We start from the raw sequence: 144179 nt of genomic DNA, 5'->3' as shown, positions 1-144179 counted from the left end.
CAAGATAAGGCCATAGTTCAGCAGTTCTGCATTCTGGGTGTGCCCTGCCAAGATAGGCCAAGGAATCCCACACCTTGAACTTGGTTTGAAGTGGCTCACATCTGTTAATTTACTCAAGTACTGGCAGACACAAATGGCAAATCTCTCAGGAAGAGGCCATCATCACCACAGGCATTAGATAATCCCCAAGAAATCCCCTTTTCAAGGGCAATAACCAGCATTGTAGGATAACCAAGACACAAGTTAAGAAGTCAAAATGAATGAGAACTACCAGAAACTAGAGATAGCAGAACCGCTCCTACAAATTACCAGATATGGATTATGAAACAAATATCCTCAGTGGAATAAGGAATAAATAACAAAAGCATGAAAATATTTGCAAGCAGCAAGAAACTAGAAAAGTAATCCTGCAGGTTTGAAATCTAAAATGGTTACCTTTCTTTTAAGTGACTCAGTAAATTCCAAGAAAGCAAATAAGAAGATACATACAATTAACATACATCAGAATATGTTAACCACAAGAAGCCACCATAGTCTTATTGACATCAGAGCAGGTAGATTTTGATGATAAAAAGCATTATTATTCTAGTGATAAAGTGGGCCATTTCATAGGGATGAAGCGTTAAATGATTACTTTTTTCTAATTTAAAAGAAAAGGTGACCATTTTATATTTTATATGCAACTAATAATACCTCCTACAATATATAAAGAAAAATAAATAACCATAGAAAGAAAAAGTCCATAAATTATACCATGACAATAAAAGGAATCCACTTTCAGTAATCTATGGAATAAACAAATTGAAATGTTAAGACAGATACACAGAACATTAGAAAACATGATTAAAAAATGTTAAAAGACCAGAGCTTGCAACAACCATGGAATGCATGTTCTTTTCAAGAATATAACATGCACACCCATATACCCAAGATGTGCCTATATCCTCTAGAACAATGTGTGGACATATGCACCATATACATTCATAAGAATGTTCACAGTAGCCTAAGATTCAAAATCTGGAAATAATTCAATTACTAATAATAGAATGAATAAATAAATCACACTAGGGCTGGGGGTATGGTTCAGTTGGGATATAGTTCAGTTGCCTTGCATGTACAAGGCCCTGGGTTTAACCCCCAGTGTGCACGCACACACACACACATACACACACACAAAAAAAAAACAAACTAGATCCATTAAAGGAATATTATAAAGCAATCAAAATGAAGTACTGTCCGACATGCCAAAATATTAACAAAAGCAAGATACATAAAAGGAGACATGGTGTTATTTAACATACATAAAATATAATAAAAAATAAAACTTAACAGTTCTGTTTAGACTATTAGAAAGAAAACCAAAGAAGTGATTCCCATAAAAGTAACAAAGCCAGGATAGTGAAAACCTGCGGAGAGAAGAGTTGTAAACAACAGAATCATGCGGGAGAGACTTCAAAATGAGAGCAATGTTCTATTTCCTGATGAGGATGGTGGTTATCACTCATGGGAATTTATGCAGTTGTTTATACACATTGAATAACAGTTTCTGTGTGTATATTAAATTTCCTTTTTTGCATTTAAATAGCGGGACTATTTTCCTGAAGTATGGTCTAAAGAATTTATCCAAAAGTGCAGACCAACTTTTAACTGGTTTTCACATGGCTACCCAGTTATCACCACAGGCTTGCAACGTGCCTGCCTCTATTGTACATTACATTTAACATGCAACTGGATCCTAGTCTAGATTTTTTTTCTATCTTGTTCCATTGGCCTATCTACTCAAGCACAATGCCAAGATGTTTGAATTAGAGAGGATTCAGAGCTCAGATTTCTCGCCCTCAGCACCATTGGCATTTTGGATCAGGTAATCCCTTGCTGTTGAGGGTTGTTCTGTGCAGTGTAGGATGTTTAGTGGGATCTCTGTCCTCTACACTCTAGATTCCGCAGCAGTCCCTCCATCTTCCCCTCCAGCTCTCCCTGACTGGGACAATCAAAACACCTCTTGAGGACAGAAAGGCTCCCAGCTGAGAATCACTGCTTTAGAGTCTATATCAATATCTAGCAATGCTATTGCCCCTCATTGCTTTCCTGTTTGATTTCTTCCAAATGCATTTTATAAGCCACATTTTATAAGTGTGTGTGTGTGTGTGTGTGTGTGTGTGTGTGTACAGGCACACTATATTAAGGAAACATCTATAAGTTAATATTTAAACATTTTTAGAAAGAATGGGTGTTAAATGTCTTTTTTTTTATATCGGCAAAGATGATTATTTCATTTTCTTTTTAGCCCTGTAAATATGACAAATTAAAGTTGGGATATCTTACCACTCAGCCGCCCTGGCTTTCCTGAAATAAACTGTATGTATTTGTGTTGAATTATCGAATGGTCCCCTACATTGTATGTGATGTTGAAAATGCGAGTTAGTAATCTTTTCATCCGCCTCTTATTTCTTTTGGTCAGTTGCCCAATTTCTGATTTTAAGTCCTTTTTATTGCAGTTAGGACCATTGAGAAATCAGCACCCTTATTCTACTTTTTACATAAAGTCTCAATCTCAGTTCTTCCCCATTTACACAATTGTACTGTAGACAGTGTAATACATTTCCCCATAATTGTTTTTGATTCTAATCTTATTGCTCATGTGGAGTTCTTATACATTCTGAACACAGACTCTACCTCTGTCTATCGTTCAATGATTATTGCCTCTGTGGTCTCCATTTAGCTATTGAGGCCAAATCTGATAAATATTATATTTAAGTTTATTTCTTTTTAAAAATTTGTTCCTAATTAGTTATACATGACAAGAGAATGCATTTTGACACATCATCCTAAATGGAGTATAACTTCTCGTTCTTCTGGTTGTACGTGATGTAGAGTTACACATGTCTTATAATCACATATGCACATAAGGTAATAATGTCCAATTCATTCTAATGTCTTTCCTATTCACATCCCCACTCCCTTCCTCTTCATTCTCCTTTGTCTAACCCAATGATGTCTATTATTGCCTTCCCTACCCTCCCTTCTTGTGGGTTAGCATCCACATATCAGAGAGAACACTCAGCCTTTATTTTTGGGGGGACTGGCTTATTTCATTTAGCATAAGTGGAGAGTCTCCAGTTCCATCCACTTATTGGCAAATGCCATAATTTCGTTCTTCTTTAAGACTGAGTAATATTCCATTGTGTATATGTACCACATTTTCTTTATCCGTTCATCTGTTGAAGGGCATCTAGGTTGGTTCCATAGTTTAGCTATTGTGAATTGAGTGTAGCTTTGTTTTAAACATTTATTTTTTGTGTGTTTTTGATATCTAAAAAATTCCTATATACAGAGTCCCTTTGAGCATGTCCTCTTTTGCCTCCTCTGGTCACATCACAATAGCTGCTTTTAAGTCTTGGTCTGATCATCCTAACATCTTACTCATCTTGGGGATAGCAACTGTTCATTGTTTTTCCCTTCAAAGTGGGTCACATTTTCTGGTTCTTTGTATTCAAAGTAATTTTGCATGGCATCCTGGCCACTGTGAGTTTTGATTTGCTCTTTTCCTGCAGTGTTTGCTAAGCAGTCGACTTGGTTCAACTCAAACTGCAGACTGTCACCTCTGCGTGAACAGCGCCTCGCATCTCCGCCCCAGCTGTCTTCCCCTTGCTCTCTGCATGCGTGTGTCTGGGTGAGCTAGAGACTTGGCAGTTTTTATGCAGATTTGGGGACCGTCTTCTCCCAGGCTCTGATTTCTGGGAATCCCTCTGCCTTCTCCGGAAGGCCTGATTGGTTTGAGCATCATCTTTGGTTCCTCTCACCAGAAAGAGTTCAAAGCAGAACTTCCTGTCAGGGATTTTTGCATTCTAGTGTTATGTAGGTTGGGTTCCTCGACTATAATGACACATCGTCAGACCACCCGATGGCATGGTGACCTCGTGACCTGCTGCACAGGGTCATGGGTTAGAGATACTGCCGAATCCCTCCCAGGCTGGGCTGATGGTCTCAGTGAGCAGTTGTTGTGATTTGGGGGTCCTCCCGGAACCCCCCTGAACTTTTACAGGCCGTACTCCCTCCCTGAATTCATCCTGGGAAGGTGGTGATTCCACACGGACCTCGAAGGTTTGGGGGTCGTATTCGTTTTCTAGGGTTCCCCAGAAAATTTCTACAAACTGTGTGGCTCAAAATAACAGAGATTTGCTATCTCAAAGTCCTGAAGCCTGTGAGTCTGAAATCAAGGTGCTAGCAGGGTTGTGCTCCCTGAAGGCTCTCCAGGAGGATTATTTCAAGCCTCTCTTCTGGCTTCTGGTGGCTGCAGGCAATCTTTGGTTCTCCGTGGCTTGTAGGTGCCTCTCTTCAATTTCTGCCTCTGTGGTCACAGGGTGTTCTCTCTCTCTCTGTATTCTGTACTCTCAGATTTCCCTGTCTTCAAAGCATGCTAGTCATTGGATTAAGGCCCATCCCATCCAGCAAGACCTCATCTTAACTTGATTACCTTGCAAATACCCTCCGTACAACTAAGATCATGCTTAAAGATTATGGGGTTAGGCCTTGAATGTGTGTGTGGGGGGGGGGGGCGGGGGTGCTGAGGCTCAAGCCCAGGGCCTCACACATACAATATTTTTCTTTATTGGATACAATTTTCTTTATTGGATCCTATTGTAGGTAGAGAGGATGAGGAACACATGAGGAACCTTTTTTTGTTGTAGAGGTCATTCATGAATTTTTCGGTCTTCTTTTCTTTCTTGGCATTTTTTTTTTATTGTTATTGGTTTTTTTTTTTTTTTGGCGGGGGGGAGAGGGGTTATCAATAGGGAGAATACCAAAAGATGAGAGCATCAGATGCCCATGAAATAGAGTGGGTTAAACAGATTTGTGGTGGGAGAAGAGATATTGCAAGGGGACGAGGGGAAAAAAAAGATACTATGATAGTGGAACAAAAACAGGTTTTTTTTTTCCTTTTACATAAAGATCACCCAAGACACATTTGAATTGTAGTTCTACGTAAAGCAGGCTAGAATATGCCTATTTCAAAATTAAAGAATGATTTGAGGAAATATCATGTATATATCTGACTTCAAATTTCTTTCTCACAACAACTTATTTATAATTTTAAAGCATATTTTATTTTTGATGTCTTTTTAAATTTTTTTATTTATATTTGACAATGGAATGCATTACAATTCTTATTACACATATAGAGCACAATTTTTCATATCTTTGCTTGTATACATAGCATATTCACACCAATTCGTGTCTTCAAACATGTACTTTGGATAATAATGATCATCACATTCCACCATCATTTCTAACCCCATGCCCCTTCCCTTCCCCTCCAACCCCTCTGCCCTCTCTAGGGTTTGTCTATTCCTCCCATGTTCCCTTTCCCTACCCGACTATGAATCAGCCTCCTTATATCAAAGAAAACATTGGCATTTGATTTTTTTGGGATTGGCTAACTTCACTTAGCATTATCTTCCCTAACTCTGTTTATCTGCAAATGCCATGATTTTATTCTCTCTTATTGCTGAGTAATATTCCATTGTGTATATGCCACATTTTTAATCCATTCATCTATTGAAGGGCATCTAGGTTGGTTCCACAGTTTAGTTATTGTGAATTGTGCTGCTATAAACATTGATGTGGCTGTGTCCCTGAAGTATGCTGTTTTAAGTCCTTTGGATATAGTCCGAGGAGAGGGATAGCTGGGTCAAATGGTGGTTCCATTCCCAATTTTCCAAGAAATCTCCATATTGCTTTCCATATTGGCTGCACCATTTTGGAGTCCCACCAGCAATGTATGAGTGTACCTTTCCCCCCATATCCTCACCAACACTTATTGTTGTCTGCATTCTTAATAGCTGCCATTCTGACTGGACTGAGATGAAATCTTAGAGTAGTTTTGATTTGCATTTCTCTAATTGCTAGAGATGATGAACATTTTTTCATGTAATTGTTGATTGATTGTATATCCTCTTCTGAGAAGTCTTTTCAGGTCCTTGGCCCATTTATTGATTAGGTTATTTATTTATTTATTTATTTATTTTTTTTTTTTGTGTGTGTGTGTGTGTGTGTGTTTGGTGCTTAGCTTTTTGAGTTCTTTATATACCCTAGAGATTAGTGCACTATCTGATGTGTAAGGGGTAAAGATTTGCTCCCAAGATGTAGGCTCTCTATTCACCTCACATATTTTTTAAATGACATATAGTGATTGTGCACATTTATGGGATACAGTAAGACAGTTCAATACTTGTTTGTGTGATGATTAGATCAGGGTAATTGACATACCTATCACCTCAGAGTTTTTTTCTTGTGTTTGCTAACATTCAAAATCCTTTCTACAATCTATGTTAAAATATTTGATTATTGTTAGCTCTGTTGGCAAGGTGGGCACTTCAGTGTGGGTCTTCTCTCTTTTGTTTTTTGGTGAGTATGGCTAAATTATACTATAGTAATTTAGAACTCTAGAGGTTATTCCTCCTATCCAGCTGTGCCCTTCCATTCCCCTCTCCCCTACCCTACCCACTTCCCAGCCTCTGATAACCACTATTATCTACATTTTTTTAAAGATGGACAGAATATCTTTATTTATTTTTTATGTGGTGCAGAGGATCAAACCCAGTACCTCACAAGCGTGAGGCAAGCGCTTTACCACTGAACTATAACCCCAGCCCCTATTATCTACATCTTTGAAATCAAGACTTTAGCTTCCACATAAGTCAGAATATATAGTATTTGTCTTTCTGTATCTGATTTATTTCACCTAATATAGTGTCCTCAAGTTCTATATTTTCAAAGGATGGAATTTCAGTTATGTTTATGGCTGAGTATTATTCCACTGCATATCTGTATCACATTTCTTTATCCATTGTCCATGGACACCTAGATTGAGTCTATATCTTGTCTATTGTGAACAGTATTGCAACAAAATATACATGTGTTGATCTCCCTTTGATATACTGATTTTAATTCCTTTTGATATATAACCAGTAGTGGATTACTGTGAGATCTGATGGTTCTTTGTTTAGTTTTTTGAGGAATCTCCATACTGTTTTTCCTAATGACTGCACTGGTTTATATGCTCACCAACAGTGTTTGAAAGTTTCCATTTATCTGCATCCTCACCAGCATTTGTTATTTTATTTTTGTCTTTTTGATAGTATAATAGTCATCCTAACTGGAGTGAGATGATATGACATTGTGGTTTTGATTTGCATTTCCTTGATGATTAGTGATGCTGAAATAGCATTATTTCATCCTTTTAAGTTTTGGTAAAATTCAGCTGTGAAACCATCAGGTCCTGGGCTTTCCTTTGTTGGGAAGCTTTATTATTGATTCGATCTCACTACTTAGTATTGGTCTGTGTGGGTTTCCTATGTCCTCTTGCTTCAGTTTGGGCTGGTTACATGTGACCAGAAACATGTCCATTTCTTAAAGACTTTTCCTATAGTTGTTCATAAGAGTCACTATTCAGTGTCTGCATTTCTGTTGTATCCTATCTAATGTCTCCTTTTTCATCTCTGATTTTATTTGGGTCTTCTCTCTTTTGTTTTTTAGTGAATATGGCTAAAGGTTTATCAATTTTGTTTATCTTTTAAAAAATCTTCCTTTTTTTGATCTCTTGTATTGCTTTTATAAGTCTCTAATTTGTTTATTTCTGCTCTGATCTTTGTCAGTTCTTTCCTTCTGCTAATTTTGGCTTTGGTTTATCCTTGCTTTACTAGTTCTTTTATTCGCTTTTTTTTTTTTTGGTAGGGGGGCCTGGGGGGACATGTAGCTGGGGCTTGGACCCAGAGCCTCACTGAATTGCACTCTCAACCCTCTAGTTCCTTGAGCTACATCATTGGGTTGTTTATTGAGATATTTTTCTTTTTGGATGTAGATACTTAATTGCCATATATTTCCCTCTTATTGCTCCTTCTATATCCCATAGATTCTGATAAACTGTGTTTTTATTTTCTTCAATTTAAATTTCCTTGTTTCCCCCTCTATTGAACCACTGGTCTTTCAAGAGAATGCTGTTTGATTTCCATGGTGCTTGTACCCCTTCTCAAATTCTTCTGTTCGTTGGAGTCTAGGTTTATCCCTTTGTGGCAGGAAAGGTACATTCTATGACTTCAGATTTTTTGAATGTGCTGTGACTCATGTCTCTACATTGACAGTTTTGCATCTGGCAGATCATTTGCCTTTTGTTGGGTGGCTTTCTCGGTAAGACTTTCTCTTGGCACCGTGTGCCCGTGTGTCAGTTGGATAAGGTGTACTGGTTTGGGGTTGAGGTGGGCACTTCAGTGTGGTGTCCCTGTAGCTTCTTCAGCTGTTATCAGTGCTACCTATGTCCGTGGGCATCTCAGCAGCCAGGTTGCCGGGGTTGTGGGACTGCACCTCTACCTATCAGGCAGTGTTCTCATGTGGGAAAGATTCATTGGCAGCTCTGGGCATGGCGTGCCTCCCATGGGTGTGGGGTGCTGCCTGTTTCTGCAGGTCATCCAGGTGGGGCTGCCTCAGTGGGCCCACATGGATGTGGTGCATCATGTCTGGTAGGGAGATGGGATTCCTGTCACTGTTCAGGGCAAATGGGGGGCTGGGTTGCCCCAGTGAGCTCAGATGGTGGGCCTCCGGTTCCAAGAGCTGTGCGGGAAACTTTGCTTGGCTTCAGGGGACTGATCTGCTCAGGAAAGCCTACCCAGGGCCTCAACAGGCCTAGTTTCTGAGAACCGGCTGCTCTATTGCTTCTCAGGGCAATGCAAGATGGGTAGGACCACCTGGCGTCTTTCCAGGGCATCAGCTGACTAAGCCACAGGAAGGCTGTGGAAAGGCTGCTTGGGGTCAGACATACGGGTGTTCTTGTCTGCTTCCCATGGCTTCTGGGGGCAGGACTGTTCATCATGGGCCCCCAGCTACCTCCCAAGGAATTGGGGAGGGTAGGTGAGGCTACTGATTGATTCTAGGGGCCTTAATTGGGCCAAGACACTCAGGTATGATTGACTGGCTGCTCTTAGGACCCAGGCTGGGTGAGCAGGGCCACCTGACTGAGCCTCTGCAGGCGACGGTGCTCTGGGTGGGCTGCCCTGGTGCTTCATGGGGTGACATGAGGACATGCAGGGGCCACTTGGCTGATTTGCAGGACCTTATGTAGGAGGAGGTCTCCACAGGGAGCAGGGACCTTGTACAGCAGGGGCCAGGAGGTGGGGCACAATGTGAGTTGAACTGTTTCTCCAGGGCAATGCATCATAGTTGTCACTTAGCAGCTGCCTGAATTGCTCTCAGGGCCTGTGAGACTGCAGGCTTCTCCAGAAGCAGATGCTCCAGGTGTCTATGGTGTGACTGGGGACCACTAGGGGTTTCCTGTTTACCCCCTTCTTGCTGAGCAGTCTCTCTTGGTTCAGGGTTGATCTCAAGGGATGGGGAGGTAGATGCTGAACATAGAAAGAATATTTCATGTTTCTAGAGAGAATTAAATAACTTGGATAACGTCACATAAATAGTAAAATAGAACAAAATCATGTTCTTTCATGCACTAAATATATATGCATATTAAATATATCAAATTATTTAAGAACACTTTTACTTTACATTTGTTTCTTTTAAAAATGGAAAGCCATTAAAACAATACTGAAATTCTTTAAAATGGAAAAACCCATCCTATTTAGATGAACTCTAGACCAAAAATATTTTCCTTAGACCAAAAGTATTTTCTTTTGCATATCATCTTTCAGTCTTTTTCCATTTTTGCTAATATTTTGCATAGTTGCAAGAAACTAAGATTAACTTTTTCTTAAAAATTAAATAAGCAATAGAAATTGTGTATAATTAAGGAATTCAGTTACAAGAAATTTAATTGCTTTGCATTTTCCCTTAAAATGAAATACGTAATACCCGGGGGGATTTTCAAAGTCTTGTCAGCTGCTTCTTGGAACTTTCCTTCAGGAATTGCTGATGCTGGTCTTTCAACTATTCTGTCTTCATAAAGTCACATTAAATAATTAAATACCAAGCAACAGTACACCTGCCCAAGCTAACATGTTGAACTCGAGCGTTCTCATCAGCTGGTTCATTATTCTCAATGTATTTCAAGTGCAGCAATTACAGATTGCCTAAATTTCTGTGACTGACCATGATTTCTCATATATATATATATATGAAATGTCAAAATATGTCAAAGTTTGGAACAAAAGATTATTCTCAGTCTAGATACAGATACATTGGAAATCAATCATCTAGATAAATAGCATAGAGGCAGAAATACATGAGCTTTGACTTTGGAAAGAACTGGGTTCAGATCTTGAGTCCTCCACATACTAATGGGTGAAAGTGTTTCATCCTCCCTAAGCATCAGCTTTGTTTTGCTTTGATAATAAATACAGAACTTGTGAGCTGGGGATATAGCTCAGTTGGTAGAGTGCTTGCCTTACATGCATAAGACCCTGGATTCAATCCCCAACACCACAAACAAACAAAACCAAAACTTGTTTCATAGGTTTCTTGAGAAGGTTAGAACATTAGCACATGCCTGCTAGGTCTTCTATTACTGAATTATGCAATTGAATTATTGAAATAATTGTTGATTTGGATATTTATTGGAATGTTGAATTATTCAACTGTTGAATAAATATTCAGAGAGATAGTCATATAGAGATTCTAGTCTATAAAGTACACCGCTGATTCAACTGTCTTCACTCTAGTACTTGACTGTTAGTTGTAATCACTATTCTTGTCTACCTGATTGTTGTACCTACCTTTAAAAATATGTGAATGGACAAATTCAGCTCATGACTTTAACATGATAATAGGAATTAATAGATATAAATATATATTGTATATATGTTATTTATTTATATGTATATATTTATGTATATATATTATATTATTTCCTGAGACATCTTGGATAACCATTTAATTCATTGTCCAAACTAGGACATGGTTGAGAGTGAGTGAGGCCTTATGAAGCATGCATCAACGAAGACTGTCTTAGACAATTCTTTTTCTAGGACTGTGAGTGTTCTCTCTATCAGGGGTGATTTTTTACCCAAGGGGACATTTGGCAATTATCTGAGGACATTTTTGGTTGTCATAAACTGGAAGGCTGCTGCTGGCCTTCAGTCAATAGAAGCCCAGAAGTCCAGGATACCAAGGAGAGTACCCTAAAACAGAGGATTACTTAGTAAAGGATGTCAACAGTGCTGAGGTTGAGAAACCCTGCCCTAGACTTGAGAAAGTGAACGCGAAGATCAGGTTTGCTGAAATGAATGGAGATGAAGATCACTATAACTGAAGAGAGAAATTTTACGAGGATGTTTATTCTTATTGATCTTTTCTACTCAGACTATTTCATATACTTATAAAATTAAAAATATATATATATATATATAAACATTTACCTAAAAGGCATCTACTCAAACATAGAAAAGTATTACTAAGCAACTAGACAATTGAGAGAATCTATAGAGCTAATTAGACTTAAGATTACAACTGGGGTTTCCCTCCCTCACTTCTCAGATATCTTTTGTTTCTTTTTTTTTAACTATAGTAAAAATCATACAATGTAGAATTTACCATCTCAGCCATTTTTAAGTGTACAATAGTGTTAACTACTAATATGCATATTATTGTATTGTATTGTCTCTAGAAGTTTTTCATTTTGCAAAACTGAAACTCTATACTCATTGAAAAAATCCACCCCCCCCCTTTTTTTTTTTCCTATTCCTACTTCATGGAAACCACCGTTCTGCTTTCTGTTTCTATGAGTTTGGTGACTTGAGGTACCTCATAAAAATGAAATCACAAGGTTCAAGTCTTTTTGTGACTAGAATATTTCATTTAGCACAACGTTCTCAAGGTTTATCCATGCTACACCACATGTCAGGATTTCCTTGTTTTTAAAAACTGAATAATATTTCTCTGTATGTAAACAGCATGTTTTCTTTATCTGTTCATCAGCAAAGTTACCTTTATGTGACTTCCACCTCTTGGTTATCATGAATGAATTGGTAACAAATGTGGATATGCAAATATTTCTTTAAGATCCTATTTTGAATTCTTTTAGATACATATCCAGAAGTGGGATTGATGGATCACATGGTAATTATATTTTTAATTTTGGGGGAAACTCAGTTGATTTTTATAATGACTACATGCCCACCATCAGAACACAAAGAATTTGATTGCTCTACATATTTGTCAACATATGCTATTTTCTATTTTTTCATAGTGACCATCCTAAAGAGTGGGAATTTCTATCTCACTGTGGTTTTGTTTTGTTTTATATCATCTATATCTTTTTTTTTTTTACCAGAGGCTCAGTTTAACTAAATCATTGGTGCTAATAGCTTCTTGGATTCCTAAAGTATATTTAAAAAGAAAGTTAGAATGCAACTTTAATGTTTTTTTTTTTTTTCTTCAGTACTGGGGATCAAACCCAAACCTTTGTGCATGCCAGGCAAGTGCCCCACCACCGTGCTACACTACCAGTTCCTGAATGCAACTATAAGAAAAATGATTGCCACGATTGCCACCCATTTAAACACAGTTAGCCGAAATTTATTTTACAGTCAGGGTTCTTCCTACCAAAGGGCAGGTGAATAAACCTCTTAAGAAGAATGAGCTCATCAAATAAGATCTCCAAATTCATTCTTACTCCCACTGTATCTTTCCTCCAAAACAGAATGAACAAATGAGTGAATGAATGAATGAATAAACAAATTAAAACACCCTTTAAAATTCATGGCAGAACTCAAGAAGCCAATTGCCAGATCTGCAGCCACCCTTTTCCTCATCACCCATTTGATCATCTGTGAAGTCATAATGAACCCTTGCACTAGCTAGCTGACCTTCCAATCCCCGTTTCGGTCCTTACATTTCTGTTTTCCTTTCTTTCTTCCAACCAAATTTAGTCATTGAATGAGATGATTCCAACCGCAGGCTGTATCTGATGAGCATGTTGGTCTCTTAGCAGCTTGAATCCCAAAGTGGCATGCCAACTATTAGCTAATGAAGGAAATTATTAAAAACTTTAAAAGCAGCCTCAATTTTCTGCACCCACAGCTAACAGGCAAGGTTTATTAACTCCAACCCTTTCCTGTCCCATTGTCCTCTGTAATTTTATAATGTGTTCACAGGCTTCAGTTGAACGTGCAGAAGTGCCTCTTTGTCTGTGCTTACACAGAGCGGGTACCCACGAGGTTTTCTTTTTGGTAGAGATTATATAAGGTCTCAGTGTTGCCCTGTCCCCTTTCTCCTCAGTTATGCACACAGGCACACGAGTGCATTTATGGCTGTTACATAACATGGTCCTGGGCAAGCGCAGGGTGTTTCCACATGCAGAATTCTGCCCTGGGTGTGGAATGTGATAGAAACAAGTTTAGGCAGGACTGTTCCCCCCCGAAGGTGGGGGAATTTCAGGGGAACTTCATGGAAACAGAGCCATCGACCCATGTCTGTTCTGTTCATTCAGGTTAGATTTCACGAAAAGGAAGGAAAGCTGTAAAATAGCTGCATTTCTGGCAATACGTGGATCTCAACATTTGATTATGTGTCAGGTGGCTCTGAACATTTTAAACATGAACAATTTCTGCGTATGAGGGAAATAGTTTTCCCGTGGACACCACTGGGGCACGTAAAGAGTAAATGACACCATGTAAACATTCAAGGGAAAGAAGACAGGGAGCAAAGATCCCGAACTACCTTTGAACTTTGGAACCTCCCGTGTTGCTAACTGCATGCTTGAATGGCATGCTACGATCATGGGTGGAATCACACACACGAGGGGTCTAAACGTGAGGTGTTTCTCTGTTCAGTCCTACGCATCTCCCTAATGTAAAACAAAACAAGCAAAATGACTGGGACGTGCCGAAAGGATTCATAGATTGTCCTGAGGTGACCTTCCCCTCAATTCCCTTTGAAGAAAACAGGTGGTTCATTTCAGTCTCACACGGATTCATGTTCCGTGCTTGAAACCTAGACTAAGGATCACAGACAGATCGATTGAATACCGGTTTTTCCAAGAATGAAAGATACTCATGTTTGGAAGCTGATGCCCAGGTCCTATTAGCCCTCCATCTTCCACAATACTCAATGTTAATTACTACTTGTCAATGTTAAGTGCCTACATCCAACTTTCTGAATCTCCGAATAAAATTAATCTGGACAGTGGGTATGCTTCCTGAGACTCATCATGGAGACTCCATAAATCTAGTTCATTTCATTATCTAAATGTGACCCCCCCACACACACACACACATTTGCATTTGTTAAAATCAAGAGTGCTCATAACCTTCTGGGAAATTGGTCTTTGTTCTTGGAGTATTACAAGTATGTCACATAAATTGTCAGTTCCAGTGCATACAGAAATAGAAGTAAGAGTGTGTACATACAGCATCTTGAGAAATGATTTCATATTACTTGCTGTTCTGCTTCCAAAGCACTACACAAAATTGATTGAAGAGAAAACTGGATTATTACCCACCACCGAGGAGTATTACTGCTCAGCTCTGCATCTTCCCTATGACTTATTTTTAAAGTACTGTTTTTTAAGACACAAGGCTCAATTCATTTTTTTGCGGGGGGGGGGCACACTGATATTTGCTCAGCTCTTGCTGCAGAAAATTGAAGGAATCTTAGTCACTGTGAACATGAAATCTTTAAAATATTGTATTTTTTTCACATATTACCTACTGAAAACTGGTATTGACTGTAAGCTCCTAGAATAATTCAATGGGTATAAAGTTAAAAAGTTAAATGTATATGTTTTTAGCCAAACCAAAAAGTTAGCATTAAAATCCATAATAACTAGAAAAAGTGGTAATAATATTATGGGGAAAAAAAACTATAGAACATGCTACATGTAGATTGAACTGTAAATTTTTTTTGAACACATTAAAACTTCAATTTAATATTATCCTTTTGAAACCCTACAGACTTTCACAGGAAGATTTGTGTACGTGGACCTCTTCTAACATATATCAACGAAGAAAATTTATTTTCCAAATGTTTTTAAACTCATTGTGATAGAAAGTAGAATATTTCAGTTATTAAAAATGTTCCTCATGGTTCTTTCTCTTCATGTTCCTTCCTCTTACCCCTGTCTAATTCCCAATAATTTATGTGTGTCCTTTTGTATAGGTATTAAATTTTAATTTAAAAAAACTTTCTCAGTTAATAAATCCTTAATAAGAATTTATCCATTTTAAGTAAAAATAGAATACCCCCAATACATGCTTATATCCCTCAAGTGTTTATCCATTAGGTAACTAGGAAACTGGAGAAAACCTATTTTGGCAATTTTTAAAACATGCCTCAAATAAACTTTAAAACTGAACCAGTGAATTAATTAACATGTTAATTAGCAAAAGGCAGCAAGCTCTAGTAATGGCTACAAGTAAAAAGCCAACACAAAGTTTACGGATCTAATAAATACATAGAGTAAGTACAATGGAATAATTTAGAATATTAAGGTTCTAAATATATTCAGATGACTGAAAATGAACAAAATAATGTCATTAGTATGCTTCTTTACCAAGGGGACTGGTCCACTCCTTCCTCCTCTCATTAACCACCACTGCGCCCCCTGCTGCTCACACTGTTAATCTACGACATTACATGGCCAGAGGCCTATGTAATTCATGCCCTAGCTCCTGGGCTGTTCTTTAAATTCACTCCACAGTGTGGAATGGAATTGTTTTCTCCAGATGGCCTCCATTTCCTCTTAACAAGCATCCAACAGGGTTTTGATTTGCTGCAATAAAAACACATTTCTTCTTCTTTCCCTTCCTATTAGATTAAGCCTTTCTATTCATATTCCCTCGTGCGGCCTACTTTCTGACTTTCTTACCTTCAGCCTTAAAAGAGGCTATGTGTGTGTGTGTTGCTGGGGAAGGAATCCAGGGCCTTGCCCATGCTACCTAAGGGCTCTGTCACAGAGCTATGGCTCCAGCCTGAGTTTTTTCTTGTTACTTGGCAGGACACATGTGCTTACGCCCAATCTTCTATAGCAAATATCTTTATTCTCACGAAAGGAGCCATGGCCTCCAGACTTCATTTACTTAATTCCCTTCCCAAATTAAAAGTGAATGGCTGATGGAAAAAAAAAAAAAAACTAGCAGGCATCCTCAGAATATTTTTTTTATGTTACATCTGTTGATTCCATATAAAAATGAATTCAAAATGCAACCTCCACGTATTATGTAGAAGGACACATGAATGGCACCACCAACCAACAAATTCCATATATTAGAGTCATCACTGACCTTCAAAAATTGTCCATGGTTATTGCTTCTATAAGCACTTGAACCTAAAATAACTGAACATCCTTACAGAACACAGGGTTGGGAAGTATAACCCACGCATAGCTTAAGCTTGTTTTAATCATACTTAGAAAACCTGAAGTCTCAGATACTTAATTTTAAATATAACAGAGAATAGTTGGGAATGATTTTGAGTTTCATCTTGATGGTACACCTGGGTCAACACATACATTCTGGTCACTTAAAACTGACATGAGGGTTCTCACTCTGTAAACTAGAAGAGTGCCGTCAGCCCAACAAATCAAAATCTGAATCAACTCAATTCCTCCAGTGTTGGTGAACAACGCAACAGGGATCTATAAATGTAGGAATAAATACAGTAACGTACTTTTGGGGTGACATTTTGCTCTCATATATCTAGTAGCTTTTCATCCTCACTGACCAGGTAGGTAGATGTCATAAGCAATGTGTATCTGGTATTTGACGATCTCTATCTATTTGACTATCTCTATCAAAATCTTCAAAACATAAAATCAGGGTCTGACTTGTAGTACTGTGCTTACTTTCTCCATTATATGAGAATCAAACACATATCTTGGACATACTTTGGTTTCCTTAGCTTCACTCTGTTAAGTGTTTTGATTGCTACCTCATTATGATGGAGTAAAAACCGATAAAATGATGTGCATAGATCTTCTTTAGGTTTTTTTGCATAGCATATTTTACACAATTACCATTAGAAGCTCCTATACAAAAAAAATGACATTATAAGATAAAGCCAGGCATTACATTGTTTATGAAGGATTATCTAGGTATTAAAAACATTACCCACATATTTATTGAAAACTTTTATAATGAGCTTCCCAAATCATGAATCTCATGGAAATAAGTTTTAAGAAATTATGCACAAAATTTCCTAGATTTTTCTTTGAAACTTCCACAGGCATTTCAAAATGTATTCACAGTGCCAGATGGTGTTACCATATTCCACACAGTTTCTCTATATACAGTAGCATCCGATTTGGCAACATGCCTCCCAAAATGTTTAATAAATGCATTTTTATATTTGTTTGGGTAAAAAAAAAAAACCAGAAATGAAAAGATAAATAAGGACTGATACAATGGAAATCTCCAGTTGTCATTAGCAAACATGCAACATTTCTAGATTCTCTTCATTTCTTATCTATATGTCAGTAAGGCTATTGGAATGGGGCTCCAAAGAGATCCAGTGACAGTCAAGTGCAATTTCATGCCTCTGCTGCTTCATAGAATCGTGAACAAGCATGGAATATATAGCTCATGCCAGCATAAAGGAATTAACCCTAACTTTAAGGATGGTGGGAAGTCTAATCTGTAAAATGTCATCAGGTCTTCATTATATTTTCAAATAGCTATTTTCTAATCTTATACAATTATATGACACTTATAAAATGCCATTCAATTATCTGATACAATAACTAAAATATATAGAACCCATATTCTTTTACATTGGTCTGAAAAATAAAACCACTAATCTCAAAAAATGAGTAAAATGGAAAATCAGTATTCTTTTCTATTTATCAACTGTACACTGTTCTTTATAAATAAAACATTCTCTTGGACACTAATCCCAAATGAAATAATTTAAGAACAAACTAATTTGTTATATTGACTATTTCTGTACAACTGTAACTTAAGACAACATCTTGACTTTCTCTGGACTTTAAAACATTTTCTATGAATTGCATATGATATCTACCCAAACAATTTATCAGAATATTTAATATTTTTTTAAAGTGCAGCAGGTCAGTATGACCTGAATTGTCCAGGTCTGTGAATGAAGCCCAGAGCCATCTATTAATATCAATGTAAACAGATCAAGGAGGCTTGAAGGGCACAACACCATGTCCTACATCAGTGTTTCTCACTCATCCCCAAAGGCTACAGCATTTGTTGAATTGTCACCATGTATTGGCCAAGGTACAACCTAAAAAGGAGAGGTGCAGACATATTGTAGACTTTATTACCATGAATTGAGTTTGTCCCATAAATAACTAATATGATCACGTGAAGCAAAATGCTACCAGATTATCATTAGCCTAAAAAAGGCACAGTTCTGGGGCTCTTATTAAAAGTCATTTACCCTGAGACTAGATTGGAGAGCTTAGAGAAGGGAATGAGGAATCAGAAGACCAGACATTTACACTTGCAGTTGAGCTTTAAAAGTAACACGTTTTCCCCATCTTGTATAAGAACAGCGACAGCATGACGTGATGCTGATGAACGGGGTTGTTGGAAGGACCCATCTCCCAGCATCTCCATAAGGACACAACGATGTGGTGATCTGGAAAGAGACTGTAAACGGTGAGATATTACAGAAGTATTAACACTACCCCCAAGATTTTAAGCTTCTTACAACAGGAATCTTGCTTTGTTCATTTTTGTAACTCCCACCGTGCCCATCACAACCAACGATGTCTTTATCAAAGTCTTATCACTTTTTAAAATGGAATATAATAGGGTTGGGGTTGTGGCTCAATGGGAGAGAGCTTGCCTACCACTCATGAGACACTGGGTTTGATCCCCAGCACCACATTAAAAAACAAAAACAAAAACAAAACAACTAAATAAACAAAATAAAGGTATTGTGTCAATCTACAACTAAAAATATATTTTTTAAATGGGATATAATAAATTGAGGTGCTTCCCTTAATTTATTAGTCTTCATTTTTCCCCCCTTCTTTTAGTTCCTGGGATAAAAACCAGATTTAAGAAGCATGTCTTTTATAGTCGATGGTTCTCAAGCTGTATTTGATATTTTGATTTTTCCTAAGTACACAGACTTAGTATTCAAACACACTCAGACTTGAACAACCTGAACAATATGTAGGAAACTGAAGACAGGTGGAAAGGAAGATGAAGTTGAGGAAAATCGAGAGGTAATTCTTTCTTATGTCCATATAGTAAGAATTTAATTTAATCATTCAGCTTAGAAATCTTTATGACAGGCTTGGCATACACTCTCTGCTGTGCTTTATGAGATCTCCACGGTCTATAAGCATATCCTCGGGGATTTTACAGTTTAATTGTGGAGTTAATGACTTTAGTATTAAAAGCAGTTCAAGTACAGTGTCATTTCAAAAGAAATGAACACTTTTGGAAACGTGTTAATTGGTAGCTGGTGGGGGGCAAACATTCTCTCTGCTGCAAGTATTTAACTCGGTTGTCTTCCTTTTGTAGTATAAAAGCAACTATAGATAACAGATAAATTAAGGGGCATAGCTGTGTTCCAATAAAACTTTATTTCCAGTAACAGCCAGCAGGCTGGATTTCAAGAATGGGCTGCAATTTGATCAACCCATATTGCAAAGGAATTCTCCCAGCTTTTTCTATAATTTAGTGACTGTTCAATAAAAAACCTCTCATGTCATCAGGGCACACATGGACCGCTCCCAACCCCTTTGCTGCATGTTACCTCTGACAATTGAAATGGCAGCAGAATGACACTCTGCATTTCTTTACAGTTGGAAAAGAATCACCCAGTACAAGTTTGAGGTTCCAGAGGTATCTGCTCTGGAAGAAGTCAAGAGTGAGATACTTAAGGGTCTGGGTGCCAATGTGCAATTCGTTTTCAGTTGCTGTGTGTCATATGAGCCTGTTAATTAATAATGAAATCATTTAGGTGTGTTACAAGGGAGTACCAAGTTTACATGTTACTTCAGCCTCACAGCCATTTATTTGGCTTTCTATAGACTTCTGGTTTCTTGAGATTTTCTGAAGCCAGACAGGGCAGGACCAGAGCCTGGAAGAAAAATGAATGAGTATTGTATTAAAAAATAAATATGTGAAAAATATATGTATATATTTTCGTATATGTATACATACATCCACACATATATAGGAAGAAAGACATTGATTAGGGATCAGGTAGAAAGAAGAGAAAAAGTATACGCTGTATGTTTGATTCGACACTACTCCAATTTTTCTCTCTTGACTGTGGACTGACTGATCAGGACTTGAAATTGCTTTTTATGCCCCATTTTACTTAATTTAATGACTGGAGTAGTTTACTCTTGCCAGGGCTTTTGCACACCGCACCGGTAATACCCTGAAATCCTTTAGGGTTTAATGGTAGGTTGGGATAATTTCTGTTCTTACTTTTTCCCCTAGAACCTACAGCTTTACGCCATCTTATTTATTTATTTATTTTAATTAATCAGTTCATTACCATGCCTGTCCAAGACTCAATATAGTTTTGGGGAAAAGGTTAAAATACCGTAGTATTTTAGCACTTTTTTGGCTCCTTAGAAGAAACATTAGGTATCATAATTAAAGTAAAAATAAAAAATGGAAATTCTTCTCCCTAGCATATCCCTAAACTAGCATTTCTTTATCTTTTATCAAAGACTGCTAATCACCTGTTTTAGATTAATTCATTCACTAGTTAATAAATCCATGCATGCTTCAGATAAGCAAGTATAGGCTGAGTACATATTATGCACATGGTATGTGTTTGACTTGGGGTTATACGATGACAATGAAACTCTCCCTGGCCAATCTTACAGTCAGGGCTTAAAAATGGGCAAGCAAGAAGTCGTCCCAAAGGAACTGATAAGAGAGGCACAGGTAATACACCATTTGCCAGAAACTGTGAGATTCGTACTCAAGTAATGTTAGTGTGGGTGTGCTAGATGTCTGGCTTATGGGATCTAACAGTGTCATTTAATTAAGAGGGAAGGATTCTGTTTCACAGGATAGAGAGATGTGATCAGGGCATCTTTATGAAAGAGATGACTATGGATTCTGAATGAATGATAGAATTTAAAAAATGAAGACTAAAGTGATACCCGGTGCAGTGGCATTCTCCTATAATCCCAATGGCTGGGGAGGCTGAGGCAGGAGGATTGCAACCTAGGGAGACTGTAAGGAACTTAGCAAGATTCTGTCTCCAAACAAAAAAATGCAAAAACATGTAGCTCAGTATGGTAAAAGACCCCTGGTTTAAATCCCCAATACCAATACCAGGGGGAAAAAAGAGAGAGAGAGAGAGAGAGAGAGAGAGAGAGAGAGAGAGACTGACTCTGAAGTGGAGGCCAGAAAAAGGCAAAGTTAGAGAACAATAGTGGGAGTTAACATACAGAAGTGGTGACATGAAGTTCCCGTTTTCAGCTGGATGAGAATCCTGTTTTGATGAGACAACTTAAACAAAGTTACCACACAGTAGTCCAGGGGACAGAGAATGCTAAACAGGTGGAGCTGCGCCATACTGGGGAGGACATATAAACTACACTTGATGTATGTTGGAATTTTCAAAATTTCTCCTAATAATTGAAGTAAAGTGATAATTGAAGTAAAAAAAAAAAAAAAAAAACCCAAAGCAAAAAATGAACATAAAGATATTGTGTAACTGCAACCCAGCATTTAATTCCCTAAATAAATCTTCCATATGCCTTCTCCCCAATATGCTTCGTTGTATATAACAAATATATATATATGCATCATATGTATACACCATATATATACTGTGTGTGTATATATACACATATATATGTATATACATCATAGTTCTAGATTCTAGAAAAGCAGACACTCCACACCTGAACTTAGATCTTTAACTTTAGCACCTTTCCTTTCTTGTTGCTGACATTTAGAAGACACTGTTGGGGAACATTCATAAATGTCACGTGCAGATTAGTATTTCTACCTGGAAGATAATATTGCAAAGAGTAATATGAGCATTTCTTGTCTCATCTCTTACTTGACATTATTATGATGGTCACTGGTTGTCTTGCCAAAGCAAAGGATGAGGGACTCTTATAGTTCCTGAACAGAAAGAGGTTTAGTTGATATATATACATAAAAATTTAGTTCTTTCTTTTTAAATCATTAGTGGTTTTAATAGGACATGTGAGATAGGTTTAGAGCCATGGAATGGTAGAACTGCAAGGAGCCTCAGGCTGACCTTCCTTATTTTTCAGTGGGATACAGGCAGAGGAAAGTGAAGTGCTGAGTGTGGTGGTGCACATCTGTAACCAGCAATTTGAGAGGCTGAGGCAGGAGGATCTCAAGTTCAAGACCAGCCTCATCAATTTAGAAGACCCTAAGCAACTTAGCGAGACCCTGTATCAAAATAAAATAAATAAATAAATAGGACTGGGACGTTGCTCAGTGGTAAAGCACCCCTGGGTTCAATCCCCAGTAGTGAACAAACAGACAAAACCAACAAAACAACAACAACAACAAAACGTAAATGATTTGCCTTAGGAGACCCAGATACAGTTAACTTCGTCTGTGTGCAGGACCAAAATCCAAACATCCTAGATTCAAAGGTTTTTCTTATGTCAAATTAACTACATATTTATCAGACATGATTATCTTTAATTTAAAATCAGAGTGTTCGGTAACTTTTCATGGTATACAACAGGGTTTCTCAAACTCAACACAAATGACATTTGGACCAGATAGTTCTCTGCTGTGGGAGGTTTCCTGTGCACTTTAGCAGGATTATTACATTCCTGATCCTTACCCACTAGCTATCAGAATGGCTGCAGAGGCTGCCCCATGTTGCCAGGAGGCAAAACTGCCCCTAGTACAGAACTACTGCTACTGAGATTTTAGGTTGCAGGTATTGTTCCTGACCCTTGGATTCTATGTGGTCCCCTGTGTCACCACTTCCCCCACCCAGGATATAGCTCTATGAAGCCAGTATGACCTAACCTGAGGCCCTGCTTCCAGGAATCTCACACCTCTCACCTGACAGCACAGGGCCTTCCCCAGGTGCTCCAGTCTCCCCTAAGGTGTTAACTCCATTGTTGGAATCCAGTTATTCCAGGTTAGCTACAGGTATTGGTCCTTGCCCCATCTATTCCATTCCTTATTGCAACAGGCTTTGGAGTACAAGATATGCTGGATGCTTTGCTGAATGCTGAAGTGCCGAGATAATAGGTAATAGCTCTGATCTCCAATAGTCCAGCCTCCTGCAGAGACAAATACAACATGAACTCCAACTGGCCCTGTGATGAGTGAGTCTCAGGAGACATGAAATGCACAGGATGTTATGGAATTAGGGACTGCACCTAATTCACATTGAGAGTCCGGAGCAGTGTGTCTAAAAGTCAAGAACCAGAAACCCTGCTTCTCCTGCTGTAGGATCAACACAGGTTAAGAAATGAACCTGGAAAGTAGACAGGAATGAGGTCTCGCCAGGAGCCTGTTGTCAGTACCTTGCCAAGGAGTTTGGAATTGATCCTGCAGATAACTAGGAGCTGGGAGGAGAATGCATCAGATTTGCCTTTTAGAAGGAAGTACAGACAAATCACAAAGGTCGGGAATACCATACAAAGACACAGGTCACTTCAAGATAAAACACTCCATGGGCATATAAAAAACCGACCTGTCAGAATTCACTTCTGCTTTCTTAGCTTCACTTTGGGAGGGATTCTCCTCCTAGGGTGGCTACCACCAGGAAGACAGGGAGCTGAGCAGAGGCACAGGCTTTTCCACTCACAAAAATGTGGGAGGTAGAAACCTTTTCACACTGGGGCAGGAAGGTGAACTTTTCCTTTAGAAGCTAAAACTTCTCAGAGAGGTTGAGATCCCTCTTATCCCCATTTTCTATTCTGAATCCAGGACATATTTTTTTTTTTTTCCAGAAAGAAAAAAAAATAATCCATTATGCTCTTTTAAAAAAATTTCATTCAGCTAATTTATGAAATGAAGCTATTTTGTGTATGCATGCCTATCTGTATGGGTGGATTAACTCCTGAACATTCTGTTGTTTCTGTGGAAAAAGGAACTGCAGACTGACTTTCTGAACACAAACTATTTGCCAGATGTGAACTATACATGCCTATGCAGAGAAAGTGGGAGCACAAATACCAGTCACAAAATTCACCAGCGTTGTGATTAGAACCCTTTCATAAAGAAGGGAGTCTGGGTAATTTAAGAGCAATGCAGTTGACCACATAAAATGCAAATTGAAAGCAGTTTGGGGTGGTTGTTCAGGCCCTATAGTCTACATAGGTCAGTAGCTATCCCAGGGCCTGGTATGAAGCAGGTGCTCTCTCAATAACTGGAAAGTGAACTGGATGTGTTCAAATGAATCTCAACACATGTATCCCCTGGTGAAGTGAGACTTAAGAAAAAAATGCTGGATGAAGGAGGCTCTGAGCTTGTTCACACCTGTGCTCATGGCACCTGTGCCATTCTTTGAGGGACAAGCCTGCTTTGATTAACTCTCTATAACATCAGTAAAGGGGATCAACTGAAGTCATTAATATCAGTCCCACTACCTATTGCATATGTAAGGGTTGATTTGCTGATTTGCACCTGACAAATGGTGGCCCTCTCTGCTTCATCCATTACTCTGATGGCCCTGGCTTCCCAGAATTCTTAAAATTCCAACAGTTTTTATTAGCAACCATCAAATCTAGCTGAATCTTCTTTCAAGGGAAAAAAAAAAGTGCTTTTTTGACCTCCATGACTGACCTGTCCTATCTCTAGCCTCTCCTAGTTCAACCCACCTTTATCCCTAAGGCAGTTTTACTTTCTTTAAAACAATGCTTTTATTAGGTCACACCCCTTTTCAAAACCTTGTCCCCACCCCTCAGATACCTGAGGAATTAAGTCCAAGCCTCTCACTAGTCTTTTTTTTTTTTTTAAACTCTCCTCTGTCTTCCTTAGAAGGACTTTATTTCTTTTTTTTTATTTTTTTAAAGAGAGAGAGAGAATTTTTATTTATTTTTTTTAGTTTTCAGCGGACACAACATCTTTGTTTGTATGTGGTGCTGAGGATCGAACCCGGGCCGCACGCATGCCAGGTGAGCGCACTACTACTTGAGCCACATCCCCAGCCCTCTCTCACTAGTCTTATAAGGTCAGTAGAGTCCTCACCAGAATATTCTGCCCACACCATCAGTTCTTATATGCAAGGCAATTCTCTTGGCCCATAGAATGGGGATAATCCTTGCCACCCATGGGCTTTACTTACACCTCAACAGCCTGAAACCCTCAACTTTTTGCTCTTGGCCTTCAAAGAACATTCCTGAGTGTGGTCTATGCTCAGAAAGTCTGAGCTCATTTCCACTAAGACCTCTCTCCTCCTCTCCATTTCTTGCAGGGAATTCTGTGCCTCTCTGGCTTCCTGGTGACAAGAATGATACTCTGGTTCACTGGGCTGCTGCCCACCCTCCTGCTATGAGCAGTCCAGGGCAAATGGACAGTCCGAGGCCCTAGAAAGATACGTGGCAAATACTCCATACTCAACCAATACTTCTTGATTTTATTGACTATATACAAGATATTTGACTTTGTTCACTTAAGATTACCACCTGCATTCTCCTCCAGGCCAGGCCTTTTCTCTTCATCCCAGTTCCCCTCAGGTGAGAAAAAGCATCCAAATATCTTGACTTGGATAAAATTGGCTTTGACATACAACAAGCGGAATTTGCTTTGTAACCCTGTAAGAAATGAGAACTCCCCAATCTCCCCACCCCAGTCCTACTCCGTATTGAATTTCAGGTTCCTTGAAAGGAACAGACCAGAATCGTTTCTTATTAAATAAAACTTAGCATACTCTGCAGGGCCAAACTACCAACAAATCCTCCATGCGAGAAAAACGTTTTTAAAAATGGACGTGTGAGGGTGAAAGCCTACAGGCAGGAACAGTCCAACAGGTGCTGGGTTACAAAATTAACACGTTGAACACCCAAACAGACCTAAAGAAGTCAGAGCCCTTTAGCTATCCTCAGGTTCTTTGGCATGTACTTTAGCTGTTATTTCAGGGGCAAAAAATGTCCTTTCTTGTTGGCCTTGCCGTTTCTTACTACTGAGTGGGCGTCTAACCTGTTTATTTGAGTGCAATCTTTCTCGCGCCCAGACGTCTCACCAGCAACCGAGACGACCACGTTTCCTTAAATCAGAGCCCCGTGGACTACACACGGGAACTACATTACCCAGCAGCCTCCGCGCCCTTCGCAGGAAGGACGTCTGCGCACTAAGATACTCAGTTCCAAGTTTGGAGCTTTTAGCTGCCAGCCCTGGCCCATCATGTAGCTGCAGCACAGCCTTCCCTAACGTTGCAACTGGGGGAAAAATCACTTTCCAGTCTGTTTTGCAAGGTGTGCATTTCCACCTTGATTCTCTGAAAGTCCATCTGCTGCATCGGTCAAGAGAAACTCCACTTGCATGAAGATTGCACGCCTGCAGCTTGCATCTTTGTTGCAAAACTAGCTACAGAAGAGAAGCAAGGCAAAGTCTTTTGTGCTCCCCTCCCCCATCAAAGGAAAGGGGAAAATGTCTCAGTCGAAAGGTAAGAGGCTATTTGCATTACTTGCAAAAATGCAAAGGGTTGTGCATGCATTTATGAATGCATGGATGCATTTTTCGCCTGGCGATTGCATTTTTAAGTTTGAGGTTTTCCACAGCTCAGTTGCATTTCCTGTTTAGTATGTGTCTTTTTTTTGCAGACACAGAGAGTTCCTGTAAGGCAGGGCTTGCAGTTCAGCTGTGCATTGACGTTATTTGCATTCTTCTGCTAGGATTACTGAGCTCTTTTTGCCTTTTGCACAGTCAGGAGAGAGAGAGAGCAGGTTGGTAGCGTCTAAATGTGCAATGCTTTATATAATTGTACAATTCTTTATTATGCACACATATTATAAGTAATTTTGTGTGCAACAGGAATACAAACTTTTTAAAAAGTCTGTAGGTGAAGATGAAAGGTAAAACTTGAGTTGAACTACTAGGAAATTAATGAAATCTTATATTCTTTTGGAAATGAACCGTTTCTGTGCCAAAATTTAGTTAAATTTCCATTGATTTCGCTTTGAACATTAGGCAACTTTTCATTTTTAAAGGAAGTAAAGGTGAACTGTAGATAACAGCGTATTACAAAAAAGCAGACAAGAAGTCTCGCTCTTCCGAGATTTTGCACTTTACACCAATTGCTTATTGGCTCGCAGTATTTAGAAGCTGCAGTGAGGACCGAGATATGTTTGTCCATTTGGGAGATGCTTTGCATCCTGGGGGGAAATACTAGGGGGCAAATTGTACTTTTAACCATTACAGCAACTTATAAGGGAACTGCATGGTTTCATTGACAACCATAATGAAATATTTTAAGTGTGTAATTGCAAATATTTAGTCAGCTATAATAGGTCAGAAGTTCAGAGTCTATGGTTGCTATCTTTATGTTTTCTTTTAAATTTATTTTTTCCACAGTTGTATTTTGCAGGCTTAATATCATTCTGGGGAGGGAATTCAAAACAATTCCTGACAACACCAGAGAGCTGAGGGGGTGCTGTCAGTTACCTGTGGGACTCTGGGCCACTTGTTTCAGAACAATTCCTTTTTTAAATAGGAAAAGCATATGCTATGGGAGAATGTATGGAATGAAAAGGTGAGTCAAGGACCTCTGAGGTTACCTGGGGCACTGTTTGAGTAAGAGCTAGTGAAATTAAAGTATTAGATAAGATTTTTGCCTTTTTTTTTTTTTTTTTTTGGAGTTGTGTTACCACTTTTTAATTCTACCTGATGAAAGTCATGTATCTGATCCCCCAAAAAGGAAAAATATTCTCCAGAGTTCAAAGTAGGACTCTGTTTTTCTTTGAATATTAGGGGAGAATGACTATATGGAAAGCTAAGTTTGGTGAATAAATTAGGAATTGACATTTTAAGGTGCAGGTATGCCTTTAATAGGGACCCCCCCCATCTCCTAATGAGCAGAGAAGTATCAATTTATAAGGGGCAGTTCACATGCTGGGAAGTGATATAGGCCAAATTATATTCTTATATTGTGTGCATATTCAAATATGTAACAACAAATCCCATCAATGTATACAATTATAATGCACCAATAAGAAATGTGGGAAAAGAAGTAAAGAAGAGGGAGTTCATGCTTAGGTGTATGAATGAAGTGGCAATTAGCTACTTTGTATTTGGTGAACATTCACTTATTTATTCAGTTTAGTTTAGCATATGTATAAATATATATTGTGATAGACATGTTTATATATGTATATACATATGTGCATGCATATATGTACATGCATATGTACATTTGTATGCACTTGTGTGTGCACAGGATTTGGGGTACATAAGCATATTTAAAATGAAGTCCTTTTCTTCAAGAAACTTCCCATGTGGTTGCTGAGAGCACGTATGTGAGGGAATCATTATAACATAAGATAGTAGGCGGCATTGAAGAGAAATGGCATTATTGGAGTTTAGAGACAAAAGTGACCCTTCCACTAGGGGGGTTAGTTTGGAAGTTTCATGAAGAATATGGTGTGTACTGTGATCTTTGGACCTTAGGGTTTAAGCTAAATTAGGATATGTGTGTGTGTGTGTGTGTGTGTGTGTGTGTGTGTCTGTGTGCGCGCGCGCACGTGCGTGCATATATTTGGGCTTATTTAAGGTAGAGCTCCCTCTTAGCAGAGCAAGTTTTTGAGTTTGGAAGCTAAGGGGATTCTCTTCCATTGTAGGTGTGTCTATATTGGATACATAATCTATAGTTAATCTATACATGGTGGGGGAATCAGCTACTAGGGGTCCTTCAAATCAATTTTCATTTGCGCATTGAATCTTCTTAATTGGATCCTGTTTGGAAAGCTCATCTGGTATGAACATAAGGTTCCTGTCCAAAAGGAAAATTATTGGTAGAAAGAAGTGGGTGATCCTTTTAGAGAAATGGCAAAAGAGCTTTAGCCTGGACTTTAAATGTGAATTGGCCTAATTCAGCTATGCTATCCTCAAATGGCCAAAACTTTTTTTTTTTTTTTTTTTTTTTTTTTTTTTTTTGCAGTTCCAAACTTCTTTTTAATACTCTAGCCAAATGAAATGGGAGGAAAAGTGAAAGGTGGATACAATCTCATAGTATTGAAGAATTTAACAACATGTTCAATTCAGGGACCTTTACGAACTTTCTAGATCACTATAATTCGGTTTTACAGACCTCTAATTTAAGGCAAAGCAGAGGCAAAGAATTATAGACTGCCTGGGAGCTGGAAGGACTGGGTTACTTCTTTGCAGCCTTACCAACAGTGAGATTCCGAGAAAGAATTTCTTAAAAAGAAATTTTGTTTTCCACAGTTGTAACTTTAGGTGGTACGCTTCTCAGCTTGTTTGTATTAGCTGTCTGGGGTTGAACTGACACTTTTCAAATATTAAAGCACTAGTATGCCCTTTGAGGAAATCTGAAATGTAAGTTAACAGGAAGGGCACCCAGAAAGTGCAGGAATTCCTGCACATTACAGGAAGACAAGCTACAGGAAAAATGTGTCATCTACACTACCCGGGAGAGAAAACTATTGTTATCAGCCATAATGTTCTGGGGAGGGGTGGGAGGCAGAGATAGGCAGGGAGGGTGGTCTGGCATCTCCCAGTTCACCTGAAAATATATAAAAAGTTTGATCCGGTTAAAATACACTCTTTCTCACTTCTCTTCCTATTTGCCTTAAAAAAAAAAAAAGAAGTTTATTTTAGTGTAACATAGTAATAAGCAAATCATGCAAGACATGCCTATAATGCACAGTTCAGAAGCATATAGCAGAGTGGCAGGAAAGAGCCTAACCCCTACTGAGTTCTTTGCTTCTGTAATTCATTCCACTCTGGGAAATGAAATGTGTAAATTTCTCATTCTGTGTAAATTCCTTTGTTAGGTTGTACCAGACGGACTTGTCACGCTCAGCCTGTAATCTGAGCCAGTATGTTTTATAACTCCGTACATCTCAGGACACAAAATCAGAATAGGTACCTTGGGTTTCCTGAGCCGTTTGGACTTCTGTTGCCTTCAGATCTTTATAGCATGATGGATGTGCCGTGCAAGGGGCTTCATGGGGTCTTTGGGGGCTGAGTTGAATGCTGAATAAAAGGGTTGAGATTTTTATCCTATTGTTTTTCATAGATTAATATCATTTGAACAATTTCCCCAGTATTTTAACACCTGAAAAATCTACAAGGAATGTTTTTAAAACTTCAAAAAATTATATAAATAGTACTTGTTTCTTATACAAACATTTGGTAGAAAAGGAAAATAAGAATTACTAGTTACTGCTGTATATATTTTGATATATATCCTTTTGGACTTTTCTTTATATATTTGTATATGAAAGATCCAAAATGTGTGTAAAACTAAGGTCTATTTAGTGATCTTTTATTTCACTTACTGATATATTGTGAAATATTTCCAAGTTAATGTATTTCTATGTTCATATTACCCAATTAAATTGCATTTATTTAAATAGAATCTTAATGTTTATTGACTTTCAATATTCTGAATATTGCCATAATGATCATTCCAGTTCACATGTTATTGTGACCTTAGAATAAATTCCAGGAAGCAAACTACAGGTTATGAATGTCCAATTCTTTTCCATTTCCCATTTTTCTATCTACTTTTTGAAAAGAGCTTTTTGATTGCTGTAAAAAATGATATATACTCATGGAAAAATTCAAACCAAAGAAAAATTCATGATAAGAATAGAAAACTCACTGTAAGTCACACCACCTAGAGCTAATTGCTGTTAACTTCTTGATGACTGTTTTTGCATTTGTACATGCATACATGTGATTTTACCATATGTGATATTTTCCAACTTGTCCTTTTTTCTACTACTTTGTATCTTGTATATCTTTGCGCCTCAGTATACCTACACATACTTCTTCACAACTGCGTGTTTTAATTTGTAAGAACATAGTTACTTGTTTACTAAATCTCTCATTGGACTGTCACATAGTTTCCTTTTTTTTTTTTTCTAGCTATAAATAATACTGCAAGGAGTACCTTCACTTACATCTTTGTATATTTGCCCAATTAGTTCTCTAGGATTAGTTTTAGAAGTGGAAGACCTCCATCAAAGGTTATACATGGGTATATTGCCAGATTGCTCTCCAGAGAGGCAACACTAGTACACTAGTTTTCATTCCTACCAATAACCGCTGGAAGTGCCCATTCTCTCTTTTGAAGCATTATAGTAAATATTGCCAAATAAATTCCTCTCCAGGGAAGGTTATACTTTTCTTCATCCTGAGCATAATAATCTGAAAAAAAAAATTATTTGCCAATTTGATAAAGGATATTTATGGTCTATTTTTATTTGCATTTTTTCAGTAGTGAGTTGAATTTTTCACTTATTTGACATTTGTGCCTCATTTGTTTGAATTTTTTTCCTTGCAAAATATATCTTTAAAATTTTAGTTGGGATATCAAATTATTTTCAGAGTGAAGCCAGAAAATTTCTAGATTTTAGAAGTTAAGTAATCATGGGTTGAAATTTGGGTTCCATGCATCCAAACAATTTTATTTCTTGATGAGTTCTAATTTTAATTTTAACCAGAATGTCTTATGTAAACATCACGTATTTTATGAACTCATTTTTGTTTATATCATCTATAGCTATCCAGACCCACATGAAAATAATCAGAAAAATGTAATGATCTGATTTAAATTCCATCTGGGAAATAACTTATTCCTGGACATTTTTGCATTTTCACTTATTTCTACTGAGAAAATAGTTTTTCTTTAGTTTTGTAAATAATTTTTACACAGCACCTGGTTATGTTATGTACATTGTTGAAAATAATTTAATATTTTAGCTTCATGTATAAGGCCCCAAAGCCAATTGGCTTAAACTTACTAGGTTGTTGGAAGAACTGAGACTAGGATCAAGTTTGATGATCTCACAAGTTATATAAATTAATCAGATTTGACATGTTCTTAACATTGACTTAGTAAAACTTCTATTTATGTGTCTTGATGTTATGTGATAGAATTTTAAGCTATGAAAGGGGTTTTATATTCCAGTCACCTCTTTCTACAAATGGGCAGACTGAGACCTTGGAGTGAGTGATTTGCTTGAAAACACTAGAGCCACAGGTAAACTTAGCTCTCCTGATTCTTTGCCCCAAGTTCTTTCCACCAAACCACACACCAACACTGGTAATCCACATTTATGATTTTTTTTTTTTCTCTTTAGAATCTTTAGTATATCTCACATTTTTTTTTTTTTGTTGTTTGTTTTTGTGGGAGCAGGCTGGCAAGAGAGGGGTTGATGGTACTGTCAGCAAAGATTGTTTTTCTTTGCCCCCCCCCCCCCCCCCCCCCCCCCCGCCCCAAATGGTGACCCATGAACCATTATAGTGGAGTTTTTTTTTTAACCAGTTCTTTGCCAAAGGCTATTTTGCAAATGTCCTTGAGTTGATTTCAGTGCCTATGCACTTATGAGTTTTAACTACTATAATTTTGATGATCTTCACTTGTTTGAATTTTTTTCTCATAAAATATATTTATCTCTTGGGGCTGGGGATGTGGCTCAAGCGGTAGCGCGCTCGCCTGGCGTGTGTGCGGCCCGGGTTCGATTCTCAGCACCACATACAAACAAAGATGTTGTGTCCACTGAAAACTAAAAAATAAATATTAAAATTCTCTCTCTCTCTCTCTCAAAAAAAAATATATATATATTTATCTCACTTGAAAGCCTTTGCTGAGTAGGTAGAGTTCTTCTTACTAAGTATCTTTGTATTTCTAGCTCTTTTCTTTGGTACTGGGGATTGAACCCAGGGGTACTTTACCATTGAGCCAATATTTCCAGCACTTTTTATTTTATTTTTAAAATTTGAAACAGGGTCTTACTAATTGCTTAGGGCCTTGCTAAGTTGCTGAGGCTGGTCTAGAACTTGGGATCCTCTTGCCTCATTCTCCAAAGTCACTAGGATTACAGGTAGGTGCCACTATGCCCAGCTACATCTCCAGCTCTTTTAGCATTGTGCCTATAAATACTAGGTGCTCAATAAATGTTTGACAATGAAATTATTTTTTATTAGCATGGATAGCAATTATTTCCCCCCTAAGTTTTATAAAATGTTTGGGATAATTAGATTATAATACAGTTTCCTTCCTATGCTTTCTCATTTGCATTAGTAGTTCCAGATGTCTTAGCTTGATTATTTGGAAGTTGCAAGAATGGCATAAAAATCAACTTAGAATGGCTAAAGAAGTGTCATTTCTCCTCCATAGGTTCTCTAAACAGATGTGAGGGTTGCACAATCCTTTGGTAACTTTGACAGCATTATATATTTTTTTTAAAATATGTAGATCAGGGCTCGAGAGGTAGCTCAGTAGTGGAGCAGGTGGCTAGCATGTGTGAGGCCTTGGGTCCAAATTTCAGCACCACAAGAAAAAAAAAAAAAAAAGCAGAACTAAGATGAGATGTCTAAAGAATCCTTTCTGATAAGACTCACATGAAGTTGTCTGTCTTGTTCTGGTTTCAGGAACTGGTTGGTAAATCTGAGGAGCCTCTGAAGGGTTATCAGAGGCAAATTAAAAATTTAAAAATTTTTTTTACCCTCGGACAAGACACAGAGATCTGCCAGGATAATTCCCCAATGCAGTGATTCTCCCACTCCCTCCTTGCCCACCAACCACCACCACTGCCTAACCCCTCCCTCCCTGGGTTTTGTTTCCCACTCTGTCTCCTTGGATGGTCTTCTCTTGCTGAGCGGAGTCATGCATTTTGGTATGTAGTTCATAAACCCCTTCCTTCTGCATTGAGGAGGCTGTTCAGATTATAATCTGCATACAGTGAGGTCCGTCCCAGATCATTGTAATCTAGTCAACTCCGCCCTAAGCTGAAGTATTAAATAGACACTGGTGTCTGTCATCTGTAAATCCCTCCTTCTGTCAGATCCTTGAGATCAGCCTTCTTCACATGGATCATTAGCACTGGATCTAGGTGCTGATCACTACCCCTCCCACAGACTATCATCATCATCATCATTGTCGTCATTGTCACTATTTGCCAGTCACTTTTCATGTATCCTGTTTTTGAAGGTCACACAAACTCTATGGGCAGATACTGTTCTCTTTAACTTATACATGAAGAAATTAAGTGTGAACAGCTTTCCCACAGCTGGGTAGTCAGTGAGTGACAGAGGCACGAGGCACAGACAGGCCTGTCTGACCACAGTTCTTGTGCTCATAGCCAGCGGTCAGCACACTGTAGCCCCTGGGCCAAATCTAGCTGCACCTGTTGTTAAATACAGTCCAAAAGCTAAAATGGCTCCACTGCCCTCCCCCTTCCTTTTTTTTTTTTTGGCTGTGTTAGGGATTGAACCCAGGGCCTAATGCATGCTAAACACAGAGCTCATCCCAGCCCTAATTATTATTTTATAATTGACATGCAATATTTGTGATGATTTATGGGGTACTGTATGACAATTCAATACATATATATACAACGTGTAATGATCAAATCAGAGTAATGAGCATTTCCATTTCCTCAGATATTATCATTTCTATATGTCAAGAACCTTCAAACTCTTTTCTTCTTCTTTTGAAGTGGATGATAAATTGTTATCTCTTTATTAGGCAGATAATTAACTGTAGTTTCCCTACTGTGCTATAGGACATTAGAATCAATTCCTCCTATCTAACTGTAGTTCAATACTTGTTACCGTTTTTCAATGATTGGGAAAAAAATTAAAAATGATATTTCCTCACCCATGAAACTTATATAAAATTCAAATTCAGTGTCCCCAAATAAAGTTTTATTGTAATACAGCTATGGTCAGTTATTTGTGTTTCCCATCTTCCAAAGCTGTGTTTTGCTCATGATGGCAGAGTTGAGTAGCTACAACAGAGACAGCATGTCCCCCCAAGCCGAAACATTTACTGTCTGGTCCTTTTCAGACAGTTTGCTGATGCTGCCTTTTATGACTTTACTCAATTGAGCAATGGGGTCTTTTTTATTATGGGGCACCCTGATTGCTTTCCTTTTTGGCTTTAACTGGAAGTTGTTAACCTGGATGACTGCTGGCCTGCTACCCCTCCAGCGACCTCTTGGGCTCAGCCCACAGGAAATGTCTGAATGGTGCATCTTCTAGTTATGAGAATTTAGGTCACTGCTCATTTCCGCTAAACTAAGCCACCCATCTCCTGTAGCCCATCCGGGGGTCCTTTCCCCTTTGTAGGCTCTTGCTCTTTGCTTTCTATTTCTTTTCCTCCCGTTGAGAAGCTAATCCTCCCATTAGCTCTTCATCTTTCTCTTCATCTTCTTCATCTTTCTCTTCTTGATCCCACATTTTGTTCAGGGAAAAAAAAAAAAAATCTAAAATGACTCTCATGCTGCCACCCTTGCCTGGCTTTGTTGTTTGTCTTTGTGACCCAGCTCAGGGGTTCCCCCATTTCCTGCATATGAAGACGGAGTTCTCTGTCCACAGCAGGCAGACTCCATCTTCCACAGAGAGGCTTCTGTTGGTCCCCTTTGAGGTAGTAGAGCTGTTTTCTTACATTAACCCCCTAACCCTGGGTGGGCAATTTTGGGGGAGTGAGTGTGGTTATCCTTTTGCTTACAGAGTTACTTGAGTTGTGGGTATTGTGTGTATTGGGGAGTGAAGGTTGTAAAAATATTCTAAAAGGGAAGGGGTGTTAAAGGCACGTGAAGACAGGAGAGCTTTGGGGATGAGGATGAGCCCAGCTTTGTTTGTCATATCCAGACTGAGGTTAATTTAAGTCACATGCAATGAAGTGCTAATTCCTACCATCCCAGATGGTATCACTGCCGTGGAATTTTTTTTTTTTTCTCTATGTTCCAGACCCTGTGCTGAGTGATGGGTGTGAATCATCTTATTTACTCTCACTATTGCTCAGTGATTTGATGCTCCATTTCATGGATGAGCAAACTGAGGCCAGAAAGGTTTAGATCTTGCCTTAGATGTCAGGCTGATAGTGGCAGAGCAGAGGCTTTTGTCAAGGTCTGCTGAGCCCCGAACCTGAGCTCCTGTCTACTTCACTCTAGCTGTGAAACCTATTGCACCAAAGACGTGGTTGGGGGATAGAAAGCACGAATGGATTCCGTAGGGATCTGGACTGATTTGGGCATTCCAGGGCCAAGTAAGGTAATTAATGGGGGCTGGCCTGGGTCTAGTTTTTCATAAGTTCCTTTTGACATATCCCATTAGGCATCTGTGTATCATGGAATACTGAGTCTGACTCATTCGGACTCATAAAGTTGAATTCCAAGTACAAACTTCCTATTTGTTGAAGGAGGGCTGGTCTACTGATTGTATCTACAGCAAGCTTATGTTAAAACATGGCTAACAAATATTGATTCCATTTGCTGTCTTCTAGGCTGTATCAGAGAAACGAAGCGGACTCTAACCTTACGTGTTTCCTTATGTGTCCAAGTTAGGCTGCTTTAAACAGAAATAAGAACCTGGCCAATGTGGGAGAAGACCTAAGGGCAGGAATTCTGCAGCTCCTTTGGCTTAATTAATTCCTTTTTCTCTTTGTTATTTCTATGTAAGTAAATCAAGTGCAGTTTCCACGGAATTATCAATGAACCTAAATCTCCACTGTTTTCCTCTTGTACTGGACACTGTAGAGGGACCTGGAATTGCTTTTTGGGAATGAGTTTTCTTTTAAACCAATGAATTCTTTCTTGGCTTTTCCTCCAGCCAAAGCCAAACAGACATATACTTCAGTTTTCTTCCATGATCCCATGTTCAAGTCATAGGATCAGAAGATCTGAACACTGAGTGAGACGTTACTTATTCCCTTCCTTTAATGTTTCACCTTCAATCCCACGTTGGATGGGATGAGTTAGACATAAGAATCAGACTAGATTCTGAAGAACCAGTGGGAACAGAATGGTAGAGAATATGGAAATTATTTTGCAGTAAATATGCATAAATAGCCTTTCTGTGATATTTGAAAACCTTGCAGAGTAATCTCTTTTTATGTATTCTTTCTTCTTCTTCATTTGAAAAAACCAAGAATCCCAAAGATTCTGGATGCATCTAAAGAGGGAACTACTTGGATAATGGTTTATTCAGATCCATTCAACAAATAATTTCTTGATCAATTGTTATTTTTAAAACATCATGCTAGGTGGAAATAGAGATGCATTTACCTCTGCTCTTTTGCTTGTTAGCACTGAAGCTTGGAAAAATCTATTTAACCTCTAGCTCCAGTTTCTTCACCTTCTAAATGAAGAGACAGACACTCCTTCACTCAGTTGTTACGAGATTAAACAAGGTCATGTATGTGATATGCTTTGGCCAGTGCTTGGCTTTCATTTATTTAACAAATATTTATTGAGTGCACATCTGTGTTTGAGGTGCTTTGCCATAATAATCTCTCCATAAACATAAATTTGTTTCACTCTTCCTTTCCCTCTGGTCCTTAAGAACATTACCAGCTAGCTGGAGGTAAGAAATGCACAAAAAATGTATAGAGTTCAAACTAGAATTCTAGATTGGCTTATAAAAGGTACCACGAACTGGGAAGCCTGATGCATGAGAAGGAGCTTAGGAAAGTATTTATGATGGACGTGAAATTGTCAATATGTTTCAGAGCTGATGAGAAATTTGAGTCTTACATCAAAGTAGGTCTGGGAATGAATCTTGCCTTCCAACATCCAGTGGTAGCAACTGAATGTTAATATAGGTGAACAGTTCCATTGAAGAATTAAAAGAAAAATTCCCCAGGAAAATAGGATGTATTTTCTAAGAACTTTTTTTTTTTTCTTACCAATATAAACACTGTAGTTGTTGCTTACGATCACAATAGGTGAGTGGAATATATCATGTCTCATACTTTTAGGTGTTTTTTGGATTGTGGAAACTCCAGGAAATCTAGAGGTTAATAGTTAAACAAGGATATCATATCAACCAGGTTTATAGACACACCGTAATTATATAAGCAAACTGTTGGTTCCGTAATCAGCGTCTAGCTAGGTCAGGGAATATTTTTCAGAGCATGGCCACAGCTGTAATTTTCATTTTTTTATAACCTGCTAACATTCCAACTTGCCTTTTCCATTTCTTAGTACTTTTTTCTTCTCTAGAATCATCTGAAATCAGTTTAAGAGGTGAAAAAATGTTTCAGGGTACATCTGAATTCTCACTTGACTCACCTCAAGAGTGGCTCCAGAAGGTTCTTGGCTTTACCAAACTTACTTCCTCAAGGATGGAACTGGATACTAGCAAGGGGGTTCATATATACATATTCATATAAAATACATAATATTTTTAATTTCAGAAAAAAAGTACTATTTAAAAGATCCGTCCTATTTAATGGAATTGATAGCGTTAATTAACTTTTTCTTTTGTTATCTTGGTTTCGAAAGCAGAGGGATGTATAGCTCTGGGACACATTGGAGCATTTTTTTTTTTTAGCTTTCTACATTTTTTTTTTATTGGCGCCTCATAGTTGTACATAATGGTGGGATTTGTTGTTGCTTATGTGTATGTGGACACGAGAGAACAATGTCATTTGGCCAGTGTCGCTGCTCCTCAGCACGTAGCCCCTCTTCTCCTCCTCTCAATGGGGTATTTCTCCATGAACCTGGTACGTAGTCGTCTTCTTTCTCCTCGGTGACCTCATTCAATCCGAGCTGGAACAGTGGATGAGGGGCAGGAGGACTGAGAATCCTGTGAGTCACAGGACTGTTCTTGCCTCACCTTGCTGTGCAGGCAGAGAGGACGTGTGACCAGCCAGGTGGACAGGACCTGCCGGCCATAGCATCTCATTCCAGTGAATTGCTGAGTCTGCACTTGGGATTTTGCTCCCAAATGAGCTTCTGTTTTCATAGGGCAGGAAGGGGGAAAGGCAGATGCAATGCGTTCCTAAATAGGCCCCAGTGCTGGGTGAATACAGAGTCCAGTAGGATTCTATTTTTACCCTCAAGCAGCTCATAGTCTAGTGGGATGTATTTGTTTGCTTTGCTGATGTAACAGCAGGCCGCAAAGTTGGGTGGCTTAAATAGCAGAAATGCCTTGTCTGGGGGTTAGAAGTCCGAGGTCAAGCTGGCAGTGGGGTTGGCCCCTTCTGAGGGCTGGGAAGAAGAATCTGTTCCTTGCCTCTTCCCCAGCTTGCTGTGGCTTGCTGGTACTCTTTGGCATTTCCTCCTTCCCTCCCTCTTAGCCTCACCACCCAGACCTTTGCCTTCATGTTCATGTGGCCTTCACCCTGTCTGTATCCAAATTTTCCCTTTTTATAAGGAAGCCAGTCAGAGTGGAGCAGGGGCCCACCCTACTCCAATATGACATCATCTTAATTAAGTATGTAAGCAACCACCCTGTTTTCAAGTTAGGTCACATTCTGAGGTGCTGGTGGTTGGGACTTCAACATATTATTTTGGCTGGGGACATAGTTTAGCCCATAACTTGGAAAACAAAGATGTCAGCAAACTAATGCTCCTCTGTGTGATGTGCAGGTGAGATCTAGTACAAGATAGAGCTAAGATACCCAGGAGGGTGAGGTTCCTGAGGACGTGGGAAGAAATCAGGAAGCCTGGCAGTAGAGGGAAGACATGGATTTGGCACAATAGAACTTGAAATATGGTTCTCAGGAGGATGAGGAAGTGAAAGGAGACTTGCTCTGGTCCCCCAGAGAGTACCCACTCTTTCTTCTGGTTTTCTATCATTAATGGTAGATTGGTTGCTTTTAAGTTGGGTGTGCTAAATTAGAAACACACACACACACACACACACACACATAAATATGTTATGGCTGCAAGGATTCCCCAAAATTAATTGATACTTAGTGGTAATGAGACCTACATATCAGTCTCAGAGGTTTTCACAGTGACTTTGACAGGTAAAGGGACAGGGCTTGGTGGTTAGGGGAAGAGGGCTTCCTTCCCATCATATCAATAGTCCTAGTCCTCATGGAGCAAAGCTCAAGAGGCAGTGGGAGTAAGAACCAAGGATCTGTAGTGAAGCAAACTTATTTTTAGAAAAGGTCTGAAAGGGGCTGGGATGTAGCTCAGGGCCAAGCTGCTTGCCTTGCATATGTGGAACCCTGGGTTAGATCCCCAACTCCAAAGAGAGAAAAAATAAAAAAAAGAGAGAGAGAGAAAAAAAAGTCTTTACGTCTTTAAAAAAGCCTACAACTCAAGAGATGCCAAGCTTTTGCAATATTGATTATTACTATTGTTGTTGCTTTTGTTTTCTGGTGCTGCGGATGAAACCCAGAGCCTTGCATGTGCTAGACAAGTACTCTACCCCTGAGTTCTGTCTTCATTCCCTGATTATTAACAAAACGTCTTTTCAATGGTGTATGCACTTATTTGAGTCAATAGGTAGCTTTATTTTCTGAATGTGATCAGGGAATGGCTAGCACAAAATTGAGTATAAAAATACCAGGAGCTGCTTCAGTAGGAGGGGACAATGAGGAAAGAAATTGTTAGGTCTGTTGTCAGAGTAGGGATAAAGCCAGGGGGAAGGAACTTTGCCAGTTCAGAACAGATGTCCATCATCTGTCAGATTGTCCTGCCAGGGGGTTGATGGCGGCAGGCTTCAAGTGTGGGGCCAGATGGGCAATCCAGAGAAAGTCACAGGAAGGTGGAGGCCAAGGTCCAGGCATCCCTCAGAGTTGGGGGTGGGGGGTGGTCTGGGACAGGTGATCCAGATCCCCAAAGAACAGGTGGGTAGCAGAAGATAGGCAGAAAGTCAAGAAGGACAAGAGTCAATGTGGAAGGGAGAGAAAGAAAGAATAAACAGAGATCAATTGGAAAGCAGGGGCTGAGCGAAGGGGCCGCAGAATCCAGGCTGCAGAATCCAGGCAGTAATAGGAGTTTTTATTGCACACTGACTAACCCTGCCTGTAAGAAATGAGTATCCACCTCACCTGCTTCTTTCATCTTCAGAAGCAGACTGTTCCTCTGGCTCTTGTGGGGAGCCTGGGGAGGTAGGGCGTAGAAGGACACGCAGAAAAAGAGCAACAGAAACCAGTCTGTCCAAAACGAGCCCAGGCGTACCCTCCACGCTGAGTACTTCTACTGAATGGGACCCACGGGCAGAGGAAGTCAGCAAGTGGAGAATGGGCTGGGCTGTCAGGCCCCTGGGCTGAAGGAGAAACCAGCTCTCAGTTGACTCTCGCAGGTGAGCAGGTGAACACAATCCAACAAGAAAAAGCAGCTCTGGGGCCTAGCTACCTCACGCACAGCTGGGAGAAGAAATGAAAATGCCAGAGGAAGGGCTCTGTTCTGAAAATTTTGTTCTAAAAATGTATTGGGGGATGGAGAGAGAGTTGGGACCTGCCAAGTTTCCCACTCTTTTTTTTTTTAATTTTTATTTTTTTATTTTGGTACCAGGTATTCAACTTAAGGGTACTCAGCCACTGAGACATATGCCCAGCCCCTTGAGACAGGGTCTCACTAAGTTGCTTAGAGCTTTGATAAGTTGCTGAGGCTGGCTTTGAACCTGTGGTCCTCCTGCCTAAGCCTCCCCAGTCGCTGGAATTACAGGAGTGCGATACCATGTCTGGCTCCTACTCTTTGATTCAGTGTTACTATTTATGGGAATCTGCCCTATAGTAGTCATTACTGTGTGCCTACTATGTGCAAGGCTTTTTGGTAAGTACTTATTTACTAAGCACCTCAAGCTTTGGGATAGTTCTAAAACCTGCATGATAAGTAGGTGATGTTTATTCTCATTTTACAAAGGAGCAAGTTAGAACTCAAGAGACTAACTTTTCCCAGATCATCTAGTTAGTGGATATGGAGCTGGAATGTAGTTTATTTAAAAAAAAAAAAAAAAAAACAAAAAAAAAAAACTATATATATGTGTGTGTGTGTGTGTGTGTGTGTGTGTATAAAATTTGTGTGTGGTACTAGAGATGGAACCCAGAGCTTTGTGCATGCTAGGCAAGTGTTCTATCACTGAGCTACACCCCCAGCCAAAGTTCACTACTTTGTTAAAATAGTGAAAAATAGAAGCACCCTTACTGTATAATCGTGAAGAAATAGCTTAGGTTATTGGATAACTGCCTGATACAGTCAGTTATGAAGAGAAGACAGTTGTGTTTGTGGAAAGATGGTTCCGACTCAGGAGGAATGGCTACAATGTATCTGGTGTGTGATTACAGATGTGTTTGTGTGTATTTTGTTTAACCTCAAGTAAAAGAGTCTTAATTTGGGAAAATTTCATTGAATCCATTTGCAAGAGGTGCAAATGACTCTGGTGGTTTCTGAATGACATATTCTCTTGACTCCCTCCCTTCTTCTTGCTCTCCTCTGCAGAGTCCCTCATTCTGCTTTTCTCTGAGGGTCTTCTTTGCCCTCTGCCTTCCTCTTTGGACCAGGCTGACTCCTCAGTATGCACCTGGGTTGAAAGAGCATTAGCCCTGCAGCTATATACAGTCTTTAGTCTGATATCAAATTCCTTATCTTAAAAAAAAGAAAAGAAAAATCTGATGATGAGTGGCTTCTGCATTGGCTGGATCTATGCTCATGAATTTTCATGTGGACTAGGTCCACCTTGAGGTGCTGTCGTCTGGGAAAGCGGCATAGAAGGGGAAAACACATGATTGACATGATAAGCAGACTGGAAGGAAAGGCATGAAAAAACAAAAGCAATAAATATGGCTGGTTATATGCTGAAAAGAAGCTCTGGCAGTATTGTGACCTGTGGTGTTTTCCATCATTTTTTTTTCTATAAAACTCTTTATAAAGTTGCATGGATTAATAATAAAGAATTTGGTTCTTGCATCTTATTGGATTTGCTCATGTTGTCTGTGAGTGGGTTGGCTGAGATCAAATACGCTGTCATTTTTTTTTGTTGCTGGATGCCTTTATAAAAAGACCACTGGAGCCGTAGAAAGAGCGATACGACCATCTGATGAACAAACGAAGGCAGTGCCCCTGGAAAACTACACAGGAAACACACACCCTCTTTCTAATGGCTAAACGACAAAGGCAGGATTGTCCAATGATGTGACAGCTGCTGGAGTAATGTGGTGCAAATGGTCTGGGCACTGGATAGCAGACAAATGCAAAGACAAGACTTTGGAATCATGGACTGTTGCATCTCACAGGGACCTCAGATTCCTTCTAGGTCAACCCCTCATTTTATAGATGAAGCAACTATGACCAAGAGAAATTAAATTATTAGAAATGTCAGGCCTGGAGGACAGAACTCCTGAAACTCACACCTGAGCTGCTGTTAGTATCTCAGGCATATCCTGATGCTAAGTTAGCCTTTGAGTCTCTGGGGAGCGCTTACATTCCTTCTACAAAGACAGAAGGCAACCCTTGAGGCTTAAAGATAAAAACCAGGAGAGAGACAAAGAGCCCTGGGCATAGTAAGAATCGGGACCTTGGTTTATTCACTCGGTCCTTGCACAACTGAATGGCTCTGTTCAGTTGTGCATGCCACCAGTCACCCATTTACTCACTCTCTGGACATTTATTCTTTGCTTCTCTGTGGCATTCACTGCTGGGCATTGAGGAGTGTGCAGAGATGATTCCTATTTTCGGGAAGCTTGTCTTCTAATGGGAGACCCAGCTTTGGTGCGGGAAATGGCAAGAAAATCCAGGAAATCCTAAAGTTCAGGGTGGTTGGAAGGCAGGGGTCCTGGGGCAGAGAACAGTGAGAGATGAGGGAGGAGGAACAGTGGGGCCAAGGAGGGCCTTGCAACAGAGGAGGCATTCACTGCTGGACTCCAACACCCTGGGGAGCGCTCCTGGGAGAGGGTTTCTTCCAGCAGCTAGATTAGCATAATTTTATATTTTAGACCCAACTATGCATCTCTGTCCCTTAGCAACAGGTTTTTGTTAATATTCTGAGCTCGGTATGGAATCAAGAGCCAAATTGGCTTTGAAGAGCTTTCCTTTGGCAAGTCTAGGCTAACTTTATCAGGAAAACAAAAAAAGATAGCAGCCTCTGTGGAGAAGAGAGTTTGCATGGGTTGATTAGTATTGAACGTAGTAGTTTTTCTTGGCCACTCGGTGACTCAACTCCGTGATGACGTTTTGTTGGTGTTTTACTACCTTGCATTTGCCCCTATTGAACAGGGCATGCCTTGAAGTCTGATTATATGGTTTTCATTTATACGGGCATGTCCCCCACCCTGCCTTTTGTTTTGAAGTGAACAAACTTGACATTCCTGCCTGCCAAGGACTGGGGAGCTTGCTGGCTCTCCCTGTCTGCCTCCTCTATGAGGTCACCTTAATGCCACCACATCCGAGTGCCTGCCATTCTGCAGGTTTTACAGCACAGACACTCGGCCTCTGCATTCTAGAGCTGGAGACTTCTTGGACTTTGGAAAGTCAGTCTCACACTCAGAAAGAGGAGAGTGCTCCAAGAAGGAGTGTTCCAGACAGGCTTACAAAAGTGCAGGAGGGTACTGATGAAGGGAAAAATCAAACTTAAGGTGGTCTCTTCCAGATTTCATGTGCAGCAAATGTTATTTTTGTCTTTTTTTTTTTCCCACTTTTTTTTTTCAACTTGAAATTTCCAAAAAATCTGTATCCATAGCCTTGTGGCATTCTTAGCAACAAACTTAGCAACATACCAGAGAAAAACAAATTAACTAGTTATCTGTATTTTTTAACTAGATCTGTGATCTCATCGACACAACTGACCTCATTGGGCCTGGGTTTTCAAATTTTCTGTGATGGGATGGTTGCTTAATTCTGTTGTTCTAAAGAATAGTAGAATCTTATTAGAAGACACAGGGAGGCTAAGACATATGGAGAATATAGAGCTTTAGTGCAAATACGGAAGTGTAAAATTAAGATGGCTGAATGCTAGTGGGTGAACTCTGTCAAACATTTCACCTTCCTTCCACTCCAGGTGCCAGGGAATCATCTCTTTTATTTTGTTGTTGTTTTTGGCAGAAGTTTGGGAGGAACTGCACACATTCTTCAACCATACTCTGCTAGTAACCTGAATTTATGTAAAACTGACTCTCATGTGTGTTTTTCCAAAGTGCATTTATCCATCTCATCCTGCTGAGAATAAAAGATAAGCCATGGAGATAGTAGAATGGCCTTTGATTGGATCAAGAAAGGTTGTATGTCTTTGAAGAAAAGGGCGGCATCGGCTTTGTGAACTGGTTCAGATCTGATGTTCCTAAAAGTTAAAAACATTAAGAATCTCAAATATGTTTCAATCATTTGGAATTGATTTAGAAGAAACAAAAAATAGATATGTTGCCAGCAGCGTTAGATTGTTAGACCGCAAACAACACTTTAAAAGAAGTGAACAGCTGTCAGTCTTCTCAGTCCTCTGTAGAGATTTAGCTTTGGAACGATTACAAGTTTGCAAATTAACAGATCTCATCTGAATTCCATCCTTTTTTTCTGAAGCTTCAAACCCCTCCCCTTCAAGAGCTCAGCCCTTTGATTCTCTTGATCCAAAAGACTTTTGCTCCTTTTTCTCCCTTTTGGATATGCTAATGATCAGGCTGGTGAAAGTGAGACTTAATGAAGACGTGCTATAATTATTTTTAAATGATAGTGATTCTACAGTAAGTGTTCTGTACAGCTTCATATAAAAGTGACTGAATGAATGAAGGCTTTTTTTTTGGTACCAAGGATTAAATCCAGGAGCACTTAAACACTGAGCCACGTCCCCAGCCCTTTTTTTTCTACTTTATTTAGAGACAGAGTCTCCCTGAGTTGCTTAGGGCCTCACTAAGTTGCTGAGGCTGGCTTTGAACTCGTGATTCTCCTGCCTCAGTCTCCAAGGGGTGGGAGGTTTTCTGGGGGCTGTTGAGCTACATATTCACGAAGGGCTGGCTTCTTGGGAAGCACAGTCCATCAATAGCTGTGGGAATGGAAAGAGAACAAATTGAATAGACAGGCACGTAGGTCCTGATCCTGCTGCAGGCGCTCTCTTGCTGTGTGGCCGGACTTCTCTTGGTCCAATGCTTCTGTTTGTTGTTCTGGTTACTTGGGGTTTGGCTTTGTATCAGGCCCTCTGCTAAACTCACTTACACGCATTTTCGCATTGGAGTCTCACAAAATTATATGGAAAATGTGTAATGCTGTCCATATTTCACTGTTGAGAAGTCTGTAAATAGGAGGTATGGGGGACTAAGTACACTATTTGAGGTTTCACTTCTAGTAAATCATGAGGAAAAGACTCAAACTCTTGCTTGTGGCCCAAGCTCATCATCACTATATGGAAAGCATTGGCAAACGATGGCTGCCTGGAAGATTTTGTACAACTTGAGAGCTAAAATAGTTGGTACGTTTTAAAATGCTTAATACGATCAAAAGAAGAATATTTCATGACATGTGCAATTATGTCATGTCTGTCTTTGAATGTCTACAGAGTTTTATTGGAACACTCATTTGTCACATTATCTCGCATTTGTACTGCAATGGTGAAGTTGAGTTACTGGGACAGAAACTCTGTGGTCCACAGAGCCCCAGATTCACTCTCTGCCCCTTTATAGATAACCTTTTGCCATCCATAAAACGAATGCAGGGAAAGAGACCAATCAGTCCTCAGGTCTCTTTCAACTTTGATGTTTTGAGAATTGCCGAGAAAATTGCTTAGCTCTTCTGTTTTCCTGGGAGGTCTCTAGTTCTTTGGCCTTTCCTCACTCACAATAATTGAATTTTCCTCTTTGCTAAAACGTCTAGCTAAAACAGACATCCCAATTCCAACCCCAGTCATAAATCCATGTCCTGAAATCTCTCCTCTCTATATCTATCCCTTCATTGATTCATCTATTTTGAATAATAACAGTATTGCCATTTATTAGATGTCTGTGATCTTAAGCTCTCATTGGGGTTGTAAAAATGGCTAGAGATGATAAATGTAAGGTCAGGATTATTATTTCCATTTCTGAGAGAATTGAAGCTTGAGGAGGTCAAATTGCTTCTCGATGGTACATATGTTAGTATGTTGTGCTTCCAGTGTTTGAATCCAAGTCTTTCTGATCCTGTGTAGATTGCATGTCCTGTCTGAGGATATTTTTGCACTCTGTTCCTACACCATGGCTTACCCTGTTCCTCTGAATATATATCCCTTCATTTTTTCCCTCCCTCCCTCCCTCTTTCCCTCCCTCCCTCCCTCCCTCTTTCCCTCCCTCCCTCCCTCCCTTCCTTTTTCTCTTCTCTCTTCTTTACTTGTGGTGCTGGGGAATCAAACCCAAGGCCTTGCGCATGCTAGGCAAGTGCTCTACCACTGAGCTACATTCCCTACTTTCCTCCCACTGTTTCTAATGGTCTTTTCTTTTTGTATTAAAACATCCTGAAAACAACATTGCCTTGGGCTGGCTTCTCTCTGGCTAGAATATTGACTTTAGCGACCAAAAATAAGAGTAGCATTTTTTTCACCCTTGTATTCACACACCAGACACTACGCTCAATATTGTGTGTGTATTGTCTGATTGGGATCTTACGAGAACTTTATGAGGTACCTATTTTTATTACCACTTAAAAACTTAGAAGCTTTGGAAAGTATTTAAAATTATTCAGAGGCAAGCGAGTTAGGAAGAGGTTAAACAGAGATCTGAGCCTTTCGTACTTCTTGGTCAGTATGTCTACACTATCCAGGTTCCCAACCTGTAGAATTCTCTCCTGTGTGAGAGACCAACCTTGCACTTGACTGAGTCACACTCCCCGGCTGGGTGCTAAGGCGCTCAGTCATAGAAATGTGACAGAGCTTTCCTCACCCTTCTTGGGTGCGAGGGTTTGTGTTTCATGCATGGGTGTGTCTTGCTACAGCCCCATGGGTGAAGCTCTGCTCTCCTGTCCCTTTGTAATATAACCCCTTGCCCTGTTTAGGATAGAATCTCCTATGGAAGTGCCTTGTGTGTGTCCCCTTCTCTTACTGTGCCCTTGGGTGTGTCCTACCCAGGTGTCAGTCAACCTGCTGACAGTGGACATCATGAAGATAGACTCAGCCCCCTGAAACCTGACCCCTTGCCTCATTTGAATAGCTTCTCCTCAATAAAAGGGGTCAATGCGTACTCTCTCTTCCTGCAGACCCTTAAGGTTAGAGGAGCCATCACAGTGACCCCAAAGGAAAAGGTATTTGTGTCTCTTGTGTGGTTATTTTGCGCAGCCCAGCCAGCCCAGTTCAACTGGAGTGACCCCTGGTCACTATTTAGTCACGAACAGAAACCCAGAACTCCTGGACTCTGCATGGTCCCCTCTGGCTGCCTCCTTTTCAACACTACTCATTCTCTTCTATATCTCACAATCTTATCCCTACCTTCTCCATATTACTGACACTGCTCTTACGGTTCTCTTGATATTTTATTCCTTTATCATTTCCTTTCAATTTAGAGAACTTCTTCAGCCATTCTTTGTCATAGTTTCTCTTCATTTGAGAATGTCTGGATTAGTTTCCTTGGATATAGAATTTCCCACTGACAGTTTTCTTATGGGATTTGAAAAAAATGTGCCACTTCCTTCTAGCCTCCATTGTTTCTGTTCAGAAATCTGTTGCCATTCAACTTGTTTTCTCCTATAAATGATGCATTATTTCTTTCTGGCTACTTTTTTTTTTTTTTCCTGGCTATTTTTCCACCTATAGTTTTCTAAAAAATTTATTATCATGTGTTTGGGTGTGAATTTCTTTGGTTTTATCCTGTTTGGGTTTCCCTAGCAGATCGTAATGGTATGAATCCATAGGTGTATGTGTGTATCTGTGTGTGTGTGTGTGTGTGTGTGTGAGAAATCTTTTTCTCAAATCTCAGAAAATGTCAACCATTGCTTCTTTGACTGCTTTTTAGTTCCACTTTCTCCTCTTCACTGAGACTCCAAAGATATAAATGTTATATGTACCTTTTGTTGTAGTCTCACATGTCCCTGAAGAGGAATGGTGACTGACACTCTCAAAACCAAGGGCGGCATAATGACCACAGTAGAGATACAGTGACACAGAGCACAAGTAGGTGGTGAATGGAGAGTCTGGGAGGGAGGTTAAGCAAACTTCACAGAGAAGTAACATTTGAACTGGTCTTTGAAGGATCTGAGTGCATCAGCAAGGGGAGCACATTCTAGTTAGAGAGGAGGATCTGGGAAAAGCAAAGGAGGCATGGACATGTCCTGTAGGGTATATAAGTTTCTCAGTACCAGTGGGTGTGTCCGGAGAGTGCCATCCTTAGGACACTGGAACAGAACGGGTGATGCAAGGTATCACCAAAGCTCAATTTTTTTTTTTTTTAATGTAAAAAACTTTATACACTTCTTCTAATATCCTATTCTACTTCTACAAAAATGTTCTGAATCGAGCTGGTCTTAAACGACTTGCAGATGAGCTAATGTTCTAGGTTTGCTTTTCTGTATCTCTGGACTACAATTTGGTGACTTTCAGGGATATTTTCCCCTCCTCTATCCCGTGGTTTGCTCTGTGGAATGTCTTGTGAATGGAAAGGTTGAACAGGGTCCCTGAAGTTTTGCAGTACTTCATTTAGAGGTTTCTGGAGAGGTGCTTTGTTAGTCCTGGTTGACCTCTTGGTCTTGAGGATGACTTCTGAGTCAATGAAAATTCTTTGTCAAAAGCTGCAGAAGTCAGTTCTTTCTAATTTGGGCAAGAAAAGAATCCATTGAAAGAATTTAGAGTAGCTTATTCCAGAGGGCCAGAGAACCAGACAGAGATGGAGCTGGAACAAAACCCCAAAGTATACCAAAGAAGGGTCTGGTGCAGATGCCTGTGCTGCCCCAGTGGGTGCAGCAATCAGAATTGCTGCTAATATATCCTCCAAACTGGCTGGAGACGCCACCATCATTGTCAGGTGCTGAAATGGATCCTGTACTGTTTCTCCTTGTTCACACCCATCAGGTACAGATTCTGTCTTTGTACTGGTTACTCTGGGCCCATACTCGGGCTGCAAAGGATGCTGGTAAAGTGAGTATCCAGCACCTAAGATTCTGTAATGAATGACAGGCTCAATTCTCCAAACGCAGAAGGAGACTAAGATGTCAAATGCATGTCTGATGTCCTCTGCAGTCTCAAGCTGTCTATTGCATACATGCCACCAACGTTCTTTCACTGGAGTCTAATGGGAAACCCACAGTGCATTTGCAACAGGAAAAAGATTTTACCAACTCTCTGAGATAGAGGAAGGAAACTCGACTCAGGGAAGTTAAGCAGCAGGGAGAAAACTCTTTGAGTCTTAGATTACTTACTGACCTCAAAAGCAAAAGGGCTGGCTCAGCCTTCGCTAGGTCTGTCAGTGAGCTAATTCTGGTTCACCAAACAAAAGTGAGATTTTAAATGTGGATGGCCTTGCCTTGATTTTTGGACGATGTTCAGAAATCATAGATAAAGGTAATTTTTGTTTGGCTCATAATAAACATTGGATGAACTAGAACCAAGTGCCTTTTCTTGTTTTGCAGATGGGGAAACTATTGCATGTTTAGATGTAGTTATATAACTAGCAGGTGGTAAATCCAAGGCTGGGACCCAGTTTTTCCATTTCTCTTTTGATATTTTTCTCACTGTTCTGTGAGTATTTCCTCACAAGAATTCCCTTTTCTTTGTGTTATATATAAATGAATTGGGCTTGAAGCCTGCACCATAAGGGGTATTAAAAGAACCCCAAGTTTTATACATAATGATTGGGTTGATGGGGACATAACCATTGATTTTACTTCTCATGGAAGGTTCCTCGAATGCGGGATGTGCATTTCTATTCTCTGGTTTAAAAAAGTAAACTTTTGTGAATTTTTCCCTTTTTATTTGAGGTACTTAACACTGTCAACTTCGATTCCAGATGTATCAGTTCTTGGGCTTAGTTCAAATTTATTTCAAATCATTAAAATATGACTATCATATCACATAACAAATCACATAGGTACATACACACCTAAGGAGTTAAGACTGTAGGCAGGGGGAAAAATGTTTATTTTTTGCCCTGCAACAAAGGTATTTTGGGTATGCAGCATGTTGTCTTAGCAGCTGCTGGCTCTTTTAGTGTTAGATTAGCTTTAGTCCTTTCTGGTGATTAACAGAAGCTGGGGTGGGATCTATTACTTTGCCTAAGAATATCAAGTTTATACAATCACATCAATAATTGACAATTTGCTGTTCAGTGGCAGACTCTAGTGTTCTCCCAGGGCAGAAGAACACAGAGGAAAGAGACAGGTTGGATTTACGGTGGTCATCAAGTTTTCTGAGTGACGCACAGGAACCCTAAACTAAGTGCAGAGAGATTGAATTGCTGGGTTGAGACTCCCGTTACATGGGCTATCCAGTAGTGGCAGGATTGGCCAAGCTAAGTCACTTTCTGTACCTCAGTTTCTCCACCACCGTGTGCCAGGCCCCTCACGTTTCTTAGCTCCTCACTCCTTCCCTACTCACCTATTATGGACTTGTATTCTCCATTTTACAGGTGAGGAAACCAAAGCTCAGAGAAGCCAAGAAATTTTCTTTGAGGTCATGGAGCTAGTGAATAGCAGAGGTGCCAGCTTAGATCAGCGACACTCCAGGGACACGTTGCCTCCCCACCTCTGCCTCTCCATCAGCATCATCTGAGCATTCCCCACAGACACCAATGCACAGATGAGCACCTACTTCACCCTTTGCAATGGCGGTGTTTGGGATATATTGGGGAAACGGGTGCTTAAAAGCACAATTGCTGGACTTAACAGGGATTTTTTTTTTTTGGAGATATTGAATTCTGTAATTCTGTGAAGTCTTCACTCACTTGATACTTGTAGCAGGTGTGAGGGTGGGGCTGACTTATATGATTTCATATTTTATTGTCTTCTGTGTTTCCTGTAGACTGAGGGGGTCACAGGTAAAGCTAGGTCTCGGGACTGGAATTTGATGATAGGCATGGAAGGCAATTTCGTCAAAGGGTGGTAGGTTTTGGAAGAGGGAAGAGATGAAGAAAAGATGAATGTTAGAGTAGTCATTTCATCTGCGGCCGTGAGAGGCAGGCAGGAGGTGAGCATTAGTGGACCCCAGGGGAGGCTGCTAATAATGGAAGAGTAAGATCAATCAGGAGCAAGCAGAGAGACACTTAGCCCTAGCGGGGAACCCAGGCCAGGGCGACTTGCTGGAGAGGAAACTAGTCCAGGGAAATTCAGAACTGCCACACTGCTGAGGTCACTTGGTACATGGGGTCATTTCAACCTGAAATTGAAAGGCTGCATCTGGATCTAAGCAGAAAGAGAACCAAGTGACTCTAGGGGTAGGGGTGAAGGGGACAATATTCACCTAAATATCGTCACAGCATATCTCTAATTTGTCTTGCTGTTTGTTATTGATGTCCCCAGGACTTGTTGCCCACCAGTAAACCAAGCAATGACTCTATTATCTAGCTCTGCAGGGAAATATCATCATACGATTTTTTTAAAAACTCAGGTTTAGCTCTGTAAGCACTGAGACCTGATTTAACCATGTTTCCCCCGCACCCATGGGGCGCTTTCTAAAAGGCACTTTTCTTTTTCTTGTTATGTGAGTGCCGTCCAACTTTTTATTTAGGAAATTCGATCATTTTGCTGGTCTGCAGTGCATAGAGAGCCCGTTAGAGGCTGCTAAGGTGTGGGCCTTTCTGTTCCCAGACTGTGGTTGGGGGGTCATGATCTCCCCACGGCTGTCTTGCCCGCTCCCTGCTGCTGGAGTGTCCGCCAGTTCCTGCCCTGGCTCCACTCTGGATGGCAGCCGCCCCTGGCCACGGCTGTTTTCATTCTCTGTTGTAGTTTTCTTCTACTATCTTTCTCAGCCACATCTCCACTCCTGATGCCTGGGGTTCACTTCTGTCACCATTCCCAGGCAACCTTCCTTCTGGTCAGCATACCAATGATTTGCAGGCCTGGATGTCCCTTAGGGGATTTAGCGCCTCCTGGCTCTTTGCAGCATTGCTTGGGGGTCACTGGGGAGGGAGATGCCTTCCTTTCCTCCTTTGACTCTTATTTCTTCTCTCCTTGGGGTTCATGTCTTGCCTCAATTGCTAAAAGAAAGGCTCCCTTAACCATGGAGGTGTTAGGAGGCATGGTAGGGCTCGCTGGGCAGAGCTGTCCTGGGTCATCAGCCATGTGTGGTGTGCCAAGTTCAAGGGCAAAGATCAGCACCTTCCGGGTTGCACACTTTGGAAGGGACATCACTAACCCTTGGATGATATTGGGGAAAGATTATAAAGAAGCCCATTTTTCTCTTCCTGCTAGTTATTATTAAGAGCATAGATTTGGAGTTGGGCTACTTGGGTTCAAATCCCTGCCCTTCCACTTACTACCTGTGTAACTGGGTTAGTCAACTTTTTGTCTCTGTGTCCAAAGGACCTAACGACTTAGAGAAGAAAAGGTTTATTTGGGGGCTCATGGTTGGCTGATTCCATTGCTGTAGGCCTGAGATGAGGCAGCAGAACACCAGGGCAGAAAGGCAGGTAGAGGAAAGTTGCTCAGCTCAGGGCAGCAGGAGTCAGAGAGAGAGAGAGGGGAGAGAGGGAGGGGGGGAGAAGGGAGGGGGGAGGGGGAAAGGGAAAGAAAGAGAAGCCAAGGACCAGATATGTAATCTCCAAAGACAGACCCCAGTGGCTTACTTCCTCCAGCCACACCCCTCTTGCTAAGGAAGCTGGCACAGGTGGAAGGAGGAGTTGAACAAAGAAACAGGTGTCTAGCTTTTTGAGTTCTTTATATACTCTAGAGATTAGTGCTCTAGCTGATGTGCACGTGGTAAAACATTGCTCCCAAGCTGCAGGCTCTCTATTCACCTCACTGATTGTTTCTTTTGCTAAGAAGAAGCTTTTTAGATAGAATCCATCCCATTTATTAATTCTTGATTTTAATTCTTGTGCTATAGGAGTCTTATTAAGGAAGTTGGGGCCTAATCCAACATGATGGAGATTAGGACCTCCTTTTTCTTCTATTAGATGCAGAATCTCTGGTTTAATTCCTAGGTCCTTGATCCACTTTGAATTGAGTTTTGTGCCTGGTGAGAGATAGGGGTTTAATTTCATTTTGTTGCATCTGGATTTCCAGTGTTCCCAGCACCATTCGTTGAAGAGTCTATCTTTTCTCCAATGTATGTTTTTGGCACCTTTGTCTAATATAAGATAACTGTAATTATGTGGGTTAGTCTCTGTGTTTTCTATTCTGTACCATTGGTATACCAGTCTATTTTGGTGCCAGTACCATGCTGTTTTTGTTACTGTTGCTCTGTAATATAGTTTAAGGTCAAGTATAGTGATGCCATCTGCTTCATTCTTCTTGCTAAGGATTGCTTTAGCTATTCTGGGTCTCTTATTTTTCCAGATGAATTTCATGACTGCTTTTTTTTTATTTCTATGAGGAATATCACTAGGATTTTGAATGGAATTGCATTAAATCTGTATAATGCTTTTGGTAGTATGGTCATTTTGACAATATTAATTCTGCCTATCCAAGAATAAGGGAGATCTTTCCATCTTCTAAGGACTTCTTTAATTTCTTTCTTTAGCATTCTGTAGTTTTCTTTGTAGAGGTCTTTCACCTCTTTTGTTAGGTTGATTCCCAAGTATTTTATTGAGGCTATTGTAAACAGGGTAGTTTCCCTCATTTCCTTTTCAGAGTATTTGTCACTGATATACAGAAATGCCTTTGATTTATGGATGTTGATTTTATATCCTGCTATTTTGATGAATTCATTTACTAGTTCTAGAAGTTTTCTGGTGGAATTTTTTTGGGTCTTCTATGTATAGAATCATATTGTCCACAAATAGTGTTAATTTGAGTTCTTCTTTTCCTATATGTATCCCTTTAATTTCTTTTGTCTAATTGCTCTGGCCAGTGTTTCAAGAACTATGTTAAATAGAAGTGGTGAAAGAGGGCATCCCTGTCTTGTTCTAGGGTATATAAAGAACTCAAAAAGCTAAATACCAAAAAACCCCCCAAATAACCCATTAATAAATAGGCCAAGGAACTGAACAGACACTTCTCAGATGGCGATATACAATCAATCAACAAACATATGAAAAAATGTTCAACATCTCTAGCACTTAGAGAAATACAAATCAAAACTACTCTAAGATTTCATCTCACTCCAGTCAGAATGGCAGCTATTAAGAATACAAACAACAATAAGTGTTGGCGAGGATGTGGGGGAGAAGGCACACTCATATATTGCTGGTGGGATTGAAAAATGGTGCAGCCAATCTGGAAAGCAGTATGGAGATTCCTTGGAAAACTGGGAATGGAATTACCATTTGACCCAGCTAGCCTACTCCTCAGTCTATACCCAAAGAACTTAAAAACAGCATACTACAGGGACACAGCCACATAAGTATTTATAGCAGCACAATTCATAATAGCTAAACTGTGGAACTAACCTAGTTGCCCTTCGGTAGATGAATGGATAAAGAAAATGTGGTATATATACACAATGGAATATTACTCAGCAACAAAAAAGAATAAAATCATGGCATTTGCAGGTAAATGGTGGAGAATATAATGCAGAGTAAGTTAGCCAGTCCCCTAAAACCAAATGCCAAATGTTTTCTTTGATATAAGGAGGCTGATTCATATTGGGGTTGGGAGGGGGAGCATGGGAAGATTAGGTGAACTCTAGATAGGCCAAAGTGGAGGGAGGGGAAGGAAGGGGCTATGGGGGTAAAAAAGATGGTGGAATGAGATGGACATCATTATCCTAAGTAATGATGTGAATATACTTTGTATACAACCAGATATATGAAAAATTGTACTCTATATGTATAATATGAACTGTAATGCATTCTGTATAACAAATTAGAATAAAACATTAAAAAAAATCATACAAAGAAAAAAAAAAGCAAGAAACAGGTGTCACAAAGTCTTACTTGGTCCCATGGAAAGCTTTGGAGCTGAAAATGGCCCGTCAGGACTCCCATGCAGTTACACAGGCTGTCCTTTGCAGGGGCACAGAACCATGCTGTCATGGCTCTCTTCTGCTGAGGGAGGCTCATTGAGAAACCTCAGCAAGGAGAGGGCTCTGGTTGAAGGGCACCCTGAATGGTGCATCCCAGCTTCCACTGCACTTGGGTTGCAAGTTGGAGGATGTATGAACCTGAGGGAGGCGGAGGGCAAGAAGATAGGTTGGGAGTCTAGTATAACGATCCCTGGTAAAGATGGCTGAAGTCAGTAAAGTAGCAGCAGTGTGATGTGGAAGTCAGCGTGGGGCAACAGGAGGGGAGGCAGAGTCTATGTCTGATCTAGTTTCCTAATGCAGTGGTTCTTAACTAAAGGTGGGGGCTTGCTCCAGGGTATATTTGGTAATGTCTGAAAACATTAAAGTGGACTTTCATTTCTACTTAAAAAACACAGAGATGGAAGTAGGGAAAAACAAGCAAATAGCACGGATGATTCTATGAGAATAACCTCTGTTTTTTTTTTTTTTTTTTGCTACAGCAGTAAAAGTTTTGCAAAGAAATAGAACTACTGGGATACGTTTAGAAGGCATTGTTGGTGCTGGGGGTGTATTTCAGTGGTGGAGCACATGCTTAGCATGAACAAGGCCCTAGATGATTCAATCCTCAGCACCAGAAGGAAAAAAAAAAATGAGAAGCATAGTTTAGGTTTTAGCAGAAAAAAAATCAAATGATGAACAATTTAATGAGGCAATACCTAAAGCTGCTTAGGGAGGTTAGAATATAGGTCGTGGAGAAGCATGTTATAAAATATAAATCAAGTTTGTTTCTTAATATTGGCATGATCAGTGGGATCTTGGGTGTCCTCCCCTTCCTTGGCTGAAAGCTGGTTATTGTGCAGAGTGACAGGCTCAGCCAGGTGCACCGACATGTCCCTGTCTCCAGGCAGTTTTCTGGGGAAGTGACTCCTAGAGAGACTGTGATTGCCTTGGCTGGGACAGACAAATCTGAGCAGAAGGGTTTGACAGCAGCAGGGGTGCAGATTTCTGGAATGGCCACCGGTGGGAGGAGAATAAGAGAAAAATGTAGAAATTCCTGGAGTAGAAACTGTATTATAGGTCTGGAGCCGTGGCTTGGAAACATGGTGTTAAAGTAAATATCTTAGGTGTTGGTGACCTCTGTTGCAATTCTGCTTTAGCTTTATTTACCAATTTAGCTTTATTTACTAAAAGAGGGGGTGATCTGGTTTTGGCCTTTGGGTGGTAGTTGGCTGACTCCTGGACTGAAGTCTAGAGAGGAGGGTACACTTGCAAAACTGATTTCTTGTGCTTTTTAAGGAAGATGCAGATATGGAGATGGAGGTTCAACTGTCAGATTTATGATCAAGTGGGGAAAACACATTCCTTTTCTTTATGTTGGTCTCTTTCTCCTGGCCACCTTTCTTTTCTTTAAATAATTTGAAATGCTTATATAGGTATGCATATATGCACAATATTAATCTGAATTGCTTATTGATTGATGATCATTAATGGTATATTATTTATTTATTTTTTTTAAAGAGAGAGAGATGAGATGAGAGAGAGAGAGAGAATTTTTGTTTTTTAATATTTATTTTTTAGTTTTCGGCGGACACAACATCTTTGTTTTGTATGTGGTGCTGAGGATCGAACCCGGGTCGCACGCATGCCAGGCAAGCGCGCTACCGCTTGAGCCACATCCCCAGCCCCGGTATATTATTTTTTGAAGTCTTAAATAGTAGGAGGAACCTTTTCTTGTCCCCCCTCTTAGTCCTTTGTAAATGCAATTTAGTTATTTTTTTCTCTTGGGTATAGGCTCTTCGTTATATTTTCTTCTATTTACCATTTACCTTGGGTCAGTTCTCAGTCTTGATTATATAGTAGAATCACCTGGGGAACTTTTAGGCCTTGCCATGCCCAGACCACATGTGCAGCAATTGAGTGGAGCTCCAGAGACAGGCCCAGGCATCATTATATTTTAAAAGTCCCCGAGGGATTCCCACGTGCAGGCGAGGTGGAGAATCACTTCCTGGGCTTTAAAGAAGAAGTAGAAGAGGTCTTCAACGGTTGCTTTAGATGCTGAAATAGAGGGACATGTACCTCACCGTTGATGGCCCTCCGGTTCTAGACATGAAAATAGAATTCTTCCAATTTGAAGGGCTGTATTCAGACACACTTATTTCTTGGTGACACAGCCGAAATCCCTTTGTTGTGGCTTGATAGAGGCAATAAATAGAAGAATACAAGAAAGCGATTGTGACTTGGCTGAGCTCTGCATATCTAGCCAGAAGTGCTTTTTCCATCAGTGAGTGCAGTGACAGCCTTTGCTGGCAAAGCCTTCCAGGTTCCGATGATTAAGCCGTTGCCCACAGAAGCCAACCTTACCAGAATACACGAGCAGGACAGATGTTCCCCGTCCAGAGGGGGGAGCCTCCTGACATGGTCACGGGTGCAGAGATCCCAACGGGACCAAGCTGAAGATGACTTTTGTTTAAAATTGATTTTAAAATATACCCTGGGACTCTAATAAGGTTTTGTGAGTAGGAACATTTTAAAGGGATCCCCGTAACCCTTTTGCTCACAAACATCACTCCTGCCATTTAACTTCTGGAAGGTTCTAACCTCATGGCACGGAACTGCTCAAGCGTTTAACAAGTCCTGTTTCAAAGACCTAGAGCTTTCGTTCTTAAGCAAGAGTTAGTCATGATTTTTCTGGTGGTGGGGGAGGGAAGAGGACAAGGTTCCAAAGTATTTTCCAGCCGGGAGCAAATCATCTCTAACATCCACTGCTTTTTCTTGGATCCCATTATATAGTTGAGATAGAAGAGTTGCTTTTTTTTTTTTTTTTTTTTTTTTTAGTGAGGGATGATGGAAATGGGCAGGATTCCTTCTACTGCAGGTAACTGGATGTCTGACACAAGACCTGGAGACACACCATGCCAGGCCTGGTTAATTCGGTAGTGCAGCCTGCCCTGGCTTTGGATGGTGTCCTTGTGATCCCTAAATCCCCTTTACATTTCCTCCTGGTCACAGAAGAGCTGCTTGATGTCCTTTGACAGCATCCAAAGGTGGGAAGAGCAGAGGGTCTATCTCCTCTGAGTCTCATTATGGTTGTTTTAATCAGAAAGGAAAATCTCTCAGGAACTCCTAGCAGACTTCCTCAGGCTTCAGACCTGGAGGCGGAAGTTGCCAATTGCACACCTACCTTGGTACAGGGGTCACTGTGATTGTCATAGGGGTTTGCTAAGCTTTTCCTGTAAAGAACAAGACTGTGAATAATGTAGGCTTCTTGAGCCATTTAAGGGTCTCCATTGCAGAGTCATCTTTTATTTTTTCCTCTTAATCCTATAAAAACATAAAAACCATTATTAGCTCAAGGGGTATTGTGTGTGGCCATGACCCCAACATAAACTAATTAATTACATTTCATCTTCTGAGACTGCCACCCATTTTGTGAACAAAACTGTGGGCGTTCAGCAGTGTTTGCCTCAGTATCTGATCTGTAAAACTGTTGTGATAATTATTAAATGAGGTAACTAAATAAAGGGACACATGTAGCTCTGAATATTGTTGTCCTGCTCTTGTTAGTATTCCTGTATCACTCCTGGGGTAGTCTGGCATCTAAACCCCTTTCATATGTATGTATGGAATTGTAATTAGATGGTAATAAAGCATTGTTTTGTGATTTTTAGTCAGTTCAGTTCTCCTTCGTTGTGACAAGTTTGGCCTTTTAATCCCATATCTGGTCCATTCACATAAAAGTTTAAGGTCATTTGGTAGTGCGTAATATGATGAAGAAATTTAGGATATGATATTGGGTATTAGTTTTATTAGAATGAGTATATTATTGCTACTAGGTAAAAAGTAACCCCAGAATCTCAGTAACTGATGACAAAAAAAAAAAAATGTCATTTCTTGGTTGTGGTACCCATCTCACATCAATCAGCAGGGATTCCTGCTCCACCCTGTGACTCAGGGATCCAGCCTAACGGAGACCTCCATGTTCCTCAGTCACCAATGACAAAGGAAAGAGAGAAACTCTTTCCTTGAACTCTTGAGGTTCTTGCTGCCTCAGCCTCGAGTGACATGTTTCACTTCTGCTCTTCAGTGGCCAGAACTGAGCACATGGGTCAACTAGAAGGAAGACTAGGAAATATGGGAACACACATAGGATATTGGGCAAGCAGTACTATTCCCTTCCATAATCCGGTGCTTTATTAATATTCTCCCACGATGAATCAGTGATGCTGTAACATTTTAACGCTGGTAGTTTCTAGTTCTTTATTTTCTATCTTGTCTCAAATTCTTGTGTGTCCAATTCTTGGTTTTTTTTTTTTTTCTTTTATCTTTAGAGATATTTTTGGATCACATTCTTCTCTTTCCCATATCTTTTTGGCTTCTTATAAAAGTTTAGACTCTTAACAGTTATGTCTAAAATTAGAATGAATAAATAAGAAAATGATAGGAGTGAAAAGGATAACATAATCAGATTACTTATTAAATATGGAAATTCAGCGAGACCTTGTTATAATTTAGAAACCATCTTTTGGCCTTTGACTATTCCTCTAACCAGGTGGGCATCAACTTGGGGTGAAGTTGCCCTGTAGAGCACATCAGGCAGTGTCTAAGGGCATTTTAGGTCGTCATAACAAGTGGGAGTTGCTCTCAGCATCTAGTGGGTGGAAGCCAGGGGTGCTGCTAACATTCTCCAAGACCCAGAACAGCCTCGGACAATGGAGAGTGATCAGGCCCCAAGGCCAATAGTACTGAGACTGAAAACTTTGCCCTTTTCTCTTACTAATTACCTCTAAGGTCTTCATTCTTAATCTGACTCTTCATCTTTATATGACCCTAACCTATTTCCAATCTGTGTGGAACGTATGCAGGTAAAAAATTTAACTCTCAAAAGTGCATGAAGTAAGTTGATTCTCCAGTAGATTTTGTGATTTTTAAGTAGGCTTTCTCAGGGTTTAAGTAGAATCCCTGAAAACAATTTTTCAGAGTTTTACATTTGTCCTCAAGATTTATGTATGAGTGAAGTTCTAAAATATTTCACACTGATCATCCAAGTCACCACGGTTAACGTATAATTTACAAATAGTTAAAAATGTGACTCATTCAAATAGATAATGAGCATATACAGCAAAGACTTATATAATTCATTAGTGAAGGAAGCAAACTTGGGACTGGCGGTGTAACTTGGTGGTAGAGCGTTTGCCTAGCATATGTGAGGCCTTGGGTTCAATCTCCAGCACATGCACACACATATACACACACAAACACACACATGCACACTCACACACACAGACACACAAAAATAGCAAAGCTGGCTCATGGGAGAAATCCAAAGATTGAGGACTTGTAGACCGTGAAAAGAACACTGGCAATCAAGTGATAGTTTACATGGAGAACTGATTAATATCTTTTAGGGCTGTAAGACTCTTAATCGTGGACAGAAATCATTTGCATTTATATGAATATTAACACAAGTTAACATGACCTCACTGAGTCTGGACCCTCAATGATGGTAAATAGAAGAACAGACAATTAGATGGTGCTTTAGCACCATGGTTCTCACCATATAGACTGCTTTAGACTCACCTGGAGGACTTGTTGAAACGAGATTATTGGCCCAGTCTCAGTTTCTCATTCAGTGGGTTTGGGTGGTTACATCAGCATTCCTCAAAAGTTTTTCAAGTAATGTTGACAACTGGTGATCCAAGTACTTTACTTCGAGAATTTCTTACTGCTGTAGCTTGGATCTGGTATGTCTCCCAAGGACTCCATATTAAAAACTTGGTCTTCATCATGGTGCTAGTAGAAGGTGGTAGAACCTTTGAGATGTGGGGCCCATGGGAGGTCGTAGGTCATTAGGGTCATGCCCTTGAAGAAGATGGTGGGAGCCCACCCCCTTCCTATTTCCCTGCTTCCTGGCTGCCCTTCGGTGAGCAGCTCCTTCTGCCATGTGCTTCTCCCACGATATGCTGCCTTGCCACAGGCCCAAAAGCAATGGGGAAAAGTAATGGCCTGCACCTCAGAGAATCATTGATTCTAGAAATTGGCTTGAAGCTAGCTTCTCAATTGTAGGAATCAGTCTTTGAAACTGACAGTCTGGCCAGCTCAGCACTACCCATCTATGACTTCTATAAGGTGCATATAGGAAGTGGAGGAGGATATGCTGCTGTTTTATAGGGATGTGCTTGGTTGGATGAATAGTTTTCTCAATAGCATCTAGGAATCTTGGTGATTTTCCCCAATTGGTTTCTTACCACTAAATCCTGTTATTTTTACCCAGAGATGTCTCCCCCATCTGGCCTTCACTCTTTGTTCTGCTAACTGCTGGTCATCTTTATGGGTACTCTTCTGTGACCTGTCCTTACATGTATAGGTTTGGTCAGTCTACAAGTCCATCCTCTACTGCTGCTAAGGATCATCACTCTTCTGCTGTAAATTGCCCCACTGCTTCTTCTGGTCATCAAGATAAGAGCCAGCCTCCCAGCTCCGAAGCCCTGCCTGACCTACAGCTTCAGGCCACCCGTATGGAGCTCTCACTGCCCATGTTTCCCCACATACTATTCCCTTTTAGAACATGTCCTTTGCCTTTGGCACTTGGACGTTGCGGGATCATCCTTTCTGACCATCCCTAGTGCTTTTTCCTGTGAGCTTCCTTAGGAAGAGTTCTCACCTCAGGGAGACCTTAGCACCTTTCCATGATGGGAGCTGCTTCTCTGGAAGGACGCAGCTTGGGAACCTGCCGGATGAGGTTGTGGGTTCCTGCTAGTGCCTCTCAATTTTGTGCGCCAATGAGAAACGTTTCAGGAAGGACCCCTTTTTCTGAGCTCTGTTGTGGTGTTCCCCTGTCTTATCAATGCCTGTTGACATATTCACCCCTCCCCCATACTGAGTGATATTAATTTGGAAATTACTAGTGCTTTGCCCACAGCAGGTGTTTTTCATGCTGCAAGGCATGAAGGAGTCCAGTTTAGGATTTTCATAGGGCTGCCTCTCTTTGAAGCACATCCTTTACTGGGGCTTTGCTACTCAAGTATGGTCCCTTAACCTGTAGACCAGCAGCCTGGCAGCACCAGGATGCTTGTTAGAAAAGCAGGATCTCCAATCCCATCCCAGATGTGCTACTTTGGATTCTGTATCCTGTCAACATCCCTGGGAAATTCCTATGTACCTTAAAGCCAGAGAAACACCGTTTTAGGCTGGTCTCAAATTATGATCCTGCAGCACCCTACATCACAATCAACCTTTGAATGCAGGGATCCTAAACAAATCACCCCTTCCATCCATCCTTCCTTCCCTCCCTTTCTTCTTTCATTTCTTCCCACCTCCTCCTCTTCTCTTCAAAACGCACATTCAAAATAACTGCCTAGACCTAGTGAATCAGTCTCGGTGGAAGACCATTGCATTTTAAACAAACACCCCAGGTGTTTGTTCATATCACCCTGGAGTTTTAAGAACCATATCCCAGCTCATGTGCTGTCTCTGATTCCCCCCAGAACTTTGGACTGGGGAGGTCCATTCTTAAAATCAGTACTAACTCTTAGATGTCTATACCCTCCACTTCTCTAGTTTCCTTGTTACTGTTAAAAGGGCTGTCATTCTCCTGCCCATTATCAAAATACTCCTTTACCCAAATATGCAGCATTTCTGAGTTCTGGGAAAAAAGAAAAAGAGGTTTTTGTTTGCCTCTGTGTTTGTTTCTGGTTAACTCCCATTTCTGTGCTTGTGCCCGTCTCAAGTCAAATTCATGGTGTGTGGCTGCTCTCCGTTTTCTGTTTTCTCAGTACTCACTCTTCTCTTGGTGCCTGGAGTCTGGCTTCTTTCCCCACTTCACCACCAAAACTTTTCTAGCATAGGTCACCAGGGACTTCCTTATTTTTAAATCCAGTGACCTTTTGGAGCAGTTTAAAGCAAACCTCTTAAAGGTTGGCAACCATATAAAAAAAAATCATGTATTTGGTTCTGACCTCCTTCGGTGGTGTGCAGAGTGGAGCATGGATGTCTGCCTGGGAGCCAGGGAGAAGTTGGACTTTCCTCTGGTTTCATTTGCCAATCCCCAGGGCAGAAAAGTAGTTAGTCCTTGAAAGTCTTTATACTTAAGAACGTGTTTTACAAATTCGGGTTTACTAAGTTCCTTTAATGACTGAGTCCCTTCAGGTAAGTGGGTGTCTCTACTTGTCCTGTGATGGTTTACATTCTGTAGGTGTTTCTGATCGGTGTCTTCCCTTATTTTATAGAATGCCTCATATTCAGAGGAGCTAAGTAAGGCATGATTTTCTCTTAAAAACCTGTAAGCTAAATCTTTAAAATCTAAGGAAGGGAAAGTACTTAGATTAAAAGATAGAAAAAGAAATACACAGAATTTAGGGACGAAAGTGGAGGTGCATTGAGACATCTCCGGTGCAGCTTTAGAGGACAGAGGCAACTGTGGGAGGAGGACCGGGCGGTGTGAGGTCACCTGGTATTACTGAAGGAGTATTGAGAGAGAAGGGCGGGAAAGTGGGTGCACAGGGAGGAGCCTAAGGTGATGTGGAGGCAGCAGGACCCGGTCTCTGTGATAGCAAAGAGGACAGAGAACTAGAGAAGTACCATCCTGAAAGATGAGAGAGATCAGTAAGCAAACCAGGGCCAACGTTTAGCTCAGACCTGATAGCCCGGGGTTCAGGATAGAGAAGTCGCTTGGTGCTCTGGACACTGAGACTCGGTCACCACAGGTGAGAGGCTCAGGGAGAGAATGTGCTGAGGACAGAATCTGCGGTCAGGCCAGGCTTTGATGCAAAGGAATAAAGGAAGAGCTACTTAGAAAAGTAGGAGGAAAATCTGTTTGATGCAGATTTAAAACACCCACGACCCTTTCCGACTAGCACTTTGTAAGAAGTCCCTTTTATAGTGGCGTGACTGGTGTTCCTTATGGCTTTGGTTCCTGGAGTAACTCCGAGTGAATCTATTCCCCTTTCGATGTGACAGCTCGTGAAATGATTGGAAGAAAGCTCTCGTGGTTTTCCTTCATCTCTTCCTCTGTGGGGTAGGCACTTCCGATCCTCCCCACCTGTGTGTATGTGACGTGGTTTCTGAAACACTTACTAAGGGCACCGCGAGCACAGCCAGCAGCCCGTGGCTCTGAGGAGCGGGAGGGACTGAGGCTGGGGGCTTGGCCTGGTCTTCATCTCCTTCCCTTCCTCCCCAGATGCTTCTTGCTTCCAGTTTTCACAGCCGACTTTGTGGGAGTTGTGGGTCAGTGAGCCCGGGATTGCGGAGGGACAGCCTCAGGAGCAATGAATAGCCTCGTTTTGTGTGGTGGCGTGCTTTTCTGACTCTTTATGGGGCCTGACAGGGTGGTTTTGTTCTGGGGAGAGCTGGTTTGAGAAAGCAGGCTGCTGAGAAAGCTGTGGGGCTCCTCTGCCCTCTGGGGCTGTCTCCAAGACCCCCCGCCCCCACCCCCAGAGCTGTGTCTTAGTATCCTGAAGGCTCTCCCCGTCCCCTGGCGGGCATCTGAGGCCTTTGAATCCTCACCCTATATCTAAACTCCGGCAGGAGCAAAACTGTGGCCCACTTTACGAGTGGCCCACTTTACCAGCCTGACAGTTGTTGGGAAGGAGTCCCGGCCAGCAGGGTTCCATTTCCATCGTCAATCACACAATCCAAAAGAAAAAAAAAAAAAAAACCACAAGGAAAAAAGAAAGAGGCAGCATCTGCGGACCACTTCTCAGCACTCTCCTTTCCTGGTTGGGAGCTGCGTTGTTTTCTTGGACAGAAAATGCAGTGTCAGTCGGAGTCAGAATTTACGTGTAGCAGTGTGAAAGGAGGCAATTTGGAGAGAAGGTGAAAGGAGTGAGGGGTTCACATTCGGAATGAATTATGCACGTTTGGGATTGCAACATACAAACCCGCTGCTGAGTTTCTTGCCTCAGGGCCTCCTGCTTTATCCCACGGCCCCAGCACATTGCAGAATCCTTCCCTGGGAGGCTTAGCTTTGGAGGCAGCAAGAGGAACCCTAGAAAGAGTGGACACAGGAATTTCCAACCCAGTTAGCAGGGAGCAAGCTAGCTTCTCCTCTGCCTAGAAAATGGACTCTGGTCAGCTGCTCATGTGGCCAGTACCTGTCAGCAGTGAAGAGATGCTTGGCCAGTTTCTGTGGGTCCAGCATGTGCAGCTGCTTTAGAAAACGACAGAACAGAGTGTACTACTGAATGCTGCAGGATGTGAATCGAGCCGTCTACGTCTTCCTGTAGTTTCTTAGAGTGAATTCTACACCAGTAATCAACAGAACTTCAGGTTCAAGTCCCAATTCTACCCTATTTTCATTTGAAGACCTTGGGTAAAGTTCTGAACCACTCTGAACTCCAGTTTCATCTCTATGTCAGATGCCATTGATATTTTTTGCTCTGGGTATGTTACCCTGCATGTTGAGTCTCGGCCTCATTCCTGAGCCTATTCTGCGTTTTCCTCCTTCTTCACACGCTCTGGGCTCTCAACTAGGTTTTCCTCAGGTCCTTAAGACCTTCCTACCTCCGTATCCTTGTGCTAATGGGAATCATGGCTACATATGGTCTCATCATCTTGCTCTCTTCTGTAGGTTTCAAATCTCTTATAATGAAAGGCCGAGCGTGAAGAAAAGTTTTCTGTATTATTCAAGCCAGAGGTGATCTCTTCCACACATGTTGGAAGCTTCCCTGTGGCAGGTTCTTAAAACATCTGCTTCCTGTTATGGCTGTTGACAAGCAAGGATAGACAGTCATTAGAAGACTGTGCATCCTGATTTACCCAGGACCGTCCTGGAAGACTCCTCTGTACTGAATTACATCTGAGTTGGCATCTACTCCAGATCATTATTATTATTTTAAAACAAACTTTCGTTATTTAATGATTGCATTCAATGAAGCCAGGGTAGGTCTTATGGATGATTGCTTTTCACTTTCAGTTTCTATCATGGTCTCTGTTAGATGTAAATCCAGTGAACAGATTTTTTTTTTTTTACACAGGGATGCACGCAAAAAGGAACTGGTACTGATGCTTCTTGATTTTTTCTTGTCTTTGATGGACAGTGTGCCAGGATCCTCACTGGCTGGTACATTCTTGTGTACCATCAGGGCTGGCAGCTCCTTCAGTTCTTAGGTTGTGAGAGCAGAAATATTTGAGGCTGTTGCTGCTGCTGACTGCCACTGCAGCAGCCATGGGGGCTGAGATCCAAGTCATGTTCTATGAGGCCCAGTGGTAGGAGCTTCATGATTGAGACAATATTTAGAGTATGCCAATGTTATTTTATATTTGGATGAAAAACAGGAAGCATTTTTGTGTGTGTGTATATATATATATATATATATATATATGCTGGTATATTTTAATTAATTTATTTAGAATTCCCATTTGAAAGTAGATGGGAGTAGGTTTGAATGGTAAAGGTTCACCCATCTAATGAAACCAGTTTGTTGACTGATAAATATATAAGTATTGTACAATTGTCGTGAGTTTTTGGTACCACTTTGCACTGATAATTTTCCTTGTTTTGCTGATAGAGTGCGTGCTACCTTACTTAATAGTCAAGAATGTGGACTCTGAAGTTACACCTTGGGCTCCATTCCCAAATTCTGGGACATATGAGCTCTTTCCTCTCATGTCTCATTTCTCTGAGTCTCAATTTTCTCACCTGTAGAATGGACATAGTAATAGCTGAGTACATGATTTTCATGAAGATTAAATGAGTTATTGCATGTATAATGTTTCATGCTTTCTCATTATAAACAATCACTGCTTATTATGATTTTTACATCTTCGTCTTCTCTGATAGATTATATACTTATGTAAGAGAGGAAATGTTTTATTTGCTTTTACAGACCTCAATAATAATAACGATGCATAACAGCTCATTGATAATATTTGTTGATTGAATGACTTGACTGAATGATAGACAGCTGTTTCAAGGGCTGGAGCCATTGAAGTGATTCAAGTTGCCAGCCATGCATATGAGATGGAATGGGCTCTGTCAACGTCAAATTTCTCCCGTCGTTGTTAGCACCCTAGTGGAGCTAACCTCACACGTAGTCTTCCATAAAATGACATTCCTACCTTTTTTCCAGCCTGCCCACTCACTTCCCTTGTTTAAATTCTTCCTGTCGTCTTGCATTTTCCATCAAAAGCTACTTAATTTGACCTTTAAACCTCAGCACAGGTAAGCATTCCTTCCTTTTGCTTTAAGATTCTACACATATGCATATTCACTTAGCAAACATTTGTTAAGCAACATGCTTAGCAACAGATTGAAAGAGGAAAGTCCATCTCCTGATACTTCCTCATTTCTGATTTTGTTAATTGTAGAGGTGACAGGAGGTGGGCCTGGAGGGAGCATGTTCTTAGTCTAGCGACAGTTCTATGTTCCTCATTCTTCTTAGCCTTTTTCTCCTCTTAGCAATATTTAGGCCTCTTTTCCTCCTGCCCCACTCTCTTTTTTTTTAGACTGTCTTTGAGCTTCTCTTCCCTTATGTGAAGGCATTTTGTGGACTAAAGAAATAAAAATGTAAGAGAGAATGTTCTGCCCTGTTACTTCAATTAGATCCTCGCTTTCCCAGAAAGTGTCTACATCCTCCTTCCCATCCCTCACCTGGATTCCTCAGCTGATTGCTTTGTGAAGCCATCAGCACCACATCCCCTCTGTTTCCCCATCTCTAAACAGTTAAATGAGTTCCACTCACTGAAGTCCTGTTCCCAGTTTTGAAGATCTGTGATTCATTTGTGTTAGCCACTCAATGGCCTTTTGGTGGGCTGGTGCAGAAAGCTATTGGAATATTGTGGATCTCTGAAAATCCATTCGGTCTGATTAACCAGTGAACTTCTGACACACCATCTGTTTGTGAAGGTGGATCCTGCCGTGGATTCTGTGGTGGGATAATACCAACAAAGCAGAAAAGTGCATCATAATATTTACAGGGATTACAATAAAAATCAGTCATGACTCATATGCTGGTGATCCATTCTATCCTGGTGAGTGCTTTACTTCAAGTGAAGTATTGCTCAGCTATTTATTCCTCCAAGTCAGCAAGCCAGACAGGCATAAAGGGGTCTCTAATAGGGGAAAGAATATGAGGTCAAGTGAAGAAGGGTTACCAGATATGGTGAACGTATATAGGAAGAGATAAGAAATAGAGTCTGTGTTCTGATGTTTCTCAGGGAGTAATCCTGAGCTGGTGTTGTATCTAATACTGAAAGATATCTGATTGGTCTGCTCTGAGGGCTCACAGCCATGTGGAGCTCGTGGGCTGATGTTTGTTAGTAAGGGGGCCATCGTTAGCCAGGAAAGTTTGAGATAATCAGGAGGGGAGAAGTGGGAGGAGAGTGGGTGGCAGGGAGCTCTGAAATGCCAAGCTTCTTGACGTTGGGCGTTGATTGGCTCTTCCAGAGGAGGGCTGTGCTGCTGAGATGACTCTTGAACAATGGATTCTCACTTGGCCTTTTTGACCAGTCAATGGAGAATATACTAGAATACTCTGCTATGAAAATATTAATGTGTACATATCTCTATTTAATAATGACAGCTCCCAAGTCTTGGTTTGAAAAGGGCGTCCTTTTCGTGGAAGCTCAAGAATGGAATAAGTAATTTTTTTCTTTGGCTGAATTTCTTTACCTGATGGTGTCTCAACTTTACCCTACTTCAACCCAAGTCCTTTCCGCCTTCCCAGATTTGCTTCTCCTGTGTTCTCCCTTTCAGTTGATACTTGAAGATTTCCCAGAAGGACCTTTTCAGTAGAATTCGCTCCTCCCCTTCTCTCCGGTTACTGATCAAATCCAAGCCCTTCTCTTCTCTTGTTTGGAGCTCTGCCATAATCTCTCAACTGGTTTTCCTGCCTCCAGCCTTGTCCTCCATCTTGATCCACTCTCCATAATCCTTCCTCTCAAGGACAACAGCTTATAGAATGATCCAGATTCAGCAGAGCTCTAGCCCATTCACTTTTACTATGACTCTTGCTTTGTGGAGCATGGTCAGAGGGGGGTGAAAGAGAGCAAGTATGGAGATCAGGGAGGAGGATGTAACTGAAGGCCAGGTAAGGGATGATGGTGATATGCACTGAGATGTTAGCAGGAGGGACGCAGGAGGGTGGGCAGGTTGAGGATGTATTTTTGAGATCAATTCCTTGGGATCTCCTAGTGGATTAGATATGGTGATAAAAGGAAAGGGAAAGTTTAAGGACAGCTATTTTGAGCAAGTGGACAGAGGGGATCATCTGTTGAGATGAAGATTTTAATTTGAAGAAACCATTAGCTGTGTTTTGGATGTACTGAATTGCCTAGGAGTTGTTCAAGCTGAAACAGGAGTTTTGTGATCAGAGCAGTGATATAGGTTCTAGATTAATCTGAAGCCCAAACACTGAATTTGGAATGAATAGCTATGGCAATGTGAAATGATCTTGGAGAAAAAGGGAGGACTGTGTAACGCAATACTTAGTGGTGAAGGGTAGGAGAAAAGGGCATAGCAGACGGAGAAGGAGCAGCCAGCAAGCTACGGAAAAACCAGGAGAAAAAGTTGTCTTGGAAGCCAGAAGAGTGAACTGTTTTAAGAAGGAGAAAATGGCTGAATGTGGCAAAAACTTCAGGGAGGTTGTTTTAGTTTGCTGTGCTGCAATATCAAATTCCTACGACCAGAAGGGTTAAAATAACACCCACTCATTATCTTACACTTCTGTAGGTCAGAAACTCACAACAAGTCTCCCTACGCTAAAGCGATAGTTTTGGTGAGTTGTGTTCCCCTTTGCAGGTTCTAGGGGAGGATGGGTCCCCATTTCCTTGTGGTTGTAGGATTGAGATCCCTATTTCACTGGTTGTCAGTTGAGAACGGTGGCAGGTTCTGGAGGTCACCTGAACTCATTGACCTCTGCCCCCTTCCCTCCATTGTCAAAGCCTGCAAGGGCAGGTCAAGTTCTTCTCAATGCTTCATCCTTCTTCCACTTTTAAGGACCCAGTGATCTGAATAGGCCCACCAGGAAATCTCCTACCACAGGGTCATCAACCTTAATCACATCCGCCAAGATCCAGGTGCCACTAAGGTAACATACGCTCAGGTCATGGAGGTTGGGGCAGGGATATCTCTGGGAGGGGGATATCTCTGTGCACTATTCTGCCTACCACAGAGGATGAATCAAGTGAGAAAAATATCCCCAGAGGGGTTTGGTGGCCTCCACAAGAGCATTTTCAGGGTGTGATAGCAGAGAGATCCATATTATGATGGGCGGACTGCGAAAGTGGACTTTAGAAAGCAGAAACGTTTTTCTTTCTTTTTCTTTTTTTATGGCAAATGCAAGAGCTTGATTGTTGACTGATAGAATAAATGGGGTGACAGGGGCATGATGATGGTACTGGGGGGATGATGAGGCACCAGAACCCTTCATCCAGGGAGGATGGAGCTTCATCCATCAGGGTGGGCATGAGGCCCTGGAATAAGGTAGCCAAAGCACTGGCACCCTTCCTAGGGCAAGGGTGGATGGCTCTGGAGCCCAGGGGAGGGCTGGCCCTGGATGAGGGACATGCTCACCTTTGTGTAGAAGGGAAGCAGCAGATAGATGCTCTGTGATCTGAGACGGCAACGAGCGTCATCCCATCTCATGCCTCTCATTCACTGAAGTGAGAAGCAGGGGCACTGTGTAAAACAGAGCTGTGACCACATCAAAATCAATGGTGGCTCTACCTGCTCACCTCTGTTGGCATTTTCCGGTGCTGTCTGCCTGGGATTTTACAGTCTCACACATTCTCTTTGGGCCTCTGGACATAACTCACTTCTCTGCTTTTGACTTGGTGTGTGTTTGTACCCTGTGCTGGAATATCTTGCTTCTTTGAACTTTCCCCTTTCCTTTCACCCTTTATCATTCCGACCTCTCCTCCTGAATGCACACTTCTCTGGGAATCAACCTTGAAACAACCGTCGCAAGGGTTCTTGGAGATCTCTGTTTATGTTTCTTTTGCTTTTGGTATGATTATTTGCCATGCGTCTGTAATCTGCTAAATCGTGTGTTCATTGAGACCTGTGGCTCTTTCACCTAGCACAGTGTGTGTGCGTAGCAAGAGCTCAGGAAATGTTCATTGCCTACAAGGGCATCATAGCAGGGAAATTGAACATAGATCAAACAATACCAAAATAGCCGAGGAAAATAAACCTGTTTGGTGGACATGGACTGTTTCATAATCTTCATTGATTTGCTAGATCTTTCCTTTGCCCAGGCTCAGCGGGTTTAAGCCTTCCAAGTGTCAATGTTGAATCTGTATCAGTCGGACTCATAGATCACAGAGAGTCCTTCAGGGGATGGATGATGGCTTAGTCATTTTGTGTCATCAGGGTTTGGCACACAGCAAAGCCTGCAGAGAGCAGTAGAATGTTTAGGTCCATGAGTCTGTAGGACTTAAAAATTGTTATTGCCTGTTTCTCCAGAAGTGCACTTTGAAGAAAGTCTTCCTCTTGAGAGATGTCCGTCTGTTCTCTGATTAGCCTTCAGAGAAATGTAGCCTGATGTAGCCCTGATTTTGATCTCTGTATCTGTTTCAGAGGACTTAGGTTTTTCTTTTTTTCCCCCCATATTTTTATATTGGAGCATTGTGGTTATACATAATTGTGGGACTCTTAGTGACACACTCGTACATACACGTGCTGTAACAACATAGTGTGGTCAGTATCATTTCTCAGAATTGCCTCTTTCCTTCTCTTCCTCACTCCTTTGGTTCCTTTTCTCTGTTCTGCTGGTCTCCCTTCTACTTTCATGAAATTTTCCCCCTCAGTATGTCCCCACTTTTCCTCTCTAGCTTCCAAACATGAGAGAAAACCTACAGTCCTTAATTTTATGAGTTTGACTTGTTTCTAATTTCACTTAATATAATGCTCTCAAGTTCCATCCATTTTTCTGCAAGTGACAATTTTATTCTTTTTCTTTTTTAATGGCTGAATAAAACTCCATTGTGTACATACCACATTTTCTTTATCTGTTCATTCATTGGTGGGCACCTAGGCTGGTTCTGCAGTTTGGCTGTGGTGAATGTGCTGCTATAAACGTGGGTATGCGTGTATCACTGTAGCATGAGGACTTCAATTCTTTATGATAAATATGGAGGAGTGGTATAGCTGGGTCATGGGGTGGTTCGATGCCTTGTGTTCTTGGCCTTGGATTTTTTGAAATGGGCTCATTTCAAGTTCTGTAAAGTTGAGTGACTTAGCCTATCATCCTTCAACTTATTCTTTTTAAAGAGCCCAATATATTTCACACATGCTAGTAATGCATGCAACTGATTGACTCAACAATTACAAGTAAATAAATAACTTTATAATAACCAGTATTTTGAAACATTTTGAAGCAGAAACAAAATGTTTACAAAAAAGAGAGTCAATGCCTGCAGAAGATGTTTACAATAAAATGCTAAGGAATAAAAGCAGTATTAAAAATTGAATATACTTTATTTTTTATTTAGGGGAGAATAGTCTACATAAATCTACATAGCTATAGTTTTGTGTGCAAAATTGGCTGCAAGGTAACACACCAGAATTTTTTTTTTATTGGAGCCTTATAGTTATACATAATAGTTGGGTTCATTTTGACAAAATCGTACATATAAGGAATTTGATTTCAATCCCCATTTCCCCTGCCCTTATCTTTTCTTCCCCTTCATCCTCCCTCTAGCCTTCTTCCTCTTCTGATCTTACTTTAGCTCTTTTGTTTGTTTATTCTTGATTGGTGCTTTACACATAAAGGTGGAATTCACTTTGGTAAATTTATACATGCATATAATGTGATTTTGTTACATTTGTTCCCCGTTTTCTCCCCTTTCCTGTCCCTCCTCCTTCCGGTTTGATCTCTACTCCACTGATCTTCCCTCGATTATTGTGATATCCAACCTCCATCCCCCTTTCCCTTATTTTCCTCTAGCTTCTGCTAGAGAAAGCATTCAACCCTCGATTTTCTGAGTCTGGCTTATTTCACTTGGCATGATGTTCTCCATTTCCATACATTTACTGGCAAATGCCATAATTTCACTCTTCTTTATGGCTGAGTAAAACTCTATTGTGTATATACACCACATTTTCTTAGTCCATTCATCTATTGATTGGCCATCCAGGCTGATTCCCTAACTTGGCTATTGTGAATTGTGCTGCTATGAACATTGATGATGCACCAAAATATTAACAAAAGTTTTGCGTGGGTGGTAGAATTGGGGTAATTTTGATTTTATCCCTTATATCTTTCCTATTTTCTAAAAATTTTAGTAAATATTTTCTACTTTTTGAACTCAGGAAATCCGTAGTATTCGTTTTCAAACATAATTTTCGGTTCTTTTTTTTGGGGGGCGGTGGTATTGGGGATTGAACTCAGGTGCACTCCATCACTGAGCCACAACAACAGCCCTGTTTTGTATTTTACTTAGAGACAGGGTCTCACTGAGTTACTTAGTGTCTCACCGTTGCTGAGGCTGATTTTAAACTCATGATACTCCTGACTCAGTCTCCTGAGCCACTGGGATTACAGGCGTGTGCCACCGTGCCTGGTCTGATTTTTTGGTTCTTTAAGTATGGGTAGTAAAATAGCTTTTTTTCTCTTTCAGTTGATGAGTGTAAAAAAAATCAAGGATTCTAGATTTGAAATGTTCTTTAGCCAAGAGGACTAGGGAATGATATTTAATGTACATAAATGAGTCTTGATCAGGAGAAGATTTGGAGATGACTGACAAGGTAAGAAATATGATCAGGCTCAAGATATTTTCCAGGCATATACCCCTGATCAGATCTGCTTGATTCCCCTCCTTCTCACAGATGCTCCAGTGGTTTCTTAGAAGGACCTCCCTCTACCCTGGTCTGTGTGATTGGAGGAAGAATTTCTGAATGCAGCTTAATTCCCAAGACCAAAATAGACCAGTGAGTCACTTGGACATATTCTGAATCAAAGATTTAAAAACCAAAGCATGCAAATAAATGCTCCTAATGCCTTAGCTGAGTGTAAACAAGTTAATTTTGATTTCAAGGCCAGCCAAATGGCTTTTGCTGAAGGCAGCCCAGAGTCTTGTTCCAGTGAAGAGAGGTGGGTTCCTATGGCCAAGGGCCTACATGTGATGGTGTGTTATGTTCTCTATGATATTTAGCACAATGCTGGGCACATGCAAAGTGCTGGATGAGTGAAAGAGACCAGAACAGAAGGTAGCATTATAAAGTATGTGCTGACTGAGTAGGGTACCGTACATCTGGCTGGCTGGGACTGTCCTGCTTCATGGCTCTTATCTTGATTTAATCCTTAACAGTGTCATAATTTATTTTACCTTTTGTTGTTGTTGTTGTTGTTTTGCCGGGCTGACGATAGAACCTAGGGCCTCCTGCATGCTAGGCAAGTGCTTTACCACTGAGCTATATATCCCCAGCTCCAAATGCGTCCTTTTTGACTCTCTAATGTGTCCCATTTTGGACGATTATTTCAAAGGACCACCCTTTAACTGGCCTGGCCAAGTCAAGTCTTGTAGATTGGGGATTTCATCGCTGCACAGCAGTTGTCTGCCTGGCAAAACTTTAAAAGCCACACCCAGGGACACATGCTTTGTAAGGGCCCATCCCCCTCGGACCCTGTACAATGGCTGCATTGGATGCTTTTGTGCTCAGCCTTTCAGATAGATAATAGAACTGTTGAAGGAGCCCGTGTGGATTAAAGCTTTGGACAACTTGATCTCTTTCTATTACCACAGCTGTTCCAGATGGTGGTAAAATGTCCAGGGCCCAAGAACACTGCATTTAGGGCCAGTGGGATGAAATCCCAAGAACACATTGAAATTGACAAGCTGCCTTGACATTTGCTCTTTGGCTTTTAAGCCACAGATTTATTTCTTCTTTATGGCAGTTTGCACTTCTGTTTCCTTTATTCCTTCAGGGATTCCTGCTCAATCCCCCTTTTCTTTAGAAGAATGAGAGTTTAAAAGGCAGCATGTCTAATTCATCAAGGATTTGTGCCCTTTTAATGCTCCACAAGCCTGTAAAAGGCAGTCTCTAGGAATAAGCACAAGGAGGCCTCAAACGGACACAAACATTTGTACTTTGACAAAGGCCTCGCAGCCCTCTGATTCCTGCCCCGGGACTGGAAATAAATGAGTTTGGGAGAACACTTGCATTTTCTGGATTAGGATTGAAATTCCTGGGAACCTCTAGTGCTCTATAAATTGAAGACTATGTGATTTAACACGAAAATGGTTCTAAACTTTTTTGGGGTCACAGAGTAAGAAAATGATGAGGACTGAGTATCAGTGGTCACGTGTGCACACAGAAGGACGATGTTGTTTGTAATTTTATTATGATTTTCGTTATGGTTAGTTGGGTTTTATGTTATCTATAGTGCACTATGTGGATGGTTATGCCAGTGTGGTCAGTAGTTCTGCCCTTCCCACTGGCCACGCTCCTCAGCCTCTTCTGCCTCATAGAGACCCTCTTGTCTTCAGATATCCCATCCACGTCCATGTGAAGGTGGACTTGAGGGAAGGCCCTGACCCCAGCCCCAAGTGAGGGTGCTTGGTCTAATGAGTCTTAGGGGACCCACATTCTTCCTTTCAGAGATTGGTTCAGGCATGGGTGGGTGCTACATTCTGGCCAATAAAATGGGAGTAATCCTCCTAGGGAGCATTGAAGCAGAGTTTCATTGCTCTCATAAAGATAAGCAGACAGTACTCTGGGCAATGCTGTCTCGAAACTCTGGTAGATTATTACAGGAGTATTATTATTACAGGATGGGGCAAATAAGAGAAGGCAAAAATAAACCACCAAGGACGAATATGCCTTGGGTATTTATTGGATTTGGCATATTGGTATGAATCCATGATTCCTAAAATATGTACATGGATGTCTATATGTTATGCGCAGATGTGGACATCTACGTATTTATAAACCTGTGTATAACGTGTATGCGTAAGTTTGTGTGTGCATGCATTCACCTGTGGCCCAGCTCCGACCAGCAAAAGGGCCAGGAAGAAATAGCACCCTCATAACAATGAGAACACTCGGACTAAGATCTCGACTCTGTGCCTCTCTGAAAGGAAACAGGTCTCCTTGCAGAAATCCCAGGGCTGGGGCATGACTGGGGTGACCCTGGAATGGCAGGTTGTGTCCTTCAGCTAGAGCCCTCACGGAGGCCTCACTAATCTACTGCACTCTTCAGTTAAGCTGGCTGCTTCTAATTGATAAGGCGGGTGATGAAACTACAGATGCTCCCCAACGGACAAGGGTTGGATTTAGGATTATCTTTGTCTTTATGAGAGTGCGAAAGTGGTTTTCAGGCAGTAGAAACAGCGCTTTGCATTCTGAATTTTGGCCTTTTCCTAGGCCATCAATACACTCTGTGATCCTCTCTCATGAAGCTGGGCAGCAGCAGTGAGCAGCAGCTCCCAGTCAGCCATGCAATTATGAGGGTGAACCAACTCATTCTTGACAGCCTCCTGGGCTGCTAAGCTGTAATGTTTGGTAGATTAGGTGTATTAAATGCACTTGCAACTCATGATGGGTTATGCCTCCATAACCCCATCATAAGCCAAGGAATAGCTGTAATGGATTCCCTAGTCATAGTCATTATTGCCCCTCCTTTGACATAGATTGGTTCCCCTTGGTCTGAAGTAATGTCCTGTGGGGTACCCTGAGGTGGATTAGGAACTCTCATGTCCATCACATGCAGAGAAAGCACATCATGTTCGGAGTAGGTGTCACTTCCAGGATGGAAGAGATCTGTTGTGATTAACCTTCCACCATGGGGCTGGCCTGGCTGAATCCACGCAGGTGCTGTAAGGATTGGCATCTCTCTCTGCTGTTGGTTGGTGGGATGTTCAGCAACGGCAATAGGCTATAGGTAAGAGGGAGCCCATTGTGCTAGACGCAGGCACAGTCTCTTTGCCTGCCCCCTCAGCCATTTTACTTGTCAGTCCATTGTGCCAGCACTGGGTGACCCAGGAGAGGAAGCTGGCTGACATCCACAGGTGAGTCATGCTTCTACCAAGCACCTTTGAATCTGCTGATTCATATGGCATGAGTGACAGGGCAGACTGCACCACAGTCTGGATTGCTGCTGTGGACCACATTTCTGCTACCTATGAAGACTCTGAAGATGGAGCTTGGAATAGAGACTTGTGTCTAAGAGACTTATTTATCGATGTGAACTCCAGAAGTAGGAGGGACAAAGGGGATGAAACAGGGAAGAAGAAAATGTCAGCACGGTGATCCCTGCTAGCGACAATCAATATTTATCCCCATCAGATCTTCTAAGAGCCCCGTGAAATATATCTTCGAGCTTTGTGCCCAGGGGACTAACCTGGTCATTCTTCAGCTCCTGCCCATTACTGTTCATGGATCCCAGGTGGCCCTACCTGCTTTAGCTCCCACGTTGTGTATGCCCTCAGGCCCAGCGGCTTCTAACAGGTGTCAGAGAACTCTTGGTGCAGGAATCCAGAGGCAGAAGAAATCTCCCTCCTGGTGTAGCTGGAGATGTGGCTACATCTGTGTCTGTTTGGAAGCTGATCACAACCTATGCTGGGTTGGAAAGCTTCACTGGGGACTGTAGTGGAAGGTGGGTGGAGAGAAATGGGGAATGTCACACACATTATGTCCCATGTGCACACTGCAGGCTGAGTAGTCTGGTGAGGAAAATGCAGGCCTTGAACCAGGCCCACGTGGCTCCACTCTTATCTGGTTGTAACACTGTGGTGTATTTACCTGCCTGTTCTAAGGTTCAATTTCTCAGCTGCATAGTGAAGATAACAGCTCTTTGTGCAATTGAGAGGTGATAGCTGTTACATCCTTGCTTTAGACCTGGTATGTTAGTGACATATCTCCCCCCCCCCCACCCCCGGCCCCACTACCTCCCATGCAAATCTGCAAATGCATAGATAGCTTTCAAGTATCAGGGGCAGAGGGAAGAAGGATGAGGGGGCAGGTTCATAGGGAGAAGGCATGGGATGAAAATGCAGGAAGACAAGCTTTTGGTAGCAAGAGGACAATGTGTGTCGGTGGGGGCAGGTAGAGGAAGCAGGTAATAGTGTTCCAAGTGGGAGGCACAACCTGGCTATAGATGTGTTCAGGAAAATAAAAAGGATTTGCATTTGATTGGTTCTCAGTTATTTCTCAGGGATGGAAGTGGTAGCTAATACCACCAGGATGGGCTCTTGAATGCATTTGAGCAATTTGAATCATAACTGGAAGGCATTTTGGAAGGTGGTGTAGACAAACTTCTTTGAAAACTAGGAATTCAGTCAGTGTCCAATTAGCTCAATTAGCTCACCTAGAAGTTACCACTGCCCTATTTTTCCCCCCGCCCCCTGTGGTCTTTGGGAATGTCACGATTTAACTTAATCATTCTAGAAGAGACATACTGGGGGCGGGTGACATGGTCAGGGGTAGGGGGCTAGCTGTAATTCATTTTTTTATTCTCAGAACATAGTCTGATGGAGTAGGAATAGAGTAGATATTTGGGAAACAGAATGACCGAATCCATCCTCTCCACTTCTTTTCTTGGTGGCACTGTCAGCTTGTGTGGCCCCTCAGGTAGGACATTTGATCTCCTTGTGCCAGTGCCAGCCTGGAAGGGTCAGTGTCTTGCTTCTTAGTTCACTTAAATACTGAGGGTAAAGACTCTGTATGGGTCTTGAGCTTAGATCCATGCCGAATGTATGTGTCCCGACCATTTTTCTTCCTATTTCAGATCGAGCTGTGTTTCAGCCTGCACTTACACAATTATTCAATTCACTGAAAAATGATGTGGTCATGTAAATACTCTGAAAGAAGCGTGGTGTGACCAGTGATTCCAGCCTCTGCCAGAATATCTGGAACAGGATGCATTCTGCAGTGAAAGAGGCTACTACAATAGCCATAGCTATTTATTTTATTCAAAAAATGTCTTAGCCCTAGTGAATGGCCTACTGATTCCAAGCAGTGTTAAATATAACAGCATTTCAGTAGCACCAGAGAATTTGAACAATTTCTTGGAGCCTTATGCATGGTAAGATTTTGACTGACTATGAGAATATTTGGGGAGCTAAGCCCAAGACGTGTACTTTGACTTTCTCCAATATTTCTCCAGCTGCACAGTTAGCAGGTTCATTACACTTCTGCAATACAGAAGGATTTGGAAAATTAATCTGATACACCCAGGTTGAATGTTTCCTTATGTTTATAAAATTTAAGAAAGCAATTATGTTGTTTTAACCATTCAGCAATTCAGTGGCTTATATTCTAGAGAACTAAGCATTCCAGAGAACTTAGCATCATTTCCTAGAGTTTTGCATCTCTACCCTCTCACCTCCTTCATGTGGTTTCACTTTTATTCCCAGCACGTGAAACACCAAAGCCCCAGCCTGTACTGCTTGTGGCTACTTCTGTGTCCCTCCTCTTTTTCACAGGACATTCCGTTCTCCCCACCAGCCCTAACCTGTTTGCAACTTGGCAGGCGTAGGGAACAGGACTGTGCATAGACTTACCCCCCTGGGACTGTTCTCAGTTTCAGCTTTTTGGAGTGTGAAGCTTCTGGTCCAACAGCTTTTGGATATTGACAAGACTTGGGTGGGGGGGGGGGCGGGGAGAAGTGGTTTAACTGCAGAGAATGTCGTCTTTGGCATAGAAAGAGGAAGCCCTCTTGGCATCTCTCACTAGAGCTGCTGGGTATTTTGGAAAAATTCCATTTCATTCTTCCCATTTTTTTTTTTTTTTTGATCCTGAAATGGAAGGCCATGGTACCAGTCAGAAATATAGATTGGCAGGGGAGACGAGGGTGGGAGGCATTCCCGTCACCTTCCCAAACAAGCTTACACTCTAGACTAGCTGGACAAACAGAATGCTCCTTGGAAAAGCAACGTCCTCTGAAAAGAGCCCGAGTTCAGAGGTTAGAGGCGAAAGAGAATATAAAATAGTGTTTCTCCTCGATTTAAAATGGAAAAGTTTAGTGCTAGCTCAGAAAAGTAGTACTTCTGGCTTGGACTTTGGATTCTGACCTAGATGGGATTACTGACTATTAGAATTTGGAGGAAAAAAAATTGCTAGCTTTTAAACCATAGTTTCTGATCCTGAAAATAAGAACTCATTTTTTTTTCCCTTAAACATTTTGATTTGATTATTTATTTATTTAGTGTGTGTAGTAAAATACACATAACCTAGAATTCACCATCTTAACCATTATTAGGAATACAGTTTGGCATTGCTAAGCACATCTCCATTATTAGGCTCCCATCTCCAGGGCTCCTTACATCTTATAAAACTGAAATTCTGTACCCATTAAACAACTGCCCTTTCCTCCCTCCCCCAGCATGGGCAGAGACCATCCTACTTTCTATCTCTAGGAATGTAACTACTCTAGGTGCCTTGATTTTTTTTTTTTTTTTTTTTTTGTGGTATTGGGATTGAACCCAGGGCTTCATGCATGTGAGTCAAGCAAGCTACTAACTGAGCTATATCTCCAGCTCCATCTAGGTGCCTTGTTTAAGTGGAATCAGACACTGGTTTTCTTTCTGTGATGAGCTTGTTTCATTTGTCATACTGTCCCCAAGGTCTATGCCCATTGTAGCATGTGTCCGAATCGCCTTCCTTTTTAAGCCTGAATAATTTTCCACCTAGTGTATAAACAATGGTTTGTTTATCCATGGGTCTATCGGTAGTTGCTTGATTTGCTCCTACCTTTGGGCCATTGCAAATAATGCTGTTGTGAACACACGTGGACAAATATCTCCGTGTGTTAGTTTGTGAGGGCCACCTTAACAGAGTGTCCAGTACAAGGTGTGCCTCAAATGACAGTAATTTATGTTCTCACAATTCTGCAGGATAGAGCTCTGAGATCAAGGTGTTGTGAAGGTTAAATTTTTATAAGCCTTCTGTGCTTGGCTTGGAGATGACTGTTTTCCTCCTGAGTCTTCACATGTCTCTCTCTCTCTCTCTGTATGTATGGCATACTTTCCTCTTCTGATGAGGCCACCAATCATATTGGATTAGGACCCATCCTGAGGATAATATTTGAACTTGACTACTTCTTTAAAGACATACCTATAAATAAAGTGCTATTCTGATCTACCTAGGGTAAGGACTTCAATATATGAATTTTGTGGGGAAACAATTTGACTTATATCCTCCTGTTTTCAATTGTTTTGAATATATCCTCAGAGGTGGAATTGTTGGATCATATGGTAAAATCCTACTTTTAACTTTTTTAGGAAATAGTTCATTTTTTAGGATGTTTTTTAAAATCCAAATGCACATGAAGTGCTTAGGAGTATAAGGCTGGTCTCAGAAAATGTTGACTTGAATTAGCTACATGGTGAAATTAACTGTTGGATCCCTCAATTTTCAAGCAAAGAAACTAAGCACAAGAAAGGTAAGAAACTAAAGTCTGTAAGCTTCTAGTTAGCATCAGACTCAGAAAAAGACCCCAGGTTCTGGCTGTGTCAGGACTTTTGATCCCAGTCTGTACCACTTCTTTCCCATTCTTTATAAATTGTTTCTGTATTTACTACTATTTTCTTGCTTTTATGGCAGTTCTCGTTCACTTTTTAAATTTAGTGGAGAGATTGGAACCCTCTACACTGCTGGTGGGAGTATAAAAATGGTAGAGCTGCTTTCAAAGGCAGCTTGACACTTTTATGGATGGTTAAACATAAGTTACTATTGGACACAGCAATTTCACTCTTAGATAGATACCCAAGAGAGTTGAAAACATGTCCACGTAGAAACTTACCTGAGTGTACACAGTGACGTGTGGCATGCTAACCAAAGAGTAGAAACAATACATACATCCACCAACTGATGAAAGGGTAAATAAAATGTCACATGTCAACAACCATGTGCTGGTGTGACAGAGTGAACCTTGAAAACATTATGCTAAGTGACGGGAGCCCGTTATGTAAATGCATGATCTGTTGTATGAAAGATGCAGAATACACAAATCTAGAGAGACAGAAAGTTGACTAGAGGTTATCTAGGGCTGGAGGGAGGTGGAGTTGGAGGGAGATGGGAAGTGACTGCTAAAAGGTATGGTGTCTCTTTCCTGGGTAATGAAAAATGTCCTAAAATTGATTCTGATGTTGCATAACTGCATATATTTTAAAATCATTGAATCGTATAATTTAAATAGGTAAGATGTATGTGAAAGAGGTGAATAAATGAATTGCATTTCAATAAAGCTATCCTAATAAGAATTGGCGTGCAAAGATAATGTCATGGATCCTATTTTAGACCTTGGGGTTTACAACTGTCAGATAAGCGTTCAAAGTCTTTAGCAAACTTTCTAGAATTTCTAGAAGAGCGAGGTACATCCCACATTCACATGTGACCTCGGGGATGTGTGCATGGTTCTTGAGCTGGGAGCCTTTCCCCAGTCATTTGTTTCCAGGTGTTTTGCTGATCAGCTTTAGAATGAAGGAGCTCCTAGAAGAAATAAGGAAGTTCCAGGCCACGCCCACTGCCCAGCCCTGCCCAGCCCTGCCCAGCCTGGTTTGCCTGCGTGAATATTCCCTTATGTTTTTCATATAACATTGACTACTTCCTCAGAAGCTTGTATACTGTAAAAGGACTGGATAAAAATTCATTTGAAATGACAGGAACTCCTCTGCTGACTTATTCTGGCTGTTTCTCATGTTTCTTGGCTCCATGTTTTCTTGGACCCCATGGGAAATCTTGGCAGAACACCCTGTTATACATCAATACCCCGTGCTTCTTTCCACCTCCCTTCGCATCGGATTTTCTCTTGGTTGTCACCCTTTTTGCCCTTTTTACCTCTCAGCGGTCCCACGGTGCTTCTCCCGGTCCCTCTGTGTCCACTGGGACACTACTCCATCATTTTTATGCACCTTTCTGGCCCCTTTTGACCCCCTGCCTCGCTGGCTTCTTTCCTTGGCTGGACTATTACTCAGATTTCCCATCATTTTTTTATAAAGTAGTAACAAGTATACAAAACACTCAAGCTTCAAAACTTTCCTTCGATCATTCTTTATTTCTATATATACTATGCTCTGTTCTTTCTCATGGTTCACTTTTTTGAAAAGTCTGGATTTCCTTATTTTGATTTATGTCAACTGTGGATGGAGAGGCTGAGGTTTCCAAGTTAAGAGCCTGGTGCTGAACATAAACCTAGAGTGCATCACGCCTGGAAGCATTCAGCATGTGAAGGAGAAATATTTTCACAGATACTGTGCTAGGAATCCAGCAACCATGGGCAGACCCATTCTGGATGTAGGGCTGTGTGCCGTGAGAGTGTTATTGGCTACTTGGCTTATTTTTTTTAATTTTTTTTTTAGACATTGGGGAATGGGGCAATTTCTTGGAGTGAAAAATATTATTCTTGGTATGAAGAGATGGATGTTTTTCCTACCTAGAAAATACCCCCAAAGAGTCCTTCAGATATCATTTGGTTTTGTATATTCGTTTTATTGTGGATGTGAAGGTTCCTTTCATAAAGCCAGATTTCAGAATCCTGGTGACCCTAAGAGTTCAGTCTAGTCCTCTGACAGGAAGGGAGAATCACCCAGTGAGATGACCCTTAGGATAAGGGGATCTGTGAGTCCATTAGTGGATAAAGGGCCGTCTTCTTTGATATTGAAAGGCAACAGCACCACACACAAAATGAGCATCCCCAAGACACAGCATCCTGCTCACAGGGACCACAGTCACAACTTTTCAGGTTGCTCAATTTTTACTGCTAGTATCAGTCACTTACGTCAGGTAGGTAATGGGCTTTTCAGTTTCATCAAAATCCCCTCAGGGGCGAGTGTTAGTTTATAAGCTCACGACAGAGCTCTCCAAGAGTAGAACACTTTATGATTTCATCCATACGGGCAGCTCGAATGCTCCTCTCAAACCCCAGAGCATTGGTTCGTGACAAAATTAACTGGTGATTGACTGTTTTCCATTTTAGCATCAGGGGAATTAAAGTCCAGAAAGGTTAAATGATCTTGAGCAAAGGTCATGGCAGGCTATAGCCTTTTGATTGAGTCTAGAACCCCTCCTTAGATCCAGGTCATGTCCTCAGGGCTCCTGGTAAACAGCCTCATCATGGGGGCACATGTTATCTGGAGAGGGCTGGTCATCTGAGCAGAAAGCTTGTGTACAGTGGACTTACTCCAACGTTTTCCTCTGGATCCCAGGATTTATATATAGCCCTGACTCAGTTCAGCAATAATCCTTCCGCAAGCTCATGGAAAGAGACTCCTGATGAAGAGTGATTTCAGCTGAAGGACGAAGTGCAATTGTATTATATGGGGAAACTGACAGCTCATATCTGTGTGAGCTCTATGCATCTGGACAAGGTTCTTGAAACAGTGGAAGTAACATCCCAGAGATATTGTTATCATGGATTTAAATAAGTCACATAAAATGATGAAGACCATATCTAATGTATAATAAGTAATCAATTCTGATTGCTATTTATTTTTTTCTCATGAGCAGCCACTCGTTAGTAAACAAGTACCCGACCCAAACAGTAGTATGGCTAATTTGGTAACTTCCAACAGGGATTTATCGAAGGTCACTGCAATATCACTTGGTTCCTTTAATCCCACCAGGGCAGGTATTGGTATCCCCACTTTAAGGATTAGGTTTAGATAAATAACTTCCCAAGTTCTCACCTGCTATGCGATGTCTCTTTTTCACAAGGTCATGTTGAATTGTTTTTCAGTTTACCATTTATCTTTATTGGAGACTTTTAAGTCATCTGGCCATATATTCATGAAAGGGTACTTCAGTCCATCCTTTATTCTGCTCCTCAATAATTTTTTTTTTTTTTTTGTGGTGCTGGGGATTGAACTCAGGGACTCATGCATGCTAGGCCAGTGCTCCACCACTGGGTCACACGCCTAGCTCCCATGCTCCCCAATAATGAAGGCTTGTGAGAATTTCCATTAGTAACATTCATTTGAAATAATTCCAAGAAAAATCAGCAACGCATAGAAAATCTTATAAAATTAGTATATCCAGGGATCATTATACATTATCTGTTAGCATTTTTGATTAGCAGAAAAAATTGGGAATATTTTGCAGGCAATAGTACATATGCAGATGTGGGCAGAGATGTGAAACTACACACATTGTGCACTATTTCTAACACAGTGGTATCATAGATGGGAATATTTGTTTTTGTTTTGTTTTTTTGTTTTCAAGAGGCACTATGTAGCATAGATAAATCTACACTTTTAACTCACAGTCCTGGGATCATGTCGGTAGGTAGAATATTGTTATGCTGCAGTTGGGAATTTATGTATATTTTTTTCTTGTGCTCAGTCTTGGAGATGAATCAATCTCCATGTTTCAAGGTGATTGCTTGAAACAACTCTGGATTTATTACGTAACACCAGAGAACTCTACTTCTTTTGACACCCTCAGTGGTGGCACTGCCTGGAGATATAATTGTCAGTTATAGTGATGCTGGTTTATTCAGGAGTAGAAACTGAAGGCTTCAGTCTTTCTGTAGGACCTGTGGAATTTTCCCATCAAGAGTTACGTGAGGGTCTGACATGGTGTGGAATATTAGTACCCTGGCGTAAGCCCAGCTACTTTGCAAATAAGTTGTTAGCTTTCTCTTTTCAGAAAAATCTCATATTTAAATTTTGTGGTTTCCTTGGAGCTATTTCTTAGTTTTTGCTTTTTAATTGCCCATCATAAGCCTCTAACTAAACGTGTCTCCAGTGAGAGTTGCCCTAAGCCAGGAAAATATGCCGTGGAACAAAGGGCGAGGCCTACATGATGGTCTTTTGCCAGGCTGTGCTCTGAAAAACGTGACTCTCCACAGTGTCCAGCTTCTCTGTGGAGAAAGGTGACCAGATAGTGTAGAGACAGCCACGGGGCACAGGATTAGACTGAGGTTTTCCAGGTGGGGGAGTTCCAGTTACAGGGCAAAGAACGCTGCCATATTTTTTGATATTTCTTTGGTGATGGCTTCTTTACCCTCTTGTTTCTTATTGGCAGGGAACAGGAGGCATTCCAGAACGTGCCACAGGCCTGGGGACAGGGCTGCATTTCTTCCTTATGATTTTTCCTCCCCTTTGGCACTGAGTTAGAAAAACCTGGAGCCCGGTCGGTGACTCCTCCTTCTTTGCTTCAGCGCAGATTCACAGGATTAGCAGGGGGCTCTGGGGCAGAAGCTCCTTGGATGGGGGAGATGACTGTTCATGCCCTCCCAAAATGCAGGTGACACAAAAGAATGCAAACATTTAAACCTTTGAAGAGCCAAAAAGAAAAAAGTAAAAATAAAACCTAAGTGTGTGTGTGTGTGTGTGAGTGTGTGTGTGTATGTGTGTGTGTTTTACAATCCTGACTACAATGTTCCCTCTTACGAGTCAACTAATAATAACAGCAACCTGAAATAAAAATGGAAAAATGACCTGAGCACGTAGTTCACAGAAAGAGGAACACAGATGTCAGTAGACAAAACTAGGCGGCCTCATTAGATATTTAAAGAATGTGATTAAACAATAAGGTAGCCCCGTTGATCTATCAAATTGATGATTAAAACCTTTTTAAATTATGGAAGTATTCCTAAGGGATTATTGATCTCTTCCTTTTAAATTAGGAGTTTAAGATAGCTGGCTAGATCGCATAAAATTTGGCAATTTGACATCTGTCTTAAGTAAATGAGACCACCTGTGAAGTCATCCTGCCAAACGAAAACATCACCCTTGAATTGGATCAAGTTCTGACCAACGGAGGAATATGTGCATTGACAAAGCAATGGTCAGCAGAATCTGATAGGAAAGCAGATGACCTGTATTTTTTCAGCAAAACAATTGCATGAGTTTGGGTGTTGGGAGAAGCAAAGAGAAATGGAAGAAGAATGCATAGATTAAAAATGCACTGAGAAATTTACCAACCAGTTATAAGGCTCAAACTTCATTTTGATCCTGATTCAAACACGCAGTAATTAAAAAATATCTGAGAATTTTTTAAAAAAATGAGATTAGGATTGTGAACATAGCAGCTATTTAAGAAATTATTTGTTTAGGCATGATAATGGTGCTTATCGTTATGTTCTTCAAATGTCACTCTCTTAAGCCAGGTGTGGTGGTGCACACCTGTAATTCGAGCTAGTTGGGAGGCTGAGACAGGAGGATCGCCAGTTTAAGGCCAGCCTGGGCAACAGAGCAAGACCTTGTCAGTGATAATAGTAATAATAATAATGATAATACAGTTGTCAGTTTCTTTAGAGATGTTTGGTAAAGAATTTACAGGTAAAATGATTCAACATCTGGGAAAGTGATGTACTTCATCACTTAGTTGGAGCTCTGTACCAGTCAGCCTTTTGTCACTGTGACAAAATAAGCAGCTTACAAGGAGCCAAGACTGAATTTTGCTTATTATTCCAGAGGTTTTGGTCCATGTTCAGTTGGCTGCATTGCTTTTGGGACTGTGGCTAGGCAGAACATCGGTGGAAAGTATATGGCAAAAGTGCTGCTCAGCTCACAGTGGCCAGAAAGGAGGGAAAGATAGATAGAGAGAGAGAGAGAGAGAGAGAGAGAGAGAGAGAGAGAGAGAGACCCCTGTCAATGGCACATCCCAGTGACCTAACTTCCTTCCACTAAGTCCAGCCTCCTAAAGCTCTCACCATCTCCCAGTGGTGCCTTCTGACGGGGACAAAGCCTTCAACACTTTGGGCTTTGGGGGACATCTAATGACCTGGGAAAGAGGCAGAATAGAGCCTGTACTCATAGGTAGCCTCTAAGAAGGCTCATAGATGAATTTTCCTGAATTTCATTGTAATCTCTGTCTTAAGCAGCTGACTGAATCAAAAGTTAATCTTCTGTAGTTTTCCTTGCTTAGAAGCGGGGTGGGTAATCACAGAGCTATTAAAATTGTGGTCTTTGTGGTGCTGGAGATTGTGACTTAGTGGTAGATTGCTTGTCTTGTAGGCACGATGCCCTGGGTTCCAGTCCTAGCATACACACAAAAAGTGGTCTTGGGGGGCTGGGGATGTGGCTCAAGCGGTAGCGCGCTCGTCTGGCATGCGTGCGGCCCGGGTTCGATCCTTAGCACCACATACAAAAACAAAGATGTTGTGTCAGCCAAAAACTAAAAAATAAATATTAAAAATTCTCTCTGTCTGTTTCTCTCTCTCTCTCTCTCTCTCTCTCTCACCTCTCTCTTTAAAAAAAAAAAAAAAAAAAAAAAAAAGTGGTCTTGGACCAGAGGGGGAAAAAAACCTGCTGCCTTCCAAGAAATAAATTTATCTTTCTCACAATCGAATATTTTCTGTCATTCTATGGCAACTTTAAATCTTAATATTTTGTCAAATTTCAAATATATTCAAAAGCAATATGGTAAACCACCACATATTCATTACTGATCTTGTTTCAAGTCATCCTAATCTTATTTCCTCTATATCTCCACCTTTCCATTCCTTACTGCCCTCCATATTATTCTGAAGTCAATCCTAGAATCATATTATTTCCTGTGTAAACATTTCCATATTTGTGTCTGAAATATGAGAGCTCCTCTTAAACATAGTCAGCACTTGGTGAGCTTTTCGAAAAGACCAACTGCCTCCCTGAATTGGTTTGCAACTTGTTTCCTAGTTTTTAAATTTTAAACTGATGTTTCTAACAGCCTTCTGTCCATATTTCCTTTTGATAAAGACGCATGAATGGAGCAGTGTGGAAACCAGGAAGGAGGGTAGACAGACTGGGGCTTCCCTGTGCGCCACTGCCCAGTGGGTCTAGACCCCACTAGAAGGCATCGGCTGAGATTCTCCTTTAGGTTCTTCCAAAAGTCCAAAGTCAGCACAGAATTGCTAACATAACAAAACACACTTCATCTCTACCAGGTCTGAAGACAGAGCTTTAATCTTGGGAAGCTTCAGGGAAACCCCGAGTGCACATGCTGGCTCATTCTCCTTTGACAGGACCAGTGATTCTTTGTGTCCTTCACTTCATCCCCTGCTCTTCAAAATGTCCTTCCCCTGGCTGCCTTCTCTTCTTTCATTCTGCTTCCCTGTCTAGTTCACCTCTCTTCTCTCTGTCACTCCCAGATCTATACGTTTCCCCTCATCTCGCTTTTAAGCTTCATTGGCCTACTTGGAATCTGCCATGTGAGCCTCCAGGATCTTCTACTTAATGCATCTCTACTGACAGTCTTTACCTATCCTGTCCCCAACACCCACCTCCGTTGGTCTGACTTTCCTCCTTCAGTGAATTTCATCTCAGTGTGGAAAAACCAGATGATGATCATGGCGATTTCTACTGCTAGTTCTTCCTCATTACTACTTTATATGACTATTTCACTTCTGTCCCTCTGTCCCTCCTAGTCAGTAAGTTACCAGAGCTTGTAGATTTTGCCTGTGCAGAGGTTAAGCAGCTTATTTTTTTAGCCAGATCACTCTTATTTCTTGGCGCGGGTGCTTACTCTGCATGTGGGTGAGATGGGCAGACAGTGCTTCTGGCTTTGAAGAACATGCATTTTGAGTGGAAGAGATGGATGAATGAATGGGTTCAATTAGTCAGTGCAGGAAGAGAGACATTAAAGAGAACATCCGGAGCACTGCGGCTGCATGGAGGAGGGACATTTATTAGACTAGGGCTTTCATGGAAGGCTTCCTGGAGAGAACATGGTTGAGCTGGGTTGAAGTTGATCAGAGTAGACAGGTAATAAGGACATTCCAGGGATAATATAAACAAAGACTTGAAGGTGGAAAACAGCAATGTGTGTGTGTGTATGTGGGTTTATGTGTGTTTGGACCACCGTCTCAGAACATCTGCAGATATTAGATGAACTAATCTTCATGCAAAAATTTTTTTCTGAACCATCATTGTGGCATGCCATTCTTCTGAAAAACATGGATCATTTTTCCTCTTCAGTCTGAAATTAGAAACTTCTTAATGACAGTGCTGTAGTCTCTGACTTCAACCTATTCGTCCAGGCTTCTGTCACCATTTACTTTGTCCAAAGTAGACAGCTCAGAATTCTTTGAATACACCCCAATGCCTTACCAGTATTGGTAGAGCGGCTTCATTTTACATGGAATCCCACTGTTGCCCTTCTGAGCCCTGATTGACAAAATCCTAATCATTTCTTGAGCTTTTGATTTTGGAAACATTTAAATATGCACAAAGAAGACACATATATATATATATATAATGAGCTCTCATGAACCCTGAAATCCTACCAGTTCTCAAAGGACCACCCAAAACACCACATCCACTGTGAGATCATTTCGTTGTTTTGTTTTTCCTTGTCTGATTTCCTCTCATCTGCTTTTAGGACACAGTGCTTCTCTCACCCACCATATATATGCACTGTGGTTAGAAAAATTAGATTTTCAAATATGCTTGACTCTTTGAAAGCCAAATTAGCATCTTGATGAATTTTAACCCTAGTAATGTCTACTCTGGTAAATTATTGACAATTTCAACTCAAAGATAGAAATAGTTCAAGTGCAACTGAATTTGAAATTTAATTCTTATTAGCCAGAAGGAATTGGTTGGTTGTAGAGGAAGTATCAGGGGCCTGGGGGAAAGTGATCTTATCATTGGAAAGTGAGAAATGGTGGGAAAGTAAAAATTTTTCCAGGACATGCTTTAGACCCTGGTTGGACCCTAGTTGGACTCTTAGTCATGTGTGGAGCTTTCAAAAAAAAAAAAAAAAGTTATGGATCCTGAGACTTATTCCCAGAAGTTCTGAGTCTGTAGAGCTGGAATTGTTCCCCTAGTTAGTGGTAACAACAAACGTATGATTCAAGATTGATGACATGTTTGAAAAATCTTTTAAAAATTTGGCATAAATAATACAGTAGAACAACATAGGGCATTTGAAGAAAGATGGGGCCCACACAGGGAACATTTTTCTGAGCTCATATTTTAAACATACAAACACAAATGTGGAAGGAAGGAAAAAAGAAGTATTTATTAAGCACTTATATGCTAGGTACTGCTAGAGTTCTTCACCTACTTTGTGCCAACTGAGTCTTTTAGTGGCCTAGTAATATTGTACATCATCTATAGCGTCATCTATAGTGCATAGGTGTGGAAATGGAGTTCACCATGAAGAATGTTCCTTAAGGTCACATTGTTAATAGTTGGTATAGCTGGGATTTGAAAGGTCGTCTTATTTGTGCTTACATTTGTGCTATTTCCACTTCAGTTAGTTTTTTCTTATTCTTTCCCCCCCCCTTTTTTTTTGATGGGCTTAATCCAGTTTTCAAAACAGTCAAGAAAAGGGCAACAAATATTCAGTCAACAGATATTTCAGATATTTGCTGGAACGGGGCAAAATCATTGTTATCATGGAGCTTATATTCTAGAGAATAATACAGATAATAAATAAATGCAAAAATAATTAAATTTAAAGATAAAATTACTATAGATTATGAGAAAGAATAAGAGAAAAATAAATGGAAGATGGCCACGGACATCTAATTTAAAGAGAGTGGGGAAGGTCTGGGAAGTTTTTTGGGCCACATGATGAGTGAGCTGAGTTTGGCTCGCTGTATTCTCATGGACAAGAAGGGCAGAGCCCTCCAGGGAAACAGTATGGGGGTCAGGTAAGCTCCCAAGAGGTTCATTCTGCCTCCTTGAAATCAAAGGGACTGCAAGTGTTCCTATGAGCTTTTCAGTTTTTCTTCTCTAAACTTCAAGTAATTCCAAGGACATTTGGCATACTCCTTCAGTCCAGGGGTGTATGCGATCTGGTGGTTTTGGGGATTGGAAGTGTCCCTGTCCACTTTCACATGGCTGCTGTAGAGCTCATTTTTCTCTCTGAACTTCTGTTCCTCTGCCCTGCTCCATTAGCGCTTTGCATATGATCGCTGCAACCGAATAACATCTAATGACACTTCTCTGCCAATTTTATTGCCAACTACACTTGGAACTGAAGCCCAGATGCAAGTGGTAAGGAGAGGGCAGCCAAGGCCTCCAGGTTGCCAGTTACTTGGCTAGAAATCCCATTCATATTGGGAAACAGATTTTTAAAATAAATTTGGCACCGGAAGTGCTGCGATCCTTTTGTGGAGCTGTGTCAATAATCATAAAGCCTCAGAATCATGCTCTCCAACCTTCCGTCAAGCTGACAAATGTTTGGGCATCAGCATATCCTCAGGATGCCACCTTCTGCTGACCGTGTGGGCTTCTCGTGCTGTTTGGGTTGGCACTGGAGCTCAATCTTCTGCTTTATGTAATGAGGCTTCTCAGAGAGGCCCTTTGTGCTCACCCTCTCCGAGTGGGTGCTGGGCAAGACCTCTTGTGTACCCCCATCATTTTCCATATGGTCAAAGCTAGTGAGCATTTCTGCGGTGTAGTCAATACGTTCTAACTACAGGCAAGATCCCCCCCCCACCACCACCACCAAGTGACGTTTTGCTCCAAGCCAGGATTATCATGACCCAGCTTTGGTTTAAGATGAGTTTTGCAAATATACGCGTGTGTCGGACTGTACTATTTTCAGGGAAAACAGGCGTGGGTGTGACACGGGCTGATGTAATGAAGTGTGGCATGTGCCCAATCAGGTTGGCGAGGCTTCCTCTTTGCAGATTGTACCAAGAAGAGGGCAGAAATACACAGAGTCCTCTCTCTCTCTCTCATTCTGAGAAGGCTGGTTGCTAGCTGCTGACATCATATCAAGCCTATTTTCTGACTTTTTTTGTTTTGTTTTGTTTTGGCTTTGGACTCCCACGGGAGAAAACTGGCCAATATAGTTGGTCACTTAGCTCCATTATTCGTATGGCTCCCTCCCATTAATATATTTTTTAACAGTGTTCAGTGTTAGTGTCAGGGGTTGGCAGCCTTCCTAGGGGGAACAGATTTCTCTGGAAGAAACACAGCTGGAAACTGACCACTTATTGTTTTTCTTTCTTTTAAGAAATGAAAGAGGCATTTATAGAAAGGCCGGGAGAACATTGTACTGTCTATAATTACTTTATAGATTTATGTCCCCAAGTCTGGTTAATGATTAATGCCACGCCTGGGTGTCCAAATGGACCCACTTCCTCTCTCCCTTCCTGAGGCTGCCGTTTCCTGGGAACAATGAGCTCTCGGAGGTTTGTTGTGATCCAGACTTAAGGAGGAGGTGGAGTCTGCTTGCTTGTGTTCCTCCCGGCTGGGGCTGTGTGTGGTCTTTGGAGCTAAAGGAAGCATGGCTTCTGAGGGGTTTGCTTCTGCGGGCCTCCCTTGCAGCCTTGCAACCTCCTCAGGGCTGCTTACAGTTTCAGAGATGGGCAAGTAAGTGAACTCTAGAATGTCGGGGTGTGTGTGTGTGTGTGTGTGTGTGTGTGTGTCTGTGATTTTCATTTTAGGTCATCTACAGAGTGAAGGCAGTAAATTTTCTAATAGTGTGACTCAACTAGGTTTGGTGTCTCCTGGAACGTCTTTGACTTCTTGTTGTCAGGGCGTTGCTATGTCTTGGAGTATTTGTATTTAAGAAAACCTTGAGGTCTGTGTGAATATCTAAGATGTATCTGTAGTCAGGGGTTGAGTCAGGAGACAAGAAGCTGGTAATTTCACCCACCAGGGGGCTAATTCAGGGGAAGAGTGAGGTGAATGTGGCCCCGGGAGGTTCTGGGGTGAAAGTGAAGGGAGAGAACCAAGTTTTTTTCTTTCCCAGTTGGAAGACTTTATTGTTGTTTAGGTCGTTTATTTCTTTAGTACCCAAAGGCTTCTCTCCTTCTGTATTTCCTTAAATAGATGTTTTGATAATTTATGAGTTATGATATGATAATTAAATACTTTATAGGAATTGCTCCTAATTAATGGCTACGTGAACCATTAATTAGGTTCCTTAGGAAGGCTTTTCAAAGGAGCTTTTCTTAATGAATGGGACTCTCTACATCAATTTTATAAGAACTGAGATGAAGACAAGGAAGACACAGGACTTTCAGAGTAACTTCTGCTTTTGGTTTCTTTAAATGACCAATGGAAAACCTTTTTCACAGACAAATACATGTGTGTGTGTGTGTGTGTGTGTGTGTGTGTGTGTGTGGGTGTATGTATATATAAATTATACATTATATATATATTATATATATATATACATTATATATATTATATTATATATATATATTTGAAAGAGAGAACTAGAGGATTGTATCTGTTAGGATTACCAGGATTACCTTTCACCTGCATTGGAATGTGTGTGTGTTCTTTGAACAAGTTGAATCTATCATTCAGTCCTCACTGGACTATCTCATTTAATAGCTTTCCCTGTCTGTGTGACTGAAGCCCAGGGATGACACTTGTTGGAACTAGGCCATGTAGCTATTTGGGTTCTCACAATCGAGTCTAGCACAGATAGATAGTAAAACTCTGTGTGTTGTCACTTGACATTGCAATGTGTCAACTAATTAAGTCAAACATGCTCAATAGCCTTCTGAAATCCAAGAGCAGGAGAAGGAATGGTGAGTTATGAATCTTATAAAATGCATAGAGAGAAATGAGTTGAGAACTGAGAAAAAAGAAGTATTTTACTAAATGTGTTCCTTAAAGGTTTTCTCTGTGCTGATTTCCTGGCTTTATATAAAATGGCAGGATTGATCTAGATATTGGATTTTGAAGGAACAGAAAGAAAGAAAACCCCTCATTTATACATTATGTTGGGTTCTGATAATATGACCAGTTTTTTTCATGAATTTCTTAAATGACTTTTTAGAGAATGGTACCACGCGGCTGTTTCTCTGTAATCAACAGGTACTTATGGGATCTCCGTGTTTTTTCATCTGCTTTGTCTGATTCAATTCTCACAGTCCACTGATGTGGGTGTTGATGTCACTTCCCTATTTTAGAATTGAGGAAATTGAGAGTCAGTTGAAAATGATTCTGGAGGGTTTTTGGTTAAAAAAAAAATGGAAGAACCAGATGTAAGTTGGGGATTTTCAAACTCGAAAGCCCTTGTTCTCCACACCCCTCGCTCTCTGGCCGTCTCTGTGCTTCCGCCACTGTGGATAGTGAAGAGCGCTCTGCACTGGAGTGTCTTGGGCTCTGATTCTGACTGGGCCCCCTCTGTGATGTTAAGTCAACTCAGGTATTCTGATGTCATTGTCCTGCAACGAGTTTACCTTATTTGATTTCGTAAGTTTCTTTGCGACTTCAGGATCTACCCAGGACTTTATCCGTGGCTTGTGCCAGCTCTGAGGTGCTCAGTGACAATGCAGAGAAGAGGTGAGAGAGGAAGCAGAGCTCTGAAGACCCAGCTCTGCTTGGGTTCCCCCTGCCAAGCACCCAGAGGCACAGGCGCTCCATAGCTGAGGAAAATCCCAGGCGCTTAGAAGCCTCTTCTCTTTGATCTGCTTCCTGGGCTAGCTCTTCTCAGTTTGTTCTTTTCACCTCACCAACAAAAGTATTTGAGCCAAACTCTTTTTCAAAGCCCAGGGATGAACAATACCAGAGTCCGTTCCTATCTGGTCCCCAAAGACATGAAGTCCTCCTTGCAAGAACCCATCTGTTATCTTAATCCTTCTTGGAGCAAAGCAAATGTAAATAAATATTATTCTAGGCTTAAGATTTAAAAACCTTCTCTTAAGTTTTTCAACTTGTGGCAGGTTGCCATGGAATGGGACAGGGCGAAAGAGAAAAAAATAGTTTTTATTTTACACCCATCATTAAATCTAGCAATTGTTCACAGATCAACTTAGAAAACTGAAGGATACTGAGATAAGAGTGACTCCGTTTGACATTAAAAAGAAGCAAAAACCACAACAAACAAACAAAATAAAAAAAATCCCAACCCCCCCCAAATACTCCTGTAACCAACATCATCTGTCATCATGAGTATTCTGTGAAAAAAATAAAAATAAAAAAAGATTGGAATGCCATTCTCAGTAGGGAGAAAGGGTACACCTTCCTAGGAACACAGAGTTGGCATTCTTACCTTGATAGGTTCTCCTTGTTGGTGAAAATGTCATTCCTGATGCCAGTTTGCATTTGGGACACGCTGTGGTGGCTGGAGTGTGCACAGACTGCCTGGATAGGAAACAATACTCAGAATTGGGAGGTGACAGTGTGTTTCTGTGGCTGCTCTCTTGCTACGATGTAGATTTTTAACTTTGTCCTTACATCTTTCCCAATAGGCAAGAAGAGAAACCCTGGCCTTAAAATTCCAAAAGAAGCATTTGAACAACCTCAGACCAGTTCCACGTAAGTTGGCACAATTATCGTCTTAACTCAAGCACGGGGACTTAGCCTCCCAATGGGTTCACTTTGGGGATCGTGAGCCAGGCCTTGGCCTTGGATGTAGGTGTTAGAAAGAAGAGTCCATTCAGGGGGAAGTCGTTTCCTGACTGTTCTGAGACTTGAAATCATCACATTCCATCTACAATCAATGGTTAGCTTTGAAGTCAATGCCTCAAATTATTGGATGAGTCAGAATTGTGTGGCACATGCGTTTGTCAGCTGAGGTCCTACAGAAGCCCAGAGAGGTCCCCGGATGGGGACTGTCCTGCTTTCCCCCTGTAGATCTGAAAGAAGAGACGCATCCCTGTGAGAGTCACTGCTGTAAAACACGGGCTGGGAATGAAAGGTGGTATTTGATGAGGACCCACATCCTTGAGACTTAAATACTGTCCCTTATAAACAGAAGGCAAAATGAGGTAAAGGAACATTTCTTTATTAGCTAAGCCTTTGGCCCAAATCCCTAGGTGAGCTCAAGTCCTGGTGGAGCAGGATGCCCTCTCTGTGAGCCTTCTTTCTTTGTCTCTCTGTGGGGTGGGAAGGGTATGTCTCGTCTGGAAGTACAACCACCTCCATGACATCTGCAAGTCACGAACAGAAATTCCATGGGAAAAAAAAAAATCATACCAGAGCCACTGGAGAGACAGAGCAACTACAAAGAGAGTGCATCCGGGAGGAATGTTGAGGTTTTAAAGCTTTTGCTCTGGTCTTCAAAGTGCTTCTCTGTGAACGGTTTGTCCTGCACTGTGATCCATCCTATTGGAAAGTGCGCCCCCTAGTGTTGGGATACACTCATAAATGTGATCGTGTCCCCTCAGGCTGCCAAGGTCAGGCAGCCACATGCAGAAAAATGTCACTGAAGAACCTCTATGGACAGAGTGAAATAAAGAGCTATACTCTTCAGGACCCTTTATGGTAGCCTGAGGGGTTAAGCTCGAGTGAGGATGTTGGTTTGTGAGGATCTGTAGGAGGAAGTTTTCCCCATAACAATGTCTAAAATTCTTTTTTTTTTTTTTTTTTTTTTGGAATGGGGTTCCTCTGAGCAGTTGGGTTCTCCCCTGTGGACTTGTAAATTGTGTAATTACTATTTTTTTTCCCCTCTGACTAGTTTGGAGTCAAATATGTGTCCCATCTTGCCACCGTGGGAAGAACTTGGTGGGATATACTTTAAAAATATTTATTTTAAAATAATTGTAGATACACAGAAGGTTGCAAAGGCATATATACAGAAGTCACATTTAACTTTGACCTAGACTGCACCAAAATCCCCCCATGTGAACATTTTACACAACTACAGTATGATGAAGCCATATTGGTGCAAACCACAGATACATTCAGTTCTAACGGCTTTACAAGTGCTCACTTATTTGTGTGTGTGTGTGTGTGTGTGTGTGTGTGTGTGTATACACGCGTAGTTCCATGTAGTTGACTTGCGTAGCTTTGTGATCTTGTTATCTTTGTCAGTTTTGCTGGAGGTAACCACTATCATGGTCAAGATGCTTAACTGTATGAACAATATAAGACTTGCATGTGACTCACTAAATGCTTACCTCTTCCCCAGGGCACTTTACCACTGAAGTACATTCTCAGTCCTTCTTATTTTATTTTGGACAGGGTCTCACTAAGTTGCTGAGGTAGACCTCCAACTAGTGACCCTCCTGCCTCAGCCTCTCAAGTCACAGAGATTACAGGTGTGGCTCATTGCACCTGGCTCGAGACTTTATTTCATTCAACTTAATTTCTCTGAGATTGATTCAAGTTGCTGCATGTAGTGTATCAATAACTTTATCGCTGAGTACTGTTCCATGGCATAGTATACCACGGCTTATTTAACCCTAAAGCCTTTGAAGGAAATATGGATCGCTTCCGGTTTTTGACTATTAGGAACAAATGACGTTCCTGTGTAAATCCTTACATGAGAATAAGTCTTCATTTCTCTTTTGGTTTATGTGGTAAGGACGTTTTCCATTTTGAAAGACTTGCCCAACTATTTTCCAGAGTGATTGTAACATATTATGTTTTCAATGGTAATGTATGAATGATAAATTTGCTCTGCAGAATTTGATATTAGTGCCGTTTTTCATATCAGCTTTTCTGATGGGTAGTGATATGTCATTGTAGATTGTTTTTAACTTTATTTATTTTTATGTGGTGTTTATGTGTGCCTCACATGTGCTAGGCAAGTGCTCTACCACTGAGTCACAACCCCAGCTCCACATTGTAGTTTTAATTTGAATTTCTCTAGTAGCTAGTTATGTAGAATATGTCTTTAGGTGTTTATTTTCCATCCACATATTTTCTTTGGTGAAATATCTGGTATCTATCTTTTGCCTACTAACTAATGAGATTGCTTTTTATTGTTGACTATTGGCAATTACTTATAAATGTGATATGAAAATATTTTCTCACCGTTTGTAATTTGTCTTTTTATCCTTTTAGCAGGATCAAAGAACAAAATTTTTTATTTTTTTTATTCTAATTAGGTATGTAGGACAGCAGAATGCATTTTGATTCATTGCACACAAATGGAGCACAACTTTTCGTTTCTCTGGTTGTACCCGATGTCACATCACCCCATATGTGCAGTCATACAAAAAAGGTTTTAATTTCGATGAAATCCAGTTTATAAGTTATTCTTCTTTACCGATCATGCTTTTGGTAACAAGCCTAAGAACCTTTACCTTGTCCCAGGTCCTGAAGATTTTTCTCTGTTCTTGTATAGAAACTGTATAGTTTTACATATAAGCCCCTGATCCATTCGCAGTTCATTTTTATAAAAGTTAATGAGGGTTAGGTTGAGCTTTATATTATTGCCAATGGATTTCCACTCATTTCAGTGGAAATCCCTCCTCTGTAGAGTTGCGTTTGCTCCTTTGTCTAATATCAATTAGGCATGCTTGCTTTGATCTATTTCTGGATCTCTGTTCTGTTCCATTGATTTATGTGTCTGTTCTTCTGCCAGCGTCACACTGTCTTGATTATTGCAGCTATATACTAAGTCCTAATATTGGGAAAAGCGATGCTTGCCACTTTGTTCTGATTTTCAAAGTTATGTTGGCTCTTCAAAGGCCTTTTCTCTTTTCATATAACTTTTAGAATAAACTTGTCTTTGTCCACAAAAGAACTTGCTGACATTTTATTAGGAACTGAGTTTAACCTAGAGATCAAGTTAGGGATAAATGACACTTTTATTACATTGACCCTTCCAATCCATGAACATGGTTAATTTTTCTCAATATTTAGTTTTTTAACAGTTTCTTCCATCAGAATTTTGTAATGATCCTCTTCATTATGACTTGTTCAGATTTCTATCTAAGTAGATTTCCTTGGAGCAATTGTAAGTGGCATTTAGTTTTTTAATTTTGGTTTCTATCATTCATTGTCAACATATAGAAGTGCAGCTAATTCTTCTGTGTTGATCTTATTTCCTGTGACTTTACTGAACTCAGGTATTAGTTGCGAAGTTTTTTGTGGGTCCCTAGGATTTTCTTTCTTTTTTTTTTAAGTTGTAGATGGACACAATACCTTTATTTGTTTATTTTTATGCGGTGCCGGGGATCAAACCCAGTGCCTCACACATGCTAGGCAAGTGCTCTACCACTGGAGCCACAACCCCAGCCCTGTCCCTAGGATTTTCTATGTAGATAATCATGGCATCTGTGAACAGAGTTTTATGTCCCCCTTCCTAGTCTCTAGTTTTTTAAACTTTTATTTTCTTGCCTTATCGAAGGGGCAAGGATGTCTAGTACTGTCAAGTACAATCGGTAAGACTCTGCAACTAACCTCTGTTCTCCGTCTTGTGGAAAAACATTTAGTCTTTTCTGCTTAAGTCCCGTGTTAACTGTATAGTTCTTCTTGATGCTGTTTATGAGGTAGAAAAAGTCCTATCCAGTCATAATATGCTGAGGATTTTTATTATAAATGGGTGTTGAATTTTGTTGGCTACTTTCCCTGTATTAGTTGATATGATCGTAAGGTTTTTCCTCTTTGTCGTATTGATATGGGGATTATATTGATTAATTGGTGGCACGTATATTATATTTTTATATATTGTTAGGTTTGATTTGCTAAAATTTTTTTTTTAAAGAGAGAGTGAGAGAGGAGAGAGAGAGAGAGAGAGAGAGAGAGAGAGAGAGAGAGAGAGAATTTTTTAATATTTATTTTTTAGTTATCGGCGGACACAACATCTTTCTTTGTACGTGGTGCTGAGAATTGAACCCGGGCCGCACGCATGCCAGGCGAGCTCGCTACCACTTAAGCCACATCCCCAGCCCGATTTGCTGAAATTTTATTGAGGATTTTAACATCAGCATTTTGAGACATGTTGGTCTCTGGTGATTTATTTATTATTTCTTTTGTGCCTTGTTTTCTGATAAGATAGTAAGGCCCTCATAAAGTGGAATTGGTGAAAAGTATACCCTCTTGTATTTTTCAGTGGTCCTTGGGTAAAACTGGTGTTAAATCTTTGAATGCTAAAATTCTCCAGTGAAATTGGATTGCCTGTATATTTTCCTGGAACTTTTAAATTTCTCAATTTCTTTAATAGATACAAGGCTATTCAGATTATCTGTTTCATCAGGGCTGACTTTTTGGTAGAATGTGTTTTTTGAGAAGTTGGTCTACTTCTAAGCAGTCAAATCTGTGAGAGTAAGTCGTAGTATTTTCTGATTGTCCTGTCAATGGTAGCAGGATCTGATGTGATAGCCTAATTTTTCCCCTGTTATTGGTAATTTATGTCTTTTTTTTGTCTTTGTCAATTTTGGTTGAGGTTTAGCAATTTTGTTGATTTTTTTTTTTTGAAGAATTGGCTTTGTTTTATTGTTTTTCTGTTTTTAATTTTATTGCTTTCTGTTCTTATTTCCCATATTTTCTTTAAGATATATTCTCCTATTAGGCTGTGGATGTAGCTCCATAGTAGAGAACTTGGCTAGCATGTGAAAACTCTGGGTTCAATCCCCAACACTGCAAAACAAAACAAAATAATATATATGTGTGTGTTGTGTGTATAAAACTATATATAGAAAAATATATATAAAGCACTATGCATATATATAAAACATATATTTTCTTACATCAATTGTCCAGCTTTCTTTCTCTTTTGAGTTTTTATTCTTTGCCCTTTCCTAATGCATATTAATTTTGTTTGTTTTATGAATTTTTGAAAGCCTTTCTTTTTCTTAATATTTATTTTTTTAGTTGCAGATGGACACAATATCTTTATTTTATTTATTTATTTTTATGGGGTGCTGAGGATCGAACCCGGGGCCTCCCGCATGTGAGGTGAGCGCTCTACCTCTGAGCCATAACCCCAGCTCCACCCCTAAAAGCCTTTCTTGACATAAGCAAATGAATAGGAAACTAAGCAAGGATAAATGTAGCCTCTATTTTTTTTTTTTTTTTTCAACTGGTAGAATGTATTTTGAATACCCTTTTCTGCTTCACTCTGTGGAGGTCAGAGCATCACTATAGTATTGTGGACTACACCATTTAGATTATAGTCTACTTATTTAGCAATGAGGTTTAGATTTGTGCTTCTAAAGAAGTAGCTTCCGCATTTTGTTACTTTCCTTGGCAATTTCTTGAGGTTGGCCTGGCGATTCTTACCATTCATACCCCGTCTCCCTGTCCTAGGAGAGAGCTCCACTCTCTACAGTCCAGTGTGTATGGTCTGTCTGCTCGAGCTCTTTCTTTGAGTTGCCAATGCCAATGTGTCTTTGACTTAGGTTTCTGATCTCTTTGCTCACTTGATTGATAGTAACTAATCCTAAGTCAATTCTATGCTAGTCAGTATTATTTTATTAAACTCTCACAAAAAAAAAAATCAGGATTTTTTTTTTTTTTTTAAACCTCATTTAACAAGCAAAACAACAGAATTGTGTAAGGGTCAGATGTTGGTTTGGAATTGTTCAGCTAGCTTCATTGGGTAAGTGTTCAGGCTCTGCAGCCAGAATGCCTATGTTTATATTTGAGATCTAAACTTGACTAGTTAGTACCTTATGCAAGATACCTAACTACACTGAATCTTAATTTCCCTTTCTTAAAAATAAGAATAAACAATGGTGTGGTTGTCATGAGGATTAGATGTCATACTCCATATTAAATTGCCTGCCGCATTGTAGTTGCTCAGGGGAAGGTAGCTCCAAGTTGTTCATTGTTATGGTACAACTTCTAAGTGGAATCACTCAGGGATCTCGGATACTCAATCATGTGCACGTTAGATTGGGTAAAACTAAGGCAAATAATTTGCGGCTAGTGAGTGAGGATTCTTTACTTCTGTAATTGAGAAGTCATGGTACAGCTCTGAATTCTAATGTCATTATCTCTTTGAAAGACCTTAAATTAATCTCTTTCAATGCCAATTCTTTTCTTTGTCTTTTTTTTTTTTTTAGGTTGGTGCATTATACTCATACATAATGGTGGGATTTGTTGTTACAGATCTGTACATGTGCACAATAACATTGTCATTTCTTCGCATTGAAATAGAGATAAAAATGTCGTTAAGAGTTGTAAAAGAGAAACTATTTTATGCAAATGGTTTAGCACAGTGTCTGGGTCAAGTCAGTACTTAACAAGTTAAATAAATGAATAATGATTGTAATAGTAATCAGTGAACTGATGATACCTATAGAATTACAAATAAATATTATAATAAACCAAAGTTGGTTTTTCATGTAAAACACTAATACTGGGTGACCTTTGGAATACCTTTGGTCTTCTAGGGAAAGAATTTTGTAATAAGCTTGATTCTTCACCCAGAAAATTAAAATATGGAATAATTGACAGAGAACATCCACCCACAGTTTACACCTACAAAATCTTAATGCCCCAGGCAAACTAACATACCCAGCCCTGGACAGAAAGAACACAGTGTCAACTAATCCAATCTGAGCTGTCCGTCTTGGCCCCATAGCTTGATGCTTTTGGCAGACTTGATGAACCCTAAGGCCTGAGGCTTGGGTGGATTAATCATTTTCATTAGAAGAGGCCTGGGTATTGGGAGCAGGTTCCTTGATTCAATCAGACTGAAATAAACGTTCTTTCTTCTTGTACAACAATTGTGGGAAAAAAAATGGTGAAATGTTGGATATGTTGGTGCCCTTGAACGAAATTAAAAGTTTGAAGCTACTCTAGCTCTGTAACTACAAACATATGGCTTCTGTTTATTGGCTATTTACTGTACGCCAAGCATCCTGCTAAGCATTTGACTTGGAACATTCCCTGTAATACCCAGTCCTACTCCACAAGGTAGGCACAGTAATATCTCCATGTTAAAGGAGACGCAGAGGCTCAAAGAGATGAAGTAATTTAAACCCTAATGTATTTTATTTTAAATCCCATACATTCACACTCCCATGCTATTTTTCCTGACTCATGAACTTCTGCCTTCTTCCCAAAGGGAAGAACTCTCCAGTTGCATATAATTTGGAAAGAATGTATTTGACTAAATATCTCATGTATCTTCTTTTCCCCTTTATTCCACTCAGGCCACCTCGAGATTTAGACTCTAAGGCTTGCATTTCTATTGGAAATCAGGTGAGAAAAGTCATGCCTGTCAGCTAACACATTGATCATTTTAAGTATATACTTTCTGGATGACCAATGAAAAATTTATTGTTTATAGAATGCTGTCATGGATGCATCAAAAAAGCCGGACATCAAAGGGAAATGGCTTGTTTTGCTTTTGCTATTTTGAATTGTGAATTGCAATCCGGCTATTGTGGTACTCATGAGGATATTTTTAAAAATTTATTTATTTGTTCTAATCAGTTGTACATGACAGCAGAATGCTCTTTGGTTCATTGTACACAAATGGAGCATAAATTTTCACTTCTCTGGTTGTATGCAAAGTAAGGTCACACCATTCATGCAATCATACATGTACCTAGGGTAATGATGACCGTCTCATTCCACCATCTTTTCCATCCCCATGTCCCCTCCCCTTTGGACCATCCAGAGTTAATCCACTTATCCTAAGCCCCGTCCCCCATTATGGATTAGCATTCACTTTTGTTGAGGGTATTTGAAGAGACTGGATGTTTTTCTTGGGAGGGTCAGTCTCAAAGTGGCGTAGATCCGGTTGCCATCAGCCAATAGTAGGTTATGAAGATAATTAAGGGGGTGTGGCTTAAGAGCTGCAGTGTAGACAGCTTCCACAGAGCCACTGGAAAACTGAGTTGGGTGGAGTCGGGTCTCTGTGTTGCCTGTAATGAGCAGGTTGCTTTGGCTTCCTGTAGAGACCTGAGCTTTTCCTGTTGCTCTTGGTGGTCTCTTGCTTTCTGTGGCTTGCTAGAAAAACTTATGGCCAGGCAATGACCCCTTGAACATTGAGAAAAACCAGATGAGTAAGGACAGCGTGGTCAGAGTCTAGTTCCTTTGTCACCTTCCTATTTTTCTCTCTCACAGAATTTTGAGGTGAAGGCTGATGACCTGGAGTCTATAGTGGAACTGGGGCGAGGTGCCTATGGGGTGGTGGAGAAGATGCGGCACGTGCCAAGCGAGCAGATCATGGCGGTGAAGGTAGAGTTGATGTTCCCCGAATGTCTTGTGTCTGCAGTGTATATGTTTGTTCATCTCCACTGTAAACCAGCCCTTTTCATAGAAACAAAATGGTCTTCAATAGGGTGAAAAAAAAAAAAAAAGATTCTTTGTAGGAAATAGTATTTTTCTCCAAATGTGTGTAAAATGCTTCTTTGGTATGTGTTGCATAGACATTTATTTTTTAACTAAGCCCCTCCACCACCATTTTTAATTTTTTTTTTTTTTTTTTACACAATGATGAGGTCACTGTCATACTTAAAGGAATTAGCAAATGCTTTCTTAGCCTCTTCTGATACTGGATCTGAACTAACATTTCTTTGATTCTCTCGAAGTGCTGTTGTTGTTCTGTTGGTTTTTCCCATCAGCATCCAAAGCAAGTTACACCATGTGCTTGGTTGCTATGATGCATGAATCTGTTTTATACTGTTTTGAGTTAAAGAATTGCCCCTGAAAATCAAGAAACTGTATTGAGAGAGAAAACATCTGTTTGTTGAAAAAAGGAGGGTAAATACATCTAGAGTAAATTTGCATCACTGTTGAGCCATGGACTGCAATCTGGATCAGTTGAGGTTTCTGGAGTAGATTCTGGCCTTCTTAAGGAATTGCCTTTTCTGCATAGTTAGTAACCGGGCCCTTATTGGGAGTGGCAGGAGACAGTGGAGCCCTTTCCTGTTAGAGAATGGAGGCCACCTCCTGAAGACCCAGTGTTACGGTAACTCTGCTGTCAGTTAAAGACACAGTCACATTTCTGGAAGGCAATATTTGCAGATGTGACAGGTTTGTCTTCTTTCAGAAGCACCGGGTTGGGTTAAGTGGTTTCTCTGTTTCTGTTTGGTTCCTCCTCTTCCTGTAGTTGTACCAGTTCTCTGACAGTTGTACTTGATTCCAAATACAGTTGGTTCTCCCTATGTGTGGGTACCACACCTCTGGATTCAACTAATTATGGATCAAAAACATTTGGAAAAAATTGCACTGAAGATGTACAGGCTTTTCCCTCATCCTTATTCCTTAAACAATACAATGTAACAATTGTTTATATGCATTTATTTTGTATGAAATGTTAAAGGCAATCTTGGAATGATTTAAGGTATATGAGATGATATGTAGAGATTATATACAAATGCCACATAGTTTTATATTAGAGACTTGGGCATCCTGGGCTTGGTAATACAAGGGCAGGTGGTCCTGGAACCAATCCCTAGGGATATGGAGGGCTAACTATAGCTACTGTACTCCTACATGTTCCCAAAGAGGGGCTTTTTACCCCTTAGGATCACACATAAGCAGTAAAGTACCTTCACACTAACCTGATATAGTCCTGTAAACCAGATTAATTTTATACCTTAGAAATACAGTTTTAAACATCTTCTTATTCTCTGAAATATTCAGTTAGTTTGCCTCTTTTGTTTAAGAAATCAAATGACGAACAATCTTCCTTACTTCTTTTTTTTTTTAGAGAGAGAGAGAGAGAGAGAGAGAGAGAGAGAGAGAGAGAGAATTTTTTAATATTTATTTTTTAGTTTTCGGCGGACACAACATCTTTGTTTGTATGTGGTGCTGAGGATCGAACCCAGGCCGCATGCATGCCAGGGGAGCGCGCTACCGCTTGAGCCACATCCCCAGCCCTCTTCCTTACTTCTTATGGATTACAAATGGCCAGTCACTCAGGGTGGATATGTGCCAGCAGTGGTTTCTGCTGATTTCAGGAATGGGCTCCTCAGCTCCCTGCTTACTGACTGACTCAGCTCAGAGAAGTAACCCTAAGTTTTCCATGTCTTCCCATCTAGCGGATCCGGGCCACTGTAAATAGCCAGGAGCAGAAAAGGCTACTCATGGATTTGGACGTTTCCATGAGGACGGTGGACTGTCCATTCACCGTCACCTTTTATGGAGCCCTCTTCCGGGAGGTAGGTGCTCCTTTGATTCAAAGTCCAAGAAGAATAATGACTTACGTTTCTCCACTCGCTCACGTGCCGAGGCTGCCTGGGTTGCTTTTTGGAGCTGATCTTGCTCATTTACAAATCCCTTTGAGATCTTGAAGGGGAACTGTACCTTTTCCTCCAAAAACGCAAACAGAAATAGCTCTTCAGGACAAGGTGTTGACCATTTCTTCTCTCCCCCTTTTCCACCCTCCTTGACCTTCCTTGAATGGACTGATCTCCAGGGTGATGTGTGGATCTGCATGGAGCTCATGGACACATCGCTAGACAAGTTCTACAAACAAGTGATTGATAAAGGCCAAACAATTCCAGAGGACATCTTAGGCAAGATAGCAGTTTCTGTGAGTACATCCTGAACCTTATTGCAAGGAGAACACAAGAAGTCTAGACCCCAGGGGTCTTTGGGTCCCCAGTATGAGGAACCAGTACCTTTACCATAATGACATCCCACACGTGTCTGCTGGATGCGTGCCTCCATGGGTGGGTGGGTAAATAAGTGCTTTCCTTCCTGAGCCCTGCGTCGATGATGTTACCACTGATTTGGTTTAGCAAATTCTACACTGAATACTCTGATCAGGGCAGTCATCTGTTATGACTGCATTCCACCCAACTCTATATTCTGATATCTATTTTTTATTTCAGTTTTAATTTGTAGATTTTAAATGTTTTCTTAAAACTAATATTCATAAAAAGAAGCAGCAGAAAAAGATAGAAGAGATTGTTTGTTACCTTAATGGCTACTAAGATTCATGAGGGTAGAGGAAAAAAAAAATGCTTGAGGCTAAACAGAAAAAAGAGATGAGTGAGACATCTCTGATGTAAGCTACAGCCCTCTCTGGTGGGTGGAGCCCAGTTGGTGTAACTTGCTGTGCCTACACATCTTGGATAGAACCACCACTATTTGGGAAAATATCTTACCCTGTGACCTTAAGGCAGGGATAATAAACCCGAATATACCAACATTCAGTTTCTTTCCAGTGATGGGGTCAATAGTTCTACTTTGTGTTTCTCTTACAGATTGTAAAAGCTTTAGAACATTTACACAGTAAACTCTCTGTCATTCATCGAGGTAAGCATCCACGGAACTTCCTTGGCTATTCCTTTTAATAAGTTCATTTCTTTGGCTTGCAGTCTCCCTCCTCACTTTCCCTCCCCTGTAAGGATGGCAGGGGGAATGGAGCCAGGTAATTCTTTGGGAATTGCATAACTGTTAGCTTTTTGTGATTGTAACAAAACACCTGATAATAATCAATTTATAGACAGGAAAGGGTTATTTTAGTGCACAGGTTTTGGAGGGTTTAGTCCATGGTCAATTGGCCCCATTACTTTTTGGCTTGTAGTGCAGCAACATATCATGGTGGGAATGTGTGGCAGAGGAAGCCCATTCACACTGTGTCTGGGAATGAAAGGGAGGAAGAGACCAAGGTCTCATGTCTGCTTTTGAGAGCACACTCCCAATGACCTAAAACTTCCCACGAGGTCCCACTTCTTAAAAGTTTCTACCACTTCACAGTAGTGCCAAGCTGAACACAACCTCCAACACTTGGGGGACGCTTCAGGTCCAAACTACAACAGTACATTTTTTTTTTTTTTTTTAAATCTTGGTTGAGGGTATAAGAAGACCTGGGCTTTATATTACAACTAAATTGAATGTAAAATACCTGTTACCAAGCTAAGGGATCATGGGGAATTTCAGAGATGATAAAAATTCATCTTGTACTGACCATCATGCAGAAGCTTGTTACCAAAGCATAATGGACAAATGTATGACATTCTACATTTCAACAAGATCCCCAGGGGATTCTTGAGCACACTGAAGTGAGGAAACCTCTGGAATAAATCTGAGCCCTTTCAGGCTGTAGGAGGCAGGAGAAAATGATTTGGCTTTTCTTTTCTCCATTCTTCTCTTCCCTTTTCTGGGCTTATTATCTCTTCATTCATTCATTCACCCACAATATATCCACTCATCTACCTTTTATCCATCCATTCATCTATCCATTTAGCTCTTATAATCACCTTTAAAGCATTATTTAAATACAACACTGTAATAGATGCCCTGAGACGTATCTATGAAAATATATTTTTGTTACAAAATTATCAATAAGAAATTAGAATATATATACACAAATAAAAGAGTTTTGAAAAAGGAAATCGTCTTAGAAATAGAAAAATACCAAATATGGAAGTAGATCTGTAGAGTGTAAAATGAGTCATTGATTATTACTGGGAGTCTATGGTGAGGAAAAACTTCTTGGAAAAGGTCCACTAAATCACGTCTTTGAGAAAGTTAATGGAAAGTATTGATAGCTAATAGGGCTTTGTGGTTTGGATCATTCTTAAGCCATGTGCCTGGAAAGGACAATGTGCCTATTATTATTACTAAATTGGTAGTATTAAAAATTGAAAAAAAAAAAAAAAAGGGAGGTAGGAAGACCAGAAGAAGAAATTGGGATGGAGTATAGATAGGAAAAACAATGTGGATTTCTCAGGAATGTGGAATTGATTTTCAACAGCTTACTTCCAAATTATGAGATATTTAATTCTTATTTGAGGTTAGAAAGGTTTAAAAAATAACAAAATGAAATTTGTGTTGTCAGCCAGTTTAAGAGAAAAAATTATATCGGATGATTTTTAGAGCTTTTAGAATGACTTTTTTTTCCTTCTTATTCTATGTCCTCTGTGAACAATGTCACAAAGGGAAAAAGGAGCTAATTGCTTATTTCATTACCCAGAGACAGCAGTGCTCATCTGTTGGGGTATATGAGTGGGTGGGTTCCATTTTTCTCCTCTGAAGGGTCCATTCAAATCTGTTTAGGAATGCCCCTCTGAGACTTGCCCTGTGCTCTGATGTGCCTAGGTTTATTTTTTTTATTTTTACTTTTCTTTGTCCTGAGAAATTGAACCCAGGGGTATTTAACCACTGAGCCACATCCCCAGCCCTTTTTTTTGTGTGTGTGTTTTTCAGAGACAGGGTCTCACTGAGTTGCTTAGTGCCTCCCTGTTGCTGAGACTGGCTTTGAACTTGTGATCCTCCTGCCTCAGGCTGCTGAGCTGCTGGGATGATAGGGGTGTGCCACTGCGCCTGGCTCAGTAATAATTTTTAAAGTGTTTGCCATGTTACTGGAAATGAAGATGATAAATAAATAGAGGAAAACAGTTCTTTCCACCTGGGGTTTTACAAACCTACAGGACACAGACAAAACATGCAGAATAAGAATCACGTTGAAAGCCACAAGCAGCATGTAGCCATGAGTCAGGGGTGACGTTTGTTCTTGGGTAACTCAGGGAACGGAAGGTGAAGGACTAGTGGGAATCTCAGGCCCTCTGGTGGCAGAGACGCAGATCTTCCGCGCAGGCTGGGATGATGGTGTGCTGGTTATTCTTGTTTTCAGACGTCAAGCCCTCTAACGTGCTGATTAATGCCCTGGGCCAAGTGAAGATGTGTGACTTCGGAATCAGCGGCTACCTGGTGGACTCAGTTGCTAAAACAATTGACGCCGGTTGCAAGCCATACATGGCTGTAAGTCTGGCGGCAGGGGTGGCATCTGAGAATTGAACAGCCTGCAAAATCAGCCTGGGGGAGTGGGAAATGGATGGCTGCAGGGGATAGGTTGAAATGTGCCTAAGACTCGAGAAGTAGTCTGCATCGTTTTATTTTCTTAAATATTTCCTCTCTGAACTCCTTAGTCACTTGCTTCATTGGAGCTCCTTTGGGGCTCCAATAAACTAGATAATATTGATAAAACCAGAGATCATATTGTTCTCAGAGTTTTGGACACTAAGTCCAAAATCAGTGTGCTGGCAGATTCGATCTCTGGTGAGGGCTTGCTTTTTTGATTCATAGATGGCACTTTCTGGCTGAGTCCTCACCTGGTAGAAGGAGTGAGGAGGGATCTCTCTAGGGCTTTTTAAATAACGGTACTAACTCCTTTCATGGAGCCTGCACCCTGAGGACCTCATCGCCGATTATTAGTGTCTCACAGGCGATTAGGTTTCAGTGTGTGGATTTTGCAGGGGCAGGTTCAGAAACATTCAGACCGTAGCATATATATTCCTTTTAAAAATCAGGTAAAAGGGATATATTATTTGAAAACACACGGAAGGAATACACACAGCCTGCACAGTTTCCTACCCTGAGTTGCAGGTGAGTGTCTCCTAGTTGGCTGAGGACAGATCAGTAAGTAGAACTTAAGTTATACCCACACAGCTGGGTTAGTCATGAGAGAACCTCACAACTCTGAAGATTCATCGCCATTAGCAGAGACATTGGGACTCCATTTATGATATTGTGTTTGGAATTGAAAAGCTCCCTGTCCGTGTTCAGCTAAAGGTTTCCAGGGTCTACTAACACTGGGCAGTCGCAGCCTAGGGACTCTTGTGGATTCTTTTTAATCGGTTCTAGACGGTTGGCATTTTTAACAAGGATAATTTTAGATGGGCAGAGTAGCTTTATAATGCATGCCCCATTTCTTAAGGCAAAATTAAAGTTTGTTGTGAAGGTACTTTGATCCAGGACTCTCAAAGAAAGGACTAGCAGAAGAGGGGAAAGACATGGCTATTTGCTGTGGTGACCAAGTCTTTTGGGCCTGGGAGTCATGTTAAAGCTTAAAGCAACTCACTTGGCAGCTGCGGCCGACCCTACTCTGAGTCTTAGTTGAGCTATGAATATTGTCTCCAAGGTCTTTCCAGTTTCTCAGTTGTCTGTCTTCTTTGCAGCCTGAAAGAATAAACCCAGAGCTCAACCAGAAGGGATACAGTGTGAAGTCTGACATTTGGAGTCTGGGCATCACCATGGTAGCGTATGACAATTATCCTGGGCTGTGGAGGTTCTGAGCCTGCCACTGGAATGGGGTGCGCTTTGGGACTGAGAAGCAAAAGCCCTGCATGATGTTCTTGAGCATCCTTTTTTGACTGATGTGGCAGGTGGTTTTTGAGTGACAATGATTTGCAGTTTGGTGTACTGGGAATACTTAACTGGGTTTGGGCAAAATGATTTTTCTCTTTGTTCTGCCTCTTCCTAGTTGTATGCCCTTGAGTAACTGGTAGTCCCATGAACTGTCTTTCTCTCCTCATCTGTAAAGCAAGAGGGTCTGACTAGAGTCCTGGTACCTTCAGTCAAATGATTCTAGTCAAAGCAAGATGCTTGCGCTACACAGAGTGCTAAGGTGTGTGGACCCTGCTTGGGCTGTTTCCCAGGTCACGGGCTGTAGGAGTCTTGGCTGTTGAGGTCAGGTGTGTGCTAAAGACATGTTAACAAACAGTAAAATGTGCTCAGGCACAGTCCTGCAGTTACGTGATCAGTGTCACATTAGTAACTGGTGATCATAAATTTTCAGTGTTATCACCAAGGCCTGGAATTATCCACTGTGGTCCTGGCTCCTTTCCAGGCACAGCAGCTGATTAAATCCTGTAAGTTATTTTATGTCCTTGCCCAGAAACCATGTGATCCTGTAACAGCAAAGTGGCCTTTACCCAAGTCCAAAAAAAGATCACTTACTTGGTCCTGGGTTACTTTTTTTTTTTTTTTTTTCCTCTCATTTTGCCAAGGGACCTGCAGGTGGCAGCAGAGTTACAGTTCTGCTCTAGAAAATCCTTGTTTTCGTCAGCTTTTCTGGTTGCTGTGACCAAAGACCTGACAAGAACAACAACCTACGGGAGGAAAAGATTTTTTTGTGGCTCACAGTTGCAGAGGTCTCAGTCCACAGGCCCCTCCCATACCTGTGAGCCCAAATATGAGGCAGAACATCATGGAGACAGGGCGTGGAGGAGGAAGGTAGCTCGGGACATGGCGATCAGGAAGCAGAGAGAAAGCTCGGCTCGCCAGGGACAAAGTGTAAACCCAGTGACCCACCTCCTACAGCTGCACCACACCTGCCCGCAGTTGCCACCCAGTGAATCCATGTCAGTGGAAGAATCCCTTGCTTAGGTCACAACTTTCAAAATCTAACCCTGTCACCTCTGAATGCTATTGCCTTGTCTAACACATGACCTTTGAGGGGGATACCTCATATCTAAACCATAAGAGTCCTAAAGTTTAATATTGTTGGCTTAAAATTGTTATAAAGTAGCCCAGTGGGTTTTGCTGAAGGACCGGTTTTAGGTTTTAGGTTTCAGTGACTGTCTCTAGTAAGGTAATATTTAAAAACCTCTAGCTCTAGGAATTTTTTTTGTGTGTGTGTGGGGGGGATTTCCAGAAAACAGATTACTAATTTGTTTTTATCCCCAAATTATCCATGAACTTCACCTTTGTATTTCCCCTCTCACTCTCCTGGAGAGGAACACGCCTGATTCCCGGAGGCATCTCTATTTACACGGCTTCCTCTCCCTTGCAGATTGAACTGGCCATCCTCCGGTTTCCCTACGATTCCTGGGGGACCCCATTTCAGCAGCTCAAACAGGTGGTAGAGGAGCCGTCGCCACAGCTGCCCGCAGACAAGTTCTCCTCACAGTTTGTTGACTTTACCTCACAGTGGTAAGACAGCCCCGTCTCCCCGCTGCCAGGGCTGAGGAAGGTGGTGCGTTCTCATGACTTCCCTCCACTGGGATTGGTCCATTCTGCATACATTCATTCTGGAAGCATCTACGGAGTCTGCCCTCCATGCTTGAGAATAAGATGACGACATCACAATCCTGGCCCTCCCTGAGCTCCACCAAGTCAAGTAGGGGAGTCTCTCATGAGTCAACTGTTGCAGTACAGTATTACAGTAGGGCAGGTCCAGGGGCGGAGATATGCTTAGGGTATTCGGAGAAGTCAGAGGAAAGGCATCAGGACAGAGTTTTTCTGAGCCCATGGGAGATATTCTCCAAGTAGAAGGGGGAGTATGGGAGGGAAGGGATTCTAAACAGAAGGAATATCAAACACAATGTCCACAAGCAAGAAACTCCCTTATGGGAGCTGTGAGCAATTTGATGTTGTTTAGAGCATAAAGAGAAACGTGGTGAGAATTCCTGGGGGCTCAGGGATGGGGAACAGAGGCAGAGATCTCCTTGGAAGAGACAGTGGTGGTTCAAGGGCGTTGCTGAGCTACCTAGAAGCGTGCAGAATCTTGGCTTCTAGAGAATGCTTGCTCACTCACCCAGGAGGGCGCAGCAGACAATGTTGGGGATCTGGGCATAGAACCCAAAGAAAGCTGGATTCAAAGAAAGTTGTCTTAGAAAGAGGGAAAGAACCACATTGAGGTGGTCAAGTTTTGTTTTCCATGGAAATTGCCGGTGCCATCAAGGAAAGTACGAAGGGGGATGGTATTCTCCAGACAATCCAGTGGTTCCTACCTGCGGTCTGGCCAGAACGCCCAAGGTCACGTGATAATGACCCCTGCAAAGAGGATGCACAGAGGGCATCCAAGGTCAAGCACGTAACAGAACCAAGTTAGTTTATCTGGGCATCCTGAGAAAGCGGCTGAGGATTGGGAGGAAGGAGAGAGTCAGAGCTGGTGGCAGTCGCAGCTGTGCCTCCTGGTGAGGAGCAGTTCTGACCACTCCCTGCCATGGAGGGGCCTGGAGCTCTGTAGATTCCGAAGGGCACAGGGAAGTCGAAGCAGCGTCTTCCTCACAGCATTATTCCTCGGCCTTCTTGCTCTTTGGAAGGAGCGTTGTGAATACAGCTTTTATTGGGAAACATGATGACACGAGAAAGGCTCTTGTTGCTTGTGAAACTAAGGCCTGTTGGACTTTTTCTGGTCCCAGGCCACTCTCACCCCCGGGTGTTTTCCCTAATGATTTATGAGGCTGCCCCACGGTGGTTTTGGTTTGGTTTTGATTTGGGCTGAATGGCCAGAGAGGGGCTGGAACTCTTGGATAAGACACGTTGGGTGTCTCTAAAATAAACATTCTCTGGGCTCTTGAGGTCTGTCCCCTGTCTGCCTTCCTCACGTGAACATGCTGGATGTGGCGATATATCTGCCAGGTTGAAATGGGATTATGATTTTGCCTTCTGGATTCAAGAACTTGATTTTTGTTTTGTTTTGTTTTGTTTTCTTTTGCCTTATCCTCAAATGTTTAAATGTCACATAGGAAAAGGGTGAGTCACCTTCGATATTGAGCCCAGTAGTTCCTAGGAGGAGTGGTGATGGGGAAGGTTCTCATCTAGGGAAATTTCTTCAAGCTTGTCTTCCTGTTCCTCTTCTCCCACCCATCCCCCTTGGCCCAGGATTCTGGATACTTTGGGAAACTTTGGTAAGAAGGATGAGGCTGGTGTGAAAAGTTTGGGAAAGAGAGTCTTCCACTGTGAATCACCCATTCAGACCAGTGGTTCTCAACTCTGGCTTCTCATTTATACCTCTCTAACAAACATTCAAAGCACTGTCCCCAAAGCCTCGCCATCACAGATTCCAATTTACTTGGTCTGGGGAAGGACCAGTTTCACTACTTTTCAATGTTCGTAAGTCATCCTAATGGACTTCGAATATACCTGCTGAGAATCCTGGGTTTATACGAAAGATTTATGGACCTGCTCTCAATGGCTTCTGGTTCAGAATTACACCTCTCTGTAATTTTTCTTTTTCCCCAGGGATGGGGATTGAACCCAGGGGTGCTCTGCCACTGAGCTACATCTCCAACCCTTTTAATTAATTTTTTATTTTTGCTGAGGCTGGCTGGGCACCTGCGATCCTCCTGCCTTAGCTTCCTGAGTTGCTTGAATTAGAAGCACACCCCACCATGCCGGCCTGTAGTTTATTAAAAAAATCATTCAATTAATTGATTTTTCTGTATCAAAATACTTTTTTTCTCGAACTTAAAACCTCCTCCAAAGAAATAAGAATGAGATCATTAAAGCTTCTTACAGTATTTAAAAATGAAGACATTGAGAGAGGATGTTTTCTAATGTCAGTGTGTGCACACACAGGCAGAGACTCCTGATGCCGTCCTGTTGCTCTTTCTATAGTGACTGCACCGTGTCTATGCTCCTGCTACGATGCCCGTATGTTGTCCATCTGAGATCTCCCTATCTTTCTCTTTTAATGTCTTGTTAATCCAGTCATTTTTATTTTCTATCTTTCTCTTTTTCCTCTCAATTTTAGCTCCAGTCACCATAGTTTATTCATTCAAATGTTTCGAGTGGTAGACAAGTTCCTACTTACCTGGAAATTTTACTTTGGTTAATGGTGTGTCACTTCATTTGCATTCAGGAAGTCAGCTTGTCTTGCTTATGGGGCTTATTAAAGTAGTAATAATAATAGAAACAAAATTCAAATCGCTCAGTTGAAAGTCACCAAAGTACAGATTTTTTTTTTTTTTCCAAAGCATCAGTAGTATATCTCTGGGAGAAGCTGATACTTTGGAATACCAATTTTGTAAAATAATAGGTCATATTTGTTGATGCGGGGAATTGCGAAATAGCAGAGGAGCATTAATTATGAATTTTAGGAGCATGCTTACTTATCCTCACTTGGACTTTAGGAGAGTGTACCTTCTCTTATTTGTCAATAATTATTTTTCTTTTTGCCTGCCCTCAAGCATCAAGATATTTTCTTTGATTCCTCCTCAGGATGTACATCAAACTTTTTAAGGCCTCTGAGTTGAAAATTGCATGGATTTCCGCCCCCCGCCCCCCAGATCTTATCACTGGCTTGGGTATTTATGGAAGCAATTTTATTTTTCATGTATAGTAACATCTGGGTCCATGCCTCCATTCAGAAACAGCCTCGATATTGCACCTGTTTTGCTATTGACAGTTTTAAAGCTGGTCTGGAGCAGAGTGGAAAGAACGAAGAGGTGACTGTTTCTGAAGAACACCTATTGCTTTTTGTTTTCCTTTGAATTGATAACTGACATTTTCAGAAAACGTAGATTGGGTCACTTGCAATTAAATATTAAAACAAAGGGATATTTTACAGGCGTTCCTGAAGAACACCCCTTCCTTGATGAAGAGCAGGACTCAGCCTCCAAGCACCTTTTCCTTTATTGCCTCATCTTCCACTTTCCTCTCTGTAAAGCTGTAATCTTTATAAATCACCCTTTTTCTGAGTGACTGCCATATTATATTTTTACAACATAACCAGGCTTTGGTCCTGTGAGTGATAAGGGAACTCCAGATTTGGGAAGTAACGTTTTGAATCTCAAATTTCAAGATAAATATATCTCTGTATTTATTTCTTCATCCTTATTTGGGATAAGGGTACAAAAAGGGCATGTTACTCAGAGCCTAAGGGATCTGTCAGAGCATTGATGATCTTTGGGGGCTTGCATTCCACCCAAGCATTTGAGGGCATCCCAGTGTGGCATCCAGGGACTCAACTTGGACCAGGACCTCAACCTGTGACCCCCACCCATCAGTACTGAGTGATGCTTGTCAGATAACAGCTAATCATGGTGCATGGGGTGAAGTGGCATCCACAGGTGGCTCTGGAGTGCAGAGGTCCAGGTGCTATAATGCTACTTCAATAACTTCAGAGAAACGTCTTGAGGAACGAAAGGAAAGTGAAGGCATCGTTGTTTATGAACTTGAAGAGCAATGATTCCTTATAGACTGTTCCTTTTTGTACTTATTTGGAAGTTGGACTAGTGAATGAGACTTTCCATCCTTTTTCTTACACATGGTTTTACTGCAGAGTATTTTAAAAGTTTCTAAGATAGACAGTGCTGACCAGATAGGCCTTGTTTGGGGGATTCATAATAAAGTCTAATAGAAAAGCCTTATAGTCCAATCCACAGAAAGGTTCACAAATGAGTTTTTATAGTTAAAAAAAAAAAAGGCATCTCAGCTGGTTTTTACTTTCTACCACAAGTTCTTCCTACTGGTTCATAGAAGGAAATCTCTGAAAATCAACTGTAGCACTGTCCAACTCAGAGTAACTAGTACGAAACAGAGGCAATCAAATATAGTCTCCTACTTGTTCAGAAAGGACAGCAGAAAGAGGCAGTGGATATTTATTTAGCTTTTGACAAATGGATGGCTTGAGAGGCACAGTGTGTTTTTATTCTGTGGATGCACCAAATAGCCCTTCTTGGAAACAATCGGTGGGAATTCAAATAGGCAGAAATCCTCTGGTCAGCACAATCTTCAAGCTAGCAATTCTCAAGACAGCACGAAGCTAGTTTTTAGTGTCAGCTACGGTCAGAAGCGTGTGTTGTGGCATTTGGAAGAGGAATTAGGGCAGTTAGCTAATTGTATGCTTGAAAATGACAAGCCACTTGAAAATTCAAAAGTCTGACTTTCATCCAAGAAGAAATTGGTGTAGCTTTGAACTCTGCAGTTGTTATTTTATACTGAATTTCAAGCACTTCCTATAAAACATGGAAAACTTGCTTTTTTCCTACCTAACCTTCTCCTGGGTATTTGGCTATTCTTAGAGCATGTTTTGAAGTGTTCTTGATTTAAAAGATGGGGAGAAACTCAGAATGGGTTGCACCAGATACAGGAATTCAATAAACAGCGCTGCTCTGCTGTGTGTTTTCCTTGAGTACTCTGTTGTGGAGCTTGGGGTGAACTTTGACCTTTGCAATCAAGGGCCATAAGCCCAAATGTCACCTATTGGCCAGCAGGCTCTGAGGTTTCAGAAATCTTAAACACTTTATGATGGATCAACTTGGGGGCTTTTGCTATTTTTTTTTTTTTTTTTTAAATAATGAAGATTTTCAAAGAAGAAACTTTTCTGGGGACATTTTCCTCACCTGCTCTGAAAGTGAAGATAAGACATCTAGAATCAAAATCACTTCTACTTAAAAAACGAGAAGCCCCCAATCCCTCTTACCTGTTGGGAGGGAAAGGGTCATTTCATAATCTACCAAATAGGAGGTCAAAAATCAGCAGATGCACGAAGATCCTTAGTTGATAAAAGAGGCCCTTGTTTGGACATTTGAGACACAGGTTCTTTCTCTTTGCTGGTCACTCCCTTGGTTCTGTTACTGACCATGAAAACCACTCATGGAGAGGTGGGCAGAGGTGCTCAGTGACAGTGTTTCAGATTCAGTGCAGAGTTAGGGTCTCCAGCGAGATTCCAGGATCAACCCCTTGAGTACTAGATATGGGTTTGATATTGTGTGTGCTTCTTGTTATCGATTTAGCAAGTTAAATTGTTCAGCCTATAGAGAAGAATTTCTGGGTTTTTATTTGCTTTGATGAACAGCTAGAAATTTAGGACTTGTATACATTAGACTTTTTAAATTTTATTTTTATTTATTTATTTATTTTTTAAAGAGTGAGAGAGAGTGAGGAAAGAGGGAGAGAGAGAGAGACTTTTAATATTTATTTTTTAGTATTTGGCGGACACAACATCTTTGTCTGTATGTGGTGCTGAGGATCGAACCCAGGCCGCCCGCATGCCAGGCAAGCACGCTACCGCTTGAGCCACATCCCCAGCCCCATTTTAATTTTATTTTTTAACTGGGGTCTATACACAAGTGAGCAATACCCTGGGACCACATCACTTCCTCTGGGTTTCTTTCTGGGTAAACTAGCTCTTGAACTTAGGAAAACTTTTGCTTGTGAGAGTAGCGGGTAGAGAAGGGTAGAAGGCAGGAGGCGGCAGTGAGTGACAAATGAATCAGATGGAGAAGATCCTTCCAGGTAAATTCATCTAAGAGGAGATGAGCAGTAGCAACCAGGAGATACCCTAGGATCTAAAGTCCAGTTTCACCTGTACTGTGACATTTTAGACAGAATAGTGGGGGACTTGCCCTGGGCATTATATCATGCTTAACAACATCCCTGGCCTTTACCTAGTAGACGCCAGTGACCCTCCGCACCTAGATGTGCAACCTCAAAGGCCTCCAGATGTTGCCAAATGTCCTTTGGAGGGCAAAATCACCTTCCTCTGGGAACCATTAGTACTGAGTCTCAGGATGCAGATGCAGGCAAAGCCATCAGTGGGAGTTCCAAGGCTCATTCATTTCACTCAGGTACACATTCCCATTATCAGTCCGACTGTGACAACTGGTGATTCTATCTAATGCACTCTTGTTTTTATCCTCAGTTGAGATGAAACTTTCTCTCATAGGTTGTCTGGTCACTGGGGTCACTAGGTCCTAGGTCTGCCCTCAGTTCCAGATTGAAACTCCTCTCCTCACATCTACCTGTACCCTGTCTCAGGTCCCCTGGCTTCTACCCACAGCACTGCCTGGAATAAACCGGTAGGCTGCTTTTCAGTTGCTTTGGTTCAAAAGCTTCCCTACCCCACCCCCTCTCTCTTTATCTTTTTTCATTTCATTTTTTTTGAAACCCCGCAGTTTCTCAGAGCATCTCAATGACTTCATCCTCTGTGGTTCTGTACCTGGCTCCCTCATCAGGATGAGTTTGTGTGGCTGGATCAGAGCAGAGCTCGTGTCACACATACCAGGTCTCATTGGCTCAAAGATGACACATTAGTGCAAACCCTAGCATCCTTATGATCAGTCACATTTCTGTTCCTTTCACTCCAGGCTCAATTCCTTTTCATTCATGTATGATTGTGTGGCCCAGTGGGTGCAGGAGGGTGTAGGTGGCCTTGCAAAACATTGTTTTCGAAATCATGATTCTCTCCATTCTATAACCTGCAATTCCAGCTCCAAATACACCATTTCTCTGCTTCCTTTTTCTTTTCTTTCCATTTTAAGGCTAAGGGTTGGTAGAGGATGGGGTGGGTTGAAGATAGGTGGGTTATTCTCTTCATCCTGTAATTTTATCACTGTGGCCTCTGGTATCCAGGGTTATTCGATGTCTCTGAAAGCTCAACAGATCAAAATGCACTTCACAGTACTCACAGTAGTGCATGACCACGAAGTATTTCTGAAAAGAATTGCTAAGTCACGGAGTGTGTTTTCCTTTTTATCAGCTAAGATGCATAAGCAAGTAGTTTTAGCCTAGAGACTTTATAGGTTTATTTCTTCTCTCTGAGGCAGGTTTGGCTAGGAATATATTGAAGCAAATTATAAACTCAAGGAAACTAGAAGCTGCAAGAACCAAGTTTCATTGAAGACAGTGAAGGGATAACAGATGCATCATAGGAAACACTTGCCGATTTCTTTGCCAGGGGAGGTGGGATTAAAAGCTTCCTTGAAGGAAAGTAGCTATTCATTTTGAAATAGAATGACTGCAGATCAGAAGGGTTAGTTTCAATGTCTCTGGTAAAGTGTCAAAAAATAAACACACACACACACACACACACACACACACACACACACTTGTTTATTAAGGGTGATTTAAAGCATAATTTATCTTTGTAACAGAACCATCAACAAACATAGTAGGTTCATATTTTCAATACATTTTTTAAGTTGGTTTGGTTCTAGAGTCCTAGTTTAGTGATAAATGGTTTCTACATTTTAATGTGATTAATTTCTTTTTTCCCTTTAAGCTTGAAGAAGAATTCCAAAGAGCGGCCTACGTATCCAGAGCTTATGGTGAGTGTCAGCCCTGTAAATATGCCCAAAGTAATAGCAAGGGAAGTAACTTCAACCTAAATTATGGTCAGATAACCACATTGGAAGAGATATGATTGATTCATGGGAACACTCATGACAGGAATTGGACTCAAGAAAAAGAGTGAAGAACCTTTCATTCATCGTATGTCCTTTATAAACATAATAAAAGCCTTTCCCCTAGTTGATTAACCTGTAATTATATAGACAAAGGGTGTCTATGAAATTTATATTTTCAAATTTAAAACCTACCCATGGTCACAAAGTACTATATAAAATGAAGGAAAGCATAGTCTTCAGAGATTTCAATAATGAGAGGAAGAGGTGCTATGTGCCTACTCAAATTTTGATAATATATCCAGGATGAAGTAGATGAAGTTCTTTTGGGTGGGTGGCTAGGGAGGAAAGAATCACTTTTTTTCCTCCTCCTGTTTTTCATTTTGGTGAAAAGAAGCAGGAGTCAGTACTATGAACTGGATTCTACGATCTGGCATTCACAATTTGTCATTTGCTCTACAGTGAAAAGAGGGATGGAATTCAAAGCTCAGCCTTGTTTAAAATTGTTTCTCATCCCTAGTTGTAGCTGCCACTGTAGGTTACTACCAGAGGGTCTTTGGTACAGATGGCAAAGACCTAAACTTGGCAATGCTCTAAGTGTCTTTTGAATGTGGGAGGAACACATTAGGTGAAGGGAATATCACACAATTCAGAGTATGTATGAATTGGTGTTAACTCCTCCCTAGACTTCACCTTAAGCAGGGGAAGGAAGAGTTAGGTTCATGTGCAATTTCAAGAAAGAGAAGAGCACACGCTGACATCCCTTTTTACTGGAGCATGGTGATGTGGCAGGCATGGGATGCTTCCTCCCATCCTGTCCCACCCACACCTGTCAAAGCCAGCCCAGGGACATCACAGGATGTGTACATTCCTGGCATCTCTTACCAAATGGTGTGGTGAGGGGGCTGAGATATTTCCTGACTTGGAAATGTCAAGTCAGAAGGTGCTACGGGACTCTGGTTGAGAGGGTGTGTGCTCAACAGGGCCCCCCACGTGGATTTTCAATTCTTGTGGCTATGCTTTGGTTTAAGTCTGGACCATTTTCCTAATGGATGAACTTGGGCCTCCATGGTCCCCTTTAAAGGGCAGTGCCCTGTGCTTGACACTCTATAGCTCTCTTAACTGAGACCCACAATTGAGGAAGAAGAGAAGATGAGAAAACAGCACTCTATATGCTTGGGTTAAATATTTCCTCCCTGACTATGTTTCTAACAGCCAGAGGCCTTTCCAGTCCTGGTTACTCTTTTGTGGTAGTGTGACACCTAAGCCCTTTTAAGCCCTCTAAAGTTTAGTTTCACACAAAGTTTAATAGATATAGAATGATTCTTGTAGGATCTTATGGAATCTGTAATCCTATTTTAAAATCTCCTTGTTTTAACTAATTTTGGATAAAAGAAGAACTTTCTATATAGTTCTCTTTAAAGTGTAGGACATTTTTTTTTTTCTTCCAGAGAACGTATTATAAGAAAGTTCATTAGAACACATTAGAAAAAATTCAGGCTTAGTGTACATTGGCAGGGAATGTTGACTTCTACCTTTCCAGTATATTCTGATACTGTGGTATGTTTTGGCATACATATCAATGTTGTAAGATCATGTGGGCTCCCCCCCCCCCGCCCCTTTCTCCTTATGGCATTAGTCTTTGTGGTCCTGGAAATGAACTTGCCTTTTAAGACCATAACTATTGCCTGCCTTCCTGTGGAATTGAGGTTTTTAAATGGAAAATCTGAGTCCAGACTCCCTGACTTCAGTATTGGGAAACACGTGCTGGGAGGCTATTGTTGAGATTTTTAGGAGTTTGTGAGGAGGTGGGAGAGAAAGGAATCATTTTTCCAGATGAAGGACAGTGTAATTAAGGCCTAACCCAGACATGTATCACTTTTGGAAATCCCAAATGGCTTTCTCCCTCACTCAGATTGAGGGCTCTCTGTGCTTTAAAATCATCTTCTCGGCTTGTTCTCCCAAACTTCAGGTGGGAGCCCTGACTCTACAGGAATTGTTCTTCAAGTGTCAGCATTAGCCAACTAGATAGTATTTTGGGCTCTGTGGGAGCTACAGCTGCTAATATGATTCTGGAAATCTGCTGTTACAGCCTGAAAGCAGCCATATTCAAGATGTGGGAGGGGGGGGAAGGGGGGTGTGTGGTTGTGCTCCAATAAAACTTTATTTAAAAAACAGGAAGTGGGCTAGAGGTGGTCGTGGGCTGTCCTTTCCTAACCCCCTCCTAGATGATAACCACCATAAGTGATTGCCCCGTGGGGTCATTATGTTCTCCAGATATCTTAAACGTACTAGAGTAGTAAACAAGGGTGCCTGGACCACAGAAAACATCATCTTTTTTTTCTAATAGTAATTTTTAAAAATAATTTTTTTTTAGTTGTAGGCGGACACAATACCTTTATTTTTATTTATTCATATGTGGTGCTGAGGATTGAACCCAGTGGCTCACACACACTAGGCATGAGCTCTACTGCTGAGCCACAACCCCAGTCCCAGAAACCATCATCTTGACAGCTGAGATGTGCATAGGCTCTGGAGACCTAGTGGAGATGTAGCTTGCCCCTTTGCTCCTGATGCTGTGCCCATGGATGACCTTGCCGACCTCTGGCTCTCACACCCATTTCCAAGCCTGGGAATGAACTGAAAGATGCCTGAACATTTGTTTTTAAAAGACTGTAGGTTGGCTTGTTTAATTCATTCACACATTCAGGCCACAGCCACTGAGCTAATAGCAGCAGGACAGAGGTGGGGGGGGCTGACTGGCATTAGAAGTGATCACCAAGACAATCTGAGATTTGGTGTGTCCTGTTTTGATAGTAAAAAGGCTTTTAAATACAGTAAACATCTCTGAATGTTAAGAGAATGTGGGAAAGCTAAAAAGCATGATGTGAAGACACTTGGTAAGTGCGCCGTGTTAAGTGGGTTAAGAATCGAAAGTGGTACTGCTGCTTGGTAGTTGAGGGAGGCCAGGATGAGAACCTTGCCTCTGGACTCTCACTGAATATTCTGGTGTCAGGCTCAGAGCCGGTATCCAGCCTGTATTCTCCAGCTAAAGCAGGAAACCTCCTTTCCATTTTCTGAGTCACAGTCCTTGCAGGACAACCTGCTTTTTTTTTTGTGTGTGTGTGTGTTTTCTTTGTTCCTTCCCCATTGCATTGTTCCCTAAACTCCCATGGGTGGGCATTCGGTTCCCCACAGAGCTGACTCATCCAGCCCTCTACTGTCAGGTTTAAAGAATTATAATTAGAAAGCCAACAGCTCGGCAACATGATGGCTGTGAGTGAAGTCCCCAAGTCAGGGAAACAGAGTGAGTCACCCAGATGTCTGCCTGCTAAGTGCTCACATTTAGTCCTGACCAGCCGTGGCAAATACTACTACCAGACAGTTGGGGATGTGGGGGTGGTGGTGGGGGAGGAGGCACTGGCTACCAGAGGGAATTCCCCCTTTGAGTTGGTTTGATTGGGTCTGTCTCTACGAGGAGTCCTGGTGTATCTCTGATATGAGGTGGACGGTCCCCCCATGACAGCCAGGCAGTTCAGGAGGATTGTTGTTGTGGCATGGAGAAAACAGGTTGGTGTTCTGAATTGTTCCTGAATGTGTGACCTCTTGCCGTCCCTCACCTTTTCCCCCCCAGCAAAGTGCAAGACTTCATTTTGTTTTTTAAAGTCTGCTTAGTCTGAGCTGCATGCACACAGACCATGCTTCCCTTTTCCATCTTTAATCTCCAAGTTGAATTTACTGGGCACATACCTGTAGTTGGCAGTTTATTTCCCAGATGGATCAACTCTTGGTCAAGAGGAGACATAAGTCTAACTCTTGGCTGTAGGTATGGCTTAGAAAATGGCTTTGACTTTGTCCGTCCTGACTAGCCCTCCAAAGTCAGGGGCCAGGATGCTTCCTTGCACAGTCATGGATCAGCAGAGTTGGTGTCTTAATTCTACTACCCCTTTCCTGAGATGTGAAAATACCTGAATTTATGGAGTTTCCAATTATTTTATAACTCTATCAGTCTAAATGACTTTTTAGGGGACCAAGTTGTAAGTCAGAGTGTTAGATAGATGGTCATTGCCAATCTTTGTATTTGACTATAGATGGGATTTGTACAGCATATTTAATATTTTTTTAAATAAAGCAATAGATTCTTGGTGGTGGATATCTAGAGATATCAAAGTGAGAGGAGTGGAAGAAAAGGTATCTTTAAGGTATTTGCATCCCTAGATGTGTACTTATTTTGGAAAGGGTAGGAGGGATCTCCCTTCCCCCTGATAGGGATACATAACTCATTTATTAAACAAATTTGTTCATTTGCTTATATTATGTATTATCAGTGACAAATATTAATCCATGTTTTTTTTCTTTTCTTTCTCAGCAACATCAATTTTTCACCCTACATGAATCCAAAGCAACAGATGTGGCATCTTTTGTGAAATTGATTCTTGGAGACTAGAGAGCATTGGACTTAAATTGGTTGACCCTACTGTGGATTGGTGGGTTTATGGGATGAAGCAAGTTCACTACAGCGCCAAGAGAAAGTCATCTTTGAGATAATTTTGCCCTGCCTCTCTGAGGGTTTTCTCTCTCTCTCTTTTCTCTTCTTTTTCCCCCTCCTAAGGGGGCCTTGGAATCTATAGTATAGAATGAACTCTCTAGATGGATGAAATATGATAAAGGCTTAGGACTTAAAAAGGTGATTAAATATTTAATGATGTGTCATATGAGTCCTTAAGCTTCTCAGATTTCTCTTGTTCTTTATGGAATGAATGCATTGGCCCTGGCAAAAAGGTGCTACAGTAGTGATGAAACTGTAAGTAGATTTGTAGTTTGTCCCATTTATTATTTTAATATTTATGTTTAAGCGCTTGGTTGGAAAGATCTCACTTTACACAAGAAGACAAGGTTGGGTTGGCAATATTTATAGGGCTTTTATTTTTTAAGTTCGATCATATCTATGGTCCAGAAGAAATTATTTAATATGCATCTTTAAGAATATTATAAAAAATCTCAAAAAAAAAAAAAAAAAAAAAAGGAGCTCTTCCTGTGAAATGTCTCTTCCTCTCTCCCAGACTTCAACTCCATCTTGGGTGATGACCATGTGTTTTAAGTGAGGTGTTGAGGTATCCTATTCCTGATCTTTTTCCAAATTTGGAAAACATAAAAAATCACTTTTATCACAGCTCAAAGAAAAAAATTTGGTTCTCTTGACATTTGTGGTATAGTATTCAGTGGAAAGTGATTTGTGATGTGATTTTATATCCACTTGTCTATCCATCTCTGTGTGTATGTGTGTGTGTGTGTATGTGTGTGTGCACTTGGTAAATCAAGTTCCACCAAGGGGCCTCTGTGAACATCTGTATTCTGTAGGAAGGTCATTTGTTGGTCACGAGGAGAGATTGCACACCACAGAGAGAATCGCGGTGCCTTTCTTCTGCTTCTGGTCCTCTTGCCGTGGAGACGCCCCAGGGATGATCTTTGTAATCAATTTGCTCTTTTCCATTTGTTTGTTTTCCTGTTCAATGAAGAAGCCTTATTATGAGTGGAAGGGCTACAGTTGTAGAGAATTAAAGGCCGTCAGTTGTTCCATGATACAATGAACAGGTAATGGAAGGCTGAATCAGTTCCTAGGAATAGACTGCTCCATTTCCACACCTTGTTCCTAAGCAGCCGGCAATTTTGCAAGCTCCACCCTGAATTCCAAGCAGGTTGACTTAGCAAAAAAAAAAAAAAAAAAAAAAAAAAGAGTTCTTTGCCATGGCTAAAGACACCACAGGTGTCTGATATGGGGCTCTTGATTCCTCAAGGACCAAGGGGTGAAATGACTGATGGAGAAAATATAGACCTACACGAGTAACTAGGAACCATTTCTTTTGGACATTGTGTTTGTATAAAGTGACTCTTGGAATACAAAGACAAAGGATGTTGATTGATTAAAAAAAAAAAGAAGAAGAAGAAGAAGAAGAAGAAGAAGAAGAAGAAAGGAAGGAAGGAATGAAGGAAGGGAACTTGCTTTCTTTCCTTGTCTCAAGTTCTCTGATCTGGAGAGGATTGCTCCTTCAAATCCTCCTTCCCATTTCAGATTTTGAAGTGCAATAGTATATTGTCTGTTCGTATTGTTCCGTCTTGTTCTTGACCTCTTGCTCATGGAAGTTGCTCAGAGTGAGTAGGACACTTCCATTCCTTCCTCATCTTCTCTTCTGGGGCATATCTGTTGGATTCAACATTGGCTTCATCTGCTTCAAAGCTACCTCTGCCTTCATTTTTTAATTTTTTTCCTAGCCAGAAAAGGTGCATTTTCCTTGTAATTAGAGCCATTCAGTTTCCCACCCACCTTTCCAAAGCTGGAAGTTCCTCTTCTTTGAGACCGAGAGAAAAAATTACAACTTTATTCCTGCTCTGTTTACCCATTTTATGAAATCAGAAAGTACTAGGAAAGTCATCTAGGATCACTCCATTATAGCTTTCTTTCTTTTCTTCTTCTTCTTCTTCTTTTTTTTTATGGGTGGTAATATTATAGATTAGACCCAGGGATATTTTACCATAGAGACACACCCCCACTCCTTTTTCTTTTTTCTTTTTAAGACAGGGTCTTGCTCAGTTGCTGAGGCGGATCTCAATCTTGCAATCCTCCTGCCTCAGCATCCCTGGTTGTTGGGATTACAGGCATTATGCCACCACGCCTGGCTTTGTTGTAGCTTTTGGTAAAATGTAGAAAGCAAATCATCTCCCTGGCCTGCGTCAGGTTATGCCTGCCGGTTTGTCTCCTTTGAATCATTCTTAACAACAACAACAAAAAAATATGTTTCTCATTTGTATGTCTCTCTAATCTGTGGGCCCAGGGCCAGAACTGCCAAAACAGTCATAGTTGATAGAGAAGTTGGTCTGTGGTTGTCAACCCTGGTACATGGAACTCTGGAGGAGCTTGTACATACTGTTAATGCTGAAGCCCGGCAGCCACCAAAGACCTAGATTTAATTGGTCCATGGTGAGGCCTGGGAATTGGGAGGTTTCTCAAGCCCTTGCGTGATTTTGGAAGTGCAGCAGGGTTGGGAACATTGGGCTAGTACCTTTTAGGGAGATAACTGACTTAAAATCACCTTCTCTTTAAGGTTTGCAGAGAATTACAAGCGGTTATAAAGAGGGAAAAAAAGCTGCCGTTTCCTTTCCTGTCCTCCCCCGTTGGAATATCCTTGTCACCACCAGGAAGCCATGTTCCTGGGATATTGATTTGAAATTTGAGATACCTTTTCCCCAGAAATGCAGTATTCTGCTTGGTGGTGATTAGGTGTCTCATGTACTAAGGAACCATGGCTTGATAGCCCTAGGAGTCTAAATTTTAAAACATGGTTTTATTTTTCAAGAACCACGTGTAAATTCTTAACAACCAACTTAAAACAACGACAACAACAACAAGATACACAAGCTGTGTCTGTCAGGAGTTTCTTGTATATACAAGCAGATATGTATATAGAGAGGAAAAAGATATCTGTATTCAGGAATGAGACTCAGATTATTTAATTGTCTACCACCACAGGCCATCTCATTATCAGCCCTGTATGTATTTATCAATGCATTGCAGAATCAGTATAGCTCTACACTAGGGGTCATGCTCATTTTAGTGTCTGTGTATGCATTTTCTTTGTATTTGTGAACATACCCGTCTGTATCCCTCTCTCTGCATGTGTTGTTGATTTAAAAGATGTGCCAAAAACCTAATGTGAATGATTTTTAAGACAATTACTATATGTGTGTATCTATTAATGAGTGTTGATCTTCAGACAGCTATCTTGAGAGACTATATATATATATATATATTTATATAAATACTTTTACTAAAATATTTTTGTAATTCTCTTTCCAAAATTTATTTCCTCCTCTATATCATTACTTTAGAATTACTGCTTTCCCCCCCCCCCAAAAAAAATACTAGGTTGTCTCCAGTTTGACTCACCTGCCTGGTTTATCTGATTTAGCACCAAGTGGAGTTTGGCAATTTCTAGAAATTAAATCTGCTCTCAGAGCTGAAGTTTTAACATCACCATCGTCTAATAGGCTTAGAAGAGAATTTCAAATGAAAAATTTGCCCCATCCTTCCCAAAAGTTATGCCTGTTTTTAAGCACAAACAACCTTTGTGATAACTTTAGGTCTCCCCTTAGTGGCTACTTTGATGGAGAAGGAAAAAACTCACATAGATGTATATATTGACAAAATATCAAGACAGTCGCTGACTTTATACATGGTATCCACCTATTAGCCATGATTGAAGGCCTTGACCGGAAGGAATGATCCATTGTTTTAAAGGTTGTATGTGATTACACTGAGAAGCTCAGAACCAACTGGTTACCCAGTAGCTTTTGTCTCAGTGAAACCATCTGAAATGGAAATGAGTACATGTGGGTCCAGCTCAGAATTGGTTGTATATTTCAGTTCTTGTGTGTCCTCCAAGCCTAAAGAAAAGCTCGCATGTTCCAGGGGCTCCCAGACTTTCTGTTTGTGATGCCATTAGTCGACTTAGTAATTTTTCAATGGTGCCCTTGCCCCAAATACTTAACAGTTCAGTGTTTGAAGTAATTATGTTCTAACAGTTTAACAGTCGTAGTTTACTCTGTGTCCTGCAGATGTCGCCCTGCTTCCTTCAAAATTTATACAACATCTTAGCTTGTTTGTACCGTTTGCAGTGGGCCTCACAATATCTCAGTGAACAGTTTGCGGACCAGAGATCTATGCTCTGCTGGTGTTTGCTCTGTCTACACTTAGTGACCTTCAAAGTCGAGTTCTTGTTCACTCTGGTCTCCATATTATTTTGCTCTTTGTTTTGTTATTATTTTTTGCCTGTCTCTGGCTAATTCACTTTTTAATGAGATTTACCCCCTCCCCCCCCTTTTTTTTGCTATAATTCGTCAGTTCTGCATTGTCAGATGTCATAATCCACAAAATAGAATCAATATTGATAAGCCCCAGCGTGAGAGAAGGCTAGTACAAGACAGGATCTCTGAATTTTCTAAATGAAGTTGATTTAATGTTTGGAATTTAATCAGAGAGGGACTAATTAGTTTTGTAATTGTCTTTGTTGAGCAAGGGACTTCATTATCTCTGCTTAGAGGAAGTTTTCTGTTTCTCTCCAAAGTGTCTAACACAAAGCATCTTTGGCCTGAAAATACAATGGATAACTACTTCCTAATTTCCCACTCAGATGTTCTTTTACTGTGTAATTCCCTCTGGCCTAAAAGTAAGATTCCTATATTCATAAAATGCTTTGTAGCTGGTATTCAGATCAAGTAACATGAGTTAAACCTTTGTGCATGGATTTGGACTTCTTAAAATCTATGATAGCTTCAAGGAATCTTCTACTTATTTTTTTTTTTTTAAATTAACAAGTAAAGAAAGGAACTCAAGTGTCACCTTAGAATTTTTATTTATTTTTTTAATGGAAGGTATAGTTTTCAGTTAGACCCCTGAGAGAAAAACTTACATATTCAGATGGAAAAATGCCTGATTCAAATCTCGAAGAGAAAGCCACCAAACTTGATGGATTAAAAAAAGAGATATTTTATTCTAGAAGTTACACCTTCCTCTTTCTTAGGGGTCTGTGTGTGTTTCAGCCTTGTTCAATATACTGACAGCTAAAGATCCTCTTTGATTTTTGTTTGTTTTTTCTTGGAGTATTCTGGATTCCTTTGGAAATTTTTTAAAGCTAGAACCTTTTCCCTAGGAAAATGCACATCATACATGAAACACATAATTTTGGAAATATTTCTTTGTTGGGGACAGTTCCCATAGGATCAATAGCTTTGTTCTTTATAATGTGACTGTGACATCTAAGAACAGATTGCCAATCTTTCTGGGAAGGGCCAGACAGTATGTATTTTTGTGTTTCATATGGTCTTTGTTGCAACTACTTGGCTCTGCTGCTACAGTGTGAAATTGTCCAGAAACAATACATAAATGAACATGGCTATGTTCCAATAAGATTTTATTTATAGAATCAAGCAGTGGGCCAAATTTGGCCCACCCATGATGGTTTGTCAACACCTGTCTTAGGCCATCAAACACAAAGTTCTAATTGATTACACAAAATAGAAAATTTTTCTACTTAGTGAATATTTAGCTTAGCTTGTTGCCAAAGGCAGATTAGGAAGATGGACATAGGAAAATTAATTCATAAAGGATGGGGACTGAATAAAAGTTGTCTGTTAGTTTCCTTATGCAAGTATTAATTGTTCTAGAAGCCATTGGAACAGTTTTCTACAGGTTAAACTGAGAGCTTAAACTTTCCATTTCTATGTAATCACAACATAACTGACTTCAATTTGGATATGAAAGGCACATTCTCTTAGGTGTTAACTGTACCCTTGCTTCTTAGCTTCTTCGTATTTTCATTCGATGTGCTACGAATCGCATGCAAAAAGAATCATGAATCCTAATCATTTTTTGAACCGTAGTGGGATTTGGGAATTTGGTAGACCAGACTTCACCCAGAAGTAGGAGACAGATATAGTTCTTAACATCTTTCAATTCATCCACTTCATCTGTAAGGTTGTTTTGGGGTCAAAATACTTATGGTCAGGGGGCTTCAGAGCTGCAGGTTCTCAGTGTGATGAGACTCCTGTCCAGCCAGCCCTTGTATAGTCCATCCCCTGTGGACTGGGGGAGGGGGGGGGTGTTGCTCTCCTTTTTAAATCATCAGCAAATTTCTGTTTCAAGGGCCTGTTCAAAATACTTCTTTCTGATGTGATGTTTGCTGGGTTTTCAGCCCTGGTTGAACTTCTGGGCCCCAAAGCCCATGGTGACAGCTCTGGTTCCCCACAGGCGGAGAACAGCTGGATAGTGGGCCTCAGTGTTCAGGTCTTGGATCCTCTGAGCTATACAGAGTGCTGGCAGATGATGTCAGCCATTGCCCTGAGCCTTCTTTCTTTCTTTCTCCTGGATCAAAACAGAACACATCTTAAAGCTTTAGACTCTTTATTATTATTATTTTCCTTCTGCATCATCAGGTAAACATAAACGACACAAGGGGACTCCTTAAGAGGGCATTGGGCTAGGTGATTTACCTTGAAAAAGGATTTCTCTTCACCCAAGGAAACACAACCTGAATCCCAGAGTCCTCAACGAAATTATCCTCCCAGGGAAAGCTTATTGCCACCAAATCCAACACTCACGGCTTGTTTCTGGTGACGACAAAAAAGAGGTGCCCTTTTTCTGAGGTTAGAAGTCAGTATTCGCAGCTTTGCCAATGGTATATTTCTTATACCATTGCAGGTTTTCCAATTGAGTCCTTGGGAATCAAGACTTTAGTTTGGGTTCATCTTTTCAGTTCTTGGTCCCCCAATTCTTCTAAAAGCCTCTTTCTTTTCTTAAGTTAAAAGGACTTTAGTCTAAGCAGAAATACAAAGAAAGGTTAAGGAATTTTTGATTTGAAGAAGCAAGTATCGCCTTGTAACACAAGCATGTTAATAGAGTTTTAAAGTATTCAGCCTAATTCCTTGGGACTTTCAGTATCTTGTCATTTGAACTTGGGTCCTGCACCCTTTGTTTTGAGGAGTTTACAGTTAGAATTTGAGATCTGGACAGGTTTTTATCGCTGTGGGCTGTTCATCCCGGCATGCTCTGGGTTTCCTCCACTTTACACTTCAGAGCTCCTGAGGTCAGGGTCTCTTTCCAGCAACGAGGCTTTTGTGGTTGGAGATTGAATTCAGGGAAAGTGAGGACAAGGGTAAGTGCTTACCTGTGTCTTGATGTTGGAAACAGAGCTTCCTCAGTGATCCCCAGTGTGGGTGGCTTAGGCCAGGCCAGCAGCCGTCTTCTGTCCTCTCTCATGGTCTTTCCTTGGCTTTCGTCCTGGGAGGGTCATAGGTGACCTGGGCTGACTTAACATTTCTGTGCAAAGGAACTCATCTGGTCGTTTTCATAGACCAATCATTAAAACCAACAGTGGTGCACCTGTCTGTCTAAATGAAATCTATTGTTCCCAGTTTTTGAAAACATAAAGGATACCTAGGAGAACTAGTAAAATCCTCAAAAAAAAAAAAAAAATTCTTATTTGAAACCAGAGTCCTTAGAATAAGAACTTCTGTTTGGTCTTTTCAGCAGAGTAGCTGATTGGGCATCCTGTTCTCTTAAGTAATAGTCTGTTGTGGTCAGAAATGAATAATTAGCATCACTTGCTCATTACCAACATTTTCATTGGGATCACCAATATATTTCAGCAAAGCAAAATTTTAGGTGATTGTCACTGGACTTGAGAGTTCAAGGCTGAACAGAAATATGAAGTCATGATTAGGGGTTGGGAGAAAAGATTAATGCAAACCATGCTGTTCAATTAGGAAGCCCTTGGAAGAGCAAGCTGACAGACAGGTGTGTCTTTGAATTTACTTGCAGTATTACAACATGGTAGACATCATCTCTTAATGGAAAAACTCATCAAGAAGGTCAACCTGTATTATTGCTTTTTTTCTTAAAAAATACTGAACTATATAAAGATTCCAAGAGTGACCTTTATTGAAATGTCAGGAATTTTATTTGTTTGTTTGTTTGTTTCTCTAGTGTTGTTGATTCTAAAGTTTTGCCATTCTATACTGATGGCATCTACTCCAAAAGCCAATGAGGCATGATCAGATGGCTGAGGACAAGAAGCCTGATGCTGAAAGTACTTTAAGAGCACATGGCGCACCCGTAGGCTGCTTTCAGAGTAGAGATATGTGAATACAAAATCTGAGCCCATAACCTTCAGTTCAGATGACTGATCTCTGAGGAAGGGTGGATGCCAAGGAAAGTTCTCGGAAGAGGATACTTTCTCCCCCCCACCCCCCCACCGCCCACAAGGCAGATTGCTGGGAATGTTCTTAGAAATACACTACAGGTGTCGGCCAGGAGAACGAGAGTAATTGAAAAGTCCAGTACTCAAGGCTGATTTGGATTTTCAGAAGCAGCAACTTGGGGAGAAGTAGTTGTTTTATTTTGTTCTCTTCTGATGTCACCTTGTCTGTCCTCTCCTGTGTTCAGTACTTCTGAAGGCAGTGGTTTCAGGCCATGTTCAGTGGTGCCCTTGGAGGAACCTTTAGGGGAGAGGTGGTGGTAAAGTTCAATTGGGCCCATCTGAGTGTCCATCAACCTCCAATTGGAGCTTTATGGCCACCAGTATTGGTCCCTTTAACTGGAAGCCCTTGGGAAGGAAATGACCACTTGAGGACCCTGCACATCCCCAAGCCTGTAAAATCTTATAGTTGACCTTGTCTGTAAGACCCCCCCCCCAACCCCCTTTTTTTTTTCTTTCTCTATTGAGTATGCTGACAGGGGTAGGGAGGTATGGAAGCAAGAAGAGAGGACCGTTCATTTTAATTTTTAAACAGAAATTATTTCAGAGTAAATGCACAAAATCAATACCAAGCCATAGGGATCCTGAAATAGGTTATTTTCCTAAAGTAGTTGAGAACACCCTGATCCTCATTTACTCTCCCACTGGTGGGGAGTGGTGTGACTGGACTCTTGATGGACAGTATAATTTTTAAATTTCTAGGTTTGCAGAGTCAGGGGTTAAAATCTGTGTGCATTGGCCTATAGGAAAACTCAAGCTCTTGGGTCAATTGTGATACAGCCTGGGCTCCTGAGATGGGAGCTAACAGAGCTCCTCTTGCTTGCTGTTACAGAGGTGCTGTGTGTGGTTAGGGTTGCAGAAACCCTTTGGCTAATAGAAATGGGATACTTCAGCCGTGTATGTGTCAGGAAGGGAGTACGAGGGAATGATTAGACACCGACTGAATCTTTAGGTGCCTTCCACGTACACATAAAGGTTGGTGGTAAATTCTGGCCCTAATATGTTTGCCGCTAAAGGCAAAATTTCACAGCTTGGGTTTCACAGAGCCATTTTGTAACAATAGGTACATCATAAAGTTGTATTTGAGCAACAATCTGAAGCATTCTGGGCAATTTTCTGTGTACAACCTAGGCGAGAAGGTTTGATTGAGAAAGTTTGGACGATTTATTTCTTGTATTACCCCTGTGTCTGATTTATTTCTTTGCCTCAAATTTATTTTCTGAATGGAGTGATTTTTCTATATGAATTGAAATGTCATTTTAATAGATTATTTTTAGAGGAAAAATATTTTCTTTGTGTAACGAACTTACACAGTAAGAACGTGTTTCCTATTCTGCAGAACCATCAAATTGGGTCATTTTAAAGCTGACCAGAGGTGTTAGAGATGTAGTTTTGAATTCTTTATTTAAATACAGGAAAAGTTTTTTTTTATATATATATTTTGTGAAAATAGATGGTAGACAGAGCTTCTCTATGGATTTGAACTTTACAAGGATTTTAATAAAATAGGTGGACTTCCCAGCTTCCTCTGTGCTTCCGTTTTCTAGATGAAAATGCTGCTTCTGTTTATTAATCTAGACTCTGCGAGAAAAGAAAAATCAACACCTTTTCTTACAGTCTGTGGGTTCTATCATAGACAATTGTATTTGTGTGTATGATCAATCGTTCTCCCATGTTGCACCTGAATTTTGTTTTTAAGCCATGTTTATTGTAAAAAAAGCTGGTTGGGCCAGTGCAAGCATGTCTGATGCTAGAAGGAAGTAATTCCACCTGCTAGTTAAGAGCCCCCTACCTCTTCTTGCTACCTAAATGATTCTGAAAGCAGATCAGAGAGGTTGTGCACACCTGTCCTTTGTAACTCACACCTTTAGCACTTCATCTTAGTGTCTCTGGAGAGTTTGAAGTTGAAGAATGAACAGTGATCTCCCTGGACTCTCTCCATCTTTGCTGCCCTGTGCAGCGTGCTGCTGAGCTTCCCCGGTTGGAATCATCTCTTCTCTGTGGGTCTCGGTGTCTTTTCTTTATGAATGGGGTGGGCTGAGCTCTAGCGTATGGAATTCATTAGAAGCTTCTCTACTGGGAGGACCTCTGAAGCATGTGGGTGGAATGTTTCCATGCCTCTAAGGTGAACGTTAAATTTAAATTCTGGCTCTGGGAACTTTTTTTTTTTGCTTATGAGCTACAGAAGCGAAGAAGAAACTGGGGTTGGGGGGTGTGGACTTGGTGTTTTCCTATATGGAAACAGGTGGGGCAGACTTCCTCAGGTGAGAACCTCGCCCATCATCGTGTGGGGGAAGGGAAGTGATGAATGTCAGATGGTAACTTCCGTAGGCCCCAGCTTTGTACTGAAAACATACCTGTTTTACAGGACGGTACAGCTTTTTGAGCTTTGCCTGTTGACTGTGGGGGCCCCAGATGTTCTCATGTTAGCCTGACTTTCCTGTTATCTAGTTGTGAGCATTTTCCTCACTTTGGAACGATGGCTTATCATGATGGGGATGCTGTCTCAAAATCCTGAAACCGAGGGGATAGCCCATGCACAGGGCTTGGAGTAGACACAACATTGGTGTTGATGTAGCTTGTGTATTAATAAGAGTTCCCAGAAACAGACGGGATTGTGGGAAAATGTGGCTTTAAAGAAATCTTGTTAGTTTATAACATTTGGAGCAGCTGCTTTCCTGCGTTGCTATTCTTTAGAAAAAAAAAAAAAAAATCGTCTTTTCATGCAGATGGTACTGATGGTATCCAGAACAGCCTGGATTGACGTCTATCAGTCAATAAGCGAGGAATTATAATTTTTGCCTTAAAAGTATATAGGCCATTCTGTGATGAAATTTCCTATCACGATATTGTATAAAAAAGCATAATTTTATCTTTCCCGTCTCCTTTTCCGTCTAAGAACACATTAAAGGAAGAGTGAGCTTCTGACGAACTTTGAAATATTTCTTTGAACCTGTGTTTTTGACCAAGGAAATGACTGAGATGCCAAACCAAGTGGTTTGTCACGTGGTTCCTAAGGGCTTCCCCCCTGCATCTTTCCTCTCACCACCCCAAAAGGAAAATGAAATTGGGAGACTAAGTCAAACTTGAACTCCTCTGTTGACGAGGAGCCTTCGCTTTGATTTCCTATCTCAGGACATTCTTCAGTTTCAAACTGCTGCTGGGGAGGAAGGGCCAGCTGCCAACCTTGTAACTGGTCTCCAGATGTTTGTGCGTGTGTATGTAAGACTTCACACCGTGTGTGTTGTGTTCAATGTCGTGTCAATCTATGAACTGACTCAAGCAATGACAGTGATAATGACAAAAAAAAAAAAAAAAAAAAAAATCACCCAACCAACTCTCTCTGTCAAAGTGTTGGCTGTGACTTTCATAGCTGGGACAAATAACATCCATCAGCCTTCAGGAGCAAGGTGTCCCTGAAAGAAATGGTGTGTTGATCTCATAAGAAAATGTACAACGAATAAAAGACATTTGGAAAAGCGAGTCTGCCTATTCCTTGAATTGTGTGTGGAAATCCTGGGTTTCTGGGAATGCGATGCTTATGTGTACCAGGCCCTCTGGGGGAAAGCGCCTGACTGGTTATTCCTTCATTCTTTCTCTGCTCTTCTCCTGTCTCTACCATCCCATTTCCAACGGAGAGCAGAACAAAACACAGCCACACGGTTAGACGAGTCCAATGAAGACGCATTCGGAAACCATTCCGTCCGGGGCGTGCTTCAGATTCTCCATGCTTACAGACAGTCCAGGTTAGGAGGGAGCGCGGTGAAGATTTCATTATTAAAATCAAACGGCCTGTGGCAAGGATGAGCCCAGATGTCTTAAATGAAAAGATTAAGACAGCTCTCTTGTGGCTTGCATGTGTTCCTGACACTGAACCGTGAGGCCAGCTACTCATTCAAGTCCTTCCTGGATCTGTAGGTATAATGTTAGGAAGTTTGCCTTATAGGATTAGGCAGTGCCTTGAACCAGATGTTCAGTGATGGAAAGAAAATGTTAGTTTAAGTAAATGTATTTGGGCTTGCAGAGCTCTCTGATTTGTTCTATAAGCCGAGACCCATTTGATGTGTATCTGCCTTAACCCATTGAGTCCCAAGTTTTCAATTATGTGAATATTTCAATGAATGACATAGGTACATTGAAAGAGGCTGGACGCCATGTTGACTGAAACTAATTTGCTCCACCAAAGTAACTGCCCTCATTCAAAATTTTGGGGGAAACTGGATTAAGTGGAAACTTGCAGAAAGGCCATTGGATTGAATAACAAAAGCATGTGGGAATTTATCCATTGAAACAGCAAACCCCACAATAGTTATGATTTCTCACAATTCTGTGGGTCCACTGGGAATAGCTGGGCTGTTGTGGGGGGCATCTCTCCTGGTAGCTGCTGTCGGATGGTGGCTTGGGTAAGTCATGGAGCACTTCTTCATTCACATGTCTCTTCATTGAGGAAGCCCAGGCAGAAGCTTTGAGTGAATTGTGGAGCATAATTTCCACGGTTAGTACTGAAACGTGCTTCATAGTGGGGCAGGGCGTCTTTGAAAACTAGCTACCGTGTTTTGTTAGTTCAGTACAGTTGGAATGTACTGGTAACCTTTAAAAATTGATCTTTCCCCCTCTTTTCTAAACTGGTAATTAAAAGGTTGTGAGAAATGTACTAAAATTAATGATGAAATTAGTTCCCATGGAGTAATCATCCACGATTTCAAGGAAGTTAATTTGATCAAGATAAGTTAGCCATCTCTGCCTGAAAGTCTCAAACAGTAGTTAGCATTAAAATGACACAGGAGAGAATGAAACATTGACACAAGTGATTCACTAAACTCCTGTCTGTACTTTCCACCACCCCAGATGGTCATGGTTCATAAATACTTACTGAGTAGGTGTTTTCCCCTTAAATGGAAATAGTGTTGTTTTATCATTTTAAAATAATATATTTTCAGAAAACTTAGAGGATACATGCAGGAAAATAAACATTATTCATAATTCTGAGTTAATTGTTCCTGCATTTAAAGAATACATTGTTCCATACGTTTTTCCCTTAGAAAACACACACATACATACACACACTTACAAAAGCTTAATGGAATTATACTATTACTACCTGCATGTGTTCCAAATTATATCAAGGGCCTTTATCAAGTCAATAGATGTGGATAGTGAATGGCTATATGATTCTAACATATATAGCTATAGATATAGGTGTATATACCTATATCTAGATATAGATCAATTATCTATCTATCTATTATCTGTCTATTGCTGTTTCCTTGTTAAAAATTTTGATCATTTCCTTTCATTTGTTTTGATACATATGCTCACATCTTTATGCACTACACTGATTGTTTAAGAGGAGTTTTGAAGAGCTGAAGGACCTCACCTGCTGAACATGAACACTGGTTTTACTTCCTTGTTCCGTAGGCTCTCCTCTCCCACCCTACAGGTGCCCTTGCCCCTCGGTCCAGCTAAAACTACTGTTGGTCTGGCAAGAAACCCAAAGCAGGGATTGGCAGCACAGGAGTCTACCCACACTTTGATGGTGGACCTAGAAGTATATTCTCTGAATAAAATGGAGCTTAAGGAAAGTCTCAGGAACATCCACAGAGGAAGATATGATTAGGAAGAAGCTATTAGGAAAAAGTGCAGAGCCTAGGAACAGAGAAATGGAATCTGCTTCTAAAAAGTAAAAGTTAGCTTTTTTTTTTTTTTTTTTTTTTTTTTTTTAAAGTTAACATAGCTTGTTTAATACTGTTAGATTCATGGAATAGGCATCCATCACAATTTTCCAATTAAGAAGATAGGTGCCAGTGATTATGTGATACCCGTTGTGGGCAGGAATTTCCACTTGGTCTGAAGTGCATGTAAGAACATGTATCTCAGTGGAGCTATAGGCAGAACACAACAAAACCAGACGAAGGAAGCTGATGGTCATTGACCTCATGAGATCAGCCTTGGAAGCCCTTTTCAGATGGGTGCAGCTATTCTAGCCCTGGGAACTCTGCACTATCCTGGAGTTTGCCTTCTGTGCCTTTGCTCATCAATGCCACCTTATTCTCATCACCAGGAGCTCGTCAGCAAAGCAGAGAAGAACCTGAAGTTCAATGCCATCCACAGTGATTCATATTCCCATTAGTGTAAGAAGCACTGGTCTCTGTCTCATCCAGTTGTGAGGGTTCAATTACGAGAGCTCAAATACTGTAATACTCCTGCTATTTACCCCTCATGTTACAGAATTCTGGAAGTGATCATAAAAAGTATAAAGTACAGTATCTATACCAGACAGAAGGCTATGTGTGTTAAAGTGTGTTTAAATGTACCAGCACTCTGGTTAAATTTAACCTTGTTTGCTTTCTCTCTCTCTCTCTCTCTCTCTCTCTCTCTCTCTCCATTTCATTGCAGAATTATTGAAGAGAAGTCTGGGGAAGAAAAGGAAAATGACCTCTATTGTTGAACACATTTGTACCAGTTGTAGATAAAATTTCTTTTATAGATCCCAAAGCGATGGTGCAGGTTTCATAGGAGGTGATGACCTACAAGAATGCTACTTCCATTCTTCCATACTCAGTGACTTGCTGGTATTGTCAACATGGTCCATTTTGTCCCTGGGTTTCCTTGCACAGATCATCAGAAAATTCCTTGGCAAGTGACATCTCTCTGTCCTCTAAGGGAGGACAAGGCTGACTCAGAACCTAATGCTAATTGCCTAAGAGTAGTCAGTTTAGCTCAAGCAGTTGGTTTTCCTTGGAGCCAGTGACCCTGCAGACTGGGAGGCCAAGCGCTGCTCTTAAACAAGAACTTGCTAAACCACTTGACCTTTTCAACAGCCGCAGGACTGTTTATCGGGAGCATACCATCTCTTTTGGCTGCTCCAATTTGGCAGCTAGGATAGTCAAGCCAGTGACATTGTGTGCTTTAGAAAAACTTCTGAATAATTCACAACTTCCACCATAAAGTGGCTAAATTAAACCCACTAGTCAGATAGTCATCTCCGGGTGGGTCATCCTCTCCTTGAGCTGATTGGCTTTTTGGGACTTACTCACTGGAATCCAATGAGTCACTGTGGGAGATAAATGTAAATCCCAATTTGCCAGAGCCTCTGGTCTCTGCTTCCCTAAAAAGTTCAGCTCACGAAGAAAATGATGAGCTCTGTTTCCAGCCACAAGCCTGGAGCAAGTGGCAATGTCTGCTCTTATTTTGGATTGAATTCAGGGGCGCTTAACTACATATCCACACCCCCAGCCCTTTTTAATTTTTATTTTGAGGCACAGCCTCACTAAGTTGCTTAGGGTCTTGCTAAATTGCTGAGACTGACCTTGCCTCCCTGGTCGCTGTGATGACAGGCGTGCACCAACACACGGGGCTAGCAATGCCTGTTAATCAATAATAACAAAGAACATGAATTCTCTTCATTTACGGAAGTACTTTGCCAAGAATAAAGGAGCCAGCGTGTTTTATTTTAGCGTCTTTGACAATTGTGTGCAAAAATATCCAGGCTGCATGACATACCTTCGCAGGATAATGTGAGCTGAAATATGATTTGGTAGTGCTAATGGAGTGGGCGGAGGATTATGTTAAAAGAGGGAAAGTGGCTGAGCAAGGGATGGAGCTTGTGTTTGTTCTGAAACAAGGAAGGGGGTTCTCATGTAGGGCCACGCAGGCCTTGTCAAATGCCAGTCCCACCACCTGCTAGCTAGGTGATCTTGGACACATACCTTGATTCCCTGTGCCTTGATTTGCTCTTCCTTAAAATGCAGATAATAATAAGACCTACCTGAATGCTTGTGTGAATTAAATAAAATACGGCCTATAAATCTAAGCGGTTTAGTGTCTGCCACAACATTATCACTCAATAAGTAAGTTCTTCTTATTAATTAGTAATTGTATAGTCATTATATGCATAATATTCAAATTAATGTTATCAATATTGTCTTTGGATGGTTTAAACAGAGCTAAGCTTTTCAGAAAATATAACTTAGCAAAAGCATAGATAAAAAGATAACCAAGCCGTTTCTAGTCGGAGGCACTGTAGAACTTAGCTATAGATTGGTATCACAATCATTCCTGGCTTTTGTTGGTTGAACATGGAAGAGTAGACATTTGAGCCAGATCTCCGTGTCAGGAACAATCGCTCACATTTTTTTAGGGTGTATGTAGATTAGCAACTTTGTTCACCTCCTCACATAAGTGACAAAGCCAATGTTGTTACTTCTGCAAACCCTGTTTTATGAGATGAGGACGGTGATGGGGTGTTTTGAAACAGCAAATTCAACACGTATATTGAACATATTTTCAGGGTATTCACTAAGATTGAAATATGTTACATCAGAAGAAAAGAGCAGGCTTCATACATTTTTTTTTTAACAGAGATTAGGTCACAGGTGCAAAAATACTATAGACTGTCAGAATATGCTTTAAATAATGAAGACAAAAATAATTTCAGGTGGGTGTGATGGTATGTCCCTTTAGTTCCAGCTACTTGGGAGGCTGGGGTAAGGGGATCACTTGAGCCCAGTCAGGAGTCAACCTGGGTGGTCTATGAGACCCCATGGCAAAAAAAAAAAAAAAGAATTTAAGCAAAAAAAATTTTTTGTAATTTATCAAATACTTGAGAGATTATTCCAGGTGGATTTAAGACCTTGGAAATAGTTTGTACTTTATTTTTGTACTCTGTTCTCAGAGGACATTCCACCCATTTGTCAGTGGAGAGTAGAGCTGTTGATGTGATGTCATCCAGTCCTGGGTTTGAATCTCTGTTCTACTTGCTTTTGAGGGTCCAGGATCCATTTCTTAAACATTCTAAGTTTCAGTTTTCTCCTTCAAAAAGGAGAATACAGAACTGTATGGGGGGAAGGAAGCATGAATTATGAAGATATGACATAGTGAAGCTAGCACTGTGCCTGGTATATACAGGCAGACCTCACTTGGGTGGTGACCTTAGTTATCAGAAATGGGTGATGCAGTTTCCACATGTGTGCATTTCAGTCCACGTGGTGCCACACAGAGCAACGACTGTCCTTGGTAAGCTCTCAACATGTGGCAGTTCTATGATTTTGATAAATTAAAAAATGTCAATAAGAAAGCAGCATTTCACCTCATAAGGAGATGCCCGAAGTGACAATCATATTAATAACTTCAGCTTTCTTTCACTTAATCCTCACAAAATGTCGATAAGGCACGCACTGTTGGTGCCACCCTTTTTAGAGTGGAGGAAAGGAAGACCCAGAGATTCCATTGTGGGGGTAGGGGGTGGGGGTGTCTGGCCTCTATCTTGTATTGTTTAGATTTTCATTAAAACAACAACAAAGTATTCTCTAATTTTCTTGACCCTGAGAATAATTGTTTAGTCTTTCAGTTTCTCTGGGGAGAGCAGTGTTTTAAATGGACCCATCTGGGGAACTGGGCCCTCCTACACTGGGTGATCCAGGGAAGAGCAAGTTATTGGGACCAAGCTCTGGATGGTTCTGGATCAGCCTCGCCAGCAAAAAACTCGAGAGGCCATGCCGAGCGGACGGCGGGACTTGGAGGGTCAGGTGAGTAGGCAGACAGGCGTGGGGTGGGTAGGTGACCAGGACTTCAGCAATTGGGTGGCTTTGGGGTGATGTTGTGTTACACTGGGGTAAGACAGAATAGAGACTTGGGTGCTGATCTGAGCTAAGAAAAGGGAGTGTACACAGAAACTTCCA

At 40.9% G+C, this 144179-nt stretch overlaps 1 protein-coding gene across 3 annotated transcripts; it reads left to right on the top strand.

Moving 5' to 3' along the window:
- The first annotated feature begins 26242 nt into the window (after positions 1-26242).
- On the top strand, positions 26243-137978 carry Map2k6 (mitogen-activated protein kinase kinase 6). 3 transcript variants are annotated; one of them, XM_076871627.2, is made up of 13 exons: positions 26243-26508; positions 96719-96785; positions 104303-104351; positions 105222-105335; positions 107144-107263; positions 107521-107637; positions 108314-108365; positions 110689-110816; positions 112013-112090; positions 113629-113768; positions 121570-121615; positions 126060-126177; positions 128794-137978. In XM_076871627.2, exons 1-12 carry the CDS (start codon positions 26493-26495, stop codon positions 126135-126137), a joined length of 1005 nt encoding a protein of 334 aa, XP_076727742.1. In that variant the 5' UTR covers positions 26243-26492; the 3' UTR covers positions 126138-126177; positions 128794-137978. The 3 variants fall into 3 exon arrangements, with proteins under 3 accessions (XP_076727742.1, XP_076727741.1, XP_076727745.1); XM_076871626.2 differs by having other exon boundaries at positions 126060-137978; XM_076871630.2 differs by lacking the exon at positions 26243-26508 and adding an exon at positions 93772-93878 and having other exon boundaries at positions 126060-137978.
- Positions 137979-144179: the final 6201 nt, after the last annotated feature.

Source organism: Callospermophilus lateralis, chromosome 11, assembly GCF_048772815.1.
Source record: "Callospermophilus lateralis isolate mCalLat2 chromosome 11, mCalLat2.hap1, whole genome shotgun sequence".
Classification (NCBI taxonomy): domain Eukaryota; kingdom Metazoa; phylum Chordata; class Mammalia; order Rodentia; family Sciuridae; genus Callospermophilus; species Callospermophilus lateralis.
This window is presented reverse-complemented; position numbering and strand designations above follow the sequence as displayed.

Bases quoted from the DNA above. Each gene is read 5' to 3' on its own strand.
- Map2k6 (XM_076871627.2), top strand. The intron at 104,352-105,221 runs GTGAGAAAAGTC...TCTCTCTCACAG, and splicing joins GCATTTCTATTGGAAATCAG to AATTTTGAGGTGAAGGCTGA. The intron at 112,091-113,628 runs GTAGCGTATGAC...TCTCCCTTGCAG, and splicing joins GGAGTCTGGGCATCACCATG to ATTGAACTGGCCATCCTCCG.